The sequence below is a fragment of the Sabethes cyaneus genome, chromosome 3, assembly GCF_943734655.1.
Source record: "Sabethes cyaneus chromosome 3, idSabCyanKW18_F2, whole genome shotgun sequence".
NCBI lineage: Eukaryota > Metazoa > Arthropoda > Insecta > Diptera > Culicidae > Sabethes > Sabethes cyaneus.
The window spans coordinates 29,343,119-29,486,758 of record NC_071355.1 but is presented as its reverse complement, the minus strand read 5'-3'; the positions used below and the strand labels follow the sequence as shown (position 1 = coordinate 29,486,758).

Sequence of the window (143,640 nt, the reverse complement as noted above, 5' to 3'; positions counted from 1 at the left end):
CAATTCATCAAATAATTTCTTGTAAGTCGACCAAAAATATGTAAAAAAGCTTTGGATTCATCAAACTGGCGAAATATGGCTCCTGGCGAAATATGGATCCTCTACCCTATCATACCATTTACGAGAAGGAAAAAATTTACATTAAATAACATCAGATTGAAAGGAACACTTTTAAAACTTTCAGACACTGTTAAATATCTTGTAGTATTTCTTGACAGAAAACTCAATTGGAACACACATCTAGAGCAAGCAGTAAACAAAGCAACAAATGCTCTATGGATATGTAAAGGAACGTTTGGTAAGCAATGGGGACTGAAACCGAAGATGATCCATTGGATCTATTCGGCCATTGTCAGACCCAGGATTACCTATGCTTCGTTGGTCTGGTGGCCAAAAACGAAAGAGAAAACTACCCAAATAAAGCTGGAAAAACTTCAAAGGCTAGCCACTCTCTCAATAACAGGTGCAATGAGAAGTACACCTTCGAAGGCATTGGATGCTTTACTCTATATACTTCCATTGCATCAGTTTATACAATTAGAAGCTGAAAAAAGTGCTCTGAGGATCAAATGATCAAAGAACCTTTTTGAAGGGGACTTAACAGGTCATCTCAGTATTCTAAAAACTATTAGTATTAATCCTCTTGTAACCAGTAATGAAGATTGGATGGAGAAAAAATACAACTTCAACCGAATATTTCGTGTATTCGAGCCTAGACGTGATTCCTGGGAAGATGGTGGTCCCGATATTCGTCCAGGCTCGACAGTTTTCTATACAGATGGTTCAAAAATGGACAATCAAGTGGGAGCAGGAGTCACTGGCCCAGGAATAGACATGTCAATTTCTATGGGCAGATGGCCAACTGTATTCCAAGTTGAAATACAAGCAATTCTAGAATGTACGACTGTGTGCTTGCGCAGAAACTATAAACATTCAAATATATGCATCATGTCCGACAGTCAAGCAGCTCTAAACGCTCTAAAGTCGGCGACATGCACATCAAAACTTGTCTGGGAATGTATTCAATCACTCCAAAAATTGTCTCGTCGTAACCAAGTCAACTTGAACTGGGTCGCAGGTCACTGTGGAATTGATGGAAATGAGAGAGCTGATGCACTAGCAAGACTCGGATCATCTCATCAATTCGTAGGACCTGAGCCCTTCTGTGGCTTATCTGGCTCTGCTTTAAAAATGGAGCTAAAAGCATGGGAATGTACGAAAGTGGAATTAAATTGGAATAACACTTTCAATGCTAGGCAGTCGAAACGTTTCATCTCTCCTAACGTTTCAATTACTCGCAAAATACTGGAGCTTTCGAAGAAAGATCTTAGCATTTATACTGGTCTTATAACAGAACATTTTCCGAGCCCAAAATGCTCGGAAACTAATGGGAAAACTTCAAGATGATATATGTCGCTTCTGTGGCATAGAAAAAGAAGTCTCGGAACACCTGTTATGCCGATGTCCGGCAATTCCCAATAAAAGGTTAAGGTTCTTCGAAAGAGGGCTGTTAGAACCCTCTGATGTTTGGAGAACAACTCCCAGTGCACTAGTGAACCTCATCCGAAGTGCATCACCGGGCTGGACAAATGCTATAAGTCAAACAATGGCAATCACTTCTGATAGTGATACGTCATCTTGACAACATAGCTATAATAAAACGGGGGATATATCACAATAAATCAAACAAATGGTCGCAGTGATAAAAATACTCAACATGAAAAAAAACTAGGCGGGGCAATAAGCTCTAGCTGCAGTATAATATGCCCCATACAGAAAAGAAAAGCTTTCCCAGGAGACCGAAACTGTGTTCATTTTATAAGAAAACACAATATTTTGACAATATCTAAGAACTAACTTTCACTTTAACTTTCTACAAACTAGCGAAGGCATATCAATTTCAAAAATACTCGAAACAAAACATGGAGCATATTATAATGGGATCAGGGGCATATTGCCCGCATAGACGAGGAACCCAAATTTTAGACGCCGTTTTTTTCTCTTTCTCGTCCGTTCAATGGATTCAAAGGATTCCATGAGCCAACGAGATTGAAAAGAGTCGGAATAAAATGCCAGAATATACTGAGGAACAGATTTCGGTGCTGAAATCTCAATCCCGCTGGTTAATCACAAATTTTTCCGGAAAATGTTTTGATTTGGACGACAAAAGTTACCTCCCTCTTTCGAAGACGCACATTCTCGGAAATGATCGATTCAGGCCAAATCGAAAATTTATTCGGGATTTTAAGCTTTTTGGTGTACAAAAATATAGCCTCCCGGTTGACCTCGAGGTATGATGCTGGCCTAATAAGCTGGCTGCGAAGTCTGTCGTAAAACCGTTTTCAAATGATCACTAATTTTTTTCAACAATAAACAATGTAAATCAGATCTTTTTCAAATATCTTTTTTTGGCAGCTTGAGAAATAAATTCCAAAATATTAGTTGCTGCCCGTTATGTTGATTGGATCTTCACAGTGCAAAGAATCCTTGAATAGCGTGAATTCTGGACAAGAATGACCAGAAAAGTTGCTTTGGGGTGGAACGATTATCACGGTTTGCGAAGCGATTTATTTTGTACTGATAATAAGCGGCGTCAATTCTACAATCTGAATCCTCTGCGTGGCCCAGTCGAGGAAGTTAATCCGTGACCAACTACTGTGCAATTACCTCTCGGAACAGTGGCTCTAAACTGCTTGAAATTCTTGTTAGGCTTCTATCGAAGCCGTGCGAGGAAACATTACCAAAGTCCAACAAGCTCCAAAATCAACACAGGACAGCAGAGCCGGGGTTTCAATATTTTTATTAAAAGGCTTGGCTATAAAAGTTGCTAGTTGAATCCTCCGATGAATCTCTAGTGTCTCCAAATCCAACAGCTGGCACCGCACGCATACCAGGAATAACAATATTATTTTACTAGAATGAACCTAAAATGTTTCTTTACAGGGTTTTAGTATATAATAAACCTTTTCAGAAAAACATAATCCCAAAATATTCTATCGGTGAAAAGTTGAAAAAATCATGTTTAAAGGTTTTTCCATGAAATATGCTAAACTCGTACATTGTTCGGACGACCAAATAGTTTAAATTTACCTCTAGTGTCTCTCAGCCTCTGAATTCGTGAAAATGGTATAAGAAAGATTTGTAGATAAAAATATTACCTATAATTTTTCCAAACATGATATTGTTCTATATCCAATATACACGTCACCATGGAAGAGAGACCTCTAGCGCGTGTAACATGGAAACTAATTTCTAAACCTTCGTCTTTTCCTTACATTGATAAAAGCACAAATCTAACTTTTGATGAATTTCCTCGTGAAGTTCTATACAAATGCTTACAAGACTTCTTGACTTTAAGTTTTTCGTAATTTTTTAATATAAAAATCTTCGATGAAAAACATGTTTTGCGTAGGTATGCGAATATTGGGATTTAAAATTCTATGATTTATATTAGATTTCTATGCACATGCACTTTCAATACAATTCGCCGGTAACTTCACGTATCAAAACTGCTGCAATCTTTTGCAGAATGTTTCAAAATTGTTTCAAATTTGAGAATTTAGTCATTAGGGTGAACCTTTTGGTATTAGGGCGTTTCGAAAAGCCGTCACGTGTTTTTTGTTAGAGACGTTTTAACCACTCGCGGTTATTTGCGAAGTCACGTATGCTATTTAAACAAAAACAGTTTTTTAGTTTCCAGGTCGATTTTGATGATTTTAATGGCTGCCAACAGCAACAGTCCCATTAACAACTCATTTATTTTGTTATTTTCATGTTGACATGTTCATGTGACATGTTCATGTGACATGTTCATGTCATGTAGCCATATGGAATTTGTTATTTTTCCCTAAAAGGTCAGAATGTTCTGCAAAACAAATCATGGATTTTAGATTGATTGATTTTTGATGGTGAAAATTTAGCCATTTTTCAATTACAAATGAAACCAAATCCGTAGATGTAACGTAATCCTTCAGAAAACTGTAACTTGAAATTCTGAATGACTTTATGCAGAATGATTACAAGGCGAATGATCCTACTTGATAATTTCATATTGGATTTCGAGTAGCTACGAAACCATTAAATTGTTAAAACTGTGAAGAAAATCAAAAAAATAAAATTTTTGTTCATAGGTAGCGAAATTTCTGACGAAACCCGTAAGAAATTGGTTACGTGTTTGTAATGGCAAAAACGTAAAGCGCTCTCTCGCTTTCTTACACAAAAATCCTCAATCAGCAAATTATATAAGTATATTATTAGACCCAAGGATGAAATTTTGTTTTTTTTGTCACGAGGGAGGGCTTAAACATGCTCTTGATTAGCATTTCGATGTTAGATTAAGAACCCAGCCTCCATGGAATTGTTTGAGTAGGATCATTTGATGGTACATTTGATTGTCGGTCAGATAGACAATATCTTGGAATATTTAATTTTAATTAAAATTCAATCTCTTGCAATATGAGATTCAAATCTTTTGAGATTCATGATTGCTGAATGTTGGTTTGCTGTAGTTTGAACTTTCAGGACAAAAATATCGATTAAAATAAATAACTCTGCCAATACAACGACTTGCCGTAATATTTGTAACTTTGTCTCAATTTTGTGCACTTATTAATTATATTTTTTATAAAGCTTTTGAAAACTTATTAATTTGCTACATTGTACCAAAACTTTCAAAGTTATAAATTTTTACAAACAATAAATGTGACGATTTTTGAATCACCCTAAATGAAGAAATTTTAAATTTTTTTTAGTTTCAATAGGGTAAATATTGTTTGTATAGCGGATTTTTTATATTCAAAATAGTGAAAAAACTACAAACCTACAAGTTTATTGAGCATGTTTTAGAACATCTCGTAGAAAATGTTAAATTTGTGCTTTTTTGAAGCACAGGAAGGAATGAAGGAATAGATGTAGGTTAAGAAACTGGTTTCCATATTATATGCGCTGGAGGTCTCGCTTCCCTGGTTCCGTGTATATTGGAGATAGAACAATATCATGTTTGGAAAACTTATAGGTAATCTTATTATCTACAAATATTTCTTACAGCATTTCGATGAATTCAGGCGCTGAGAGACACTGGAGGTAAATTTATACTATTTGGTCGCCCGAACAACATACAAGTGTTGCTTATGTCACGGCAAAAAACTTTAAACTTGATTTTTTCAATTTTTCACCGATAGAATATTTTGGGATAATGTTTTTCTGAAAGGGTATATCATATACTAAATCCCTGTGAAGAAACATTTTGGGTTCATTCTAGTCACATAATATTGTTATTCCTGGTACGCGTGCACCGGTTTACGTCCCGGGGAGGATGGTTGGGTAGACACCGAAGTAGATGTCTCAGGGCAATACGGATTTTAGCTTCTCTATTCTGGCTTTCCAACATAGGTTATGAGGATTTCAGACGATGCACGATGTTATTTTCAAGTAGAAGGCGTACCGATGCGCAGTACAATGCCTTCAAGTAGTATGAATCTACAAAGCCTCAGGCAATTTTTGTGAACTCCAAGATCGCTGATCTGATCGACGCATATGGGAATAGCTCTGTTTATCCGGTAGTCAAATGAGATAACAGCAGTGAAATGTGTTATAACCACGCATTTAGCCATGCTTATTATGAGCTTATTTCTGTTGCACCAAGCCGTAAAGGTGTCCAACAGTTCAGGTAGCTGGTTGCAGTCATGGATAGATTTCTCAGCTAGGTAGATCTTTAGATCGTCGACTTTCACCATTTCGCAGCCGGAACCAAGCAGAATAGTATCGTCGTTGGAGTACAAGGCGATTGGAACTGGCTCCAGGTTACTCTCTTGTGGGACACTAGAAGTATTACTGAATGCAGAAGAAGCTATGGAATCCAGCTGGACCCATAAAGTGCGGTCTGAAAGAAATGAGCCATGAAGTAAATGAAGACCTGTATGACCCGACGACGGTCATGCTGCATTAACATTATCTTGTTAACGAATAATAGAAAATGGTGCTTAAATCGACTGTATACTGATTTGAAAGTTGCCTTCGGCTGTGAGGATCACAATCTACTAAGCTAAGTTAGAACGTATGGGTGCAGCATCGAGCTTTGTAAACTGGTTAAAAAAAGCATATTTAGTAAAACCAGGTAACGCATCATCCAGTGAATTTTGCGATCAATCTGGTGTCCCACAAGGAAACAATCTTGGATCTCTACTGTTTTCTTTCTTTTTTAACGACGTGAGCACAGTACTTTCATGAGGATGCAGATTGCTCTACGCAGATGACCAATAAATTTACGTACAGGTCTAATCGTTTTGACTTGTTGTGGTCGTCGTCGGCAGTCTAAGACTGGTTGCTCATGCTGTTTTAGTTGTCTTTGTCAGATGGTCTAAATCTGCGTCCGCAGTTGTGCGATTCCCCATGAAGCCTGCATGGTAATTTCCTACGAAATCCTGTACTATCGGTGACAGCCAACGTAACAGGATCCGGGAGAGTACTATGTAAGCGCCGTTTGCTAGTTTTATGCCGCGATAGTTGCAGCAGTTGCGCCGATAACCCTTTTTGTAGATGAGAAAACCATTTTCTTCCATCCATTCCTCGGGTAGCTTCTACTCCTCCCAAATCTTGGGAATAACCCAGCGTAGAGCCATTACCAGTGTTTCTCGGCTCTCTGTTTATAAGACTCTGCCTTTATAGGGCCCTGGAAGGAACTTCTTTGATACTATCGACGTTAGAACTTATCGTGGTGCACCAGACTCGCCTGCTCATGCACAATTTTCATTAAATCCGTGTTTATTTTTGCGCATTTAACGTGTGCGATTTAGTCGCAAAACTCATACGCTTAACATTTAGAACAGTGGTACGGGGTAAATCACCCCCTGCATAAATATTCAATATGTGTGATAAGTATATTTACTACTGGCTGAGTGCCCGATCTTACTCGGGGAGCCTTTGTCTCACAGTCACTTGTACATCGGTTATTGTAACCGAAAAGCTTATAATGCAAAAACTTCAACGCTTGTTTCTCTTTCGGACGTTCCTCCCCATTTGTCAGCTCCCCCTCTTTTGTCTACCCGGCCACCTGCACATTTGTTTTCTTAACGGAAATCTCTATGAAACCCTATAAAGAAAGAAAAACAAAGCCATTTTTCCTATTTGCACCTTCCGCTTTTAACAATGGCCACCCCACCCATAGGAAATGAATAGTTTTGTTATTGTAGTTTTGTAAACACAGCTTTTTATTTAATTATTAGTTTAGTATTAGATGCTATCCTAATAAAAAAAGCAGAAGGTGCAACAGTGTTTCTTCCATGGATACAACAAACCTGTCATTCCTTTCATCTCACTTCAAGACAAAATTTGTTTGTAAACAAGGTTTTAATGTCACCACCAAGAGCAAGTATGCATAAATTATTGGCTGAGTCCACTCTGCAGCATGCCACATAAAGTTTACCAAGGAAAAAACATGGTGTTCTCAGATGAACTTCACGCTGTTTGAATGACTACCTCTTGGACGCAAACAGAGTCGGCCAACAACAATTAGCACTAATGATCGAACACTTTTTATACAGGTCACTTTGATTCGGTGCATAATTACACTTGACAAATCTACAGCTGCGAGCATTGCAGTTTAGTGTTTCGTATTTTGATTTTTTCTGTTGTACGGATAAATTGTTACAGTCATGTGGGCGTTACTCCCCCCCTTCTCGTCAGCAACCTCCGGTCATCAGCTCCTCCTTTTGTCCTGTCCTTATGGGAGAACCGTCTAAACATTTCGGTCCCCCTGTTGTCAACCACTTCAGTGCTGATTGTCTTATGTCAAGGAACATGTGTGCCAAGTTTGGTGGAGATCGGTCAAGGCGTTCTGGAGTTATGGTGGAACATACAAACATATAAACAAACATACTCACTCTCACTTTTATATACAGTAATCCCCTCAATAAGGACGCTAATAGGGACCGTGTTAATGGAGTCTACGTAGCATATGGGAATTGACTTAATTGGTTCCAACATGGAAAAACACGTGATATTGACCTTATAGAACGTTGGTGTCTTCGATAAAATTGTTTAGCAAATCGAGGGCTTTTCGTTGGATTGTAGTATTTCGGAATTGCCTCCCTACGAAGCGCTAGCGTATATGTAATATTTTTGTATAGGCTGTATCTTGCGTTGCTGACTATCTAGAAAGTTGCGGTTTTCGGGATGGTTGCTCAAATGATTGCCACCTTCAAGATGGCTTGAAAAATAGCGCAGAACTGACTCACTACGTGGCGCTAGTGTATACGTGATATGCTTAGACAAGCTGTATTGTGCGCTGCTGACTATCTAGAAGGTTGCGGTCACGATTTTGGTAATGTACAAGAAGTTGCTTTCTTCGGAAAGGTTGTTTAAGTGACAGTGGTTATTTAACTAGTTGGAAAATTAGCTAATATTTTGCTCGTTATTTAACACAATGCTAGTCGCTTACAAAAATCTTTGCAAAATACAGCGTTGGCAGTCGATGAAATTCCTTAGAACTTTTTCACTCCTCGCATTTAACTTGCAACGGACATGAAAAATATACTGCAACACGAGAAAGCTGAATTACTAAAAGTAACATTACGTATGCCGTTGACTTCACATTATTAATGCTGTGTGACTTAAATGCTTATTAAGTCATTGCAAGTTTCGATTTAAAAAAATAGTGATAAAAATGAAAATATAATTGTTCATGAATCATAAGAATGTTTAGAAAGTAGCTGAAAATATGTTAACGTGACTGAGACTAATTGAATAAGTGAGTTGGTGGGATTTCTCTGGCCACTTAGGAAGTAGCATTAATAGTTGGTAGATTAGCACGATAGATTTTTTTTTGCAGGCAGTAAATGTTGCTAGAGAATAAAATTGAGTGTCGAGCGTTCAGCATCGCAAGATACAATCTGCATAAGAATACTACCTATACGCGGCGCGAGTAAGTTCTGCGCTATTTTCCATACCACCTTGAAGGTGTCAGTCATTTGAGTAGCCTTCCCGAAGATCGCTACTTTCTAAATAGTCAGCAGCGCAAGATACAGCCTGTCTAAGCATAGCACATATACACTAGCGCCACGTAGTGAGTCAGTTCTGCACTATTTTGCATGCCATATTTAAGGTGGTAGTCATTTGAGTAACCTTCCCGAAGACCGCAACTTTCTAGATAGTCAGCAGCGCAAGATACAGCCTGTCTAAGCATAATACATGCCCGCTAGCGCCACGTAGTGAGTCAGTTCTGCGCTATTTTCCGTACCATCTTGAAGGTGACAGTCATTTGAATAACCTTCCCGAAGACCGCGACTTTCTAGACAGTCAGCTGCGCAAGATACAACTTGTATAAGAATATCACATAGACACTAGCGCCACGTAGTGAGTCAGTTCTGCGCTATTTTGAATGTCATCTTGAAGATAGCAGTCATTTGAGCATCCTTCCCAAAGACCGCAACTTTCTAGGTAGTCAGCAGCGCAAGATATAGCCTGTATAAGAGTGTTACTTATACGCTAGCGCCACGTAGTGAGACAATTCCGCAATACTATAATCCAATGAAAACCCGTTGATGTACTGAACAACTCTGTCGAAGACACCAACCTTCTATACGGCCAGGATCATGAGTTATTCCATGTTGGAACCAATTAAGTCTATTCCCATATGCTACGTAGACTCCAATAAGGACGTTCGACCGCGTTAATGCAATCACTCGAGATTGTTCAATCGAAATGAATAAATCTCTACCTATTGGATGGGAAAGCTTTGACGCTTTTTTCCTTTGTCGAGGTAGTTCAATGCACAAGTGTGTAAACTTACCGTCACGAGCCTGGGAAGCAAAACCATGCTTACATGTGATTGGTTGATTCGTTAATTCTTGACAGTGATTGATGGTTACGCTTATTTTAATAGTGATATCTGGTTTTAGTTTTCAGAAGGTCGCATAATGCATGCAAAAGGGTTGATTATGCGACCTTTTGAAAACTAAAGCCAGATATTACTTTGTTATATCGATCAATTTTTAGAAAAATTTCTGGTCGATTGATGCAAATATCTTTGAAATCCATTAAAACATGACCCAGTGCAAAACATAATCACTTTTCGTTACGTGTTCATTTCTCATACTTCTAAAATTCCCCCCCAATACAGAAAACAAAAACGTAGTTCTACGTTTTTTAACGTTTTCTTTTAAAACAAATTCTTTTCATACTCTAATAATATACAAGTTTATAATACTTAATCTAAGCTTTAAGGTGGAGCACTGATTTCATGTCTCCATTTACTCCATTATACTCTATTGGCTCGTAAAATTGAGGAAAAATAAAGCTTAAATATAAGCCTTAATTTTGTACGGAAAGGTCATACAGATTTGCGATCTTCTGCAAAAACATGTGTTTTGAGCATTACCAACGATACATTCTCCGTACGTAGTCATCATTATGCATAATGCGTAGTGATTCTGGTATTTCGTAAATTCTAAGAAGAAAGAAGCTGATCTGCCAGTGTTAGTTCATCTTGGGGAACAAGTTGCTAACTCCGAATTTCAGAAGTGCGATCGTTTTGCCCAACAGTTTGTGAATTCGTTCAACGAAAGCTCTACCTTACCTGATCAAGTCACCATTGCCCTCTACTGTACCGTGAAAATCCTAATTTATTTTCCCTGTTAACAAGAAAGGTGACAAGCTAGGCATTCGGAATTACAGACGCATCGCCTCCGTATGATGTTGTTCAAAAGTGTTTAAGATCAGTTTCAATGAGGCGCTCTTCGGTTCATGTAAGAATTACATTTCAACTGCTCAGCATGGATTCTATCCCCAAGCGGTCTGTTGCGATAAATTTGACCGAATTGACATCACTCTACGTTTGCACAATGGACAACGGTGGACAAGTTGATACAGTCTACACTGATCTCAAACCAGCGTTTAATTGAGTGGATCACGGAATTCCATTGAACAAGCTACAAGTTCAGATCCCATTTGACCAACCGATCGCTTTGCCTTAAGAACGGAGTTTCTCGTTCTGAGTGTTTACGAATATTTCAAGCGGGTCCCAGGGGAGTAATCTAGGACCCCTTTTGTTTTCACTATTTATCAACGAGTTTTCTGTCATACTACCTTCCGGGTGCTGCCTGTTAAATATTCGTCCACATTTTTATCATAATTAAGTCAGACTTGGTGAATAAATATTATTCAAATTTAATGAAAGCTTCTAAATAATCTTAAAATAGATGCCTTTCAACTAAATATGTCATTATTTATGATATTTACGTCCGTAATAATCCGTAATCCGTAACATACCAATAAGAAACAATTATACGTGGTTTTGAAAATATTTCAGCGGCTTTAACGTTAGTCAACTCGTTTAGCAGGCCATAGCTTTCAAAAACCTGAAAAACGAATAACCAAAACGAGGGGTTAAGGCCATATAAGTCTGTAGAAGAATACTATACTTAAAATTACTAAAAATATTCTTAGGTCTTAGGATGTGCGACCTTAGAAGGTCTTAGGATGTGCGTCAAAAGGTGGAAAAATAGGATTCTTCTGAAACTATGGGATGACTCTTGATAATTTAGCACCAAAGTAATATCAGCCTAATCCAACGCAACATCGCTGAAAATATATGAATTGGAACTCCTCATCTGAGACATTGAAGAAATGCGACTATTGTTATTTCTTAATCGTAAAAAACAATGTGCGAATAGTGTGCCAAACCACGAAATTACGAAGCGTCCTAGATTTACAGCTTCAGACCAACGCTTTATAACGCGGCAAAAAGATACTAAATACGCATAGTCCTGTCTGTCCTTGCCTGGTAAATACTTCACAGTACCGAAGCACAGCGGAAGGAAACGTAACTTCCGCCCTAGGGCCTTCCTTCGCAATCGGAATCGGTTTCGCTGGCTACCCCGGCCAGTTGACAGCCAGCCGCAAAGTTACTACTTGACATTGTCTGACGGGCCCGCAGTCCGACGCGCGCCTCGCCATCCGCGCCGCATGTGATTAGTAAACCTCCTTGCCTAGGTACCTACAACCTTCACTGCCATTGGTACCCGGCGAAAACGAGACGAAGAAGACGACGACGGTGAAAAATGATGACGATTATCGTTCACGGAATGATAGCTCTCTGGTCCCGGGTTGGCCGTGTCGCCGTTCGTTGTCAGCACCACAAATGTAACGATTGCAATAGCAGCCGCAGTCGCAGTAAAACTCGCATACGCGAACACAACTTATGGAAATAATTGAGATTGATTATTCTTTTCGATGGCAGCATATTTTTCCACGTGGGAGACGTTGAGATAAGGTGGTGGAAATGACAGTAAACTTGACACCCGTGAAGTGTGTATTCCATTGTCACGAGCTGTCAAGATTGCACAAAAATAAATCATAAGCCGTTTGAAAGCAAAAGATTTATGCATGTAGAAAGCCAACCCTAATTTAGACTCCATTAATTTCGGCTTGCATACTAAATAACCAAAAAAATAAAGAATAAACATTTTCCGATATTCTTCAACGTTATTCAACGTCCAGTCTAATCCCACTGGTGGATTCTTACAGTTCCCAAATCATCATACCGATTGCTAGAGTGTAAACGGCTTGGTAGTACCATCGTTTCCAATTTTCACCGAAACCACCAAAGAGAGAAGGGCAACCAAAGCACACAGCACAGGCTATGGATGTGATAAGACCCGAAATTGCCCGCCAATACGTGCAAATGGTAGACTGTTTGCATATGCAAATCAAACATGTGCATCGGCCGACCGACCGACAAAGGAGAGGCCGCAGTTATTGGATCGGTATACACGGAACGGTATGTGGAAGTCGAGTTGGAGAAAGCCATAAACGGAAGCCCATATGTCACTGACAGCAGCAATGGATGGAGCAACTGGCTGGGAAAGAAAACGTGTGAACCCGGAAAGTCCTCTTCCTTCTGCTGCTGCTGCTGCTTCTTGTGGGCCGAGATCTATCGCTCGCAGGAATCAACCCTGAACGTGACAATTAGGAGTTTATTTCTTTCGCCGTTCCAATTGAAGCGTGCTGCAGCGCAGATGTTAGAATGACATTTATCCTGTTTTTAGGTTTCTTTTTTCTCTCATTACATTCAACAGTTTAGCCTTCATCTAGACAGTAGTGTTTAGCTGTGAGCTAGTTTTAAGTTTTCTTTTTCCTCATTTGTGTTACACTAAGCCTGCACTACCAGACTGGGAATAATTCCACAGAGCAAATAAATTCTATCTGTTTATTTTTTAAATTTTTCATTTTTATTTCATTTTGTTTTTGTTTTCATTCTCTAGGAGATCGAAAAATGTACTTTTACTACTTGCGTAAATGGCAACCTACTAAAAGCTATCGTCACAATATTTTGTTTGTCTCCTATCTTTTAACCTTTACAAAAATTTAAGCAGGTGCACTCCTACTTTTTAACGTGTACAAATGCAAATTATGTGATGTAAGTACTGGGATAAGCACCTCGTACCTTGCTTGCAGTCTAATAGATGCTATCGGCACAGGGCTGTGTCGTTTCTAGGCTAAAATCTTGCCCACCACCTTTTGTTGTTCCTATTCGTTTCATATATTTATTAAATATTATACTTTTATATTTCTTCTACGGCTGACTGGTGTAAACCAAAACTACCCAAAGTAATAGGTCATATTAGTTACAACTAAAAACCTAAACTAAACGCCCGAAAACGACTAGTGGCTGGCCAAAACTGGGTTCGGTGATGTTTCACGGCTCTTTGAAACGATAGGTTTAGCGGAAAACAGTATCGTCAATATACCTAATGGTCGGCGATTATTTTCATTTTCTGGTGAACGTAAAAGTTATTAATGGGTTTGTTTCAACATTGCATCGGTAATCTCTAAAAACCGGTTTAAATTTTTTTTCAGCCACATAAAGTATTTCAGGTAGCGGTGAATTTTTGTGGGACTGATGCTTGAACTGGGATACTGGGAACGGGAAGCAACTTGATTATTCTTCGGAAAAAAATATTATGCATTTAATCACAGTACAAAGCAAGGAGTAAACTATAATTAGCTGAAATCCACAGAAATTATTTCAATTAATAATTTTATTTCAGCCTATAGAACCTCCTACTCCATTGAACAAAAAAACAAATGTTAAATAAATCGTTTTCTAGTTTATTGTATTATTAGTTATAATTTTGTTTAATCTAATTACGTGCCAGAAAAATAAAAACCATCATGAAACTTTTAATATGCAATAGTATCAAAATCAATTGATACTCTTATGCCAATGAAGGCAACCTAAGAACATGTACGTTTGATTCAAGAAATCGGTCGATACACAAACAGTTAGTCATGAATTACTATGATAAAAATCACAAAACTATTTTTTTTTTGTGTTAAGAAACAAAGTTGTAGGCATTGTAAAAACAAGCAAATTTGCTGTAGAAATAGTCATTTCTATCTCTTAGAGTTACCGGTTCTTACGTCGGCATTAATAAAGTTTTTGTAGTGAAATTATGCACGGTATAAATCAATAAAAAACGTTACTTAGAACCAAAGTGGACCACACTGCAGTAGAGAGTTAAAGTCATCTGTATGATTCTGAGTTTTACTGCACAATATCCTATCGTAACTATGAAGGAGTCATTGCAACTTAAATGCGACCTATTCGCAATACTCCTAAGTAAGAAATTGAGATTTTTTAGCTGTTTTTACTATATTTTACTTCACTTGCGACCAAATTTATACAACTAATAATAACCTCCTCTTGGCAACAGCTATAAAACCGTTTTAATGCCTAGTAGCGCCTCTTCAGGAATTTTTTAGAGCAAGCTAAATTATTAGCAAGCTGGAATTATTGTTATTGCTGTTACAAACTTATTTGATTATGGCTTCTGCATTTTCAGGAGATTTTTACAAATTCTTTAAGAGTAAGTAATTTTATTAATAAAGTTAATTGGCTTTTTCGCTGTTTGACAGCAGAAGCCTTGAAAACTATAAAGCATAAAGCTCGATATGCTGAGTATTCCAAATCAGTCAGCCATCCTGCTTTTTTAACTATAAATGCATGAAAAACAGTTCTAGATTTTCTGCTAGTGTTTGATTATCTGAATGAATATATAAATTTTCAGTAGTTTCCAAGGTTGTAAATATGCGCATTAAATTTTATCGTGCATATTGGGTTGCTGCGCGCTTAAAACGAACGCGCCATCGAAACAGGGTAAATTTCGGAAACCAATTGTATAAACAAAATAAATTCATTCAATAGATCGATCTAAAGTTCTAACAAAATTATTCTAGCTGCATTCAATGATATGAAAATATATTTATAATAATTTGATTTAGCCGTGTCATACCTTGCACTGATGAAATAGCTAGAATTTTTGTTTCAAGTCTAAGAAAAAAAAATGCTAGAATCACAATATGTCCTAGCATGAAAGATAGGTTATAAATAGAACGTAATCAAATTATTTACGCTTGATATTACACTTGAAAAGTTTGTGAAAACTGCAGAAGCCACACCCGAATGGGCTTATAGCAGCAATAAAAATAATTCTAAAAATTGCTTCAAACCCTTTCTAAAGAGTGACCACTAGGCATTAAAACGGTTTTATAGCTGTTATTAGGTAGAAGTTATTACCAGTTGTACAAATTTGGTAAAAATCAAAATCCAAATTATTACTTAGTAGCATAACTAAAAGTTCGCATTCAAGTTGCAGTGACCTCTTTAAAATTATGATAGGATTTCACACAAAAAAACTTAGACGCTTACAAATGATTTTAAAAACTTAGTTCTAACTCTATCCTATAGTGTGATTTTCTTTGATCCTAAGTAAGGTTTCTCATTGATTTGCTATAGCTATTCATGTCTATTAACCTTGAAAGAAGATTTAAAAGTATGATGATACATTTATTCTAAATGCGGCGGTATATTGCTATTGTTTTAAACAAATATGCTTCAAACAGTTCTTTCGCAAATGTCATTATTACGAATGGGTTTTATTTGGTATAAGTTCCTATTCGTAGCACATTTTGCATCAGACGGGTCATTCCACGTCAAGTGTCCGAGTGCCATGTAATCGACCTTCTCGGATTTGAACCAAATTTTGTCAGCTTGTTCTTTTCAGATCAGCAAAAAAAAGTCCTAAGTTCGGTGCCGATTGGACGTTCCCTCGACTAATGGGAGTACCTCCATTTTTAATGAAAAGACACGCTATAACTCTGGATCGGTACAGTGTTTTTGCAATGCATAGAGACTCACTGCTTCAATGAAATGTAATTTTACTCTTGATTTTATTTATAAAAATTGGGGGCTGATTGCTTCAAATCGCTGTAACTCTGGATCGGCAAAGGACACCTCGTGGTTTTGAGTGATTCTTATGTAAAAAAATCTGAGGAAAACGATGGAATTGAAATTTTTTAAATCAAATTGTACTCATTGAGAGAAAAATGCAATATTAGTTTTTAAATCGAATTAAAAATATTTGGCAGCACTACCGCTTAAACCTAATTTTTTTTGGATTCCTTGGACAATTTCCTCTGGAAACATGATAAAATAGTCTTTCTAAACCTAGAGATATTCCAGAGATATTAGCAAAAGAAAATAAGAGGATTTCACAAAAACGTGTCTTTTCATTAAACATGGAGGTACTCCCATTAACCGAGGGAACGCCCAATCGGTACCGAACTTAGAATTTTTTCTTGCTGACCTTGCTGACTTGCTGACAAAATTTGGTTCAAATCCGAGAAAGTTGGTTACAAGTTTGTACTTTTTTCGGTCACTTGACGTGGAATGACTCATATGTATGATCTGAGAAATCGATTGTTACTTGTTAGATAAGGACTATGACTACCACCGTTCATCGGCACGATTAAAATTGTATCCGTCTAAGAAAATTAGATTATCAACAAATAGTGCCAAATTAATAGCCCCCCTCCTCCCTAAATCAGGGACATCATTATTGAATGACCCCATATAAGAAATTCTCAATCGCTGTTTTAGGTAACTTGCAATTACAACAAACAATTTTAAATTAGGGCATTACATTGGTTCAAATTTACCATAACAAAATAAAACAAAAATAATAATCAGTGACAAGCACAAATTTCATAGATCATTTAGTAACAATTTGTTAAGGCAACTGCACTATACATTAGTGCGGCGATGGTCACATGAAACTCGCCGTTGTCACTCTGATGATGCTAATCCGTGAAAAACTGATTCAACATAGCCCTCCTGAACGGACTGTCTAAGCTGAATTTCAAGCCACTTAATGCGATTGAGAATGTAAACGGCAGAACACTTGATCTTCTTTTCGTCGATGAAGATACAGCAACTTGTTGCGAACTATCGAAATCCGTTGATCCTTTAACCCAAGTCGATCCGCAACATCCTCCTCTCTCTACTGCTGCCGCTCATTTCGACGATTTGGGCGACGACAGAGAATTCGACTTTAAACGGTACTACTTTTCAACCAATCTCGCTCTCTAGAGCCAGGAAGTGCGAAGACTAGTTATAATTTGTCCTTAGACAAGAGGCTTCATTCGCATCACAAGCAAATAGTACTTACTTACTTATTCAGCCGGGGTGGCTCTTGTCGTATCAAGAATTCCTCTCCATTGTACTCGGTCCTGGGCTACTCGTCGCCAATTCGTTGCGTGCTCGACACACGCAACTCGGCTTCAACCTGGTCGAGTCATCTAGCACGTTGAGCTCCTCTATTCCTGGTGCCGGTGGGGGTCTTAAAGAGAACGGATTTCACTACACAGCCGTCCGGCATCCTTGCGACGTAGCCGGCCCACCGTAGTCTCCCAACTTTCGCCAGGTGTACGATGGGAATCTCTCCAAGCAGTGCCTGTAGCTCGAGATTCATACGTTTCCGCCACTCTCCGCTTTCCGTTTGTACTCCCCCAAAAATTGTTTGCAACACCTTTCGTTCAAAAACGGCAAGTGCACGTATATCTTCCGTAAGTAAAGTTACTGTCTCAAGTCCGTAGAGGACTACCAGTCTGATTAGCGTTTTGTACATCATCAGCTTTGTGCGGCGGCGTATGCTCCTTGATCGAAACGTCTTGCGAAGGGAATAGTTAGCTCGATTTCCAGCTTGAATGCGTCGTTGGATATGCTTACTCGTATTATTGTCGACGATGACCAGAGATCCCAAATATACGAACTCATCAACCACTTCCAGTTCATCGCCGTCAATAGTCACTGTCCGTGGGAGGCAAACGTTACTTTCTCGGGAGTCTCTTCTTATCATATATTTGGTTTTCAACGCATTGATTTGTAACCCTATCCTTCTAGCCTCCGTTTTTAGTCTGCCGTAGATTGCCTCCGTCGTCCCACGGTTTCTAGTAATGATGTCGAGGTCGTCTACAAAAGCTAGGGGTTGGCTACTCTTGCTAAAGATCGTTCCTCTCGTTTCGATGCCCGCTTGCCGGATCACACCTTCAATAGTGATATTGAACAGGCAGCGTTTGATTCACTTAACGAAGCTATCTCGGCTGTTGATTGGCGCCCATTTGAAGCGGCCATTGAAGCGGCGAATGTCAACGGAACTGTGAAATTTCTGATAGCAACCCAAGACCCAACTGTTTCAAATTTACGTTCCACCGCCCCGACCGATGTGGAAGCTTGCATGGTCTAACGATACCCTTAGAAAACTAAAACGTCGCCGCACTCCGGAGATACTCGAGTAATCGAAACACCTTTACACAAAGAGTGTCTGCGGCATTAGAAATGGTCAGGTAGTGGAAATTTTTTCCTGAAACCCGGGAATAGAAAAAAAAATTCGGGTTCGGGACGGGTACGGATTTTTAATTTACTTACCGGACCATCCCATGGATTTCCACGTGGATCTGTTCTCCAGCATGTATATTGAAGCCGCCATCAGACGTTAATTCGTCCGCTGCTGTAGGGCCTGTTTGAATCCCTACGCTTGTTTTGAAGAGATGGAACAGTGCTTTAAGCCAATCTACACTTCCGGACCGCTCGATTATGCCATTTCTAAGTGCAGGATCTAAGCTGTTAGAAACTTTAATCAGTAAGCAGCTCATCAGTTAGCCATCAAATCTTAAATTTCAACAGATCAATATGGCTTCTTTCCCGCAAAATCTATTTCTACAAAATTAAAAGAATTAACGTCACACTGCAGTAGTCAGCATGAGCGAAGGCATCTAAGTTGAAACTGTTTGTACGGATCTGAAATCAGCGTTTGATAGAGTCAACCATAAGGTTTTAATTGCCAAAATCGGTCGACTAAGTGCACCAACTAGCTTTAGTAGTAGGTAGTATCATATCTAGCCAAACGTCAATTACGTGTAAATCTGGGCTTCCATAATGCAAATGATTTTGAAAGCGCTTCTGGTGTACCACAGGGGAGTAATCTTGGACCGCTACCTTTCTCCATATCTATCATCAATGTTTGATTCACTGATTAGTTAGCTTCGATGCTGGTCTAACAAGCCAATCGTCGAATGTTCGAATCTCGGCTAAGTAGGTGGTGCTGCTAGATAGGATTTTTGCACTAGCCTCGTAACTATCTTGTACTCTAACAGGCGGCCGCGAAGTCTGTCGATAAAGAAGGGTCAAGTCTTAGAAAGACCAAGGCTTTGTTTTGCTTTGTTTGCTTCATAATACCCGCTGGATGCACGCTGGATGATTTGAAAAATATCCCAGTGGTGAAGTCTATTGAGGATTGCAAGCAGTTACAATGGATGATAGTAATCGTAAACAATATCCACTACTATCGCAGTACAAGATTGGGAATGAAACGATCGACAGAGTCTCAACCTTCAAGGGACCCTGGAATTTTGCTCGCCACACAACTTTCGTTTAGAGACCATTACTGCTCATTGTAGCAAAGAATAATCGCAACCTGGAATTTATCCTCCGGATCTCTAAGGAGAACCAGGACTCCATGATAATTTTGTGATAGATCCATTCGGAGCTGCACACCAAGCTTCTTCCTTTTTGCCCTAAATGTAGCAAGCAGCATTGGAGCATGCTATATTTTGATCAAAATGTGAAAGACGACCGCAATCCTCGGTGTAACACAACCAGATGACCGTAATACGTAATACAAAGAAAGTAATACAATCAAAGGTGTTCAAAGTATCTAAAGCTATCATAGTGCGATAAGGTGTGAAGGGTAAAGAACGGAAAATTAGGTAAGGGAGGATCACTGAAGCAACGCAAGTTTGTATAGCAATCCTCTTTACCCAAACTGGGGATCCGCGGATCAAACCAAGATATATTGAGAACCAATTATAGCCGAATTCGAACCTAACTTTTTTTTCCCCAGGCCCTGTGATTCGCAGATAATGGTAAACTTTTGAACCACAGCAGACTGAAAAAAATCCAAATGACACATTCCAGTGTTACGGGACACAATTATCAACCATTTTTATTGTGTAAATTTGCTCTTGTTTCACCAAACTTTTGGTAAATAGCTTGTAAAATTGGTGACTAGAGGGGACTTTTCTTTCCAGTTATATGCCAGGGATTTGGTTCAAAAGGAACTGATTTGCGTGGTGGGCGAGGTGTTCCGTAACGCTGGAATGTGTTAAATGTTAGTGCAGGACCCCGAAAAAGGTGTGGAGGCGACGTTCGAAGGCAGATCGGAAGCACGTAGTCCTATCGGTAGGGACGCTTTGGATGTAGCGATGGATGTGAAGATGGAACAGGTCTTTAACTTCGGTAGCATGTCTTTGGAAAGATGACTTTCGGCTTCATTCCATCCTGAACTCACCACCAGAGGTTAAGAAGACTTGCAGGGATAACCTTCCCGATCCGGCAATGCTACCTGAGGTTAAGGGGCAGCCTGAGTCCTAAGGCGACGCGCCAAAAGGATTCTTCAACTCGCTTGTAGCAGGGGCTACTCTCACAATGAGACGCAAAAACTTGCCGTTCTGCCTGCGAACTGGCCAGACCAGCGGAATCCGAACACTAACAAGAGGCAGTGATGCTCCCAGGCAACGAAGGTCCCGCTAAAAAGAGACCACGCAACTACACCTGCGGAGTCCTCTGACACTAAAACTACCCTCGAAAACTCGCTTTCAGCGTAACCATCACAATGGTTGATTATCCCGTTCCCCTGCTCACTACGGATCACTAGAAAACTGTCCGCGCCGGTCTACTGGATCATATAGCTGACCAGGAGGCTCCAGCCATTAGATCCAAGTTCAAGAGCTGCCAGTACAAGAAGGGTTACTTGAGTCTTGCCTGCTCTGACCAGAACACACGCCCAAGTAACAATGCTAAAGGCGCTTGGTTTTGTTTGAATTCTAGAAAGGTATTATTACGGTATTACTCATTACCTCTGGTTTATTAGTTTAGTTTAGTTTACTTTAGTTATGTATTTATCTGATAGCGTAAAGTAAACCTTTTTTGTTTGCTATCTCCGACCGACGGTCACAATTGGTAGATCATTTTTATGAATTCTAAATATATTACATACTAAACATTTAATTTTATGACGGTCAAAAAACTCTAGGCAGTCCCTCTTAAAATCTGTTTCCGTTGTCGATTGCTTGACCACAGTGGATAAAGAATTCCAAATTGCAGTACCTCGTACGAATAGTGAATTGGAGTAGCTGTTCGTATTATTGCGCGGAATAAGAGGTTTTGGAGGCAACGTCCTTGAGTTGGTATTTCCCACATGGAGTAAAAAGCGCAAATCGACGTAATCTACACTGAACTAAAAGCAGCGTTCGATCGTATTGACCATAAAATACTACTGCAGCAAATCTCGCGACTTGGCGCATCTCGGAATTTCACAGAATGGCTCAGCTGCTACAGTTCTGCGTATACAGCTTAACTCCTGTTTCTCTTCCCGGTTTACTAATTTGTCGGGTGTGCCTCAAGGCAGCAACATGGGACCCCTACTGTTTGTGCTGTTTTTCAACGCTATCGCCCCGCTGCTGTAATGTAATGTACGCTGATGATTTGAAATGGTATTCACCAGTTCATTCTATATATGATTGCATGCAACTTCAGAGGCTTTTGGATATGTTCGCTGACTGGTGCAGAAAAAACTGGCTGGTCATCAGCATCCCGAAGTTCCAAGTAATAACTTTTCATCGCATCGCCAGTCCAATCTTCTTCAACTACCAAATAAATGAACACGTAATTTCGAGAGCTGACCAAGTCAATGACCTCGGAGTACTGCTTGATGCCAAGCTTACGCATCCTCACTGTCTGAAGGCGCTATGCTGTTCCCTGGTACGTGCACTGATCGAAAATGCGTGCATAGTTTGGTGTCCTTATCAGCTGGCATGGCATCTGCGTAAGGAACTTGCGCTACGAGACTTACCTTGGCGTGATACAGCAAATCTACCACCATATCCCGAACGTTGTCGTCTTCTGGGATTTTAAGTACTCTAGCGGCATAGGAAGGTTCAGCAAGCTGTATGTGAAGCAAAGATCCTAAATGGCGAGATCGATTCGCCGACAATTCTATCTGCTTTGAGCTTCCGTGCATCGCAGCGCTCCGTCCGATCAACCGGATTACTGCAGCCGAGTTTTCATCGAACAACTTTTGGATGCAACGAACCAATAATTGCATGCATTCGAACTTTCTCTGCAGTTGAAACCCTCTTTGAGTTCGGCGAACCTTCACCTAAGTTTACACAGAAATTATCTAACAGTAGTTTTTTATAAGCATGATTATAATATTCAATAAGACAACTGTGCCAGATGAATTTTACAATCAAATAAACAAATAAACAAACTATGAATCGAGCGAAGGCATGCATAGATTTTTCCGCATTGATTGTTAATAAGACCATCCCGCTGGAGATCTGCTTGAAACAAAAGATCAAGGTTTTCAAAACATGCTAAGTTTCGATTACGCGTTGATTTGATCCATCTATCATATTAATATCCACGATAAAATTTAATGCGCATTTGCCGCACAACTACGGAGACTACTAAAAATTTATTAATTATGGGATATTTTAAACTTTTCTGCTTACGGATGTATTTTCTAGTTAACAAAGCTGGTTAAAAGGAGAACCAAAACTTCTGGTTCTGGTGAAGCTCATAGTTTTATAAGCAATTTTATGAAATTACTCATGAAACCCACTAAAGCAACATAATAAAACTTAGAATTGTTACTTGGGCGGTCAAATGGCTGGAACAAACGGCATCTAGTCTCGTTTCGCAGGAAGGAGAACAACTGCGTCCCTACAACAGCCGAAGAATCTGCCGGAGCCTCATACCTTCATAGAGTGCTTCCAGGACAGTATCGACAGTATCCATCTGCTAAGTGCTAGTTGTTAAAAAACGGGGCTTACACAGGCTCCGCAGTTACTCGATTCCTCGAAACATACTGTCAATTAACTGATTAAATATCCATTATAAATGATACACCGTGCCAAAAAATCCGCTAGGCAGATTAAAAAATAAGGTGGGGGCGCCAATATTAATCCCATTGCCTATATTGGTTCTATTTTCACTATAAGTTTTGATCTACATGAGTAAACAATTGGCTTAGAGTTTTTCTCACTTGAATGTTAGTTCCATCCATGTTTCAATTAAAAAGCGCTGAAAATACGGTTAACATAACATTTTAAAGTAAAGCAAAAAAAAACCAGCAAAACTATAAATCAAACTATAATTTAACGTTTAGTACAGTACGTTCAGTTCAGTACAGTACTTTAAAAAAAAATCCGAATACATTATACTAACAAAATGAAATGGGTTTAACGATAACGTACATGCAAAAAAGGTTTTGTATATTACTCGAAATAACAGCTTTCTTTTTCCACAATTTTCTTAATGCAAGAGAGAGCAAAACAAGAGCCATACTAATATTTGTATTCGACCCTGCTAAGCCTATGAACTTTATATGAATGAAGATATGAAAAAAATTACCATCAGAGCAGAAATCATTTCCAACTTATCCACCTAACAACTTTTACTTAGAAACTATACCTATCACTCACGTCGGTAGAATTTCACGTTAAACATCACCGAAGAAACCGTAAAGTCAATTGACTCTGGCCAAAATCAGCACAACCAGAAGATGGTCAGCGAGCGAACATATGAAAAAATAAAAAAAGTAAATCAACCATCCAAAAGGAAGAAAAAACATAAGTAGGAATGGCCAAGGAACGAAACGTGGGAACCGGGGATCAGGTCCTTAATTTTACTGTGGCCTGTCCGGTTGTGGCTGCTGCTGCTGCTGCTGTCGACGGTTATTTTTCGACAAATCCGAGTCGGCGTTTTTCAGCTCCATGGCCAGCTTGTAGCCCAGCTCCGGCCGACGGTCTCGACCTTCCACCATCGCTTTAACCTATCAACATCGCCGCGCGGATGATGAAGTATGCACCGGAAATGAAGAGAAACGAATGGGAAAATGTATACTTTATAATGCTGCTAGGAAACTCTTTCCCCCTAAATTACGTGGACTTTCTCCCACTGTGCCACACAGTATGAGTGCAATTGGTGCCCGTGCATGAATCTGGACTCGACCGAACTCAATTCCGTCCGCTACGTTATGTTACGCGCAAAAGATCCCGCAAACGGCAGCACCAGCAGTCGGAGGCGGTGGCATCTGCTGCGCGAGAGGACCGGATGTTTATTAAAATTGGCAATTTAGTTAAGAGCAAGCAGCACATGACGCGATTGAGTTCTGGTCGGCCACTGTGTGGCTCCGAACGAGCCCGCAAGTTTTCTGCTCTGCTGGCACCAGACCAAATGACTGAATGTTTTAAACATGATGACAACCCACCAGCACCATCAGCCAGTAGATTGAAATGGGGGAATGTTAATTCAATTGGGTGGGGTTGAATTTAGTGATAAATGGTGAGTTGAATGAATGTTTTTTTAGTTTCACAAATGAATTGGTCTTGCAAATGTTAAACGTACCTCTCGAGTATTGATGATAACTCCATTGTTCGATATGACTGTCTCCTTCGTGCTTTCGATGTCGTTGACGTCGACACCTCGGCAGCAGTCGTCTATCAAAATCGTTCTGTAGCCAGCCGACAGGGCGTCAATCGCGGTTGCACCTGCAAAACGAGGAGGTGGAAAACAACCGGTAAAACCAAATATTCAAGTTCCTTCAAAAGCATTTTCTTTTAACTTAATCAACTCACCAACGCACACATCGTACGCAAGCCCGCACACGTAAATATCCGTGGCGCTCTTCATTCTCAGCTGACTGCACAGGCTCGTGTCGGACAGTTTTTTGTTGTCCCAAAAAACTGAGTACGAATCAACTTCCGGATTGGTACCCTTGTACACCTTGATGCCGTGATCGACGATCTAAAAGTGCCAGCCAGAAGAGTTTGAGAGCTATAATGGATTGAGTCGAAATAAAATTGTTTAGAGGTACCTTCAGATCCTTGTGCAGTTCGGAACCCCAGGAATCCTGCACGCAATGGCGTGGCCACAGACGCTGCTTCATCGGTGGTGGACCGGCAAAGATGACCGTATCGTACACCTGCGCATTGTCGGCATTCAGCTGTGAATGATGTGAAAAGAAACGTTAATTTTGTTCCATTTGATGTAGACGCATGGTGGTTTTCATTGGACTTAATAGAATTATTCCACTAAATATTCACGAGTGTTATTAATGATTCTACTTTCGTTATCCGTTATTTGAAAAATTGTTAATAAAAACTAACGAATAGATGGTTACGTTCATGGCTACAAGAACGACTACTTTTCTCGCTGTAGATAATATAACTACTTCAGATAATAAAATGTAATAAAAATCAACTTTTTTTTAACTCACCGGACTGGTCGGATGGATGGGCCGCTGTTTGATGTTGTCGATGAACGAAACGTGATCACTCGGGTGCCAATCGAGCGAGTAGAACACGGAATCAAAGTCCACCGTATCCAGGAGCTTGTTTATCGGGTCAATTACCTGCACCCGGGAGGGGGGGGGGGGGCGCACCGGAACCGAGAACGAAAAGGGAAAGAATTTGACACCATTAATTTTTATGCCACTCGCTTCCGGGACGACGGATGACGGACAATAGGCGGCACACGCCAGCCACCTTCGTCTCCAGCGCCCTTCATCGCTTCGTGTGGTAGCGGTAGGGGTAGGACATGCACCCACCGAATACCGATGGCATGTTGGTTGATAAGCGCGCACAACAATTGCTGCTTGGTGCTCGGTAATGGGAATTCGGAATTGTTTAAGTGTGCCAACATGTTTCCGCGTCGGAACGTACACAATGATTACTGTTCACGAAATAGTCGCCCATTTTCGAGACTAAAGACGTTCACATACCTACAACATATGCAGGAACGTTTCGGAACAACACCTGCGGCTCGAGAAGGGAAAACCAGAACCGCGCCAAACAAAGTTGAAAAATAGTCACAGCGGTTTCCATTCATTTGCAGCTGAAATAAATCCAACGAATGGAAGCTATTCCACGATGTACAGCCCACTCGCGCTGGTTTCCGCAAATAGTTACTGTTTTCTATGCACTTGGTTAGGGCTGGTAGCACATGTAGCTGAATTTATTAAATTCTGTTCTCGCTGTTGGTTGGCAAGGATCAAGCGTATGAGGTATGATAACAGTCGCTTATTTTGCCCAGTTTTGTCGAATTTAGTAACAACTGGAGCTATGTACGGGCTACGATTGTTAGAGAACTGCAGCCGGAAACATGACAAAATTGTACTGACAAATTTCTTAGCACGACTAAACATGAAGAATAAACGAGATATTTAATTCAATGGTGTTTCGCTACAATTTTACACTCTAAATAGAAGAAGAAATGTGTTTAAACAAATGCTTTGGTATCTAGAATTTGGGAGAATCTCACACATCCTGAAAAACTACTTAAACTTAAAAAATATCAACACTTGTGTTCCAGACACGACCGTATAGATGGGATAGAACTATGGCCTGCCTCTTCCACCGATAGTAAAAGTACTATGTTTGGTAAAAACTTTATACGAAGGTTCAATTCTGATTCAGTTTCGCTAGAAAGTGTAACCGAGCCTTTGTCTTTCGTTGCAAGAAATGAAATTTCGGTTGAATCTTTCCTGGTTACCACTGAAAACGTGGCAAATGCTATTTGCAAAACGAAACAATAGTACTGCTCGGGCCTGATAATATTCCTGCTGCCTAACTGGAAAAACGCTGCAATGCTCTGAAATTTCCAATCTCTTTACAAAAGCGAATCTTTCCTGAATGCTGCATCGTTTCAGAAAGGTAACAAGCATGGTGTGGAGCACTACCGTGGAATCACTTCATTATATGCTTGCTCTAAGATATTTGAAGCCACTGTCTATGACCATCTGCTGTTTCATGTGAAAAGCTACATCTCTACTTTACAGCATGGCTTTTATGCTGGACAATCAGTCTCAACCCATTTACTGGAGTTTACGTCGCTTTGTCTGCGTACAATGGAACAGGGCAATCAGATCGATGCCATTTACAATGATCTGAAAGCGGTATTTGATCGAGTCGATGATGATATCTTATTTGCTAAACTTGACAAATTGGGGTGTCAACTAATTTGCTTTCGTGGCTTAGCTCATATCTACGCAATCGTAACATCGCCGTTAAATTGGGTCCCAGTCAATCGATTTGGTTCTGGAGTTCCTCAAGGTAGCATTTGAGGACCTAGGCCATTCTCGCTGTTTGTGAACGACGTCACTCGGCTGTTGCCTCCTGGAGCAAACAAGACTGTGCTACGCTGCGTTTATAAACGCTGGTGATACAAAAATTTACCTGCCAATTGAAACCATCACAGATTGTTTGCAACTTCAGAAATTGGTCGATTTGTTTGTGAAATAGTGGAACTCTAACCGTATGCTTATCAGCGTTCACAAATGGCAACTCTAATCGTATGCTTATCAGCGCACAGTAGTCCCATTGCACTGTGGTCCAGCAAGCCAAATTAAGTGGAAAAAATTGTTTACTCAGTAGTCGTTGATTTTAGACTATTTACGTCTTAGCAACAAAATCTTGATTTAGGATGCCGCTTTTTTTGGCCTGAGCTATTTTAGGGTGACCCTTAAATTAACCAAGATCCAGAAGTTATCTTCAAAACGAAACAAGATAGGGCGATATTCACTTCAACAATTTTATAGCTTGAAGTATACTCAAAATACTTTTTTAGCGACCACCCCGCTTTTGCCAACACCCTGTGCTGATTTACTTATGTCAAGAAACATGTACGCTAAGTTTAATCAAGAACAGTTAAGACCTTGCGGAGTTATGGCGCAACTCGTTTACTTTTATATACTTAAATATGTTAAAACCACACATATTCAAAGTTGATTTATTTGAGATAGACAAAAATCCACTCTCCAGTTTTTTGATATCATACACAAAAAATCACGATCATTCAAACGCAATCAACCGATTTTAATTCTGCTTGCACCTTTCTGAGATACTAACATTTGAAAACGGCCTATTTTTATCATAAAAATTAATATAAGTGTAGAAGTAAAGTAGATAGCCAATTTCTTTTTTCACCAAAAGTTGCGTCTTATTGAGCCTCAAAAGTCATTTCAGGAAGTGTTTTGCGAGAATTGCAAAATAAAAAAGTTATAGAGAAAAATCGCAAAATAGCAGGGTCACCCTAACTCAGGAAAATCGCTCTAATATGGAAACGGTTCGAGATAGAAGGATTTCGTCTTCTGCAATATTACTCAAAATACTTCAAGCTATAAAATTGTTGAACTAAATATCGCTCTATCTTGTTTCGTTTTGAAGATAATTTTTGGATCTTGGTTAATTTAAGGGTCACCCTAAAATAGCTCATGCCAAAAAAGCGGCATCCCAAATCAAGATTTTGTTGCTAAGACGTAAATAGTCTAAAATCAACGACTACTGAGTAAACAACTTTTTCCACCTAATTTGGCTTTCTGGACCATAGTGCATTGGTATCAAAACACACGTTTTTTAATTGCGCCGAAATGGTTGATTATTCTGGTTAAGTATGTTCAGAGAAATTTCTCAGCATTAGAAACTCTTTCCTGTGGCATGAACGATTATTTGATTAATGCCCCTAAAAGTAAGATAAAAAATTTATTTTTTGCACAGTAAGAGATGTTCTACAAAATTTTTGAAAAGATTATTATAAAGAACTTTACTAAAGAAAGTAACTTTCAAGCTATTACAGTTTTAGAGATAAGGAACAATTTTTTCGTAGACTTTACATCCATTTTTTGAACCACAGTTCTTTCTACAGTATTTATACACATTTGACATGTTCGGCAAAGGTTTTCAAACAGTCAAATTACATATTTTTCTAGAACATAGTAACTTGCTATCGTCAATATTTGCGGAGAAAATTAAATTTTTCGTTTAAAAATCATACAATTTTCAATAGCAATAACTCCTAAACATGCAAACATATTCAAGCCATTTATTACCCACTAGTTGAGCCCGAATCTTACGATCCGGAAATTATAAATGTCTGTTCAGAATTCCGAAAACTGCGGATACATTCCATTGACCAGTGTTTGCGAAGATGTTTAATCTTTGTATTAGTTCTTTGAGTTCTTATATGGCACAATATAGCTCTACGATGTTGTACATAAAACTGCTTAGAAAATTCTTGATCGTTTGCTATCATTAACTCATTTATTAAAATTTTGCGACTTTGTCCGGTCTGATTTAAGGGGGGACCCTACTCTGGAAAGTCGGAAAAATCGAATTTTCTTTTTTTCTTTGTTTGTTTGTGTGCTGGCGGTACGTGTATCTCAGAATCTAGTGGACCGATTTGGCTGAATTTTTTTTTCTGCATGTAAAAATGAATTACCTTAAATTGTTACGTACCGTTTTATGATGTCTCAGTTTTTAATTTTTTATGAGCTGGCGATTTTTGATGGAAAAACACCTTTCTTTTGGAAAAATTGCCGCCATTTTGGTTATTTTTCGAATTTTCAAAAGCCGCTGCGTAACAATTTAGGTATTGACCTAAAGCTTCAAAATCATCCTTGAAATCTGTACTACGATACTTCAATGGCTCCCGGTACGTTCCGCCAGCAAAGAACTATTTTCTAGAGGGCATTCACGCGCCCACCTGCCACCAGCATAATAATCACTATTCTGGCATCCAAAAAATACAAAGTATATCTTCAAATATACCTTAACTAATAACCAAAATTCCCCAACACTTAATTATACTTCTAGCACCTGAAAATTTTTTACGAAAATCTATTGTTTTTCGGTCTTCTAGAGTAGGGTCCCCCTTTAACACCGCCCATATGATATCGGGACAAGCAATCGAGTTGAGCAAGCGAATCGAGCAGTCAAATCAAGCAATCGAGTCAAGCAGTTGGGTCGAGCAGTCGAGTCGAACAGTCAAGTCGAGCAGTCAAATCGGGCAGTCTAGTCGAGCAGTTTAATCGAGCAATTAAGTCGAACTGTCGATTCAAACAGAAATCAAGCAGTCGAGACGAGCAGTCAAATCGAGTAGTCTAGTCGAGCAGTTGAATCAGTCAAGCAGTCCAACCGAGCAGTTGAGTCAAGCAGTCGAGTTAAACCGAGCAGTCAAACCGACCAGTTTAATCGTGCAGTTAAGTCGAGTAGTCCAGTCGAGCAGTTGAGTCGAGCAGTCTAGTCGAGCAGTCGGGTCAAGCGGTTCAGTCGATCAGTTAAGTCGAACAGTTGAGTCGAGCAGTCTAGTTGAGCAGATGAATCATGCTGTCCAGTCAAGTAGTCCAGTCGAATCGAGTAGTTAAGTCGAGCAGTCCACTCGAGCAGTTGAGTCGAGCTGTTCAGTCAAGCAGTCAAGTCGATCTGTCCTATCAAGCAGTTGAGTGGAGCAGTCGAATCGAACAGTTCAGTCGAGCTGTCTAGTCAACCAGCTGAGCAATCGAGCAGTCCAGCAGTCGACCAGAGAGGTGACTGAGAATACAACCAATTGCTACGAAAGCATGACGTCCTGTCAGGGACCTGTTTTTAGTTAGCGATAAACCTCTTATGCCGTCCTGTTAGAGACCTGGTTTTCGGTACAGACATGAGCCTCTTATATAAATAGATGTTTTTCTATCAGACGGTCCCTTATGTTATTGCCAATATTTTTATTGCAAACGACGTTATGCTAAACAGCATTATGCGAAATGACTTTAGGTTAATTTGGTGGCCATAGAAAGGCAAACTTTTGTAAATTATGCCTAATGGCCATTATACCTATAATCTAATATGCTTACTGTTCATTTGCCTAATGTCTATTATGCCTATCATCTATTATGCCTAATATCCGTGATTTTTACATGCCGGACTATCCGTGATTTTTACATAACAAATGTTTACAATATGGAGAATTGTTCATTTTATTATTTACGACATAACGGCCTTCAAGCTCTTCATTTCCTAACAAAATTTTTCGACCGTATGATATTTTAAAGAAGCTGAAGCCACTCGGAAAAAAGCGAAAGATTCATCTTTCGTACTATCAAGCGATACAAGGAAATTGGTTCTTGGAAAATACTGCCCAAACCTGGCCGTAAACGCACTGTAAGGACACCAAAAGCCATCAAACGTGTAAGAGAGCGAATTCGACGAAAACTATCAGATCAGAACAATCAGATCGGTCTGGACGTGGCCAAGGAACTGGAAAATTTGCCATCAACGCAGTTTGAAAGATGATCTTCGATTAATAGGAGTGCCTACAAACGATAACAGCGCGCCGGTTCCCGATCTCGAAGAGATTCGGCGAGAAAACGGTCAGCTGAGGAATAATAGAGCCACCGGAAAGGATCGACTTTCAGCAGAACTCTACAAAAATGGCCAAGAACCGCAAGTAACGGCACTTCATTGGATAATTTGAAGGATTTGGTAGGAGGAGAAACTACCGGAGGAGTGGATGGAAGTAGTGGTTTGTCCCATCTACAAAAAGGGCGATCTGCAAGATACTGTAATAACCGCGGCATTGCGCTGGTCAACGCCGCCGCTTACAAGGTGCAATAGCAAAAGAATTCCTACCTACTACGGATGAAATTTTTTACTCTTCGACAAATCCTCTATTTTAAAAAAGATGGGTTTTTATGCCACTTAGAGGAGGGATAGCATATTCTACTCAAAGTGGCTTTTCCCAGCCACAAAATATTTCATTTAGACCAAGTGTCGGTTGAAATCATGATTAATAAATAATAATAATAAAAGTAGCCTACGCAGACGACCTCGACAACATTACTAGAAACCTTGGGATGGCGGAAGCAATCTACGGCAGACTAAAAACGGAGGCAAGGAGGATTGGGTTACAAATCAATGCGTCGAAAACCAAATATATGATAGGACGAGACTCCAGAGAAAACAACGTTCGCCACCCACGGACAGTGATTATTGACGGCGATGAATTGAAAGTAGTTGATGAGTTCGTATATATGGGATCTGTAGCCACTGCCGACAATAATTCGAGTAAAGAAATTCAATGACGCATTCAAGCTGGAAGTTGAGTCTACTTTTGCCTTCGCAAGGCGTTTCGATCAAGGAGCACACGCCGGCCGCCGCCCAAAGCTGATAATGTACAACATGCTAATCAGACCGGTTGTCCTCTATGAACCAGAAATAGAGGGGCCCAACGTACAAGATGGCTCGACCAGGTCGAAGCCGACTTGCGTGTGTCGATACGCTCAACGAATTGGCGACGAATAGCCCAGGACCGAGTACAGTGGAGGGAAGTTTTTGATACGGCTAGAGCCACCCCCGGCTTTCGGCTGGTAGAAAAAGTTATGCTTCGATTGATTCCATACAAAAACACATCGGACACGGTCTGACTGAAAAGTAGAAAGTTGCAAGAGTCGAAAGATGTCGGCAGCTGGTCAACCGAAATGGTGATTGTGAAAATCTGTTTTTGGACAAAAAAAAGCAAAATGGTCGGATGTATGCAGCACATCTTTTTGATATTTCTCGGGACAAACTGGTTGTTCAAAGGTTACAGAATGTTTCCAGGGTGATGGTATGGATGGATGTTTCTCCAAAAATTTGGAGGTTCCATTGCTGTTCATTGAACCTGGTGCTAAAATCAACACTAAATATTATATCAATCATGTTTTGAAGAATCATCTGCTGCCTATTGTCAAAACACACCACAAGAATCCAGCAAACTACTTCCAACAAGATTCTGCACCGTCTCACCAGGCTAAAGCTACACAGGCTTGGTGTGAGGATAATTTTGATTTGAATCTTCTCGATTTCTATGCATGATGTTACATGTTAGGCAAACAAGGAAGCACCAAAGCATTGACTGTGGATACTTTTAAGCAACATTTGAAGAAGATTTGGGACGAATTGCCTCAGGATATCGTACGTGCTAGCTGTAACACTTTTCAACAACCAATTCTGTCAATTACGATCGCAACTGGAGACGGAACATGCACTACCGAGCAAGTAGTGCTAGTGAATGAGTGAAGCTTCTCGTCAAGCCCGGTTTACTTTAAGACCTTAAACCCTAAAAAATCATCAATTTTAATTCTGAATCCACAGACATTCTAGTAGTACATCAGCGACGGTTTGATAAAGTTGTGTTGCGGACCAGCCGCTGAACTGGAAGTTGAACACGCGTCCCAGGCGGAAGAGTTGCCCAGGCGGAAGAGTTGCCAAAGAAGAATTTACACTTGCCTGGATTGGGATTTTCGGAGCTCACTTCTTTTGTACAGGCATACAAGCGTTCTTTTTTTTATTTGAAACCAAATCATCCGTTTGATTTTAAACTATCAAAATCTAAAAATGGCTCTCATTTTCAATCTCAAACTAGCAACCCATTTCGAAGCATTCAGCTGTACCGTTTTCTTTACGACTAAATTCCATTAGCTTTCGTGTTTTAAAAACTTTTTATTTATCACAAACAGCAATCGAAACATGATTTCAAACTTTGCAGCACAAACATATATGGGAAAATGTTCTACACTTCATGTAGGGTCGTCAGTTGGTACTGCATACCGATTGTAAATCATTTTTCCAACAATAGCTGAAACAATAAAAGCGATATGTTGAACACGGTCGAACTAACATACGTTCGAACAAACGAATGCACCGGTGGCGGTGCATCCTACAGATTTGGTCGACACGTGTATCACTGCAATGGAACCAGCAAACTGGTTCATGTTTCGCTCATCACAATGGAAAAGTTGCTCTTTTTGCCAAATATATGATAGATAGCAAATGTGTTAGTTTCGAGGAACAGCTAAAAGCTCTCAGTGCTTACATAAACTAGGCGCTTTTTGATTCCATGATAATATCGGTTTTATTGTTTTATAACCAGACCAAATTGTAGTGAAGCCTCGAGTTACTTTTATTCTATCAATGAATATTTTTGCAAAATTTTATCTTTCAATTTCAAAGTATAATTATTGCAGGTAGAATAAATCGGCCCAAATGATGGATCAATTTATATTAGAACGATTTTTGCGCTCCTATTCATAGGTCCGTTTATAGAAATAACATGACTTGTACAATTTTCTATTCGATTAAAAACGCCTTTCGACGCCTGCAGCTGTTCGCAAACATGCACATCGTCAGTTCAGCACCGGTAGAAGGCGTCGGTTCGCCTCTCATAACATAATAATGTGTTCGCTTTTTATCGCCGCCTTATAGCAGCACTAATCGTTCTCACCGAAGGTACAACCTTTGACACGGCAGTTGAAAAAGTTTTCAAAGAAATATTAAAGCCTTCACAGGGGCCATCTCAATTGGTTCCAGATTGTCATTTTAGCAATTTCATGCTAAAGTCTTTGTGCTATTGTCAAACTGCTAGATCGACTTGTCTGTGGCTCACGGGTGAAAGGCATATTACTGACCGGAACCGGACGCTACAGGAAGGAAACTGCTCACAGCAATTTCACAGCTCACCTTCGAGCAAAATGAACCATCAAAAAGTGGGAGAGGGGGGAACTTCCAGCACAAAGAAACTCATCGCTACGAAAGGATTTTACCACGGATCCAACGTCGAACGTTGTACGAACCTTCTGTTCTACAATCGCATAGGTATGGGGGGATTAGGCAGCAATAAGCCTTCAGCCAACCGTTTGCCCAAGCCAATCAAGATTACCAGCCCAGAAAGGAAACGGAACGAGATTTCGCAAACAGATTAATTCATTATAATTCATCACGCAGGGGGGAAGGACTCTGGCACTGGCACACATTCGAAACCGAAACCGAAACCGACGCAACCGGGGCTGCCACAATGAATTCATAAATATTCATTTACGTGCAGTTTTCCGTTTCACCGCAGCCGGCAGCACTCCGAAAGGAACGGATTAATTCGAGTGTAAATTGGTTTGGTTCTCTCCTCGGTCAGCTCGAAACCGGGGACTGGCTGCGCCAGTTCCCACGCATTTGGGTGTGACCACACTTTTAACAAATTCCATTAACAGCGGATCTACTAGGTCTCTGTCTTAATTAACAGCCGAGACCAATATCGTTACAATATTCAATGATTTTGTGAAAGTTTCATTTATGCCAGTCAATCTACTTTCCAGGTAGTTTAAAAGGTTATGGACCAGAACGAAACTAATAGGGCCAACTTTGCGTCGCAGTCAGTCAATCGTGAATGCCATTTGCATATCTGCTGGTAATAAATAGTAGGTAGTAGTAGGTCTTACCTCCAAGCCGTTCTGCTGAGCGCTGCAGTTGCTGATGTTGAGTGAACCGCTGATGAAATCGTTCTGCACATCCACTACCAGAAATGCACTGATTGGCCGTACGATCTAGCAGTATGCGATGGAACATAGAAGAGAGACAGAGAAAGAAAAGTTGTGAATTGTGACTTCGAAGTTTGAAGCTCCGTATCATCGAATCTGGAAATAATCAATATTTGGTTTAGTTTCTGTTTGTTCAACATTGATTGGGCAGCGCACCCAGGATGACTATCGACAAGTCAATTAAATTTTCGGTTCATTCAGTATGCATTATTGAGGTTTCACTTTAGTTCGGCAGACAAAAGGAGTAACCGTAAACCAGGTAAGCTAGGTTCGCTTTCAACGATGGATGCACATCGATGATAGAAGAATCTAGGTTAGGATGAATTATGGATGGGATGGGGATTCAGTGGGATTATTCGTAGATGCAACTGAGTGTGGTTTTCAGCTATGATTTATAAAGTATCACATTTGGTTTGCTGAATAGAACATTATATTTCTTTCGTTTATGACCATATCGTGAATCGCATTACGTATTAGTTTTATTCGAAAAGCTCCCAATTAGATTTTTATAGCCAGTTGGTCAGTGGTTTCAATAAAAAAGTGCAAAAACTTTTATTTACTAGTCAAAGGTAATTTTCTGAAATTTGACTCTCTTAAGCAGTCATTTCCTTCAAAAGCGATATCAATGAAATATTTCAAAGATTTTCATATAGATGGATCGCCCAGTAAGCTGAGCAATAAGGACCACTCAGCTTACTTTACGATTCTTACTTTCCATCCCCGTCGTTCCTTTCCGGTCTCCTTTCCACTTAAACAAAAAAGGGAAAACCATAAAAGAACACCCAGTGCCAGTACCGATCGACCGCAGTCAAATGGTGCCAATGGCCGAAGGAGTCACACTATCACACTCGAAGAAACGATGTCAACGATAAATTTACTTATCACATCTTCCGTCGCGTATTCATCACGTATTTGGAGAAAAGAGCATTCACCGCGGTGCAGTTTCCTATAGGAAACAAAGGAGGTTCTTTGTTATCCGCATCGTGGTATCTCGACTCGATGATAGCATATCTGAACGCTGCCGATTATTAGGTATATGGACCACCTTAGGAGGGCAGAGCAGATTGTCTTCGAATGCGCTCAATGGACTACCGAAAAGTATGTATTCGCAATTAACCTTCCTAATGCATTAGAAAAAAGTTACATATTATGCATTAAGGGTCGAAAACGACCCAAGTTTTGAAATTGCTCTCATTCATCCATTTTCAATCCGAATTTCGTTTTCTTTACCTCGTTTGAAAGCTATGGCAAAAAACTAGCACCCAAGGTATGTTGGGGAATATTTGTTGACTGATGGCCACTTCTGCGTCGGTTCCGGAACACCCACTACCAGGTCCCGGGGAACATTTTTATATTTTGAGATAATTCATTTTGCGGCACATCAAATCACATCGGCTTGATTAAATAAGACTGATGAAAATAAAATAAGGTCATTTAGAAGCCAAATGGCCATTTTACCATCGGTTCCGGACTATCCGGTATCCGGGTTTTGGGGACATTTTTGGATTACAGGGTAATTCATCTGCCCCGAGTTACCCCGTTTTACGGTTCATTATAAATACCGGATTATATGCGACTGACGCCCCATTATACTTCCATTGTTGTTATTTTATCAACGTGATGTGATTTGAGGTGCCGCATGGTGAATTATCTCAAAAGCCAAAAATGTCCCCCGAAACTGGTACCGGATGACCCAGTACCGATGGTAAAGTAGCCATTTGGCTTCTAAATGACATTGTTTTACTTCCATCAGTCTTATTTTATCAAGCCGATGTGATTTGATATATCGCATTATGAGTTATCCTGAAATACAAAAATGTCCCCAAAAACCGGGTACCGGATGTTCCAGGACCGATGCTGATGTGGTCATTTGCCTTCAACATGTGTTTATTATACTTTCAATAGTCTTATGTTATCAATGAGATGAAATTTGTCGTGCCGCAATAGAAATCATACTAAAATTCAAAAATGGCCTCAAAAACCAGGTACCGGATGTTCCGTAACCGATGGGGAAGTGGCCATTCGGGTCCAAAATGTCCCCATTGTACTTCCACTAGTCTTATTTTATCAAGCCAATGTGATTTGATGTGCCGCAAAATGAATTATCTCAAAATATAAACATGTTCCCCGGGACCTGGTAGTGGGTGTTCCGGAACCGACGCAGAAGTGACCATCAGTCAACAAATATTCCCCAACATACCTTGGGTGCCAGGTTTTGACCATATCTTTCAAACGAGGTAAAGAAAACGAAATTCGGATTGAAAATGGATGAATGAGAGCAATTTCAAAACTTGGGTCGTTTTCGACCCTTAATGCATAATATGTAACTTTTTTTGCTGTGGCTCTTCTAGATGTCGCTGAAAGCTGAAACTCCCCCACAATGCTAATTTTCCAAAGTTAGGAAAAGTCAGAAAATTTCAAGTCTCTAGCTCGTACCGTTACTGAGTATCAAGCTTTGTAAGTATGCCGATGGGTCGAAAACGACCCCAATGCACTAGGAAGGTTAAACAGGCTTAGTGAAGCTAATTACTTTTTCATATATTGACTCAAGTCAATATGTATGAGGAATTTTAAAATTTCGAAATTGTTAAGCATTGCACTGAATCAAAAACATAATTTCATCCCATGATTCGGGATGAATATTGTTTTCAGTTCTCATTTAGTTCCTGAATTTACGAGTCCATTCGCGTATTCAGTAATTAACCTGAGTTTGTGCTAACTCAAACTCGAAATTTATGAACGATAGGTGCCTAATATCAACTGCTATCGGAATAGTGCAAGTTTAGTCAATTACAATTTCTAACAGAGCTATTCCAACTGTATTCTATAGCTTGAAAATATCGTCGTCGTCGTCGTCATCGTCGGTATAGAGTATAGAATTGGGGTGGCTCGTAATGTTTCAAGCAACCGTCTGCATTAAACTCAATCCTGGGCCACAAGTCACCAATTTTTCATGCGTCTCAGAGGTCGTAAAGAGTCATCTTGCACGCTGGGATCCTCTGTTCCTGGTGCCGGTGGGGCTGTTTAAGATAACCGTTTTCGTCGCACTGTCGTCTGACATCTTTAAGACGTGTCCAGCTCACAGTAACCTACCGACTTTCGCCAGATGTACGGTTGGAATCTCTTCAAACAGAGCCTGAACCTCTTGGTTTATACACCTTCGCCACTCTCCGCTTTCAGTTTGCACTCGGTCCATATCTTTCGCAGCACATTCCGCTCGAACCCGACAAGGACGTGTATGTCCTCCGAGAGCAATGTCACAGCTTCAGGTCCGTAAACAACTATCCGTCTAATCAGGGTTTTGTACATTGTCAGCTTCGTACAGCGGCGTATGTTACTTGATCGTAGTGTTTTGCGAAGGTCAAAGTAGGCCTGATATATCGCTTGAACGCGCCACTGGATTTCCTTACTTATCTCGAAGACACTCGGGAATATCGCGAAAATCGACACGAAACAGATCACTCGATCCCTCTCGACAGCTCTCTGATCATTCTTTTGACTCGTTTGACCCATGCCAATGCCCGTAACATACGATAATTCCTCCGGAAGTTCCCAATTCACTTGCCCTCGAACACCACTAAGTTAGCTACGACACACCGGTACACCGGTACGGCTCACCAACGCCTGTCGCACTCGTCCGTCTGGTCCTGGAGGCAGCTCCTGAAGAACACCTCGACTCCAACCTTTTCCGTTCTTGCCTTCTATAACGAAGACTAGATCGTCCAGCTTCAACGGCTCCTGTTTCTCAAATCCCTTCGATCTTTGTTTTATCGTTCACCGACTTCATCAACTTTTTACAAACCTCTCCAGTCGCTCCCATATGTCACCCATGTGCGGCGCCGCTGCACAGTGGTCCAATCAGCGAAATACGTGATCGTGTGATATTGCGCCAAAACGTGAAGTTTTTCGCATATAGTTTTTCGCGAATTAATAACTTTGGGTAATTAATTCCCTTAAAAGTGAGATAAAAATTTATTTTCTCGTACATTCGAGATACAGGTTTCGTACTTTCGGCAAAGTTGTAGTAAATATCAATGCAAACAACTTTGTCAAAGACACCAAACTTGTATCTCTTCATGGAAATTATCTATGAAGTGTTATTCGTGGACAAATTTTGAATCCTGACTTATTTTGGTTAACTTTTACGTGTTCATAGTGTTCTAGAAAGTTGTTTATCTTACTAAAATCAACGTTTTTGTAGAACATTACTATAAGTGATTTTCTGCAGTTTCGGAGATTTTGAGCATTTTTGATGAAAAATAGTACTACTTTGAGCTTAAATATTTCCCAGGGTGGCAAATGGTGGTAGACCAAACAACTCGTACTTAAAAGTACATCAAAAAACCTTTAAAATCAAGTGTCAATCTGTTTGTATCCTCAAAAGCTATAGTTGTTTTAAAAATCCTTCACAGTCATGTTTATCGAACAATTAAAATGTACTTCGGATGCAATAAACGCCATTTTGTTTATGTTGACAATCTCTTTCTAACAAGTTGAGTTACCAGCAATTTTTTCGCCTATTTTCGAGTCGAAAATGAATGTAGACTCAAAATTAATTCTTCGCAATTAATAAAGCTTCCAAATAACTCACTTAAGTCTATTTTGTTCAATACCTTCGATTGGTGTCTTTACAAAAGATCCCACTCATAATGGGCTGGTACCAAATGGCCGAAACACGAATGGCCGATATCCAAATGGCCGAATTTCAACAACAGTCACAGAAGACCGAATTTTCTCGGAATGACTTTTTAGACTATTTAATTAGAAAACACGAATTGACAAGCAGTTAACAATTAACTTTACTCCAACAAAAAATAAAATCCTCACACTACATGTAACCGCTGAAACGGACGGTTACCGGTCGTTGCTAAGCACAAACCGAATAGCTATATGTCTATCAATCTGTGCAGTTGCAACAAATACAGTCAACAAAAATATATTCGCGCTGGCTAAATGTGCGAATGAATGATAGAATCAGGCATGCGTCATAACAAAACCTTGATATAAGACCACAGAGTATAGACGGCTTAGTGGTGTAATTGGTTAAACAACACGCTCAACTAGGGATTGGGAGCTGTGAGTTCGATTCTCACCTTCGCTAAGTCTATATTTTTGGCCTGATATCAAAAATTTTCAGTTTGCCAGAATCTACATTTCTCGCATTAAGCATTTATTCTTCCCCAACAGAAAAGTACAGCCGAAGGCTATACGTCGTTAGAAAAAAGAAAGAAAAAACAAAAAATAAAATAAGCAACACATCTTTTTGTTGTACTTTTAAGTACGAGTTGTTTGATCTGCCACCATTTGCCACCTTGGGAAATATTTAAGCTCAAAGTAGTACTATTTTTCATCAAAAATGCTCAATATCTCCGAAACTTCAGAAAATCACGTAAAATAATGTTCTACAAAAACGTTGATTTTAGCAAGATAAACAACTTTCTAGAACACGATGAACACATAAAAGTTGACCAGAATAACTCAGGGTTTAAAAACTGTTTTGAAGGGTTTGTCCATGAATAACGCTTCATAGACAATTTTCATGAACAGATACAAGTATGGTGTCTTTGACAAAGTTGTTTGTATTGATATTTACTACAACTTTGCCGAAAGTACTAAACCTGTATCTTGAATATACGAGAAAATAAATTTCGTATCTCATTTTTAAGGGAATTAATCACCCAAAGATTTCTCTCACAAGAAGGGGCTTATTATACCAAGAAATGTTCCTGAAGACATTATATGCGAAAAACTTCACGTTTCGGCGCTATATCAAACGATCACGAATTTCGCTGTTTGGACCACTGAGCGTTGGTGCCGCTTGGGCCGTGTCAAGTTCCTCGGCTGACTCCAGCGGTATACGAATGATCAATTTTGTTAGCGCTCAGAGCGTTTTCAACGGCTTGTGAAGATCTTCGTTGCATACTGTTCTTCAGAGTGGAATCATCTGCAGCAGAGTATCGTTTTCCGTCCGAATGTGAGCGCTGCTTCCAATGGCGCCGTCGAAGTTCGTTATGTGGTTATCTACAGCCCCCGACGATGCATCTCAGCTTGAACTTACTTGAACTATCGTTCAGACACACACGGCACAGCTTCCAACGATCATCGCCTTTCATCCGGTTCTGGTGCGACAGGTACGACAGGACGGTCCTACTGCAACCGATGATCTGTGCGCTGACAAACCTTGCGCGACTTCACTGATTTGACTCTCCATTTCGCTGTAGTTCTAAACCGCTCCATACTCCGTCTTACTTTAGGCCAAGGTGAGTTAAAATAAGTGATCTAGTTTTCACAGTTTGTAGAACAGAATTGCGCGGAGCGATTGGTTAGCAACCATCGACGTTGTTTATACATTCGACAGTTTCCGCTTTGAAAATTTCGGTGATCGTCAAGGGTAACCCAGTGGGGGTGAAAAACAAATTTGAACATTAGAAAACCTCTTTTGACTAACCTTCCTTTGGGTTTTTCCGGCTAGCTCTAATTTCATACTGGCCAGTGCTTAGAAATCTCATATTCAATTTATGTAATAGGCCAGAATTGATGCAATCAGGGATGGTTCGATCACTTTGACTCTATTTTGATACATTTGACAGTACCGTCTTAACGGGGCCAAATAAACAAAGTTATATATTGGACATTTGTAGAACAGGTTATTATCTATAATTTTGCTGAATAAGGTTTTGCTGTATCTTTTGTAGTTACGGCGCTACAATGCTAGTATCTTACTAGTGACTAAATGAACGTTCATTTAGTCACTGATGAGTTACTAGCGTTGTAGCACTGTAACTACAAGCGATACAGCAGAACTTTGATCAGAAAAATTGTAAATTAGAACTAGTTCTACAAATATCCCATACATAATATTATCATATTTGACTCGGCTGTGACGGTACTGTCAAATGAATCAAAATTGAGTCAAAGTGAGCAAACCATCCCTGGATGCAATATACTGCTCATTCTTTGCTGTTTCTAGTACAGATGAAATGAACTCAGCAATGTTAACCTGAAACCAACGATTCGAGCGAATCACTTGCGTTCATATTCTCTACATGCTGTTCTCTACATGCGTTCATTCTCGACAAGAGTGAATGAAATCAATTGTGAATCATTTATTTATTTTACACTGCCGATAACAGCGAACGAAATTACAGTTAACGTAAACATTGCTCCGCAATTTTACTTGATTTCCTTCAGCCAGGTTTTGGATGATTTTAAAAGGCAGGCAGTATAAAAAACTAAACTTTGAGATCTAAAATATTAGTCTAGAGCAAGAAAACTGACTGCCAGGTTAGTCGAGCAACCATTCAGCACTGCAATTCATTAATTAACTGTTTTGAAGGGTAGAAAACTGAGAAAGACAAACACTGTCAGCAATTCAGAAGTTATGTCCTTGAGTTGACAAATAGAATGCGTTTTATATTCGCCTTTATACAGGATTGTCAATTTTTTTTTGAGCACTGATGCTGACATTCGCTTCACAGGCATCCGGCACTATTTCGAAGAGGAAATCGGTGAAAGTCCTGAAGGTTACTTACTTATTTTCTCGCGTGAAACGCACCCACTGACGCTTGTCGTTGTCCCGGTGCTTTTCGTCAAGCTCTTGAATGAGTCACGCATTGATTAAATGTTGTTTAAGATTCGCTGCCTCCAAATACTCGCACAGCTGCTCGACGACTGCCCCAAAAGAAATGTGAATGCGGCCAGCTTTTCGGCTTTCGGTGGTTCCAATTTGTGTACTTTCTCCAGATGATTCTTAAGTTGTTTTTCTATAACTTTTGGAACTGATTTCGGTAAAAGCAGCTGTTCTCGAACCATCTCTAGAGCTTGACCTTTTAGAAATTCTTGTAGCCGCATAAGGTTTTCGATATCTGTGAACCCATAGGCTTCATTGGACGCTTGGTACATTCCAAACAACAAGGGTCATTCTGCCGTCTTTCCCGAGAAAATAGGTAAATTTTTGCTTTATCGATTTCACGCGACCAATTGCATCTTGGTCGGTTCGGCATGTATCTGCCCCTGCCCCTATCGACTCATTCGATCGGACTTCTTAGAGACTGTGCTCTTCTTCGTATTCTCATTTTTCTCCGAACCTTCATCAGATTCACCGTCCGATCTATCTTCAAACTTTCTTCGACATTGTTGTCGTCTTCTGTAATCGCTATCTTCTTAATGAACTTCTTCTTAATGAAGTTTCATCAAATTCTCCTTTATCTGCCTTTTCATCGTCGGACTCCCCCTTTTACTCGATGGCTCGATTGAACACCAGCTCTTTTCTCTTGATTAGTATGCCCATTTCCTGCTGCTGGTCCATCCGCTTTTGCTTCTCCTCCATCACTTTCAACTTGTTCTCCAAAGATGTCGAACGGTCGGATTTGATGCTGGAGTTATTACTACCTTTTTTGGAGCGGTGTAAACAGCTGGTCAGCATTGACTGTATCGTACGCTGCTTTGAAGTCAGTAAAGATGTGATGCGTGGGCACGTTGTACTCCCGACATTTCTGCAAGATCGGTCGAATGGTCGGAAAAATTTGATCCGTAGTGGTGTCGAGCTCCTAGGAAGTCCGTCTGATAATTCCCTATAAAATCTTGTGCTATCGGCGACAGCCAACGTTTTAACAGGATCTAGAAGATCTTGTAGGTGTCGTTTATCCACTGCCATGCCCAGGCTAGGTACGTTTCCCACCTTTTGTAACAAATTCAATGTATAACAAAATGATTTCTCAAGGTGCAACCGCGAAATCAGGAGTGGTCAATTCATTAAGCAATAAGTAGAATAATTGCGTAAAAAGTGATTCAATCTCAAACACAATTTTAAGTTTTCCAGCCTAATTTAAGTCTATTTACAAGTACGATTTGAAATTCAAATTCAATTCATTTTCTTGTCCAATAACAAGTTGAACTCAAATCTAATTTTCTTTCAATTTCAGCTCCGATTTTAGGCCCAATTTTAAGTGCACTTTAATGTATGATTTTAAGGCCAACGAAGTGTAATTGAGGTCCAATTTCAATGTCCCATTTTTAAGCCAACTTTTCGCCAAATTAATTTCATTTTCACCACCGATCTAAAATTTTAAGTGTAATTTTAAGGTCCAATCTTATGTCCATTTCCAAGTTTAATTTCAAATCGAGTCCAATCAAGTTCAAATTCAAAGTTTAATTTAAGCTCTATTTCATATCCAATTTAATGTCCCATTTCAAATTTAAATCCGAATCTAATTTAGTTCCACTTTCGCATCCAATGTCAGATCAAATTTCAAATGTTATTTAATGTCCGATTTTAGGACCAATCACAACTCTGATCCCAAGCGCAATTTAAAATCTAATTGAGGTCCAATTACAATGTCCCATATTAAGCCAAAGCAATTTCAATTTAACTTCGGCTTTCAAGGCCAAATTCAAGTCCCATTGAGGTTCAATTTCACGTCAAATTTTGAGTCTATTTTAATTCCACTTTTACCTCCGATCTCAAGTTTAATTTAAGTCTAATTTTAAACCCAGCATAATGTCTCAGTTTAAATTCAATTTAATGTCTAATTAAATTCCATTTTTGAAGTTCAATACCAATATTTATTTGAAGTGGAATTTCAATCACTATTGCAATTTCAAGTACAATTTGAAGTCCAACTAAAGTCCAATTTAATGTCCCATTTGAAAGTCAATCTCAAGCCAAGAGTCCAAGAGTCAGTAGGATTAATTCACTAGGCTGGTAATTATCCTGTACTTTAATAACCGACTGGTCTGTCGATAAAAAAGGGTCAAGTTTCAAAGTTGTTTATACTCAAGGCATTGCTTTTTATAATTATAAATTATAAAAGATTCGCCATCCTGCGTATGATTACACGACTATTTTCAGAACAAAACTGTATTTAGACTTGGTTTCATTCAAACGATAACAATCATGAATTTTTAAGTATATTAATCGAGTATGATAAAATAGGATTATGCTTTCCAAAACTCGGGAACAATTTAATTCCGAAGCAGCATGACATCTCAGACCAGTTGTGCAAAACAAGTATCAATCATTTTACCTTCATTTACCGCCACTCAAAGCCATCACACAGTAAAACTTTTCTGTCTGTGAGTGATAAGAAAATAACAAACCGATACTCTGGAACTATTCGGGGAAAATGCCGAAAACTTCGCCACGAGTTGTTTTTTTTTTTCAGGTTGATTCGAATCAGGACATTGCAGAAATCATAATTCAGGTTTTCTAATTATATTTTTATTTGTTCAACTATCCACTAAAACAATCTCTGTCAATACACTAGAGCAATTATGGTGGAAAACTAAGAAATGGAATAAATAATGTTCGAATTCTTTCTCCTATATTATAAAAATTGAGAAAAATATATCATCCATGGTCGAACAATTGCGTAAAAAAACCTTTCAATCCGGTAAGACGATAGTACAGAAACGATGTTTCACTATAATACTTCATTTCTATTAAACTTGCTACAAACTCATGACAGAGTGACGTGTAATTACCGTTTCCGCTTGAAACGTTGTTGCTCGACTCGAAAAACAAAATCGGAAAAACAATTCCCCATATCCAAGCTTACCAATCCAAGCAGTAGTGCAGCGTTTCAATCTTACCGTTTTAATCCACTGATTCCAGCAGAACTGAAATTCATCCCGGTCGATATAGCCGTCCTCATTCTTGTCGAATACGGCAAACATCTCCTCCAGCCGGTCGGACGGAACGACATAGATGTGGCCTTTGTCATTCCGAAACAGCGCCCGGCAGATCAGGGTAAACTCGGCCAGCGACAGGCGATCATCGCTAAAACAACAATAAAAGAAAAGAGAAAAAGAAAGGAAAAATCGAATCAGCCCCGTTTGTTTTTTTAATCGCTCAATCTGCATCGAAAATTATGTTCAAACATCGTCAAAAATTGGACCGCAGCACGAACGCAAGCAAACTGACCTGCGGGGCTTCGGAATCCAATCTGTGGTTTCACTCGCTCAAGGAGCACCAGCAAAGCGTGCTCCGAAACACCGAAACTCCCACCCAACAATGGCAAGAGCAAGCATAAATATCATCATTTTATGACTCTATTAGTGACTATTGTCGTCCTCGAAAGGAAAGGGATTCTAGAAAGCTTTTCTTTGCTAACAGTTTGTGCTGCTTGTTTTTTCGGCTATGGAAACAGTTCAGTCAGAACGATTTGGCGATTTATTTGCTAATTTGCATAGACTTGTCCGTGCCACAGCAGCAGATTTCACCGAAAACGAACGTCAAGAACGATACAGCTAACTTAAGCTTACATGCACGCGGGGGGAATTCTCACTATGCGTGAAATGGCATAAAAAATTGTTGTCCTTGAAGGTTCTCACGACTTCGAGTACTGTTGGTGATTTACCTTGTCATTGAACAGAACCGCATCAGTGTCGTTGACCCGAAAAAGGTGGCAGCGTTCTTTGGCAATAATGCGTAATGCTGTGAGGATAAATAGAACCCGGGTTTTTTTTAAGAAGCTGAGATTTTTTTACATATTAATCATACTAAAAATTAACAATTTTTAGTTTTTAAAATTAAATTTTTAAAAAATAAAATTTTAATAATACAATGGAGACACACGGTGTTTTATTCATTCAAAGTTGCAATCGATAACAACCTGAAGGAAATTGCTTTTAATCCGTACGTCAGGCTGGAAAAAATATCTTCCGGGAAAATATCCATACGGAACGGGATTTTGAGGGCCTGTCAAACTCCCTCGAATCGACGGGAAATCATCGCTCAATCCACTTATCACCCCTTCTCAGCTTGCTCAATCAGGCAAGTATCACCACGGGTTTGCTCCTTCATTTCTGAAATCCTACCTATTCGCAGCGACGATAGTCTTCTAGTGCAATCCGATTGTTACTTTGATCTCGATGATGAACCAGAACGCACGTTTTTAGGCACTACGGACTTCTGCTTCGTTCGATCCAGTCGAGCTTTTAGCTGCCTATCACCAACCGAGTCGTTCCGATCCTGTGATCAAAACTGGGGTAGAGGGCTTCTAGCCTGCTCATACAGGATCAAATTGCTCGCGCAACGATGAAGATGCTGCTATTTCTCTGCGATTTTACTACCAGAATGCCAGAGGACTAAAGTCTAAAATCGATGAGTTTTTTCTAGATTGTATCGATCATGCTTCAATTTTTTATTTATCCCCAAATAAACGTGCGGTTCGCTAAATTTCAAATGTTGATGATACAATAGGGGGCATCCATAAAGTACGTCACGCATATAGGGGGGAGGGGGGGTTGACCTAATCGTGACGATTTGTGACGTAGGGGGGAGGGGGGGTATGAAGTTATGTGACGTCACATGAAAAAAAAATCAAATGGAAAATTTATTCGGGAAATTATAATTTAGCCTTCATTTGAAGATACAACTATTGAAGGCTTCTATAAAATTAACGTACTGATAGATTTTAAAACAAATAGTTAAATTTTTTGAATGAACACTTTTTTGAACATATATGTGTGAACAGGACTCATTTATTCTATGTAGTATGAACTCTCCATTAAGGCTTTACAGAATATGCAGTACACCGCTGAAGAGCTGCTTGAGTACCGTCCTGCTTAAAAGATTTTTGCAACCGCAAATAGCAGTCGCGCAAACTCCTGAAGGGTTACGGGATGCTACCAGAGACCCACGGCAATGTTTTCCCTTGATATTCGTGCTGAACTCAATCGATGAACAAAAACTCATACCGAAGTTCCACGGCTGCTTTTAAGGTTTTTCGGTATAATTTATACTGCCCCTCACTCAAAAGCTCTCTGAAGGATAGGGTTTAAGCCACTTGCGGATTAAATTTCGCATCTAAGGTAGTGTTGAATAATTACACGATTGAAGAAATACACAAAATGACAAAGTCCCTCAGAAAAGTTCTTCCAAGGCGTGTTGCTGCAAGACGTCAGCTGGAAGTCCTGATTATTTCAACTAGATCAGACGAATTTGAGTGGATGAATGTAAAGGGCGTAGATATGCGCTAAACATTATTCGACGGCACATCAGCGACTTCTGAAGCATATCCGATTGCAGCAATTGAAGATCATCTTCAAAATCCGTGAATCGATGACTTATAAGCTCGAAAATTTTCCTTTTTTTATTTGCTGAAATTCATTTGATAGCTTTAAATAAAAAGGTTGGAATGAATATTTAATTTTTTTGTTGTGAAGGGGGGGGGGATTACCGTGACGTGACGTACTTTCTCAGGGGGGGTCACGAATGTGTGACGAAATGTGACATGGGGGGGAGGGGGGGTTGATTTTGGTCAAAATTTGCGTGACGTACTAAATGGATGTCGCCATAATTGTGGCGGGTGACTATAATCAGCCCAATTTCGCAGTCACAGTTTTCTGTTACAGATTATTGGCAACTTTAATCCTGATAGGCGATATCTCGGCATCATATTTATTAGCGAATCGGCTAGTTATTCTTTACTAGCTAGTTAGTTTTATTTCGTTTTCAATGGTTTCCTACCAAATTTTGGTCGATTGTTAAAAACAAAACCAAGGATCATGGTCTTCCTGCGAACATAACCAGTGGAGATGTTATGGCTACGTCGAACACGGAGAAAAGTGAACTCTTTGCTGATCATTTCACTACAGTTTTCAACTCTCCAACCTGTATAATTGGGGGTGTATTGAGATATTGGCATTTTTCGTTTTAAATTGCAAAAAAATGTATGATGTTGACAAATTAGATAAAAACTGATAACAGCATTCGATTGCGTGGCCAAAACCCATAGAAAAAGTATATTGGCTTATCTTCACATCAAACTGATTCAGAGATATTTAAACCCGAAAAATGAATTATTTAAAAATCAATAAAAAAGGAAGTAGCGCCACTGCTAGAAAAATTGATCAATCGGCATAAAATATTGGGAAAATGGATGTGGGGTCGGAATGAACTATTATGCCAACTTTGGTTGAAATCGTTGACGGTCGGATCCAATTGTTCCGATTTTTGTGTCCACTGGAGATGGAATGACCCATAGAGTAGGGCGGGGCATAAGTGCGATGTTTGAAGTTGTCATCAATTTTCGTGAGATATAAAGAAGGACAACAACATAATATATTTTATAGTGATGCAGTAACTCAATGTCTTCACATTCAACTATAAATCATCTGCGGTAATAGTGTTTTGCAAAATAAATTCTTCTTTCTTCTGATCAAGTGCAGATTCTCACTTTTACCCCACTAGCGGGGCAAAAGTGCGAATACCGCGGGGCAAAAGTTCGAAGCTCGAATCCATGAAATTTGCCCAGCAGTAGCTAACAAAACCATATTATCTTCAATCTGCGTTATGTTTCGGTAAGGAATATTCTCAATTTGCACCTTTTCTATTTTGCGCTGGTGTATTGCAGCCTCCGCTAGATCGAAACTTTTCCAAACATTTGTTTTTTGTTTCAACAGCGGAAACACATTGCTTTTCTTCGGCCAACATCTGTAGAGCACACAGTTTTCATTTCTAGTATCTGTAACATAGTGCCTTAAGCTGTATATAATTAGCTATACATTTTTGACTCATCCATGAATCGCATTTTTGCCCCGTCCGTGAATCGAACTTTTACCCCGCTAGGCGCTTGACGGGGTTAGATTAAATTACGGAAAAGCGAAATATATTTTGTAAAGTATTTTCGCCATATTTTCAAAACAGATTTGTGAGCGATGTAAACAAATTTTCAAGAAGTAATATCCTCCTGTTGATATCGTATTTGACGTATAACGAAAACTGACAACAAAACCGCCCTAAAATAACATTTGCACGTAGCTCAGCAACAATGCTTCGTAAGCAACCAAAGTTTACGTTAGATTCAAGCTGTCAAAGTAGTCACCCATCCATGCCAAAGTAGAAAATTTACTCGGAATCTGCACCGATAAATCATTGAATAGCACTTTTACCCGCATCGCACTTTTACCCCTCCTTACTCTATAACATTTCTTTGGCAGTTTGCGTAGTTGTGCAGCATATGCGCATTAAATTTAATCGGGCATATTAGAATGATAAATCAAAGCAGCAAAAAAGAAAAGCCTTGGGCTTAAGCGTCTTTCTAAGACTGGACTCTTCTTTATCGACAGACTTCACGGCCGGCTGATCCATGTTTTTCCATGAGACATGGACTATGCTCGTGGAGGACCAACGCGCCCTTAGTGCTTTCGAACGGAAGGTGTGGCGCACCATCTACGGCGGAGTGCAGATGGAAGACGGAACGTGGAGGAGGCGAATGAACCATGAATTGCACCAGCTGCTTAGGGAACCAACCATCGCTCACACCGCAAAAATTGGTCGCCTGCGATGGGTTGGGCATGTCGTGAGGATGTCGGACGACTGCCCGGTTAAAAAAGTTCTCAATAACGATCCAACTGAAATGAGAGGGCGAGGCGTGCAGCGAGCAAGATGGATCGATCAAGTGGAAGGCGACCTGCGGACCCTACGTAAACTACGTGGCTGGCGAACCGCGTAAAAAAAACGAGTAAATTTCGAAATTCGCGTAAAAAAAACGCCTAAAATCCGAAATTCGCGTAGAAAAAACCGCGTAAATTCCGAAAATCACGTAAAACAACCGCGTAAATTCTGAAATTCGCGTAAAAAACCGCGTAAACTCCGAAATTTGCGTAAAAAACAGTGTAAATTCCGAAATTCGCGTAAAAAAACTGCGTAAATTCCAAAATTCGCGTAAAAAACCGCGTAAATTCCGAAATTTGCGTAAAGAAAACTGCGTAAATTCCGAAATTCGCGTAAAAAAACCGCGTAAATTCCGAAATTCGCGTAAAAAACCGCGTAAATTCCGAAAATTGCGTAAAAACCGCGTAAATTCCGAAAATCGCGTAAAACCCGGTAATTTCAAAACCGCGTAAATTCCAAAACTCGCGTAAAAAAGAACAAAAATTTCGCGTAAAAAAACTGTGGATTTCAACACTGCGTGAAAAAATAGACGTTTTGAGCACATCCGCGTAAATTCCGAAAATCGCGTAAAAAACCGCGTAAATTCCGGAATTCGCGTAAAAACACCGCGTAAAATTCGAAAATCGCGTAAAAAACCGCGTAAATTCCAAAATTTGCGTAAAAAAGAACCAAAATTTCGCGTAAAAATAACATTGTGAATTTCAACACCACGTGAAAAAATAGACGTTTTGAGCACATTCGCGTAAATCCCGAAAACCGCGTAAATTCCGAAATTTGCGTAAAAAACCGCGTAAATTCCGAAAATCGCGTAAAAAACCGCGTAAATTCCGAAATTCGCGTAAAATAGGTGTAAATTCCGAAATTCGCGTTAAAAAAACGCGTAAATTCCGAAATTCACGTAAAAATAGTCGCGTAAAAAGCGACTTCAGTGTATATCTAAATTTTCTCAGAATTTTATAAAAAATGGGAAAAAAATTCTATATTATTTAATATAGAATATATATAATATATAAATTCTATATTAGAGAGGTTTTCAGCCTGCGGCTGGTTCGCCTCTTGATGCAATATTAAAAAAAAGCAGAAAATTACTTGTTTGTCGTTTCAATAAATCATTCAATGGAGAAAATTTCATGATAACGTTTTTGCGGATTGTACCGCTTCTTGTTTCACAAGCATATCTGCAATGTATTGAGAAGTACGGGATAGTTATTGTTTAAATATGACTTTACGTAGGACTCGTAAAATTACTGCAAGGCAGAATATTTTTGGTTAAAGATAATATTTTTCCTAAATTATTGTGAAAATTTGTCTGTATGTTGTATAAAAAACTTTTGCTTTATTATACTTGGTTCATGAGTTATGAATTTTTGAAATAAGCGATGTCCTAGAAAATCGACGCATAATTAAATATGCCCAAGTACAAAATTTAATGTAAATGAAATTCTACAACCTTTCGGTTCGTTTTGAATTTGGTGATTTTAAAAAATACCATTTTCTTGAAATTAGTTTCATCTATTTATATAAGAGGCTTATATCTGTACCGAAAACCAGGCCACTGACAGGACGTCATACGGTTTATCGACGGTTTATCGGTAACTAAAACAGACCCCTGACAGGACGTCATGCTTTCGTAGCAATGGGTTGTATTCTCAGTCACCTCAGTCACCGGTTGACTGCTGGACTGCTCGGTTGTTCAACTGATTGGCTAGACTGCTCGACTGGACTGTTCGATTAGACTGCTCGATTCCACTGTTCGACTGGACTTCTCGACTCAACTGCTCAATTCAACTTGTCTACTCGACTCAACTGCTCAGCTTAACTAAACTACTGGACTCAACTGCTTGACTCAACTACTCGATTGAACTATTCGGATCCGCTGCTCGACTCAACTGCTCAACCCGATTGCTCGATTCAACTGCTCGACTAGACTACTCGATTTAACTGTTCGACTTAACTGCTCGACTGAACCGCGTGACCCGACTGCACGACTAGACTGCTTGAGTAAACTGTTCAATTCGAGTGCTCGACTCAACTGCTCGACTGGACTACTCCATTCAACTGCTCGACTGTACTGCTCAACTGAACCGCTCGACTTAACCGGTTGACTAGACTGATTGAACCGCTTGATTCAACTGCTCAGCTAGACTGCTCGACTCAACTGCTTGACTTCTATTTGATTCGACAGCTCGACTTAACTGCTCGACTCAACTGCTCGACTGAACTACTCGACTCAACCGCTCGTCTCAACGCTAGACTGGACTACTCGACTCAACTGCTCGACTGGACTGCTTGATTGAACTGCTCGACTTGACTGCTCGACTGAACTGCTCGACTCAACTGTTCGGCTTAACTGCTCGACTAGACTGCTTGACTAAATTGTTCGATTCGAGTGCTCGACTCAACTGTTCGACTCGACTGCTCGATTCAACTTCTCGACTCGACCGCTCGACTCAACTGCTCGACTGGACTGCTTGATTGAACAGCTTGATTGAACTGCTCGATTTGACTGCTCGACTCAACTGTTCGACTCGACTGCTCGACCCAATTTATTGACTCGACTGCTTGATTCGACTGCTCAACTCGATTGCTTGTCGCGATATCACATGGTCGGTGTAAGATCAGACCGGACCAAGTCGCAAAATTTAAAAAAAATGAGTTAATGACAGCAAACGATCAAGAATTTTCTAAGCAACATTTTACTGTAATCAGACTACATACATAAATGTTGCAAACAGTCAGAGTTATTAGAGGACTTCGAATGCAGCATACTTTGAATGTGTTTTTCTCGAAGTCAGAGTTTTGTCACTCGGTTCTGTCTGACTTAACACCGACCATATGAATCGGTTCGCGACAGACAATGGACGATTCAGAGTCACTCACGCAAAAGAGCCATTTCGCCCACCTATAGAATCAGCACAGCGGAGATAATGTTTTTAAAATCTGAACCTAAAATAAAACATAAATGAATAACTCTGATTCTTTTTAACTTTTTTACGGACAAATATACCCACAAACTCTGACAACAACCCAAGCAGTACAATTCTCGCACTTATGGTTACAGAAACTTCTTTATTAGTTATAAATTAGTTGCCACAACTGGTTTGTAAAAACTGTGCTAGTAGGGAACGCTTCAACGTCACAATCTCCATGTATGATAACGCGTTTTATAAGTTGGTCATTACTGATCAATCCCATCCGAATTCTTCAGGTTGAATTATTATGTGTATCAGCACTTTTGAAAAACCAACATAAACAACACCGCAACTTTGGCAAACGAGCTCGTGCGGAGTGCACATTTTCTGCCGAATGTCGCACTTCCGGGGAGAATAATATTACAGCAGTCCCTATTATTTTGTCTCTCGCAGTGCAGAGAGCAAAAAAAAACAGTTCTAAAATAAAACTAAATACCACCGAACCCGGCACCGCATAAGCAATTTCCCCGGAGGGAATGAATATTTTAAGGCCTCTTATTTTGCACAAAACCCGCACCGCTCGGCGCAAGCTACAGCCAGAGCCCCGAAAACCGAAGCGATATGGAAGCCGCATTGTATTGCAATATTTTGTCGTTTTATGTTTATTGTCTCATGACATACACATTGTTCTAGGATTCCTGGGGCTGCTTTTTCTGCACTGCACTGCTTGGGAAAGTCGCGTGCTGGGGAAATTTGCTGTGGCCCGCTTGTGTGTAGTTTCGCTATAGTGAAAAAAAAAGAAAACTGTAGAGGCTGGCAGCCGCGACTAAAATATCGGAAATTGTTGCCGATAACTTCACACCGACCAACCCTCCATCCCGCGGAAGCTCTAGCTCGGAAGTGGGCTCACTTTTGCGCGAAACAGTGTGAAGGGGTAAAGTATCATCGTCGCTTGTGGAAATGAGCGTTATGTGTCTAGTTGCTGACGACGACGGCAGTTCGTTGTCACTTTGGAACATGGCTTCCGGATGCGAGCAAAGTATGCATATATGCTAAATGCCTTTTTTTATCATTCCGTAGGTACGTATGAAGTGAAAGCTTCTAAAAATTAATGACAATTTTTAGCAGAACAATATTTTTATACTACTTCCTCGTACAATCAATAACAACAATCTCAACGACTGGCTGTGGGTTCTGGGCGGTAGTTTTAAACGCTTCTCAATTACACTTTAGGCAGCCAGTTAGAACAGGCCACAACCGCAACCCCCGGGGTTTGCCGGCTTTTTCTCATGGTGAAAGTTTTCCAAAACGAATGAATTGCGTTTTATTGGCCATTCGTTGGTTTACTATTCTTCGCGAACAGTTAGTTCAACGGAAGAAGTGATTTGGCAGAAAGAAAGTTTTGTGCACGGTACTCCCACCGAGTGGGTGCGCAATGAACTGTCAATTAGCTAGTTTCAACATTAACTATTATAATTCAAGCAAGAGGAACTAGACTTTGAAAATTGAGGAAACTATAACCGCACGCAAAAAAAAACCGAATAATACGACGAAACCAATGTTTCGAGGGTTTCTACTTGGTGAAACGCGTTTGATGATTACTGAAAAGCGGTAGTGCTTGTAACTTTCTCCTAGATTGTCATGGTTGAAGGTTTGCTGATTTCCCACTACTTAAAAGTTTTCTGTACAAAACATTTTCTATGTGGTTTTTCTCCAAGCAAAATTAGAAATACCATTTTCAGCTGGTGCTATCCACTTTTCGCCGTAGGTTAATGCCTAGTACTGGCTATCGGATATATGTGCCAGCAGGAACAGCTTATCAACTTCATTGAAAACTTCTACCGACCTTCAGTGAACTTTGGCCTTGACGTCGATGGATCCCCGACCCGAACCATGTCGTTCTAATCGACGGTAATACATCAATTCCTCTCGGTTACCTCCGCTCTAGCATTATTTCAATGTTTCTACTCCCTATACTATAGTCGGGTCGGGTGGTCGGATGGACGGATGAATGGATGGATGAAAGGCAATCAATTTCTTGCTGGAGAAGCAATTTTAATTCGATGTTCATTACCGGTGGCGAAGGAGAAGGAGGCTCATTTCGGTGAGCAGGAAGTTTGCATATAAACAACTACCAGACCCGCCTCAGCTCCAGCAATTTTGCAATTCCTCAAGGCTTCACAGAGTGGAAGCCGAAAGCATAGTGGCCAATGGAATAGATGGGCCACAGACAAAGCCTCGAGGTGTGGATGGAAATAATTTTAAATTTCTGCTGAACATGCAATTTCGTGAGAAAAGGGAAATTTATACGATAGCCTGAACTTTGATAATTAAGCTATAATCAGGTGGGACACGATTTCTATGCAATTTTTAGTTGTGTGACTGGCGAAGGGTAAAACTTTTTGGCAATGCGGCTTTTTTATTGAAGCAAATATTTTGTTGACTTATTGATAAAGTTGTGATTAATGTACAATGGCAATGTACCGTCGGTCGTGATTTATATTTATTTGGATAGTACGTAATATCCGACCAAAAATGCTTTCAATTTTGTTCAACAACTTAAAAAAAGCCCTAGCAATTGTGTTTGCTACCCTCCATTTATGCCGTCGATTCATAATAGAACTTCCACTGTATTTTTAACGGTAAAAAACAAAATCAACCGTTCTGTTCCTGTGCTCGGTACCGGTAATGAAGGTTCCCAACTTGCTTTCCCAGGCAAGTACCGTCGTGATAGCTCATCTTCGTTTCCACCGGATCATTCTTTCCGTCCATAGCAATGGTATCTCAACTTCAGAGTTGAACAATGGAGCTGATGAAACATTGCTAACGTGGAAAGTAATCACCACATGTGCTTTTATTACCAAAACGTGCGAGGATTCCATTCCATTCTTCCATTCTTCTTCGGAGATCCATTCTTTGTGGCTGCAAGCGAGTACGACTACGATGTTATTGGGTTATTTTTATTGACCGAGATATGTCTTGATGAATGTTTATATAGTGTGCAACTGTTCGGTTTAATCAGTTCCAGCTTCCAGTTAAAGATGCTGAACTGTTCGGCAATGAGTTTGCTGTACGATCGCACCGATCGTAGGCACTTGCTGTTTCAACTCTATTTATTTCCGGATCTTCGTGACGATATCAGCAGCATTCTGCTGTCTCCAACTTAAACTCAATGATTAAGCTCTGTAGTTTAGGGCGTAAGTCGAATGACGGAACATTTCAGGTCGACTCCTTAACGACTTTATCTGCCGCCAGTTCTACACTTATCCATGGTTTTGTACTACATGGGTTGATGCTGCTTGTAGCGTGATATTGTTGCGCCCTTGGCGAAGACCCGATTTAGCACTGCCACGTTTCTTAGATGTATGCTCCTTCCAAGTTTATTATTTTTGATTTTAAACCATCAACCAGATTCTGAACCTGCGCTAAATTCTGGACCATAATTTTGTATTAGATTTTGTTCCAAATTTTGTAATAGATTTGGACTAGATTCTGGACCAGATTTTGGACCACATTTTTGGATCAGTTTTTAAACCACCAACCAGATTTTGGATCAAGTTTTGAACCAGATTTTGGACCTGGACATATTTTTGACCTAGACTAGATTGCTAGTACATTTTTTATTAACTTTTTTTGGAGCAGAGTTAGACTAGATTCCAAACCAAATGTTGAAGATTTTTTGTTCGGACTTTTGACCACATTTTTACCCGATTTGGACCACATTTTAGATCAAATTTTGGACGAGATTCTAGACCTGGACTAGATTGTGGACCACATTTTTTTATCAGATTTTGAACCACCAACCCGATTTTAGATCAGGTATTGAACCAGATTTGAGATCTGGACAGTCTTTTGACCCTTGACTAGATTGACAACATTTTATCTAATTTTGCTCGAGATTTTGCTACAAATTTTGGAACAGATTTGGGCTAGATTCTGGACCACATTTTTTATCAGATTTAGGGCCACAGTTTTTGGATCAGTTTTTAAACCATCAACCAGATTTTGGATCAAGTTTTGAACCAGATTCCGGACCTGGACCATATGTTTGACCTAGACTAGATTGCTAGTACATTTTGTATCAACTTTTTTTTGGAGCAGATTTGGACAGGATTCTGGACCAAATGTTGAAGATTTTTTGTTCGGATTTTTGACCACATTTTACCCGATTTGGACCACATTTTAGATCAAATTTTGGACGAGATTCTAGACCTGGACTAGATTGTAGATCACATTTCATTATCACATTTTGGACCACCAACCCGATTTTGGATCAGGTTTTGAACCAGATTTTAGCTCTGGACAGTATTTTGGGCCTTGACTAGATTGACATTTAGGCCACAGTTTTTGGATCAGTTATTAAACCACCAACCCGATTTTGGACCAAGTTTTGAACCAGATTCCGGACCTGGACCAGGACTATTTAGACCTGGACTAGATTGCGAGTGCATGTTTTTATCAACTTTTTTTGGAACAGATTTGGACTAGATTCTGAATCAGATTTTGCACCAGTTTTTGGATCAATTTTTAAACCACAAACCAGATTTTGGATCAAGTTTTGAACCAGATTCCGAACCTGGACCATATTTTGGGCCTAGACTAGACTGCTAGTACATATCTTATGAACTTTTTTTTTGGAGCAGAGTTGGACAAGATTCTAGACCAAATGTTGAAGATTTTTTGTTCGGATTTTTGACCACATTTTTACCAGATTTGGACCACATTTTTGGTTAAATTTTGGGCGAGATGCTAGACCTGGACTAGATTGTTGACCACATTTTTTTTATCAGATTTTGGACCACCAACCGGATTTTGGATCAAATTTTGAATCAGATTTTAGATCTGGACAGTATTTTGGTCCTTGACTAGATTGACAACATTTTTATCTAATTTTGCTCGAGATTTTGCAACAAATTTTCAAACAGATTTGGACTAGATTCTGGACTAGATTTCGAACTAGATTTTGGACCACATTTTTACCAGATTTAGGGCCACAGTTTTGGATCAGTTTTCAAACCACCAACCCGATTTTGAATCAAGTTTTGAACCAGATTCCGGACCTGGACCATATTTTTGACCTAGACCAGATTGCTAGTACATTTTTTATCAAATTTTTTTGGACTAGATTCTGGACCAAATTTTGAAGATTTTTGGCTCTGATTCTTGACCACATTTTTATCATATTTGGACCACATTCTTGATCAAATATTGAACGAGATTCTAGATCTGAACCAGATTGTGGACCACATTTTTTGTCAGATTTTGGACCACCAACCCGGTTTAGGATCTGGTTTTGAACCAGATTTTAGATCTGGACCGTATTTTCGACCTTGACTAAGTTGACAACATTTTTATCTAATTTTGCTCCAGATTTTGCAACATATTTTCAAACAAATTTGGACTACATTTTGGGTCAGATTTTGGACCACATTTTTTATCAGATTTTGGGCCACATTTTTGTGATCAGTTTTTAAACCACCAGCCAGATTTTGGATCAAGTTTTGAACCAGATTCCGGACCTGGACCTGAACCATTTAGACCTGGACTAGATTGCGAGTGCATGTTTTTATCAATTTTTTTTGGAGACGAATTTGGACTAGATTTTAGACCAAATTTTAAAGATTTTTTGATCGAATTTTTGACCACATTTTTATCATATTTGGACCAGCATTTGGATAATATTTTGAACCATAGGTTTGATCAAATTTTGGACGAGATTCTAGACCTGGACCTGATTGTGGACCACATTTTTTATCAGATTTTGGACCATCAACCCGATTTTGAATCTGGTTTCGAACCAGATTTTAGATCTGGATCATGTTTTAGACCTTGGTTAGAGTGACAACATTTTTATCAAATTTTGCTCCAGATTTTGCAACAGATTTGAACTAGATTCTGGACCAGATTCAGAACTACATTTTCAACTAGATGTTGGCCATATTTTGGACCAGAATCTGAACCTGAACCATAAGTTGAACCTCCATCAGATTGTGGGCCAGATTTTGGACCATATTTTTATCAAATTTGGACCAGTTTTTGGATAATATTTTGGACCACATTTTTATTGAGATTTTGGATCAGGTTTTGAGCCTGAACCAGATTCTAAAACACATTTTGTATCAGATTTTGGAGATTCTCAAATTGGGCCAGATTATATACCAGATTTTGGACCATATTTTTGATCAGATTTTAAACCAGCAACTATATGATCAAATACTCAGATTCTGATCTTGGACTATATTTTGAAACTGGATTCCGATTGTTCCGAATTTATCAGCTCCCGATTTTGTCTACCCCCAGTTTTATCAGCTTTTTATCCCGATTTTGTCAGCCTATAAATTTAGTTCGACTTTGGTGCTTTTAAACATGATTTATAGTACTTTTCAGTCTGCATGAAACCATTCTGATCCCCTAAGGAGCGTTTTTGACGAAATTCTAGACCTGTACTAGATTGTGGACCACATTTTTTATCAGATTTTGGACCACCAACCCGATTTAGGTTCAGGTTTTGAACCGGATTTTAAATCTGGACAATATTTTGGATCTTGACTATGTTGACAACATTTTTATCTAATTTTGCTCCAGATTTTGCAACATATTTTGCAACATATTTTGCAACATCAAACAAATTTGGACTACATTGCAGGTCAGATTTTGGACCACATTTTTCATCAGATTTTGGGCCACATTTTTTTGATCAGTTTTTAAATCACCAACCAAACTTTTGATCAAGTTTTGAACCAGATTCCGGACCTGGACCATATTTTAGACCTGGATTAAATTGCGAGTGCATTTTCTACTCCAACTTTTTTTGGAGCAGATTTGGACTAGATTATGAACCACATTTTAAGGATTTTTATCGGATTTTTCACCACATTTTTTATCAGATTTGGACCACATTTTGGATAATATTTTGATCAAATTTTGGACGAGATTCTAGAATTGGACCAGATTGTGTACCACATTTTTTATCATTTTTTGGACCAGCCAGCCCGATTTCGGATCAGGTTTTGAACCAGTGTTAGACCTGGACCGTATTTTGGACCATATTTTTATCTTATTTTGCTCCAGATTTTGCAACATGTTTTCTAACAGATTTTGACTTGGACCACAGTTTTGATCATATTTTGGACGAGATTCTAGACTTTAACTATTTTGGATCAGGTTTTGAACCAGTTTTCGACCTAGACCGTATTTTGGACCTTGACTAGATTGACAACATTTTTATTTAACTAAATTCTGGAGCATATTCAGAACTACATTTTAACTAGATTTTGGCCATATTTTTGACCAGATTCTGACCCTGAACCAAAAGTTGGACCTCCATCAGATTGTGGGCTAGATTTTGGACCATGTTTTTATCAAATTTGGGCCAGTTTTTGGATAATATTTTGGACCACATTTTCGTTGAGATTTTGGATCAGACGTGGGATGAGATTTTGAGCCTGGAGCAGATTCTAAAACACATTTTTTATCAGATTTTGAATCAAATTTTGGAGCAGATTCTCAAATTGGGCCGGATTATAAATCAGATTTTGGACCATATTTTTGATCAGATTTTAAACCAGCAACTCAGATTTTGATCTTGGACTATATTTTGGAACTGGATTCCGATTGTTCCGATTTTGTCAGCTCCTGATTTTGTCTACCCCCGATTTTATCAGCTTTTTATCCCGATTTTGTCAGCCTATAAATTTTGTTCGACTTTGGTGCTGTTAAACATGATTTATAATACTTTTCAGTCTACATGAAACTATTCTGATTCCCTAAGGAGAGTTTTTGAATAAAATGATGCCTTTTTTGCAAGTAATTCGAGAGTAATTAGGGTATTTTTAGATTGAAAGCTCTACAATTCCTAAACAAGCAAACAGAGATACAATATTCAGCAATATTGTGTATTTTTACTATTTGTACAACTTTGTAAAACTTGAAAAAGTCATACAATAACTACAAAAACAGCTAAAATAGAAAAACCGAATTTAACGATTCAGAGATAGGATTTTTCTATTTTTGCTGAGGAGATAGGAGGTCTTCAGCAAAATTTCTTGTAATAACTTGCTTTAAAACTTTGCAGAACACAACAATGTGTAATTTTTTTAATGGGGGATTAATCAAAATTTGAATTCCACTAGACCATAGAACTTGTAATTCAAAGAAACTCTTCCAAACCAAGTTTTCCCGCTCAGCACTCTAATGCGCACGTTTTTTGACCAGTGTTCTGTGTCTGGTTAATTAGATTGCGATAAGCTTTCGGTTGGTCAATTGAGGGTTCAAATTTAATTTTTAGTAGTGGTCTTCGATATTGTACGGTCTTAAGTCTTGAATTTTGAAAAATTTGTCAGCTTTTGTCAGCCCAAATTTCAACATATATCGTGGATCATTTTTTTTATCAAATTTTATTTTAGATTTTGGAACAGATTTGGACCAAATTGTGGACCATGTTTTGAACCACAGTTTTTATGAGGTTCTGAATCAGATTCTAGACCTGTTTCCAGAGCACAAACTAGCGTGAAATTGTGGTGGCCTTGGCGAAGATCTGATTTGGCGTCCCCTCGTTTCTTATATCAATGAAACTGAACAGATTTCTGTACCAACGATATGTTCTTCGTACACAATCATCTCTGTGCAGAAATCTAAAGCGAAAAGGAATTCCAGTAAGAAAGAAGTTGCTCGGCCAGTATTAGTTCATTTCGGGAAATCAGTTGCTAGCTCTGAATTTGAGAAGGGCGATCCATTTGCTCAACACTGAATGAATTCGTCAAACGAAAGCTCTGCCTCACCTGGTCAAGCCGCCATTGGCATGTTTCTGCGTCCCAAGTAGCACACTTTAGGTCGATTTAGTTGTAGCAACCGGATTACGACTGAAATTAGTCATATTTCGGTTACCACAACAACTTTGTAACAAGCGTGCTAGTAGGGGTTCCGCCCATTTTACGTCAGTGAACCCATCGTCATGTCTGCTCTCCAAAAGTTAAAGTTTTTATACGCTGCTGGTCCAGATGACATTGCAGCCTCAATTCTGAAGTTGTGTTCGGAGGTGTTGCTTGCTCCACTTACGAAATTATTTAACTGGTGTGGAGACGTGCTGTTCAGTAAAGTTAACATGGCTTTTTCCCAAAAGGTCAATTAACACAAACTTAATACATTTCTGTTCGTTTTGCCTTCACCATATAGGAGACTAATGGCTTTGACTGCTGGCTTCAGACTTACCTAAAACTTACGACAACTCTCAGTGAAACTAGGCTCTACTGAGCTGTCTTCATAGCCCAACTTTTGAAATGGGAGATCAACTCTCCTGAACTTCTAGGTATGATAGATGTCTCAAGGCAGCATTTGATCGAGTAGACCGCGGAATAACATTGGACAAACTAGAGAAACTTGGAGTCTACAGATCAAGCTTGGTTCAGATCCTATTTGGCAAACCAATTGCTTTGCGTTAAGAATGGAGCTACTCGTTCTAAGGTGTATAAGAACGTTTCAGGCGTTCCTCAGGGGAATTATCTGAGACCTTTCTCGTTTTCGCTATTTATCAACGAGCTTTCTGTCATACTGCCATCAGGTTGCCGCCTGTTTTACGCCGACGACGTCAAAATATATAACCTCATCAACGGTACCAATGATTGTGACTACTTGCAACTAAGTGTAGATCGTAAGCAACGTTGGTGCTTCCGGCCCTTTTTGATACTTGGCGTCAACAAATGATAACCTTTCATCGTAAACAGAACCCGATCATGTTTGCATATCTAATTTCTGAATACATGCTTGAGCGGGTTTATCAGATTACAGATTTAGGAGTTATAACATTTGATTGCGAGCTGACTTTCAAACCTCACTATAACGATATTCTCACGAAAGTTAACGGACAAGTTGGCATTATATTCAAAATCTCCGACGACTTCTACGACCCGCTGTGCTTGCGGGCGTTGCATTGCTAAAAATTCCGCTCAGCTCTTGAGTTTAGTAGTGTGGTAAATTTCCGTTATCATTTATGAATATCAAAAATAGAAGAGGACCTATATTGCTTCCATGCGGAACTCCAAAAGTAATCGGGCGCAAAGTACTATAAACACCGTTTATACCTATAAATTGTTTTGCATTTATTAGATAATTTTATATTAAATCATTAGCGACTCCTCTTACTTCGTAAAGTTCAAGCTTTCTTAATAGGATTTCGTAATTTATGGTGTCAAATGCTTTTTTAAGGTCGATGAATAAGCCGATTTTCCTATGACCAATTTCATATATCAACTTATCGACAAGCTGCATTAGCATTAGCAACTTTAACAACTTCGCGATCTGTATTCAATACTTTTCCATCAATTCGTAATTATATCTTTATAATTGATTATACAGAATAGCTTTAATTGAGACAATTACAAAATACAAATTTACTCACGTGCAGCATAATTTTACATCTTCCAATCAGCGAGGAACCCCCACAGAATTCGCTTACCAAATACAACCCAAAGGCTATATTTAGACACAAATCGGTTTTAATAATTTCATGCATGAATTTGCATTTCCTCGCACCGAATCATCATCGCTCATCCACACAGTAGCATAATGAGCGGCAGCGCGCGAACGAATTCCTCAGAGAGCAAAACCCATTTCGTAACGCTCGACTGGCAATTAGGCGACACAGTAGCAGCAGCAGCAGCAGCAGCAGTACAGAGGAGGGAGGCAAAAAGTCTCCCACATATTGCTGACGTCATCATCGATAAATCAGAGCGGACAGTATTGGCAAACAAATCCGTTAGCTCCCGCTGGAACCGTCGTCGACGTCGTCGTCCCACTTTTGGCGGTGTCATCGTGCGCTCGCATAACCACCCGAAAAAAAGGATCTCTTTTTTGCAATCGATGATGCCGCCGGGGTGTGATAAGGCGAAGAATCGCAGTATGGTGTGAAATCGGTTTTTACTGGGAATTTCTATCGAAGCTTGCTCTATTATTCAGCCTAGAATTTATAATATAATACCAAGCTATTTGATAGGAAATTTTTCATAACCATAAGAGGAAGAGGACCTTTCCTAACGATTTGTGTTCAATTTGTTCAGTCTAATCATATCATGCACCATTTGTAAATTGAAATCCTTCTGCTGTATGTGTCTAACACATTTCGTAACCAATTGTTAGTGTACAGGACTATTGCTGAGCTAGCACTACAATCCTATTAATTCTAACATTCTCTTCAAATCGAACATACGACGACTGGCTTGCTAGTGTCGTAAAGCGATGTCAACTAGGAGGTTACTAAACGAGTAGGGGATGAAAAAAATATTTAAGATCCCCACATGCAGGGAATTATCCCAGTTTTGACCTGCAGAAAGTACCTACCCCGTCTGCTAGCATAATAAAAAGGACTTAAAATTTAGTTTGTAGTGTCAACAGGAGAAAATTCTCATAGCTGAACGCCAGGGCCAGAAAATTCTCAACTCTGCTCCTTCGTGGATGCAAATCATAATATCTGCCATTAAAAAATGTGATGTTGAGAAAATGCACATTTTTAGGGTGAACTCAGATTAGAAAAAATGATTCTACTCATCGTAACAAAAAACGAAATAAAATCCCTTCAAGATAATTCAGCAATTTGCAGCCAATTCCGGTTCGGGCAAAAAGACAGATCTTTTTTCCCGTTTCACGACTTTTATGGTCTGGCAGCTGGCACACCGGCGGATTAAGGTCACGAGGATATACCATCATACAACGTTGCCGTAAAAACTACGGAAGTGAGCAAATCTGAACCTTAAACTGTATACACGGGGCGGCAGTAAAAAAAAGGAATTCGTTTTTTATCGGCAATAAATTGCATGCACTTGCCGGGGAGACTGCCGCGTCGGGGCGTAGAGGATGGGGGCTGAACCCAACCCGCTCGAACGCTAATGGTGGTGCTGCACTTTGCCGAGCGGATTTATTGAACTAGACGATGCACTAACGTGAAGGTACGTGCTGGATTGGATTGATGGGAAGCAACACACATCCGTTTAAAATGTAGATCGACGGCGCGGCAGCTTAGTACCGCTTCGAGTTACGATGAATTATTTCGGAATCGTGCCTCCATTGTAGGTACATCATGTTTTTATGTTTTATTTCAGCAGTATGGGAAGTGTGCTGGTTTATCCTTTGCCACGAATTGTGTCTGTCTTTATCTTTCGCAAGCAGATGCGGGATTTTTAAATGATAAATTGCCTGTAGCATGTGAGGAATGAAATCCATGAGAAAAAACCATGAGAGAAAATGTTCATATGAACGGAATCATAAAGAGTTAATACGATTAAAGATAAAATACTGAACACTACTTAGCTCTACATCTGCCATAGAGTTAAAACAGTTCTTCACTGTTTGTTTGTTTTTTTTTCTGGCGCAAGTGAATAAAACTAGAATACAATTTGAAACTTATATTTACTGACTAACATGTATCACCATCAAGAAAATATAAAATGTGCATAATATTGAGTAAATAGAAACACGCCTTCTCCGAGGTGTTAGAGAAAACTGCATTGGAGGCAAAATAAAAAAATTAACAATTTTCTATTACTAAATTGATAGCAACCAAGTGGAAGGAGCAATTCTAGGCGCTGTTGAATGGAGAAGTTAACATGGAGATCAGCAGAAACAGGATGAGAATTGTATGCGATGACCAAGCTGTGAAGCCACCGACACAAGAAGAGGTTAAAATCAGTGAGCAGAAAAACGGTAAGGATGCTGGGAAGGATCCACCGGATCATTGTCAGGATCTGGGAGGATGAACAAATGCCAGAGGAGTGGTTGGATGGCCTTATTTGCGCTCTTTTGTATAAAGGACATCGACTCGAGTATTAAGACGAGGGATTACATTGCTCAATTCTGCCTTTAAGGTGCTCTTCCGTATTCCGTTCTGAGTCCGTTAGACTGAGACTCCACGACAGATGTTTACTCTGCGTGTCTGCTACTAGACAAGTTCCGAGAGTATAACCTGCAGACTTATCATCTGTTTGTGGACTTTAAGGCGGCATACGATTCGGTAGAACGAAATGAGCTGTGGCAGATAATGCTAGAACATGGTTTACCGACGAAACTAGTTAACCTGATCCGTGCGACGCTGGAAGAGTCAAAATCATACCTCATAGTAGCGGGTGAGACCTCAGCCGCTTTCATGGCGTTTTCGCACAAAACTGGCACTCTACAGAACACTAATCTTCCGGGTGGCTCTATACAGACAAAAAAATCATGGAATCATGGACGCTAAAGAAAGTTGATCGACGGGTGCTTGGGGTTTTTAAGCGTAAAATTTTGCGATCTGTAGTTCAATGTGGTACAATGTGGCAGGCCGAAATGAGCTGGACACGTGTACGTACGTGACCAGAATACCCGATGAAAGTGTAGACAAAACTATTTTCAGCACAGCACCAGGAAGAGGCCGTAAACCGACAAAACTGGACCATAATTCGTTCGATGCAAAATCGCTAACGGATCGTCGCCATTGTAGTAAGCAAGTAATAACTTGAAAATTATAGAACAAATAAATGATCTATGGGTAACTTTTATCCAGAATCCAGAATTTTCATAAAAAATATGAAAAAAATAAGACCAAATTTCTGCATTGCAAAAAAACAATCCATCCAATCCAAATCCAATCCAAATCCAATCCAAATCCAATCCAAATCCAATCCAAATCCAATCCAAATCCAATCCAAATCCAATCCAAATCCAATCCAAATCCAATCCAAATCCAATCCAAATCCAATCCAAATCCAATCCAAATCCAATCCAAATCCAATCCAAATCCAATCCAAGTCCAATCCAAATCCAATCCAAATCCAATCCAAATCTAATCCAAATCCAATCCAAATCCAATCTAAATCCAATCCAAATCCAATCCAAATCCAATCCAAGTCCAATCCAAATCCAAATCCAATCCAAATCCAATCCAAATCCAATCCAAATCCAATCCAAATCCAATCTAAATCCAATCCAAATCCAATCCAAATCCAATCCAAGTCCAATCCAAATCCAATCCAAATCCAATCCAAATCCAATCCAAATCCAATCCGAATCCAATCCAAATCCAATCCAAATCCAATCCAAATCCAATCCAAATCCAATCCAAATCCAATCCAAATCCAATCCAAATCCAATCCAAATCCAATCCAAATCCAATCCAAATCCAATCTAAATCCAATCCAAATCCAATCTAAATCCAATCCAAGTCCAATCCAAATCCAATCCAAATCCAATCCAAATCCAATCCAAATCCAATCCAAATCCACTCCAAATCCTATCCAAATCCAATCCAAATCTAATCCAAATCCAATCCAAATCCAATCCGAATCCAATCCAAATCCAATCCAAATCCAATCCAAATCCAATCCAAATCCAATCCAAATCCAATCCAAATCCAATCCAAATCCAATCCAAATCCAATCCAAATCCAATCCAAATCCAATCCAAATCCAATCCAAATCCAATCCAAATCCAATCCAAATCCAATCCAAATCCAATCCAAATCCAATCCAAATCCAATCCAAATCCAATCTAAATCCAATCCAAATCCAATCCAAATCCAATCCAAGTCCAATCCAAATCCAATCCAAATCCAATCCAAATCCAATCCAAATCCAATCCAAATCCAATCCAAATCCAATCCAAATCCAATCTAAATCCAATCCAAATCCAATCCAAATCCAATCCAAGTCCAATCCAAATCCAATCCAAATCCAATCCAAATCCAATCCAAATCCAATCCAAATCCACTCCAAATCCTATCCAAATCCAATCCAAATCCAATCCAAATCCAATCCAAATCCAATCCGAATCCAATCCAAATCCAATCCAAATCCAATCCAAATCCAATCCAAATCCAATCCAAATCCAATCCAAATCCAATCCAAATCCAATCCAAATCCAATCCAAATCCAATCCAAATCCAATCCAAATCCAATCCAAATCCAATCCAAATCCAATCCAAATCCAATCCAAATCCAATCCAAATCCAATCCAAATCCAATCCAAATCCAATCCAAATCCAATCCAAATCCAATCCAAATCCAATCCAAATCCAATCCAAATCCAATCCAAATCCAATCCATAACCAATCCAAATCCAATCCAAATCCAATCCAAATCCAATCCAAATCCAATCCAAATCCAATCCAAATCCAATCCAAATCCAATCCAAATCCAATCCAAATCCAATCCAAATCCAATCCAAATCCAATCCAAATCCAATCCAAATCCAATCCAAGTCCAATCCAAATCCAATCCAAATCCAATCCAAATCCAATCCAAATCCAATCCAAATCCAATCCAAATCCAATCTAAATCCAATCCAAATCCAATCCAAATCCAATCTAAATCCAATCCAAATCCTATCCAAATCCAATCCAAGTCCAATCCAAATCCAATCCAAATCCAATCCAAATCCAATCCAAATCCAATCCAAATTCAATCCAAATCCAATCCAAATCCAATCCAAATCCAATCCAAATCCAATCCAAATCCAATCTAAATCCAATCTAAATCCAATCCAAATCCAATCCAAATCCAATCCAAATCCAATCCAAATCCAATCCAAATCCAATCCAAATCCAATCTAAATCCAATCCAAATCCAATCCAAATCCAATCTAAATCCAATCTAAATCCAATCCAAATCCAATCCAAATCCAATCCAAATCCAATCTAAATCCAATCCAAATCCAATCCAAATCCAATCCAAATCCAATCCAAATCCAATCCAAATCCAATCCAAATCCAATCCAAATCCAATCCAAATCCAATCCAAATCCAATCTAAATCCAATCCAAATCCAATCTAAATCCAATCCAAATCCAATCCAAATCCAATCCAAATCCACTCCAAATCCAATCCAAATCCAATCCAAATCCAATCTAAATCCAATCCAAATCCAATCCAAATCCAATCCAAATCCAATCCAAATCCAATCCAAATCCAATCCAAATCCAATCCAAATCCAATCCAAATCCAATCTAAATCCAATCCAAATCCAATCCAAATCCAATCCAAATCCACTCCAAATCCAATCCAAATCCAATCCAAATCCAATCCAAATCCAATCTAAATCCAATCCAAATCCAATCCAAATCCAATCCAAATCCAATCCAAATCCAATCCAAATCCAATCCAAATCCAATCTAAATCCAATCCAAATCCAATCCAAATCCAATCCAAATCCAATCCAAATCCACTCCAAATCCAATCCAAATCCAATCCAAATCCAATCCAAATCCAATCCAAATCCAATCCAAATCCAATCCAAATCCAATCCAAATCCAATCCAAATCCAATCCAAATCCAATCTAAATCCAATCCAAATCCAATCCAAATCCAATCCAAATCCAATCCAAATCCACTCCAAATCCAATCCAAATCCAATCCAAATCCAATCTAAATCCAATCCAAATCCAATCCAAGTCCAATCCAAATCCAATCCAAATCCAATCCAAATCCAATCCAAATCCAATCCAAATCCAATCCAAATCCAATCCAAATCCAATCCAAATCCAATCCAAATCCAATCTAAATCCAATCCGAATCCAATCCAAATCCAATCCAAATCCAATCCAAATCCAATCCAAATCCAATCCAAATCCAATCCAAATCCAATCCAAATCCAATCCAAATCCAATCCAAATCCAATCCAAATCCAATCCAAATCCAATCCAAATCCAATCCAAATCCAATCCAAATCCTATCCAAATCCAATCCAAATCCAATCCAAATCCAATCCAAATCCAATCCAAATCCAATCCAAATCCAATCCAAATCCAATCCAAATCCAATCCAAATCCAATCCAAATCCAATCTAAATCCAATCCAAATCCAATCCAAATCCAATCCAAATCCAATCCAAATCCAATCCAAATCCAATCCAAATCCAATCCAAATCCAATCCAAATCCAATCCAAATCCAATCCAAATCCAATCCAAGTCCAATCCAAATCCAATCCAAATCCAATCCAAATCTAATCCAAATCCAATCCAAATCCAATCTAAATCCAATCCAAATCCAATCCAAATCCAATCCAAGTCCAATCCAAATCCAATCCAAATCCAATCCAAATCCAATCCAAATCCAATCCAAATCCAATCCAAATCCAATCCAAATTCAATCCAAATCCAATCCAAATCCAATCCAAATCCAATCCAAATCCAATCCAAATCCAATCCAAATCCAATCTAAATCCAATCCAAATCCAATCCAAATCCAATCCAAATCCAATCCAAATCCAATCCAAATCCAATCCGAATCCAATCCAAATCCAATTCAAATCCAATCCAAATCCAATCCAAATCCAATCCAAATCCAATCCAAATCCAATCCAAATCCAATCCAAATCCAATCCAAATCCAATCCAAATCCAATCCAAATCCAATCCAAATCCAATCCAAATCCAATCCAAATCCAATCCAAATCCAATCCAAATCCAATCTAAATCCAATCCAAATCCAATCCAAATCCAATCCAAGTCCAATCCAAATCCAATCCAAATCCAATCCAAATCCAATCCAAATCCAATCCAAATCCACTCCAAATCCTATCCAAATCCAATCCAAATCTAATCCAAATCCAATCCAAATCCAATCCGAATCCAATCCAAATCCAATCCAAATCCAATCCAAATCCAATCCAAATCCAATCCAAATCCAATCCAAATCCAATCCAAATCCAATCCAAATCCAATCCAAATCCAATCCAAATCCAATCCAAATCCAATCCAAATCCAATCAAAATCCAATCCAAATCCAATCCAAATCCAATCCAAATCCAATCCAAATCCAATCCAAATCCAATCCAAATCCAATCCAATCCAAATCCAATCCAAAACCAATCCAAATCCAATCCAAATCCAATCCAAATCCAATCCAAATCCAATCCAAATCCAATCCAAATCCAATCCAAATCCAATCCAAATCCAATCCAAATCCAATCCAAATCCAATCCAAATCCAATCCAAATCCAATCCAAATCCAATCCAATTCCAATCCAAATCCAATCCAAATCCAATCCAAATCCAATCCAAATCCAATCCAAATCCAATCCAAATCCAATCCAAATCCAATCCAAATCCAATCCAAATCCAATCCAAATCCAATCCAAATCCAATCCAAATCCAATCCAAATCCAATCCAAATCCAATCCAAATCCAATCCAAATCCAATCCAATTCCAATCCAAATCCAATCCAAATCCAATCCAAATCCAATCCAAATCCAATCCAATCCAAATCCAATCCAAATCCAATCCAAATCCAATCCAAATCCAATCCAAATCCAATCCAAATCCAATCCAAATCCAATCCAAATACAATCCAAATCCAATCCAAATCCAATCCAAATCCAATCCAAATCCAATCCAAATCCAATCCAAATCCAATCCAAATCCAATCCAAATCCAATCCAAATCCAATCCAAATCCAATCCAAATCCAATCCAAATCCAATCCAAATCCAATCCAAATCCAATCCAAATCCAATCCAAATCCAATCCAAATCCAATCCAAATCCAATCCAAATTCAATCCATTCTAATCCAAATCCAATCCAAATCCATTCCAAATCCAAAGCAAATCCAATCGAAGTCCAATTCAAATCCAATTTAAATCCAGTCCAAATTCATTCAAAATCCAATCCAAGTCTAATCCAAACCCAATCGAAGTTCGTTTCAAAACCATTTCAATACAAATTCAATCCAAATCTTAGTCAAATCCTATCCAAATGCAATTCAAATCCGATCCAATACAAATACAATCCAACTTGAATTGAAATCCAATCCAAATCATATATCCAATTCAAATTTATCCAAGTCCATTCCAAATCCAAATTCATTCAAAGTCCAATCCAAATACGATCCAAATTCAATCCAAATTCCATCCAAATCCGACCCAATTCCAATCCAAAATCAAATCAAAATCCAATCCGAATCCAATCCAATTCAAATCATATCCAAATCCAATACAAATCCAATCCAAATCCAATACAATCTAAATTCAATCCGAAACCAATCTAAATTCATCCAAGTCCAAACCAAATCCAATCCAAATCCAGTCCTAATTCATGCAAAATCCAATCGAAATCCAACCCAAATCCAATCCAAATCTAATCCAAATCCAATCCAATTGCAGTTCGCGGAATTACGAGCCTTTCTGCTGCGTCAAAACTGTTCGAGATAATCGTGAGTGGAGTGATTTTGTCCCGCACTAAGAACTATATATCCACAGCGCTGCATGGTTTTATGCCTGATCGTTCCGTTTGCACGAATCTGATGGAATTTACTTCGTTTTGTATTTCGGAAATGGAGAACAAGAAGCAAGTTTATGTAATCTACACGGACTTGAAAGCTGCTTTTGATAGAATTGACCATACCATATTATTGCGTAAACTTTCCCATCTGGGGGCTTCTCAACAGATGATTTGTTGGCTTAGCTCATACTTGCGTGGAAGAGTGCTGCGTGTGAAGCTTGGATCCTGTATTTCTTCGCAGTTTACGAACATGTCTGGAGTTCCGCAAGGTAGCAATATGGGCCCGCTGCTTTTCTCGCTGTTTTTCAACGTTGTTACGTTGTTACGTTCCTATTGGGTGCTGGTTGCAGACTTGTGTATGCTGATGACTTGAAACTGTTTTTAGCTGTTGGAAAAATGGAGGATTGTCGCCGCCTTCAAGTTTTGCTCGACGTATTTGTTATATGGTGTAAACAAAACTGGCTTACAATAAGTGTAGCGAAATACGAGGTGATGAGTTTTTACCGTTTAAAAACTCCGATTCTTTTTAATTATCGGATAGATGGAACTGAATTGCGCAGAGTTGACCATGTTACTGACCTTGGAATTTTGCTGGACACTAAGCTCACATTTAACTTACACCGCGAATCAATTATCTCGAAAGCAATGCGTCAGCTTGGATTTATTTCAAAAATTGGTCGGGACTTCAAGGATCTCCACTGCCTCAAGTCGCTATACTGCGCCCTAGTTCGACCGCTGCTTGAGAACTGTAGCTTAGTTTGGAATCCTCAGCAAGTATCGTGGAACTTACGTGCCGAGAGAGTGCAGAGAAAATTTATCCGGATGGCTTTGCGACATCTACCGTGGCGTAATCCAGAGGAGCTCCCACCATACTTGGATCGTTGCCGTCTTCTTGACCTAGATTCACTTGAACACCGACGTAGAATCCAGCAGGTAGTGTTTGTGGCAAAAGTTATAAATGGTGAAATCGACTCTCTCAGGCTTTTGTTACTCATGGATTTTCGCGCTTCACAGCGTAATCTAAGATCGACCGGATTACTGCAAGCACCATTTCATCGCACTGCTTTCGGTTGTAACGAGCCTGTAACTGCTTGCATTAGAACATTTTTGATAGTGGAAGAGCTATTCGATATCGGACATCCATCGCACAGGTTTGTACAAAGACTACGTAACAGAAACTTTTAATTAGCAATTTGTATTCATGTAGACACATATTCTGATCAAATCCAATTCGACATATCTAAGGCGTCATGAACCAAGGGCGGCAAGTTGGACTGTGAGAACTATCGAGTGATCTTCGTTTTCCACGTCGTCTTCAGAGTGCTGTCCCAAATCATTTTCCGCCGTCTATCACCAATTGCGAACAGATTTGTGGGAATCTATCAAGCCGGCTGCGTTAAAGGACGGTCAACAACAGATCAAATATTTACACTGCGGTAGATCCTACAAAAAGACTGTGAATACAGAGTTCGCACGCACCATTGGTTTGTGACTTCAAAGCCGCATCTGCTATCATCGACCTCGACATCGACAAAAGCTGTGGAATGCTGCTTGTCGGCGGAATCAAGGCCGACCGACACCGCTTGGGCAGTAATGTAACGGTCATTCAATTCACCGGCGAAGCTAGCATCCACCCCTTCCTATTTCTCCTGTTTTCCTTCCCGCCCTCATCAGGTAAATGATGACACGGGCAAGATGGGCAAGGCACAAATCTACCACATGACTGTGAGGAACGTGCTGCTCGAGCCAAAGATGCTGATACCTGATACCTGATCCATAAGGCAGCTAAAGCTGGACGGATACGATGGGCAGGGCATGTTGCAAGAATACCGGACAACTACCTTGCAAAGATTATGTTCGCTTCAAATCCGGTAGGGACAACACGAGCAGAGGTGCACCGAGCAAGATGATTAGACCAGATGGAGCGAGAGCTGGAGGAGAGAACACGGTGTCCAAGGAATTAGGACGGCAACCCAATGAAGTAAGTAAGCAAGTAAGTAAGTAAGTAAGTAAGTAAGACGTCTTAACTAAGCTCAAGCCAACCGCTTCAACATCAGTGATTTTATTTTCCCGTCATATACTAAAAGCTGTTCCACTTAGCATTTGACCGCACCGTTCTAGTTACAGCAGCGCTTCTAGTTGTCGTGCGAAGAAACTAATGACAGCGTTTAGATCTTGAAGGAGTGTTTACTTAGTTGTAAAAATTTCATTGGATTGATACACGCGTCGCAAAGAAATCAAAGCTGGAACGCAAAAGACTCTGCAAATCCTACAATAGTCCCTCTAAGGTCTACATCATTTTTGGCACAGAAAAAATCACTAAAACAATCGTAACTCTTTTGTCTTTCAATTTTTTTTTTTACCAAATTTGAAAATTTTGCCGAAATTTTTTTCTATTTTCATAATTCCAACATGTCGCGGCCATATGCCAGATTATCCCGAAGTTATTCCGGTCCGGTGTCCTTTGGGGGACCGTGACATGGCTTTTTCAGATAATGGTAACGTTAATACTAAAAACAATGAGAGTACTTTATGGACGCGTCAATATCTTAGTCAATAGTAGAAAAGTATCTTGGATCCACCATGCAGTGGTGAGTATAGGCTTATTACTTTCATACGCTCTCGTTCTAAGTGTCACGTTTGATAAATTGTATAATTATCTGTTTCAAATTTGTGTATTTCGGCTCGATGATGACGTCAGATAACAAATGCAGATCAGAAATACACAGGCGTATTCTTGCCGGGAGTCGTGCTTACTACAGACTCCACAATACCCTAAGGTCTAATAAGCTTCAGCGCCGTATTCGATATATCATGTACAAAACACTAAGAAGACCGGTAGTCCTCTACAGGCACGAGGCCATTTTAGCTGGGATATCGTAAAAGGCAATGCAGAATAATGCTAATAATGCTAATTTGATTGGAAAAGTATGAATCAGCCAAATTGTCCAGATTTTCTACCCATCGGAAAATATTAACCAACCAAAGCACCATCGGATATGATGATGATGGAAAAAGATGTCGGATACGGTTGACAAGAAAAACCACTCCCAAGCGATACCATGGGAATGATCGAGAAACAAAGAGCATGTGTTCTTTATAATTTGAAGCTAAGAGAGCTCCAGTGGGAAACAGGAACGCATCAGGACTGATGATGGAAAATGAATTCAATATAGCAATCCAAAGGAAAGATGCTATTAAAACGATAACTGCGCGAAAATTGCCCACGATACGAACAGACGCACAAAAATGATTCTACAGCGTGACAATAATCGGCCTCACGTTGCTAAGCCCGTAAAAGCCTACTTGGAAATATTCAAATGCGAAGTGCCAACTGCGCCATGACCATTGCAGCTTACGAAACAGGACGAAACATGGTCGGACAGAACAGAAAAATATTCGGAAAGGTCTATTAATAATCTTCACTAGTGTCCTGTACGCATCAGTATTTTCTCTTTCATACTGGACATTTTAATTCGGCGTATGTCAGTTATGTACTATTAAAAAAGAACCATAAGCTGTAAATAAAAGTGGAAAATTATTCGTATATTCAGTATGAAGTTACTCTGTTTTTCAAATCATTGACGAAAGATAAATATTAGAATATACTGAGATTTTGCTAAAGCACCAGCAATCCTTTTTATTAAACTTCATTCTCAGAGATGCTTCACTCATAAAACTATAAACCTTATCCAGCGCAGCTTTTTTTTTATTAAACTTTTCATTTCCCCTTCGAAGAATATAAATCCACTCAGCGAATATGAAACTCATATTTCCCACTAATCAGATTCATATGCGTATTTGGGTTATATTGCCGTGGCACTGCAGCATGATGATACACATTTCTTGCTATGGGAAACACTGCACGGAAATTCCATTTGACATAATATAGCTGCTCGCTCGTAAACTGCATCACCCATATCAGTGAGTGAAGTACGTACGTTTTATGGCTCCCGCCAGCACGTTTCAGTTTTCCTAAACGGTCTGCTGCCTCGTGGCGGTTATTTCAGATGCAGGCCAGGCACACTCACAATGCAATGCAAATGGTAGGAGCACAATTTCCGCAACAGTTTTCCCGACAATTTCACGGTGCTAATAATTGGCAACATCAAAAGTATTAATATGCGTAGAAAACCGGTACATGAAATGCGAATATTTTATCGAAAATTTGCATTTGCAGTTTATTGAACTATAGTTTGCGGAAAATAGGTACATCACTAAATATGCTTGTGCCAATAAAACGATGCATAATAATTACATAACAACATTAGAAGTTACGTCACATTTGTATTTTTTGGCTAGTATTGTGTGAGGGAATGAATGTACAATTGTTTTTCGTGTATTCGAAATTTGTTAAGGCTTCTGTTGTGAGTTACATCGTATTGCATTAATTAGCATACGACAGTTTATGCAGTCCCTGGGTAAACCTTACGCCCATCACCATCGGGACGACATAAACAATGTGCGAATTCGAATGCTTCAGAACCACTCTGTTCACGACAATGGAAATGTGTCGTTAAATGAAATTAACTACATGTTGAGAGCTTTTGTTTATGTACTCGTAACTTTCCGTAACCAAACGCTTTCCGGCAAGATGATAAACTAAGCTTATATCGTAAAAATTGTGAACTTACCCATCCTTATCGAACGCAGTGAAGCAAGCATCCATGGCCAACGTCTTAGGGTCGTGGCCGAAGAAATCCGACGCCTGGTTGGGCACAACAAGCGGGAACGCAAATCACACCGAGTCACACCGTAACAGCCGCAGCAGATTACCGGAAATAATAGATAAGCAGAAAATCGGAAAACTTACATCACTTCTTGTTCAGTTAGAAAACAGTTCAGTTTTAAATGACACAAACAACACTTTTGCGCTCGACTTTTCAACTTTTAAACTTTTTAAACTACACTTTCGAACTGGATAGTCAATTCTCGCAACGACAGCGCATTTGAACTCGCTGCCCTGCGGAAGTAAAATGGCCAGCAAAGGCGACGACGGTGCCCTCCAACCAAAGATGGGCCGAAGCCGAAGAGTACGGCCGGGTTTATCGAAATAACACCCGCGAATCCTATGGCAACCGGATAAACAAGATGTGAGTCGCTGATGGTACCTACCGCGAGCAATCTAACTGCTTCGGGTTCGAAGTTCCACAATGAGACCGGCCGGACCGGGCCGGGCCGGCGCGGCGGTTCATTCAGATTTGATGGAGAATTTCGATTGAGTGGCGAAGTATGCGCTGTCAATGTTTGCAGACATTTGTGCATGCAACCGGAACCGTTTCGTCGTTGCCGTGCTGACTTGTTCCCGAAGATAAAAAAACTTCAACTTTTGAATTGATTGGGTTTAAAAAAACAATCTTATATGACAACTAATCTTTAAACAACCAAAAAACACAATTACACACGAATCTTCATAAGACTTTTTTCTACTGTTTTCGACTTTACCATTATTAAAACAAACATCTCGCATTTCAGTGTCTCGTCGTTTAAAAAACATCCAAAGAGCAATGGTCCCATATTGCCTCCGTGAGGGACCCAGAATTTATTGATAACATATGGAAAAAGCCTCTCACGCTGCATTGTACCAGTTAAGATAAATGCTTCTAAACATTTGAACATGTATTTTACTGAAATTGAAAGAAGTGGTACAATAAATAAACAGATTTTTTTCCATTTGAATTAACAAAAGTTCCTGAAATAATCTAGTTGCTTGCAAAAGTCGACTCTTCCACGCACCACTTCTGCAATGTCACATTCGCGACGGTGCTTATCTCAATAATATTCAAACTTTCTTTTGTCAGGAACTGCTACGGCGAATTCGTAAAAAATTCACGCTTCAACTACCTCAAACGACACATGGCAAATTCGGTCTTAACTACTCTAAGCTCCAATTCAATGTAATGCTTTCAATATTGCACATACATTCAAATGAAGTGCCGTAATCAATACATGACTGGCGGATCGTAAAGACGTTAGAATAGATTTCCCGAAAAGTCAATTTGCACAAATTGTCGGCTACTGTTGTGATAGAGATAGAATAATTGCTCATAGGAGCGTCACTATAAGCAGGAAATAAAGAGGAAAGAGAAAATCAATTTGAATTTGAAACAAGTTTAAAAAACTCCTAGTTTTTATCTTTGTTATTTTCTGTTTCCTAACTTTTTTGTTTTAGTTTTCCTACTACGTACTAGAAATAGTTGAATGACAAAAAAAATCAAGGCGAAATCACCGCAGACCGGAAACCTCTAAAATAAAGAATTAAAATTGTCTTGTTTCTTGTTTCTCACTTTAGCATGTCTTGTTTTTCGCTTCTGCTTTCTGCTTTTTCTGCTTTTTGCTTTTCTTTCTGCTTTCTGCTTTCTCTGCTTTCTGTTTTTTCTTTTTGCTTTTTCTGCTTTTCTGCTTTCTGTTTTCTGCTTTTTGCTTTTCCTGATTTCTGCTCTTTCTGCCTTTCACTTTTTCTGCTTTTCGCTTTTTCTGCTTCCCGCTTTCTGCTTTCTGCATTCTGCTTTTTCTTTTCTTTCTGCTATCTGCTTTCTATATTCTGGTTTCTGGTTTTTAGTTTCCTGGTCTCTGCTTTGTACCTTCTGCTTTTTGCTTTGTGCCTTCTGCTTTCTGCTTTGTGCTTTCTGTTTTCTGTTTTCTGTTTTCTGTTTTCTGTTTTCTGTTTTCTGTTTTCTGTTTTCTGTTTTCTGTTTTCTGTTTTCTGTTTTCTGTTTTCTGTTTTCTGTTGTCTGTTTTCTGTTTTCTGTTTTCTGTTTTCTGTTTTCTGTTTTCTGTTTTCTGTTTTCTGTTTTCTGTTTTCTGTTTTCTGTTTTCTGTTTTCTGTTTTCTGTTTTCTGTTTTCTGTTTTCTGTTTTCTGTTTTCTGTTTTCTGTTTTCTGTTTTCTGTTTTCTGTTTTCTGTTTTCTGTTTTCTGTTTTCTGTTTTCTGTTTTCTGTTTTCTGTTTTCTGTTTTCTGTTTTCTGTTTTCTGTTTTCTGTTTTCTGTTTTCTGTTTTCTGTTTTCTGTTTTCTGTTTTCTGTTTTCTGTTTTCTGTTTTCTGTTTTCTGTTTTCTGTTTTCTGTTTTCTGTTTTCTGTTTTCTGTTTTCTGTTTTCTGTTTTCTGTTTTCTGTTTTCTGTTTTCTGTTTTCTGTTTTCTGTTTTCTGTTTTCTGTTTTCTGTTTTCTGTTTCCTTTTTTCTTTTTTCTTTTTTCTTTCTTCTTTTTTATTTTTTCTTTTTTATTTTCTCTTTTTTCTTTTTTCTTTTTTCTTTTTTCTTTTTTCTTTTTTCTTTTTTCTTTTTTCTTTTTTCTTTTCTTTTTTCTTTTTCCTTTTTTCTTTTTTCTTTTTTCTTTTTTCTTTTTTCTTTTTTCTTTCTTCTTTCTTCTTTTTTCTTTTTTCTTTTTTCTGTTTTCTGTTTTCTGCTTTCTGCCTTCTGTCTTCTGCTTTCTGCTTTTTGCTTTTTGCTTTCTGTTTTCTGTTTTTTCTGATTTCTGCTCTTTCTACTTTCCGCTTTTTCTGCTTTCTGCTTCCTGATTTTTCTGCTTTCTGCCTTCTGTCTTCTGCTTTCTGCTCTTTCTGCTTTCCGCTTTCTGCATTCTGCTTTTTCTGCTTTTTCTTTCAGCTTTCTGTTTTCTGCTTATTTTGATTTCTGCTCTTTCTAGTTTCCGTTTTTTCTGCTTTTTCTGCTTTCTGCTTTCTGCTGTTTCTGCTTTTTCTGCTTTCTGCTCTTTCTGCTTTCCGCTTTCTGCTTTCCGCTTTCTGCTTTCCGCTTTCTGCTTTCTACTTTTTCTGCTTTTTCTTTCAGCTTTCGGCTTTTTCTGATTTCTGCTCTTTCTACCTTCTGCTTTTTCTGCTTTCTACTTTTAGTGCTTTTTGCTTTTTTTTTGCTTTCTGCTCTTTTTGCTTTCCGCTTTCTGCTTTCTGCATTCTGCTTTTTTTCTGCTTTTTGCTTTCAGCTTTCTGCTTTCTGGTTTCTGCTTTCTGTTTTCTGCTTTCTGCTTTTTGATTTCTGCTTTTTGCTTTCTGCTTTTTGCTTTCTGCTTTCTGCTTTCTGCTTTCTGCTTTCCGCTTTCTGCTTTCTGCTTTTTGCTTTCTGTTTTCTGCTTTTTCTGATTTCTGCTCTTTCTACTTTCCGCTTTTTCTGCTTTCCGCTTCCAGATTTTTCTGCTTTCTGCCTTCTGTCTTCTGCTTTCTGCTCTTTCTGCTTTCCGCTTTCTGCATTCTGCTTTTTCTGCTTTTTCTTTCAGCTTTCTGTTTTCTGCTTATTTTAATTTCTGCTCTTTCTAGTTTCCGCTTTTTCTGCTTTTTCTGCTTTCTGCTTTCTGCTTTCTGCTGTTTCTGCTTTTTCTGCTTTTTCTGCTTTCTGCTCTTTCTGCTTTCTGCTTTCCGCTTTCTGCTTTCTGCATTCTGCTTTTTTTCTGCTTTTTGCTTTCAGCTTTCTGCTTTCTGGTTTCTGCTTTCCGCTTTCTGCTTTCTGCATTCTACTTTTTCTGCTTTTTCTTTCAGCTTTCTGCTTTTTCTGATTTCTGCTCTTTCTACCTTCTGCTTTTTCTGCTTTCTACTTTTAGTGCTTTCTGCTTTTTTTTGCTTTCTGCTCTTTTTGCTTTCCGCTTTCTGCATTCTGCTTTTTTCTGCTTTTTGCTTTCAGCTTTCTACTTTCTGGTTTCTGCTTTCTGTTTTCTGCTTTCTGCTTTTTGATTTCTGCTTTTTGATTTCTGCTTTTTGCTTTCTGCTTTTTGCTTTCTGCTTTCTGCTTTCTGCTTTCCGCTTTCTGCTTTCTGCTTTCTGCATTCTGCTTTTTCTTTTCTTTCTGCTATCTGTTTTCTGCTTTCTGCTTTCAGCTTTCAGCTTTCTGCTTTTTGTTTTCTCGTTTCTGCTTTCTGATTTCTGCTTTTTGGTTTCTGGTGACTGCTTTTTGGTTTCTGCTTCCTGCTTTCTGTTTTGTGTCTTCCGCTTTCTGCTTTCTGTTTGCTGCTTTCCGCTTTTTACTTTATGCCTTCTGTTTTCTGCTTTGTGCTTTCTGCTTTCTGTTTTCTGTTTTTTTCTGCTCAATCTGCTTCCGCTTTTTCTGCTATCCGCTTTCTACTTTTTCTGCTTTTTCTTTTTCTTTCTGCTATCTGCTTTCAGCTTTCTGCATTTTCTTTTTCTTTCTGCTTTTTGCTTTTTGCTTTCTACTTTGTGCCTTCTGCTTTCTTCTTTGTGCCTTCTGCTTTCTGCTTTTTGTGCTTTCAGTTTTTTCTGCTTTCTGCTTTTTGTGCTTTCTGCTTTTTCTGCTTTCTGCTTTCTGCATTTTGTGCTTTCTGTTTTTTTTTCTGTGCTTTTTCTGCTTTCTTGTTTCTTGTTTCTTGTTTCTTATTTCTTGTTTCTTGTTTCTTGTTTCTTGTTTCTTGTTTCTTGTTTCTTGTTTCTTGTTTCTTGTTTCTTGTTTCTTGTTTCTTGTTTCTTGTTTCTTGTTTCTTGTTTCTTGTTTCTTGTTTCTTGTTTCTTGTTTCTTGTTTCTTGTTTTTTGTTTCTTGTTTCTTGTTTCTTGTTTCTTGTTTCTTGTTTCTTGTTTCTTGTTTCTTGTTTCTTGTTTCTTGTTTCTTGTTTCTTGTTTCTTGTTTCTTATATTTTGTACATATTTTGTATTTTGTATTTTGTATTTTGTATTTTGTATTTTGTATTTTGTATTTTGTATTTTGTATTTTGTATTTTGTATTTTGTATTTTGTATTTTGTATTTTGTATTTTGTATTTTGTATTTTGTATTTTGTATTTTGTATTTTGTATTTTGTATTTTGTATTTTGTATTTTGTATTTTGTATTTTGTATTTTGTATTTTGTAGTTTGTATTTTGTATTTTGTATTTTATATTTTGTATTTTGTATTTTGTATTTTGTATTTTGTATTTTGTATTTTGTATTTTGTATTTTGTATTTTGTATTTTGTATTTTGTATTTTGTATTTTGTATTTTGTATTTTGTATTTTGTATTTTGTATTTTGTATTTTGTATTTTGTATTTTGTATTTTGTATTTTGTATTTTGTATTTTCTATCAATTGTTTGCGCTACGATCCTCGGTTCCTGAGATGTAAAGTTTTGAAGCAGGTAGATGTTCATGAAACTCAATGTTTTGGGCCAGAACTGTATAACACTATTACTCCCGATGATTTTAGCTGAAACTCACGAAAATTGAAAACAGCCTCAAACGTCGCAGGTACACCTCGCCTCACTTTGCCGATGTCAAGACTCTGGTTAAAATTCCAGCACCACAGTGGCAAATTAATGCATAAATGTAAGCGAAGATTCAAACAAATTCTGCCAGCCTGTATCTAGATTGCTATCAAGACAAGCATCGGTAACGTAGTTGCATCTCATATAATTACAGAGTGTTAGAGCTACATTTAGGCGTTTTGTTCATATATTCCGGATATGTCAGTTGTAGCGAATTACATCAAAAAAGTTTTTTTTGCCGAAATTATAGAAATTTAGATTAGGTATCTTCGATTTGCTCTCATTCATATGCGAGGCGACGCACGTGGGTTACAGCTAGTCAAAAGATTAATAGTTATAGTAAAGATTATGCGAAGAAATAAAACTATGTAAATACTGTGTTTTTCTTCAAGTTTGTGGTTCGGATAAATATAAAACACCTTTCTTCGCTCAATCCTACAAATGTCTTAAAGAAATATTTTCATTTACTAATGGCATTCTTGCCACTAAACCTCTGTATTTCCATTAAACGACATTTATGATTTTGTCCATTCCATGAGAAATATCTCTCAATTAACGTTAAAATCGCTTCGTGTTTCGCAATGAACGCCAGAATAAACTTAGAAATGGAATCCTTTCAGCTATACAGATATACATATGAAAGTATTCATTCATCAAATAAAATCGGGTTGAAATGCGAAATCCTTCACCGGCTGGATCCTTCAAGAGGCACTCCGTCGATCGGTAAAATGATTTAGTGCTAAGACATATACAAATCAGAAAACAGTTTATTTCCATTCGCCGATTACATCATAATCAACCGGTAATGATAATTTCTTACCAGCGACCAGCGTATCATAACTTACAAAAGAGGCCAATAAATAAACCGTTCAAGCTCGTCGTCCTATCGGACAGACTGCAGCGCGAGGCAGAAATTTTCGCATGACCGAAACAATTTACGCGGGTGATTGCGAGCCAAAAATAAGATCCAGATACAGAACTGGCTTTTATGCTGCACGCTAAATGGGCAAAAAATGGCAAACCTTTCGGTCCTGCCTCGCCTAGCGATTATACTCTCGAATCAGTGCAAATTTCCTCCGGATTGCGTGCTAAGCCGAGCTAATCGCGAGGTCAAATATAGAGCGCACTCTTTACGACGAGCGTTTTTCCGACAGGATACGTGCGCATTTCCCACCCAGGTCACGGAGGGTACACTCTCGAGCAGGCAGGACGTTTTCCCAATGGGAGAGAACGGGCAGTTGTGATTGATTGCGATGAATTGTATTCGCTACCAAGTTTATTATTTATGCACTTGAACGATTTTAGTGAGTCTAAATTATGGTGAAATCTGCAAGCTGATAGATTTTTGTTTCCAAATTTCATTATTCAATGCAACTTCTGTTTTCTTTTCGAGCACATTTATAATAAAGTTTACTTAATTCAAAGTTTTCCCAAATGCAGCATCGGGGGTGTACTTGGACTACCACCGCGCTACTGAACGATTTGAGCGAATGGCTCACATGATAAATTGAATGAAAAATAAGAAACCCTTCACGAAACTGCTAGCAAACTTTTGACATTGAAATTTATTCACGTGCCAAACGCCGTTGGCATGAAACACCGCTGATGAAATTCCCGGTACCGGTACAATCCTTCGCCCAGTCGAAGTTGAAAATTGGAAAATTAATTGAGCTTTTAGCATGCGCTTTAGAGTCAGTTTGGCTCACAGCTGGTCCACCGTAGCAGCGGCGTTTGACTAGTGGCTTCAATTAATTCGTGTTCAGGTCATGGAAATTTTGAGTAGTTTTTTAGCTAGTGAATGAAATTTTACTACATTGTAATAATCATGCCCCGAAAGCGATGTAGTACTACACGGTTCTTGTTTCAGCAAGTGAAACTTTTTTGTTTTTGAAAAGTTTCCCTGCTTTCCTTGCTGTTTCAGCTGCTGCCAAGCTTGAAGACCTTGCTGATGCAGTTGTGAGCAAAAGTTTACCGTGGATGTAGTTTTTAGTTTATTTTTCAGTTGGGAAAATTTCCCTTATTGTGAACTTCATAAGTTTTTGGAACTGTAAGCGAGTTACGGTTACATTTTTTCCGTTCATTTAAGAATCGTAATTTAGTATAATTTTGACACGCCTAGACAATGTTGAGACTTATTGTAGCAAAAACTTATTAACTTACAATAACAATTTTTTTGAATCTACAATTCTAAATAAATTAAACAATTTCATGCTCAAGCTTCTGACTTCTGACGTGATTGTGCGGGTGTGTCGCTCTCACGGTTAGTAGACAGTTATCTAAAACTTTGAAAATCACGAGATCAACTCGCGTCTGTTCTTGCACTCTAATATATGAATAAGTTATTTGAAGAAAATGTCGCTAGGAATTAAGAGCATTAGACTTATGCAAATTGAAAAAATTTGCAGAAATAAAGAAAAAAAAGATTTTTTAAGGAAAAAAAGATTCACCGTAAACAGCTTTTTAATGTTCCTACTAAGAAGGAAACAATTTTTTGAGTATATAATGCCTACGCCAATAAATATTAATATGTTCCAGATACCCGAGAGAAAAATCTAAATGTGGAATATCATAAAACAAGTGTAATAAAACGGTTTGCTGGTTGAATTTTTGGTAAATTCAAGTTTATATTACTAATTTTTCTAATTTTTGAATGCCATTCTTGTAAGTTTATATCTTAGTATTTCTCATAATCGCTAAGTTGAAAATAAAGCGAGGTAATATGCATATTTTAGCACTTTAATATCGAAACAAAGCCAAAACTATTATCAGCAGAGTTCCTGATCAGTAATAATCTCTGAAAACCCGCTTCAATTTACCGCTATTTTTCACTTTCCGTCCACATTGAAATTTACTCAAGTCTTGACGGATCAACGAGAATTTCGCAACAATCGAAGAGAAATTGCTTTTCGAATTGATTCAAATGGATGTAAAGATTGCATCTCAATCGTTAAATAGTGGAAATTTATAAGGAATAAGAAAGCAGACAGGACAAAACACAGTCGGTCGAGATTGGTTACTGTGAATCAGTTTTCGAACCTTAACGATTGCAGCTCGACAGTAAGGTAGCAGGCAGGACACAACATGTTCGGATGGGACGAAACAGGATTGAAAAGCATCTAAATGACGACTATCACTATTGTTTTACTATTGTTACCAGTGCGGACAAGTGTACGCTAATTAGAGAGTGTTTTAAATTTCAGAAAACCTAATCAAACGACTATTTTCATAATTGCCACTAATAAGATAATTTTTAAGATTTGAATTTTTAATATAAATTTGTTGGTGCAGTTTATATGTAGTAAAAGCAAACAAAGTGAGAATACAGTTTTGACTCTAGCAACAGTATGAACAATGCGGTCGTTAGGCTTTTTTCTTTCTAGTTAAAAAAATGTCGATTCCAGTGAAGGAAAAATGTAAATTCCGCCATTTGTTTACCATCTTAATTCTGAATGTGTGCGGCATTTTTCGCATCTTTTCTCTGACGGTAGATTCTAAGCAGAATAGAATTAAGGTGAAATTAGCAGTCATCGATTCTGCCAATTTCAAAAGCAGTTTTTTTGTTTGAAACAAAAATTCTGTTCATGAAAATATATTCGATGTGATTAGATTGGCTAGAAGAATGCAGTATTTACATTTTTACCAACAGAATCCCGCTTTTGGGCCCAAAAACTGCTTCCGAAATTGAGCTTTTCGACGAAAAGTCAATGACTGCTAATTTCCCATTAAGTAGAATTAAGCAAAATGCTGACAGCTGAATTTGCTTCACATCGCATAGCAACAGAGGTATCGCGTATAATAGCGAGAGAAATTCATATGTGATCAAGGTGCACTTGTGATCAAGGTTGAAATCTCTTGTGCTTGAAATCTCGTTGAGTTTTTTGCTGCTATGAATGTCTCAACACTGCACCAGTCACACAACAAAGCGCGCAATTCGCATAGGTTAGGATACAGAGGGAGTGGATAGGGAAATACAACTACAAGGTATACAGCCCTAAGGGTTGTACGAAAGGGTGACGTAGGACTGTGTCATATAATACTCATTACATTGATAACATGTTTTAATCGATGAAATATAACTTTATGTCTGATCATTAGATCAAAGACTAATGCAAACTGCATTTATGGCATATGCATATTTGAGTATCTGTGAGTATCATTGTTTGAGTGTTTATTTGTAAAACAATAGCGAAATATACTGATTTAATTCTTCATTGAATCAATGGTGGTTTTGAAAAAAAAACCGTTTGAAATTGTTTGGTGGCCCTGAAAAGAATTATATTTGAGCTGATTGCACTTCTTAAAAATCAGTACTATAATTACTGTTGCCAATATATAGATGGATGTCGCTATTCGGTCCTTTAGACTCTAGGATGATGGTTGCCCGCTAAGGAGAGGAGTGATAGGAAATACCAAATCACTGTAAAGTAGAAATGGATTAGTTTTATCAAAATACTGACCGTTCGTCAGTGCGATCGTGCGATAAATGAGCAGACGGCGAACCTAATGTGCTATTTTATAGTCACTAGCACTGCCGTTGCTACTTGTAAGCTAGTGTAGGTGTGGGAGAAACCAGATCGGCTGCTGCTGCTGCTCAAATAAGTATCCGAATGGAACGTTAACCATTTAGAAAGTGTAGAAAAATCTTTCCATTCTTCAATTACTATAGCTCTTATAAGAACTGTTTAAGACCACAACGGCCTGGTGCTGAATTTACTGCTAGCCAGTCGTTCCTATTACGTTTGCCATCAGTGTTGGTTTACGATAATTGCGATCGAAGTTGCCCCCAAAATGCCATCGGCTTTGCCTCCAATTGCCATTAATGTTACCACTAACAACCGGTGGTGCCGCGAAATGTCCTTGGTCTTGCCACCAATTGCCCTCCCAAGCCCTTGGTTTGCCTCCAATTGCCGGTGTTTCCGCCGAAATTCCTTCGTTTTTGCCTCCATTTGCCATCGGCGTTGCCGCCAATTACTGGTGTTGCCCCACCAATAGCCGTCGACGGTAAATACTGACCGTCCGTCAGTGCAATCGTGCGATAAATGAGCAGACGGTGAACCAAGTGTGCTATTTTATAGTCACTGGCACTGCCGCTGCTACTTGTAAGCTAGTGTAGCGTGTAGGTGTTGGGGGAAACCAGATCGACTGCTGCTGCTGCTCAAATGAGTATCCGACGCTGAATGAGCAAGCATTTTCCATGTTTACCATGGTATAACGCAAAATGGAACGTTAACCATTTAGAAAGTGTAGAAAAATCTTTCCAGTCTTCAATTACTATAGTTCTTATAAGAACTGTTTAAGACCACAATGGCCTGCTGCTGAATTTGCTGCCCGTCAGTCGATCCGTTTCCATTTGCCTTCATTGTTGGTTTGGGATAATTGCCATTGAAACTGCCGCCAAAATGCCATCGGGTTTGCCACGAATTGTCATCGATGTTGCCATTAATTGCCGCAAAAGTCCTTGGATTGGCTTACAATTGCCGGTGTTGCCGCCAAAATGCCATCGTTTTTACCACCAATTGCTGTCGGTGTTACCGCCAAATGCCGTTGGTTTCGCCACCAATAGCCGTCGATGATAAATATTGACCGTCCGTCAGTGCGATCGTGCGATAAATGAGCAGGCGGCGAACCAAGTGTACCATTTTATAGGCACTAGCAGGGATGGTTCGATCACTTTGACTCAATTTTGATTCATTTGACACTACCGTCTCAGTTGAGCAAAATTTAACAAAGTTATGTATGAGACATTCGTAGAACTCGTTATTATTTACAATTTTGCTGGATAAAGTGTTGCTGTATCTTTTGTAGTTACGGCGCTACAAGGCTAGTACCTCTTTAGTAACTAAATGAACGTTCATTTAGTTACTAATGTGGTACTAGCATTGTAGCACCGTAACTACAAAAGATACAGCAACACTTTATCCAGCAAAATTGTAGATCTAGTTATTATCTACAAATATCCTATACATCAATTTGTCAAATTTTGTTCGGTTAGGACGCTACTGTCAAATGAATCAAAATTGAGTCAAAGTGATCGAACCATCCCTGGGCACTAGCACTGCCACTGCTACTTGTAAGCTAGTGTAGGTGGTGGAGGAAACCATATCGGCTGCTGCTGCTTAAATGATTGTCCGACACTGATTGAGCAAGCTATCGAACAATTTCGCATGTCTGCGATGGGGATAATGCAAAATGTAACGCAAAGTGCATCGTGTGGGATTCACGTTGGCCATTGCCCGCTGATTCCGCTTGTCTACGGGGTCGGTGTTGCCGTCAATAGCCATCGATGTTGCCAATTGGATTGGAAAAGGGGAGTGGTTTACAATGTGGTCTCAAAGGTTATCATTTGGATCCAAATCCTTTGGTGTATCTAATTGTCGTCCATGCCTGTGAAGCTAGGCGATCACAAGGGAAATGTATAGGAAATTCGACCTTAAAACTTTACACACATTTTCACTATTTAGCGTATAAAAAATTATTATTAATATGTCACTATAAAATTGCTGGACATTTTATCTATCCAACGACATATTAACTGTTATGTTTCGTTCAGTAGTATAGTAGCTATTAGCGTTTGAAATATTTCATTCAAACGTTACACTTCTATTTTTCGTTTTTACAAAGTGCTACCCAGTCCCAGTATAGTAAACAAAGACGTAGTCCTACGTCAAAAATGTACATTAGTTTGCTAAACACGTCTTTTCCACAACACACAACATTATCACAAATTTTACATTCTTTTGGAACACGCGAAATAAGCAAATAATGTTAGATTCAATTTAAAATCCATTTTCCATTTAAAATCCATTATTTTCCTAATTTCATATCAAATTTTATGCCAACGGAAAGTTTAATTTCATGTGCATGTCGCTTTCCAAGTTTTATTGTATGTATTCTTCTTAAATCCAATTTTATATACAACTAGCTGACCCGACAAACTTCGTATTGCCACAAATTAACCTGTGTTGTACATAAATCATGAATCTCGGATGATCTTTGTCACTATCTCGAGTTTTGCAAGCCCCCCAGTGCGCGGCGCTTCCGACGGCGGGTCACCGGCAACACTCGCGACCGGTTCGTCCTGAATGATCTAGTGTTACTATAGATAGTTTTTGTGGTCTTGTTATTGATTAATGTTTTATGGAAGAGTCTCGAATTTCTCGAGTTGGATTAGTTTTTGAGTTTCGCAAAAATTTCTGTTTTATTTGTATGAGAGTCCATATCCCCCTACCACAGGGGTCTCTAACTATCATAAAATAAATTCAAGACTCAAAAATCTCCTACATGCTAAATTTGGTTCCATTTGCTTGATTAGTTCTCAAATTATAAGGAAATTTGTATTTCATTTGTATGGGAGCCCACACTCTTAAAAGGGAAAGGGGTCGTAATACACCACAGAAAAAAATTCTGCCATCTAAAACTCCCACATGCCAAATTTGGTTGCATTTGCTTGATTAGTTCTCGAGTTATGAGGAAATTTGTATGGAAGACCCCCCTCTTAAAGGGGAGAGGAGTTATAATTCCTCTTATAAAGAGGGGAGGGGTCTCAATTCACCATAGAATAAATTCTTGTCACCAAAAAAAACACCCACATGCCAAATGTTGTTCTATTTGCTTGATTAGTTCTCGAGTTAGGAGGAAATTTGTATTTCATTTGTACAGGAGCCCCCCCTCTTAGAGTGGGGAGGGGTCCTAATTCACCGTAGAAAATTTTCCTGCCCTCGAAAACCTTTACATGCCAAATTTGGTTCCATTTGCTTGATTAGTTCTCGAGTTATGAGGAAATTTGTATGGAAGCCCCCCCTCTTAAAGGGGAGAGGAGTTACAATTCCCCTTATAAAGAGGGAGGGGTCTCAATTTACCATAGAATAAATTCTTGTCACCGAAAACACCCACATGCCAAATTTGGTTCTATTTGCTTGATTAGTTCTCGAGTTATGAAGAAATTTGTATTTCATTTGTATGGGAGCCCCCCCTCCTAAAGTGGGGAGAGGTTCTTATTCATCATAGAAAAAATTCTTGCCTCCAAAAACACCTACATGCCAAATTTGGTTCCATTTGCTGGATTAGCTCTCGAGTTATAAGGAAATTTGTATTTCGTTTGTATAGGAGCCCCCCCCTCACTTAAAGTGGGGAGGGGTCCCAATTCATCATAGAAAAAAATTTTGTCTCCAAAAACACACACATGCCAAATTTGGTTCCATTTGCTTGATTAGTTCTCGAGTTATGAGGAAATTGGTATTTCATTTGTACAGGAGCCCCCCCACTTAAAGTGAGGAGGGGTCCTAATTCAACATAGAAAATTTTCTTGCCCTCGAAAACTTTCACATGCCAAATTTGGTTCCATTCGCTTGATTAGTTCTCGAGTTATGAGGAAATTTGTATGGAAACCCCCCCTCTTAAAGGGGAGAGGAGTTATAATTCCCCTTATAAAGAGGGGAGGGGTCTCAAATTACCCTAGAATAAATTCTTGTCACCGAAAACACCCACATGCCAAATTTGGTTCTATTTGCTTGATTAGTTCTCGAGTTATGCAGAAATTTGTGTTTCATTTGTATGGGAGCCCCCCCTCTTAGTGGGGGGAGGGGTCTCTAACCATCACTAAAACCTTTCCTGGCCCCAAAAACCTCTACATGCAAATTTTCACGCCGATTGGTTCAGTAGTTTTTGATTCTATAAGGAACACAGGACAGACAGACAGACATACAGACAGACAGACAGACAGACAGACAGAAATCCTTCTTTATAGGTATAGATTTCAGGTTTAAATCCAAGTCCTATTTTAGTTCGGACTACAATCCAATTTGAGTACAATATCAAATTAGATTCAAGTTGGCTCCCAGCCCAGATGGTGTCGAGGTACGACGCTGATCGTCGTATGTTCGAATCTCAGCCGGGAGAGGCTGTTAGAACCAATAGGATCGTAGTGCTAGTCCCAATATTGTCTCGTACTCTAACAGCTCGTTGCGAAGTCTATCGAATAAAAACAGAAGGTCAAGTTTCGAAAGCGGAATGTGGCGCCAAGGCTTTGCTTTTTTATCAAGCTTGGTTAATTCCAATTTTGAGCTCAATTATAATTCCTATATCAAGTCCGATTTCAAGCTCAATTCCCAAGTCCAGTTGCAACTAAAATTTCAATTCAATTTTCAGTGCAATTTTATGCCTAATTTCAAGTGAAATTTCGTATCCAATTTCAAGTTCAACTTTTGCTTCGATTTGACGATCATTTTCAGTTGGGGTCAGTCCCGCCGTAGTGGTCAGCACTCACGCCGCTCACGCCGAGGACCCGGTTTCAAATCCCAACCCCACAGAAGTCACGAATGACATAAGCTGGTAAAGTGACTATAATCTAACAAAAAAAAGATCATTTTCAAATGCGTCGAATCGATCTCAAGTCGAATTTGAGTCCTATTTCAGGTCCAATTTCATGTCTGCTTGCAATTCGAATTTGCAGTCCAAATTCAAATCCAATTTTGATCCAATTAAAGCTCCCATTTCCATTTTATTCTATTTTTACGTAAATACTTACTTATCGCAAAATAGACCAGCCAAATATATTAAAAATGCGGAAAATCCAGGTTGTATTATGAGAATTTTTTCACATTAAATTTCATAGTGCAGGCGGGACACGCACCCCAACCAGTGGACTTGAACCTAAAATTTAAATTAGATTCAAAATGGAACTTTAATTTTGATTGAAAATTGATAAGAAATTGGGCTGAAATTTGGTAAATTAAGACGTGAAGCCTGACCTAAAATTTAACTGGAAATTGGACTGCGCATTCAACTCAAAATTGGACTTGTATTTCGACTTTCAATTCGATTTGAATAGGACTTGTAGCGACACGTGAATTGAAATTGTAATAGCATCTGCAATTGCACTAAAAATTGGACACTTTTACTTAAAAGTAAACTGAAATTTGATTTGCTATAGAACTCAGATTGGCATTAAATTGGACTTGTGTTCGGACCAATTTGGACTTGAAGCTTTATTTCAAATCGAACTGAAAGTTCGACTTCAAATTGAATCCGTAATTACACTCTAAATTATACACAAAATTCTACTTAAAATAAGACGTGAAGTTGGGCTTGAAATTAAGCATGAAATAGGAGTAATAGGAAGTGTAATGGGACATGAAATAGGATTTGAAATTTTACTTGCAACTAGACATGAGCCAGGTAACCAATAATCATTAACATAAGCATCAAATCAGTCGCTTATTGGCATATCTGGCATTTTATACTGCACGTAGTTGTATATCAGCTTTTTGGCTGCATAGGTGTTGTAAATTGGCATCCAAAATTCTATTCAAATTCTTCGTGTCAGTAATCAGCTGCAAATAAGCATTGTCAGCACTATAAGAAGGTTGGCAGTAAAGTAGACGTATATTTTGCCAAAATAGCATTTAAGTAGCATTTAAGGTGACTTAAATGCTTATTGGCCTTCATTTAAATAGTATTGGTAATGCGTATTGGTTACCTGGGGAATAGGACGTAAAATTTGGGTTAAAATTATTTGAAATCGGATTTGAAATAGCTCTTGAAATTGGACTTGAAATTGAACTTGAAACTTAACAATAAATTGAACTCCAATCGGACTTAAAATTGGACTTAATGTTAGACAGGAAATTCAACTTGAAATAGGATTTAAAATTGAATTTGAATATTTACTTCGGACATGAAATTCGACTTGAAATTGGAATTAAAATTAAACTAGAAGTTTTACTTGAAATTGGACTTAAAATTTCATGTGAAAGTGGATCTATATTTTGGTACCAAAACTGGATCTATTCTTTTTATGCAGTTAGTTTATTAATTGTAAATATTCTCCGTATTTTCTTGTTATCCCTTAAGGAATTTACGTAAGGTTTTTTACGTTAGATTTTATAGAGAAGATGGGGTACGTACCCCAGCGTGCCCCAGCCTGGGCACTCCAGTGCCTTAGTGATAGAATACTACGCGTGAAATTGGGAGCATGTATTTCATTACCGTGTGATAACTTGAGAGGAGTACCTCAGGGGAGTAACCTGGGACCTTTGCTGTTCACGATATTTTTCATCGATGTTCCCGATGGTCTCGATGGTGACTGTAAGCTCATTTACTCATATTGTCAGCGTACCAAAATGCTCCGTGGTTGAGCTCAACAGAGTCGATGAGATCAGTGACCTAAGAGTTCTGATGGATAAAAAACTTTTCTGCTAAGCGACAGTTAGGCTTCATAATAAAAATATCCAAAACTTTCAACAATCCTTACCGCCTTAAAGTTTTGTATTGCTCATTGGTTCGCCATATTTTGGAGATTGCGCACTTATATGGCTACCTCATCAATTAACATAGGACATACGAATAATACAGGGAGTTCAAAGCGAATTTTTCGCGTTGCTTTGGACTGCAAACTAATGTAAACCTTGACACTTTGACCAGATACCGGAAAATTCAACGGGTAACCTGTGTAACCATAAGCTTGGCATTGAAATCTGTGGCCAATAACACTGTTGATTGCCATCAAAATTTAATAAATAAAATCAATATCTTTTTTTTCGCTCGCGATTTTATAGACGTTTTTGCTTATTCATTACGATCCTGCCAGGGCAAGTGGAAAAAAATAAATCATATACCTAAGTATTCCAGTAACTCGTAGTGGAGGGTAGTGGAGTAGAATCGCGATGGAATCACAGTCCTTCCACAATCATTGTGTTGTCTTTTTCTACGACCCATTTTTTACGACCACTATCGGGGGGACAATATTTGAATATATCAATATACCTGCTAATGAATAATAATTTGAACAATCAATAAGTTATATTTCACAAGTTTAGAAATGACTAGTTTTGCTTGAAAATAAAATTCGAGAAAGGAGACTGGACAAAGTGGAACAACGTAATCAATGAAGACAAAATTAGCAAAGATTTATAAACTAAAAAGGAATAATCTATTCTCAAGGCGTCAATCAAGCAGCAGGCACACCAGAATACTTACCGAATCAAATCCGAATTCTTCTTCTTCAAAACTCATATCCCCAAACTATTACAATCACCAATGACGTTGAGTGTTGAGTGTATACTTCCGTAAACAACGATATCACTTACGCCCAAAATAAAAAAAATCTAACCGTTTATCATTCACTTCACCGCGTGAGAAGAACACTGATCCAACTGGAGCGTTCAAGCGAACTGATTACGAACCGAACGCCTCTACTGGATGGACTCTTGGTACACTGCAGACGCTGAGTGTTACCGCGGAAGGTACAACATAGACATATGGCGTAAATATTTGTATTCGATCAAATTACGGACGATTAGCTGGCGGCAGATTCGTTGCTAGATTTCATGCAAAAAAATTCTGTAAATGCATATCACAATCTCTGAGAGATGATGCTTCCCTTGGGAAGCCATGGAACTTATTGTTGTAACATCTCGAGCAAAAGCAACGATTAGCTTAATCTGTGATGATTTTATTATACATATATGCGAATGGCTGTTCGATACTTCGCGTGCTGCTTTATCGTACGTTCAATGAAAACTATTGAAAAACACTAAGTAACTGCAGTAATGCAGTGCCACACTTCTACAGCCGAGCGAATGAGTGTTTCGCAACTAACGCAAAGGCTTGGCCGCTTGACTGATATAAGTACCGATAACTAAAACCGATTTTGTTTACCCATACTGATTAGTTTTTGGTGCCTGCTACAGAATACAATCATCAAATGAATATTATATTATGTACTGAGTGCTATGCACTCAGGTGGAAAAAATTTAAGTCGTACTGTACTGTTGATTTTCGCATTGATTGTGATCATATTACAATTCTTTGAGCAACGTTTCGGGTTCTTTTTCACATTCCGACTCTGGACTCTGGTTTGATAATTTTTTTTCTGTTTTTGTGAACTACTGTCGGCAAATATCAGACCAATTTCTAGAATAACCTAAAATTTGGAGCTTTATATGAGCACCGTCATTCGGTCTCAGTACGTCCGATTCTATAACAATTAGTGATGGATTAGAAGCGATTTCGCGTTACCTTTGACATTTCCATATCCGGCCGTCGAAAAAAAAGATTGCGCCTATTGACGTACGGAATTCAATTTATTGGAACATGCAAAATTGGATGATGTCGGTTCCGAGGAGCGCCCAGAACATGACGCATGATTTCTATTGTCTGGCCGTTGTTATAGTGAGGTAACAGCAGCAGCATAGGTTCAATCAAGTATAGACATCACTCAGGCTGATGGCTGGCCTGGCCCGACTAGCGTAGTGCACGATAATGTAATTTCGCCGCCCGTACCTACATACATACACTCAACAACAGAGATGCGTGCAATGACGAACCCGGCCGGGTTCCATTGAATGGTTTATTTATAGACGAAGTCAAAGTTCAACGCCAAACGAGGGAAAAACTGCAGTTTGTTGTTCAAACCATATGTGTTCAGGTTTCTATATTTAAATAATGGTACTGGCAATTTAATTTATTTTATTCTGCGACCTTCCAGTGCTGGAAATTAAACCCAAAGGGAGAAGCTATTTTGATACACCCAACATAATGAAGAACCGTTCCGATGAGTACACCTACTCAAACAAATAAATATAATGCTGCCAATATAAAATGAATAAAAGATCAATAATAACGTCATGCGAATCTGATTATCGTAACCAATTAAATTTTTGCCTTGAAGTGCACAATAAATGATTCGTGAAGTTATATGTACCTACTTATTTCAAGTAAAATTTGATCAAAGTGTCCTTAACAACCCGAGTATCAGCGGATTGGATTCCCATGCATAACCCGGAGATTTTCTAAACCATCAGCTGTGTAATGAGACAATTACAGACTCAAAGGAAAAGGGAAAACGCCATTGGACACCAAAACTTTATCACCGGCTTGAGCCCCAAATGAGCGTACGGGAGGGTATTTTCAGCCTATTAAGCGGTAGCCTGAACAATATTCATGAATTTTGTTGAAACTTTATTTATTCGAGACAAGTTTTTCATAGTAATGTCTTGGATAACATTTACTGAATATTTCAGTTCATTTTGGTGTTCATAAAACGCTTTTAAATTTGAGTTATAGCCGCGATAAGTGATGAGGTTATTGCGAGTATTTTAAGCCTGCGACACTATTTCCAGCCTGTATGGATTCTATTTCCAGCAGGCTGGACGCGCCTATACGATACAAACCATAACACTTATAAAGCAATTCCGCGAATAACTCGATGGGTGGTACAGCGTGTGCACTCACCGTAATTTCTTAGCTGCTCAATTAACAATAATTCTGAACCAAAAAACAGCTATATCTATTTGAAGTAAGCTGAAAAATTGCGATGAGCAAACAGCACCACCCAGGGGCCTATTCGGCGGATTACTGTACTTCAACAGCAGACCAATAGGGAGTCAGACGGTGTTTTTCAAGTGTTGCCAAAATACCGGCAATTTAATTAATTTAGTATGGATTTTTATTCATTTTACTATAAGCGTACTCAGCTTGTTGAAGGCGATCGGTTCATTTGTTCTACATGAAGAGCGGCCTAAACAGCGTCTGCAGTCCGCTGGCGGCGAAAGAGCAGAGGCAGGCGTTGGGTTGATAGTACTGGGCAAGCTGAAGAAGCAAGTCATTCGATGGAAGCCGGTGAGTGACCGTATCTGCCTGTTGAGGATCAAGGACAAATACTTCAACTATAGCTTGATCAAGGGCAAGTGCTTCCACTATAGCTATACGATGATGTGAAGGAATTGTTTTATGAATCCCTTAATAAAACATACGTGCTCCCAAATCGACCCCAAAAGATTTTCATTACTTTCCCCTACCGTCCCTCCATCAATTGTAGAACCACCGTTTCCAAAAAATATCAATATTAATGCCTGACCGCATTTCAAGGTCAAAGACAATACACGAGTTTGGTCTATGTCTTGATTGCCCAGCTAGCACCAACTCGTATATCAATGACGAAAATTATCGTAAATATCTTCTAACAAATTCGAAATGGTAACTGAAGCTTGATAAAATGGGCTCAAGTTGATTTTCTATCGTATATAATGATAATAATATAATGATAATAATATGATTTTCAGCACAAAATTGTATAGCAGTACGAAGTAAGCGCGCTTAATCGGATATTATCGTATATAAATACGTATATAAATACTTGTATAGTCATAATGCTTGAAATTATTCCTAATCACGTATATCCCCTCCAAAATAGTACGGATATGCCAATTTTGCGCATTAAATACGATTTATTACCAGGTATGTCTGTACGTAATGCTGATTTTGATCTTTTATATACATGTGAAAATGCTAGCTGGGTGATGGCCGATACTTTTCTGACGTCATAAATGTCAGGTCCCGCAGAGGGCCCAATATCGACTCTGATCATTACCTAGTGAAATGTAAAATTCGCGGTAGGCTGTCAAGCGTAACAAGTTCCAGAAGACAGAGAACTATGCGGTTGAACATCCTGCGACTATCGGCTCAAGGCGTGCCACTGAATGAGGCGGAAGGTTGTTTTGCCAGGAACGACGCGAGGAGTTTTTATAAAATAGTCAACAGTATGGTGAATAAGAGCATCCCGGTCCCTGTGATGTGCGACGAAAAGGATGGAAACCTGTTGACTGACGAAGCTATGATGGCTACCAGGTGGAAAGGGCACTTTGAAGAGCTTCTAAATGGTATAGGTAATGGAGAAAACGTCAGACAAAAAAGCAAAGCCTAGGTGCTACATTCCGTTATCGAACCTTCTGTTTTTATTGCATATTGCAGGGCCAGTTGCTATACAATCCTATTGATTCCAACAGCCTCTCCCAGCCAACATTCGAACATATGATGACTGGCTTATTAGGCCAGCATCATACCTCGAGGCCAACTGGGAGGAAAGCGTCAGACACAGAATACGAATTGAGGAAGATGCTCAAGCTGTCGAGCCACCAACGCTAGTTGAAGTTAAGAAGGTGATAAAAGAGCTTAAAAACGAAAAGGCTGCTGGGAAGGACGGAATTCCGGCGGAACTTCTGAAAGTGGACAGTGAGCAGCTGCACAAAACAATCCATGCCGCGATTGAAAAATCTGGATGGAAGAAGAAATGCGTTCAGACTGGGTTGATGGTCCTATTTCCCCGATATACAAGAAGGGACACCGACTCGATTGTAGTAACTATCGGGGCATAACACTTCTAAATTCCGCCTATAAGGCACTCTCTCGTATTCTGTTAAACAGATTGAAACCGTTATCCGAATCCTTTGTCGGCGATTATCAGTGTGGTTTTCGAGAAGAAATATCGACTGCGGATCAAAAGTTCACCTTGCTGTTTGTGGATTTTAAGGCAGCGTACAATTCAGTGAAAAAAAAATCAATTATGGTAGATAATGCTCGATCACGGCTTTCCGACCAAGCTAATAAAACTGTGTCGTACAACACTAGACAAATCAAAATCAATCGCCAGCATAGTTGCTGAAATATCAGATGCATTTGTGACGTTAGACGGAGTGAGACAAGGCGATGCACTCTCTAACCTACTGCTTAATATAGCACTTGAAGGGGCGATACGAAGAGCAGACGTGCAAAGGAATGAAACCAACATCACTAAATCGCCACATGCTCCTAGGCTTTGCGGATGACATCGACATTGTTGGTGTTGATCGTAGAGCTATTGTAGAGGCATTTGTGCCTTTAAAAGAGAATCTACGAGGATCGGACTGATCATAAATACTGCCAAAACGAAGTACATGGTTGCTGGCAGAGAGCGTGGAAGTCTGAATGAGGTTTGCTGTTTTCTACGCACTCCGTAGCCAGCTAAAGTCACGAAGTTTGCGGATGCGTACAAAATTAGCCATATGCAAAACATTAATATTGCCGGTGACCCTCTACGGTCATGAGTCATGGACCTTGAGAGAAGCAGATCGGCGTATACTTGGGGTATTAGAATGAAAAGTACATATAGCCCGAATGCCAGAAGAAAGATCAGAGAAAATAGTGTTCAGCAGACAGAGAACGAGGAAGATGCAGGAGTGCAGGGTGACTGGAGACTGACAGACCAAAACCGAGAATCCTGGAAATCACCAATACATTCGGCTTTGACCCGCTAATATAGATTTTCGGCCATTAAGGAAAAGTAAAGTGAGTATGCTATAAGCGTTCTTTTTACAAGAGCGATGGTGCAACCGACTTTGTAGTGATATCAAGATCGTCATCGGGGATATGAATGCCCGGATTAGTAGGAAAGCAATGTATATTTAGCCCGGTGATAGGGCCCCATAGCCAATATACCGACATGAACAATAACGGCCAGCGAGGCATCAACTTTGCAGTTTTCCGAGACCTGGTGATCAGAAGCACTTTCTGTTCCCGCAAAGTTATCTACAAAGCTACTTAGAGGTCATCTGACAAACGAACCTTGAACCAAATCGACCATGTTCTCAATGGAGATCGGTTTTTCTCGAACATTACCAACGTACGCTCCCTACGGGGTGCCGATCTCGACTCGGACAGTACATGTGCGCTCAAAGCTATCAATGGTTTATACCTCGCGACAGTTAGACAATCCGCGAGTTTCCGAGATCTACGCACGCGTACTGGATGAAGCTCTACCTTCCTCTGTGGAGCTAAGTACTTCGACCCTCGAAGACGGATGGAGTAGAATACGCGCGGCCATCAATGAAGCTGCAACCGCTGGGCTAGGTGTGGAAACCTCGAACCTGAGCTGCGAAAGCTGATAAAACTTCGACGAGAAATGTCCTCCAGAAATGTCGGGAGTACAACGTACCCACGCATCATATTTTCGTGGATTTCAGGGCAGCATGCGATACTGTCGAGCGCGAACAGCTTTTTCCTCCGCTAGACGCTTCGATTAAGGAGTATACGTCGCCGCACATAGCTGACGATTTAGAAAAGGCTAGTCAGACCGATAGTCCTCTACGGACTTAAGACAGGAACTTTGCTTACGGAAGACACATGTGCAATAGCCGTATTTGAACGAAAGGTTTTGCGGACTATTTTTGACGGAGTACAAACGGATAACGGATAGTGGCGTAGGCGTATAAACCACGAGTTGCAGGCACTACTTGAAGAAATTCCCATCGTACACCTGACGAAAGTTGAGAGACTACGGTGGGCCGGCCACGTCGCAAGGATGCCAGACGACCGTGCAGTGATATCCGGTCTCTTCTAGAACCGCACCGGCACCAGGAATAGAGAAAATTACTCTTATGGCAACATACGTATTGTAGGATTCCCCCATTTAGGACAGTAACCCATTTCCTAAACCGGTCATATTCTAGGGGTTCTCATTACAATATTAATTAATAACCTTGGATATCAAAGTAGTGTGAAGCATCTTTTTTCGATTTCAAATAGTCCCCTCGTACTAGGAGCATCCAGTTAAAGGGGTTTTCATTCAAAATACGAAACAATAGTCCGGCATTTTGAATATCAAAGTTGCATCAAACGGAATTGTTTTATTTCTGACAGTTTTTTGATTCCCAAAAGTCTGTATTGTAAGCTTTTTATGCAAGTCTTAAATAGTCATCCGCCAACGTGGTTTTCTAAAAAGTGTCAAACGTCGATTTTTTGGCATCTAGTAGCCACGAAACAGAAATGGAAATTTAAATAATGTATGGACCGAAAAGCAGAGAAAAAATTTTCTTTCGATTTTGTTTCTCTTTTGGTAGGTTTTCGCATGAAAAATAATATAACGTGATACTTATATGAAAAGCAAGAATAGATTTGATATTCACAATTAAGATGTAAAACGCTTCTATCGCTTTTTTTGCTAGTTTAAAATATATTTTTTGTTTTTTGTGCCCCCCTTCAGTTGCCCAACATCGAAAGGACAGAAATTTTATAAAACACTAGAAGACCCGGCAAACTTCGTACTGCCACAAATTGGGCTAAATATACGATATGTAAACTTCAGATGAACTCCTGCTGCGTTTTAGAAAAAGGGATATTTTCTAGGTATAAGTCAAGTTTTGCCGTTGTCTAAGGAGTTCTGCATTTGGTTTATTAAACGCTGGGATTTCAGAGAATGTCTAAATTTAACAACTGTATTAAATCATTAGTAAGAAATGCATATCGGTGTAAAAGTTGGTTTGCCAATCCCCAAACTTTTCTCGCCGTAAAAACATAACGGTGGTGGAAACGAACACAATAAAGAAAAGACGGCTCAAATCGGACGCTCCGTTCTCAAGTGATGAGCGGTCGAACTTTTTCACTTCCATTTTTATATATAAGACTAGCTGACCCGACAAACTTCGTATTGCCACAAATTAACCTGTGTTGTACATAAATCATGAATCTCGGATGATCTTTGTCACAATCTCGAGTTTTGCAAGCCCCCCAGTGGGCGGCGCTTCCGACGGCGGGTCACCGGCAACACTCGCGACTGTCTCGTCCTGAATGATCTAGTGTTACTATAGATAGTTTTTGTGGTCTTGTATTGACTAATGTTTTATGGAAGAGTCTCGAATTTCTCGAGTTCGATTAGTTTTTGAGTTTCGCAAAAATTTCTGTTTTATTTGTATGAGAGTCCATATCCCCCTACCACAGGGGTGAGAGGTCTCTAACTATTGTAAAATAAATTCAAGACAACAAAATCTCCCACACGCCAAATTTGGTTCCATTTGCTTGATTAGTTCTCAAGTTATAAGGAAATTTGAATTTCATTTGTATGGGAGCTCCCCTCTTAAAAGGGGAAGGGGTCGTAATTCACCATAGAAAAAATTTCTGCCATCTAAAACTCCCACATGCCAAATTTGGTTCCATTTGATTGATTAGTTCTCGAGATAAGAGGAAATTTGCATTTCATTTGTATGGAAGCCCACCCTCTTAAAGGGGAGATGGGCCATAACTCGCTTTCTAAAGAAGAGAGGGGTCTCAATTCACCATGGAAAAAAATCTTGCGTCCAAAACCACTTACATGTCAAATTTTGTTCCATTTGCTTGATTAGTTCTCGAGTTATGAGGAAATTTGTTTTTCATTTGTATAGGAGCCCCCCCCTCTTAAAGTGGGGAAATCCATAGAAAATATACCATAGAAAATATTCTTGCCTACAAAAACACCCACATGATAAATTTGGTTCCATTTGCTTGATTAGTTCTCGAGTTATGAGGAAATTTGTATTTCGTTTGTATGAGAGCCCCCCCTCTTAAAAAGGTAAGGGGTCCTAATTCATCATAGAAAAAATGGTTGCCTCCAAAAACACCCACATGCCAAATATGGTTCCATTTGCTTGATTAGTTCTCGAATTATGAGGAAATTTGTATTTCATTTGTGTAGAAGCACCCCCTCTTAAAGTTGGGAGGGGTCCTAATTCACCATAGAAAATATTTTTGCCTCCAGAAACCTCCACATGCCAAATTTGGTTCTATTTGCTTGATTAGTTCTCGAGTTATGAGGAAATTTGAATCTCATTTGTATAGGAGCCCCCCCTCCTAAAGTGGGTAGGGGTCCCAATTCATCATAGAAAAAATTTTTGTCTCCAAAAACACCCACGTGCCAAATTTGGTTCCATTTGCTTGATTAGTTCTCGAGTTATGAGGAAAATTGTGTTTCTTTGGTACAGGAGCCCCCCCTCTTAAAGTGGGGAGGGGTCCTAATTTACTATAGAAAGTATTCTTGCCCTCGAAAACCTTCACATGCCAAATTTGGTTCCATTTGCTTGATTAGTTCTCGAGTTATGAGGAAATTTGTAAGGAAGCCCCCCCTTTTAAAGAGGAGAGGAGTTATAATTCCCCTTATAAAGAGGGGAGGGGTCTCAATTTACCATAGAATAAATTCTTGTCACCGGAAACACCCACATGCCAAATTTTGTTCTATTTGCTTGATTAGTTGTCGAGTTATGAGGAAATTTGTGTTTCATTTGTATGGGAGCCCCCCTCTTAGTGGGGGGAGGGGTTTCTAACCATCACTAAAACCTTTCCTGGCCCCTAAAAACCCCTACATGCATATTTTCATGCCGGTTGGTTCAGTAGTTTTCGATTCTATAAGGAACATACAGACAGACAGAAATCCTTCTTTATAGGTATAGATTTGTAATAGTCTAATATAAACAAATAATTCAATAAATTTCGTGAAATTCTAGAACCCGTCGGTCTAAAAGTGTATGATATTTTTGAAATACGCACTAAAACAGTATTTGTGTTGGATCAAAGTACTGCATGCATCCATGCATGCATCAAATACAACGAATTATATACATTGATATGCTATAGTTCGTCTTATGCCCGCCTGAAAAGCTACATTAAACTTGCGCTGCAAAACCAACCATTTGACTGTTTTCCATGCATGTACCTAATTATTAGCTATTTTGCATTCATTCGATGTCGTAAAGGGCAAAGGAAACCTGAATGAAACGAAATCGTAAAAAAATGCCAAGACGAATTCGTTTTGCTGTTCTTTACTATACATACTGTTCCTATTCCACCACTAAACCGACGGTATGAAATTGAATGAACGGTGGTGTTGACGGCTGTAGATAAAAAGGCTCGGTAGGAGCCCAAGCTCTAGATAGAATTTCCAGTCTTCTTAATGGAATGTCTTTGCATATCAGGCGCCGAGCGCATGCCCAAAAAATGTCGACGAAATCGAAATAAATTGTGCAGAAAAATCTGTAGATGATTGATGACAGCTGGGCGCAAACCTGGAAAGAGCCTTCCGCATTTTAATTGGACAGAAGCAAAATCACGTTTTTTCGTCAATTTTCGGTCAGCCCTTTGTGAGATTCTTATTTACTTATCATTTTAATGTGTTTTTCAAATTTATCTCCATTGTACTTAGACCTTACTGTTACTGTTGGTTGAGTCAGATATGGGTCATTCCATCTCAAACTTACACAAAATATCTCTGAATCAGTTTGATGTGAAGACATGCCTATATACTTTTTCTATAGATTTTGGGCTTCGCAATCGAATGATGTTATCAGTTTTTATCTAATTTGTCAACATCATACATTTTTTTGAAATTTAAAACAAAAAAAGCAAATATCTCAAAAACCCTCCAATTTTATTTTCAAATAAATATGCTCAAAATGTTCACCAGAAAATTCTACATAAGAATCACTTAACAAGAAAAAACAATATTGGTAGTTTGGGAGATATGGCGTTTTGAATATCTGTGGCATGCGTAATTCTATCTGAATTGTTAGTGAAAGTATGATTAAATACGTCTACCTGAAGCTTCTGGACATTTTCATGAATAAATAATGTATTTTAATGACAAAGATGCATTTTCAACATAGACCCACCCTGTTCTGGTTATTTTTATAAATATTTAAATAAAAGTAATAAATTCGTACATATTTTATTATAAATAGTTTTATTATTTAAGTGTGCTAGTTATTTGAGCAATATAATGCATTGTTATGTCGACTAAAGTGGTATTTCACTCCTGACATTATTCGAAAGTTTGAAGTAATTTCGAAACTTGAAAATGGCTTTATTAACACTTCATTTCACTATGGGAAAAACTGGCTTAAAAACGAACGAAATTCAGAAATGGTCCGCCAACTGATGAAATATAAGTGATCTTATGTAAAATTGTAAAAGTTTTGCTAATTTTCTATTTTTAGCAATATTTAAACTTATGGTGGACTACACCAGTGACTTCGTAAATTTTAGCATTATCCCTGATAAAAGTGTTTCAACTAAAGTAAATTTTATGTCAAAACAAATTTGCTGTTAAGAAAATAAATTATTAAAACTGTTTTGATTTCGAATCATCATCCAACACCAATTCAATTTTGCATAGAAAACCATGTTTGAGGAAGGCGTCGCGCAATCAGCTGATGTAACACCGCAATTGATTATTATTGATAAAACATCACTAGGGGCCATCCATATACCACGTGGACAGCTTAGAGGGGGTGGGGGGTATGAAAATGTCCACGCTTGTCCACGGAAGGGGGGGAGGGGGTACGGAAAATGTCCACGTGGATAAGTTTTTTTTCATGTAATAGAAATTAGAAACAGCAATATAGAATTAATTATTCACATCAGCATTAGCCATTGATCAGTGATTGTTTTTAAGTTCAAATAAAGTTTTATATTCTGATAAGGCATATGTTCACGTAAATACATGAACCGAGCATTACGAGAACACGTAGGTATCTTGTTGAAAAGATTAAGCCTGCGTTAGTACACACTTGTTGATTGCCTAGCCTGACATTTGATGTAATGCAATAATAAACAAAATATTTTTTTTTTTACATTTACTATTATTTTTTTACAACTCTTGCCTTCTTTGGGAAATGATGAAGGTAACGGAAGAATCCACGAATATTCACCAGTCACGTGACTCATTTATCACTTAGGTCGCGCTGGCACCAAATGATTGCATTTTGCCTCAAAATCAAATGCGGCTCGCCAAAAAAGGGCTTCCTTGGACAACCTATTTCCAAAAGGATTCGCCTTCAAAAAATTGGGCGAATCACATTGCGTCGGAAAGGTCTTGTGTTGCGTTGAAGTAGACGGCCAATCTGAGATGTTCTGGATAAAGATGCTCTAGACAAAGATACTCTGGACAAAGAAGAATCGTCAAGCGAAAGTCAAGCTATCAGCTTTCTTGCAGTCGATAATAATTTACAGTAGACAAGATCATAAGAATTAAGGTCCTAACACCTTGCATACGGAGTCTAATACGCTGCGGAAAGTTGACGGAAAATCCATGGAAAAACTCAAATTTCCGCAACGACTAAAAGCCGTATGAATTGCGTTGCGGCCTTTAGACTGGCGCTTCCTTTCACGTAAGCTTTTTTGATAAATACTGCACAAATCAAGTTGAAAACAAAACTTAGAACAATGCATTTCCGTTTTGTTAAATTTGACATAAGAAAAAAAATGTCCACATGGACAAACAGGGGAGGAGGGTGGGGGTTGAGCGAATGTCCACGCTTGTCCACGGAGGGGGACGGGGGGGGTTGAAAATTGGCATTTTTCTGTCCACGTGGTATCTGGATGGCCCCCTAGTAATTGTAAATAGAATTGGGAGAAAATAATGTAGTATTTTGCAATTACAAAATAATAAACATTACACTTTGATTTCTACTTTAAACTTTCAAAAAATGTATTGACAATGACTATGCTAGATACATACATAAAAGAAGCGCCCTTTTGTTCTGCACAATAGCCATTAGTCTAACATTGAATTTGAAGCTTTTTACGAAAATTTCTATATTTGAAGTTGAAATTTTGTATCAGTAGGTACCTAACTGATGGGATTTCCTGATAATACATGTAAGATGGCAGAGAAAGAACTTAAGTAAACAACTATAGCATCAATAGGCGGCAGAAGTATGCACACATCAAGGTTGACTCACCACTGAACCGCTGGATGAAGTCATGGTCACACACAAGTTTTATTAGATTTAGTCGTATTATTCGTATTATTAACGATTACAAATCACTGATCCACAAACGGTACACTTTAGAATATCGAATTATTCCCAAAATATATTCCACTAATCAATATAACACCGTAAATGATTCACTTTTTTCCGGGGTTTTTACTACGATTGTTTACTATTACACGCATTCACTGACTGCCGTGGTTGTTGCGCCGTTGCTTGGAAACCGGTCGGTGCGAAATGATGCGAGCGACTACAGTTCAAGATGGTCAATGCATATAGGTGGAGCGTGGAGGTATATATGTATTTCGTTTAACATCAATTTTACAAAAATATGGGCATAAAATTATTTATTCATCTATACATATAAAAATGGATTTCTGTCTGTCTGTCTGGATGTTCCTTATAGAATCGAAAACTACTGAACCAATCAGCGTGAAAATTTGCATGTAGAGGTTTTTGGGGCCAGGAAAGGTTCTTATGATGGTTAGAGACCCCTCCCCCACTAAGAGGGGGGGCTCCCATACAAATGAAACACTAATTTCTGCATAACTCGAGAACTAATCAAGCAAATGGAACAAAATTTGGCATGTGAAGGTTTTTGGGGGCAACAATTTTTTCTATGGTGAATCAGGACCCCTCCCAACTTTAGGAGGGGGCTCCTTTACAAATGAAATACAAATTTCCCCATAATTCGAGAACTAACCAAACAAATGGAACCAAATTTAGCATGTGAAGGTTTTTGGAGGCAGCAATTTTTTCTATGATGAATTAGGACCCTTTACCTTTTCAGGAGGGGGGAGGGGCTCCCATACAAATTTCCTCATAACTCCGGAACTAATTAAGCAAACGGAACCAAATTTAGCATGTGGATGTTTTTGTAGGCAAATTTTTATTCTATGGCTAATTGAGACCCCTCCCCTCTTTTGGAGGGGAATTATGACCCGTCACCCTTCAATAGTGGGGGGCTCCTATACAAATGAAATACAACTATCCTCATAACTAAAGAACTAACCAAGCAAATGGAACCAAATTTGGCATGTGGGGGATTTTGTAGGCAGGATTTTTTTTATGATGGTTTGAGACCCCTCACCCCTGTGGTAGGAGGGTAAGGGCTCTCATACAAATAAAACAGAAATTTTTGCGTAACTCAAAAGCTAATCGAACTTGAGCAATTTTAGATTCTTTCATAAAACATTAGTCAATAACAAGACCACGCTCGGAAGCTATCGTAACGTAAGTTTTTTCGCGAAATGGTATTCTGCGAAATTCTATATTCCGCGTTACGGTCAACCAAGAATTGGTGTTCCGCAAAATGGTACTCGGCGAAATGGTTTGTAATGATGGCGAATATTTAAATGCTATCCGCTTTATTTTATCAGGCTAAGCAATGGGGGGAGTTGTTTTCTACTTTACTGTGAGAAAAATTTCTGTATTAAAACACCCATGAACTCCTCAGAAACAAAACTCGAGTTTGTGATAAAGGTCATCCGACATTCAGGATTTATGTACAACATAGTTTAATTTGTGGCAATACGAAGTTTGTCGGGTCAGCTAGTATATATATAGTTCATTCCACGAGAAATTTACAGTCAAATTTTTTTTTCTCTTCGGAATATTTTTTTACATTCTTTGTGCAAAAAAAGTCGACACGTATTTTTTTACTTCGATGTTACTGTTGGAATTCGCAAGATATGATTTTTTAAAGTATTGTAATCCGAAAAAATCACTATTTTTTAAATGCTGATTGTTGACATAGTTTGTAGTATCAAAAAATGACATTCTACCAGATGTGTTCACTATTCCACAAGCTTTCAAAATTGATTTATCAGGAGGTTGATCGATTGTTTTTCAATAGTTAAATAGTGCATTAGTGCGATCCTACTGGCCATAACTGTTCGACTTTTCTTTTGTTTCAGCCCACCCTCCTGCACACAGTCAGAGATCAGGCAGAGTGAATCTCGACCCGTGAGTAGAGAGTTGGAGCCCCATCTTCGTTGATCGATTCACAACGAGTCGGCGTGTTGAGGATGGACAGGGATCAGGACTGAACCTCTACTAACGCATCGTTCAAGTCCGACTCCTCTCCTACTCTCCTCTCATTCGTTTCTTTGTTTTTCGGCAGAAAGAGCTTGCACGGTAAGAAATCGTCCACTGCATCAGTGACCGGCTTGATGCAGCAAGGGCAAATTGCTGTGGAGGGCGCCCTGGTACTGCACAGGCTTTGCTGCGGCGAGAGAATTTATAGAACCCCCTCCACCATTCATCCCTCGGCACGAGTCGCGTCACACCTTGGATTAGGGGTTTATCCATTCAAATTTTTACATAATAGCCATGGATAACAGCTATTACAACCACCTCCTTTAGGGGCTTTGGTTCCTGGGAGTCAAGAAAACCGTCCTGCAGGCGGAGAGTTTACACTTCAGCGTTCGCATGAGTGCCCCCTTCTCTGTCCGCATACGACCCTAGTTTCCACCGGTTGTCCAAGATCCACTAAGGAACGTATTCCGGATGGTACCACGAGGAGGTAGAGATAGGAGTTGCTGAAGAAGAGGCTGTGGAACCTCAGGGTGGTTCTGGAGCGCATTATTCAACCATTTACCATCCTGTCCATCTTATCCCCACACATTGTCTGTTTCACCCGCAGCACTAAAAAAGTTCACTTTTTCGGACCATCTTTAATACTCAAAATACACATTGAAACACATTTTTTGTTGAATATGTCACTAGCCGCTTTTGAAAACAGTATATTGAACTGAAGTAAACTGTATATAGCAAAGCAAGGCTTAACTTTCGAACGAATATGATTCGAACGAAAACAAGAATGAGGGTGTTTGATTTCTATCGCACCGATTTTTATGGCCTGAACGAAGCTTTGCATTCAACGGATTGGTCGTTCATGGATGGGGTTGATGTGAATATGGCTGTATCCCTTTTTAACCAACTGCTCTTATCATTCTTTCACGACTTCGTCCCTCGACCCAGGCCTAAGCGGAAACCACCCCGGTCAAATTCATGGCTTCGTCGTTTAAAACGTAAGAGATCTGCAGCGCTGAAGAAGTACTCCCGTTTACGGAACGCGATCACCAAACAAGAGTTTGTTAGAGCCACTCGTCGATACAGAACCCATAACCGCCATCTTTACTCGAGATATGTTTTGCAAAAGCAGCAACATCTTAAACTAAATCCCAAACGTTTTTGGTCATTCGTTAACGAGAAGCGCAAGGAAACTGGACTTCCTGCCCAAATGTCACTCTATCTATCTATCTATCTATCTGCCAGCAATACTGAAGACATCTGTAATCTTTTTGCTCAGCAATTCTCTAGTGTATTCGCCAGTGGCAGTGCTTCAGCCCTTGACGTCCAGGAAGCTCTAAAGTTCGTTCCTGCAAACGTGTGCGATATGAACATAACTAGTTTCACGCAAAATGAAGTTGAAGCAGTTGAAGTTGAAGTTGGCTTGAAGCAGTTGAAATCATCGGTGTCTCCCGGGCCGGATGGAATACCGCCGATTATACTGAAAAATTGTGCATCAACTCTTTCGAAACCTCTACAGTTTATTATTAACCAATCGCTTCTTCAGGAAACATTTCCAGTATGCTGGAAAAAATCCTATATCTTTCCCGTGTTCAAAAAGGGAAACAAAATATTGCCAATTACCACGGAATTACGTCGCTCTGTGCTGGCTCAAAATTATTTGAGATCATCATTGGTGGCTCGCTGCACAGAAGTTTTGTACAATACATCTCAACTGATCAGCATGGCTTTTCCCCTGGTCGCTCGATCAGCACAAATCTGGTGGAGTTAAGCTCATTTTGTCTACAACATATGGAAGGTGGAGCACAAGTCGTCACGTTGTATACTGACATCAAAGCTGCGTTCGATCGAGTTGACCACACCATTTTTTTCCATGTGTGGACTCATTACTGCGACCAGTATAGTTGATCTATTGTAATATCGCCCGGGTGTTTGCTGTATGACCTGCACTGCATTTCTTTTTGCTATACACTCAACCCCCGCTAATATGAAAAACAGCTCGTTCAGATTGGGCGAGTTCATTTTTAATCTGAATATTTGGTAACTCTATTCATTTTCACATACGCGCAAGACGCGCACCCTATGAACTTGTTGTTTTGATTTGACGAAAACAAACGTTTTGAAAACATTTCAAACATGTACGAATTCTGAACGTTCGGTTTGTAGAAGACGAAATTGGCTCGGCAGTTTCGACTAAAATGGTCTATTTTGATTACTGGAGAGAGGTAAGTTGCGTATGAGCTATATTGCCAAAGCTCCTGAGCAAGAGGAAACGCATTAAGATTTTTTGCTTTTTTTTAATTGACCGGTCAACTTTAACGTCAATTGTGTGTGACGCTTGATCGGTTTTTAATGTGAACGCATTCATACCACCGGGGTACAGATTAAAAATGTTCAGATTAAAGAAGGCCATACCAACGGGGGTACACGGTAATCGCTATTGAATGAGCGATATGCTTATTTTAAATTGTATGCGTGCTTGCGTGTATTGGGGTTTACCCTTCCTTCAATGCTTGATCTACTTTACCCACTTATTTCTCGCTGCCAGCACTATCCCATATTATAGCCGTCCCTGGCGAGGATTCATTCGTACCTCTGACCAGTACACTTAACTATAGGAGGGACATTTGCACTGTCAAGAGGCTTTAGAGGGTTAAATATAGAATTCATCACGAAGGAAGGGTAAATGGAGGGGCCTAAGATTCGAACCCACGACCACTCGCTTGTCAAAGCAGACTCGGTAACCTTGCGGCTACGGAGCCCCCCTGACCACACCATGCTGCTTGCTAAAATAAAGCATCTCGGTGCCTCTGCTGCTTTTGTCCGGTGGTTGAAGTCTTTTCTTGAAAAATGCTGTCTTTCTGTGAAATTGAGAAGCACTGAGTCTTGCGGCTTCCGGAGTACCTCAGGTGTGCCTCAGGGCAGCAACGTCGGACTCTTGCTATTTTCGCTGTATTACAACGATGTCTGCATGATACCCCCTCCAGGATGCAAGATGCATACACGATGCTGATGACTTCAAAATCTACCTTACAGTTCGCTCAGTCGCTGATTGCATCGAATTACAGAAGCTAATCGATTTGTTTTATGGTTGGTGTGTATGCAACCGGCTCAGTATCAGTGTCTCCAAGTGCTCTGTAATCAGTTACAGCCGAAAGAAGGTTCCAATCCGATACAGTTATTCCATAAACGGCCAGATTATTGAACGCGTAACTGTCGTCAAGGATCTTGGTGTACTGTTGGATACCGAGCTTACATTTCAGGACCACTACAGTAGCATCATTTCCAAAGCAAACAAGAACCTGGGGTTCATAATGAAAATTGCAAAAGAGTTTCGTGATACATACTGCCTGAGAGCCTTGTATTACGCACTTGTACGTTCATCATTGGAGACGGTAGCTGTTGTTTGGAGCCCTTACACCGGCCTTTGGACTGCACGGATCGAATCTGTACAAAAAAGTTTATCAGATACACGCTTCGGGATCTGCCCTGGACAGATCCAGTCGAACTTCCTCCATATGAACACAGGTGTAAGCTGCTGGACATGGGCACATTGGTAAAAAGAAAAGGGATGATATGCGTGCTGTATTTGTTGGAAAGATTTTATGTGGAAGAATTGATGCTCCTTGGATTCTGGCAAGGGTCAATATGAACGCGCCCTCGAGAGTTCTTCGTTCGACTGACTTCCTCAGAATTCCATTTCATCGGACTTTATATGGACAAAATAAACTTGTTACCGCTATGTGTGCAGTTTTTAACTCTGTGTTCTACTTGTTTGGTTTTAATATTAACAGTGAAACGTTCAAGTGTCGTTTAAGTAATCGTAGTTCATTTTAATTTGTTAGTTAGTAGTTTTTTTTATTTCAAGCAGACCTTGTTGTCAGATGATCCGAAGAATAAATAAATAAATAAATTATACAATTCCAATGTAAAATTGACATGAAAACGATTTAATGTAAACTTTCTATTACGATGTTGTGTTATCTGGGTACCATTCTTCCTCACCAAACGCTCCTCCACCTTTAATAAAAAATGGAACCTTGCTAAGGCAACCCCTCGTGGCCTCGACCGTCGTGATGGGTTGCTATCTTATAGTGCTGAGACAACACAGTGCCTCCATCCTTGTCGGTATACGAGCTTAGTTTCCACCGGGATTGGTTACCGTCGAGTAGCCACTTGCTAACCTGTGCCGTGAGTGACTATGCTGTTTGATTCGTTACAGCACAACAGACATTTTATTTTAATAGTGGATTATTCAATCGTTATACAGCCAACATTCAAAAAACAAGCGCTTAATAAGCAATTATACAGAAAAAAAATGTTTGTTAGAAATCACTACGAAATATAGCGTAGTCAAGCGAAGGTTAATTACTACCGATGACAGCCCTAACCCACGTTTCGGTCAAGAAAAAAACTTCATGCTCACAGGCAATCGCCTCTATTTTACATACATTTTACAGTCGGATCCGATCAGAAATTGCGCTTCGATCGGAAAACATCGTATGCTATAAAACACGTCAATCGGGACGTTTCTGATCGGAATGCAGAATCGAGGTGAATTTTAGTATGCAACCCTCTGACGTTCTGATAGTACACAAAGGTGTTCGTGTCATCGTGCACAGATATCACCGAATATGAAATGCATGAAGTTAACTTACGACTTACCTGACGTTGTAAGCTGGAAGAAGCCATACACAGGTCCGGAAGTATTGATAAACACTTGGCCGATTTTGCTCGGCTGTGGCAAGGGAATTCAGGATTTCTATAATGCCAACTGCGGTGGACGGACCTCCAAATAAAATTGGATGCCCAAACAGACGATGAGTAGCAACCGGTAGATTCTGGATGTGCGCTGCGAATGGCGACTCCACACGGAGGGTATAATCGTAGAAAGCATCATTACGGACGGAAAGAACTTTAGGAAGCGAATGAAGGTATCTGGCCCTGAACCATCTTAGTCTGCGCAGGGCGCTAGACCCAGCAATAATGTTCAAAATCGCTTGACGGCAGCATCCAAAGAACACGTGTTAACACGAAACAGGATTCCGGTATAATTTACGCCCCAAAACTCCGATGCTAAACATCAAACATCAGAGACCCAATAGCCTCTGAGAACGTTCAGAAATAATCCCCATCCACCATAGTCCCGATTCCTCATACGTTTCGATAGTAAAAACGCATGTGAAGAGAAACTTTCACAACTCCGAATCATTAAGGAACGAGTCTAGGTAAACATTTTCAGTTATAAAAACAGTTTATTTCTTTACTCAGTTTGTAGTAGGTTGTAGTATATTGTATATACATTTGAAATTTACGACCTGGTTTTGCTGATAAATTGTTAGAAATTCTTAAAACTCAGTTATCAAGTCTATTTTTTTCTGAATAGAGAAAAAAAATCCTTATCTGCTAGAATTAGTAACTTACTTTACGATTAATTAAGGATATACATGAGTTTTTGCATTTTTCTCAAAATCAGCTTGGAAAAGCAAATCGCCAACGGCTACAGCAACAGCATTCGACTCGATGCGCCGACTCGACACGCCAGGGGGTAGGCTTGTGGTTGGGGATCAAATCCTACAGAAATTTGCTCTGAATGCCGTTCATGTACTCGTCCATTTCCTTGTCCAGCGAAGACTTCGTGTTGGCCATGTACTGATCCAGTTCCTTGTCGAGTTCTTCCTTGCTCTTGGTCGGTGCCGATGCGCGCCGTCCTTGTGAAGCTAGAAAAAAAACACGAATAACCAGAGAGGATGACAGACTGTTTCTGATTTTGCCTAGCTAGAATGCTCCAACTCCAGGACGACTTACCATTGCGACCGCGTTGGCCACTACGGGCGCGGTTCTGCGACGCCGCCCGTCCCCGGGAACGGGAACGTCCCCGACGCGGTGGCATTCCACCGGCTGGTCCACCCCGGGCTCCTCTGTAAATAAACAACGAAGACGAAGGACGGCTTAGGTTTTGGGCCCGGTGGGTCTTCCGCTATGGTTTTTTTTTTGTTCGAATGATATGCACCGAAGGGGGGGGGGGGGGGACTGTAGCGCCTGTGGCGTTGCAGTTTGAAAACTTATGTACTTGAGCATTGAAAAACACCCTCGAAATTTCAAATCTGTATTAGAAAATTACAAAAATTGAAGGTAAACTGGAAGATTCTTTAATTTTAAGACGACGTTGCATGGTATCAAATAGATTTTCAGTGTAGAAACTTTTTAAAATGCACATAGAATGTTTCTTGAAATATAGATATGGCAAAAGGCGTTCCACAGTGCTACCAAGTGATAAGATTAACAAGGAAAACTGTGCCAATAACAATCTTTAGCGCTGTCTACCCTCCCACTTTCAATCGAAACAATGGTAAATAATCCAGCAGTTCGAAAATTGCTAACAATCCACCACCGGGCCAATTCCCAAGCATTCCTCCTCATTGGCTAGGGTTCCCACGGGCTATAAAAAGAAAAATCATTACACACACTCTCCACCGATGATTGCACAATGATACCCAACAAATGAAAGCGTTTTGTTACCGAACCGTTGATCTCTTCTAGTGCAGTCGCCTCGAACGACCACTTCCGTCTTCCTCTAAGCTCTAAGGGGGAGATGAAACAACCCAAGGCGGTGGTATATTCCGAGTGATGGCGCACCCTAAAGCCTGCCGTAGGTAGGATAAGATCTCTGTTGATTTGCCATTTTTTTTCTCTCTTAACACTACGCCGCTCACTGGGGAAATTTGCAAACCGCCTGTTGTTCTGGCACTGCAACAACTATAAGAAAAGTGCTCGATCGAGCATTCTTTGTTCGGGCAATAATTAACAGTGCGGGAACAGTGTTCAACCGCATAGGCAAATTGCGAACCGTCAGTAACCTAGGATGTGAAGAAATACGGAGGGCCAGGAGAGCAAATTGGTTGCTCGTTCAGGTTGGGTTTAGTTTGAATGTTAAATCGAATGTTCACTAAGCACTGTCCATGTCCCATTGATTTCACTGATGATTTAACCTCTTACTACTCTGTTAACGCGTCTTCAAGACTTCAATCCTGGGTTGTGAATCGGTAAATTACATCAAATTGCCAAAAGGGATCCGATTGACATGTCTCAGTTGGAAAATAATTTTTTTGTCGACTAGAGCGACAGCTCTATCCTTTTTCATTAGTCAATATTCATCAAGGTTACTGTACGATCACTGCATCTCGTGCGATTATCTCTCCTTTTTTTAATCTTCTAAGAATAGGGTTGCTAGAAATCGGATTTCAGCAGGAATGCTGCCTTGCTGCATCACGCAATGCGGCGGATTTTGTTCGCTTTTGATTCTCAAACCAACAGAACCATTACCATGGTCCATTTTTTGATAAAGTTTTAAACAGGCTTTACAATTGCTAGTGCAAATCTTTGTTGCAACATATTAAATCAGCGGATCTCATTACCTCTGCGGGTTTCGTCCGGGCATTCCTCCGGTCCTGCCGTTTTGGCCGTACGTAGCTCCTCCGCGACGCATTCCGCGTTTACCGATGCGTCCGCGTCCACCACGAAAACCGTTTGCTATTGGCCGACCGGTGCGGTTCAAGCCCAACCGTCCATTTACGCTTCCCGTGCGTGTATTCGAACGGGAATTGGCTCGGGAATAGTTACCATTTCCACGGCCACGTCTAACACTGGAGCGACCACGCGGACGACCGCGGCCTAGACGATTCTCGATGTTGTTGCCACCACCATTCATGCCATTATTGTTGCTGCGAGATCTGGCTCGTGCCGCCGCTGGTGGCAGGCGGGACCGCGAACGTGACATTCGGGGACGTGAACGCGATCGAGGATTGGAACTGTCCCGTGCTCCACGGGATCTCGAACGGCCGCGCAAATTAGCGGACGAGTTCGTACGCTGTGACTGGCGGTTAGGACCACGAGACCGGCTGCGTGGGGTTCTACTGTTGTTTCCCAAACGGGAAACGATGTTCTGCTGCGAATTTGAACGGCTGAGCGACTGACGTTCGAAATAGTCGGCATTCATTCTGAAAAAGAGAACAGAAAAACATCAACATTTTAGCTAAATCGATAAATATTTGAAACATTCTTTGTTCTCGTAACTTCATTCTAATTTCCCCTCTAGCATTGACGTCGTGTGTCATACATAACAAATTATTAGGCCAAAACTCAACTGTTTTGTGCCCGTATGGCTTCCGTACAATGTTTATACCCTATTGATTATATGCCATTCCTAATTCTTCGTCACCGTTGATACTAGTTTTAATAAAAGGCACACATTGAAATGTAAATTCCACGGTTGGCATGCAATAAAGCGGCCAGAATCAACAATAATGAACGTACCAAGCCCTTCATTGCTCTAAGCAACTAATAAAAACAAACACATTATCATATCTACGCCCTTTCGCATAGTTATTGTTAATAAGTTATTTACGACTTTCGTTCACTGTAGTTCTCCCTCGTAAAAAAACTATTCTTAAGCAGCCAGCTAATACTTACGTAGCAACATCCGACAGGCTGTTCGAGCGCTGCAACCGTCTGGATCCGCCAACCAGTGAGAGCGTATTACCAGCAACTCGTCGTAGATTAGTGCGCGAGGTCAGATTGCTCCGGTTAAGTCGCTGCCGGCCGGAACGAATGTTTCTCTGTATCCGAAAAAAACGAACAATTAACTTCCCTTTAAAATATAGTATAACAAAGGTAAAAAATCCCTGAACCCAAAACCTACATTTCTCAAACGAAACGGCGAATTTTGCCCGAGATGACGCCGGTCCAGCTGGTGCAGTAGCTGCCGGTTGACCAGCGAGCCGCGGTTCGAGAGCGAATCGACCGAGTTGGAGCGCTGCTGGTTGAAGCGCAGGGCGCCCCCATTGAGCAGGCTGCTGCTGAGCTTGATCTTGTCGGATGGGCTCACTTTGGACATGATGGTGAAGCGGTCGTTCAGCGAAACACCGGTCGAACTGTTGAAGTGGATTTTGCTGATCGAATTCATGATGGCTGAGCGTGCTGCGCTGGTGTTCCGATTTTCTTTTCCTTTTATATTTATCCCGTTAGAAGCGAGCTACCGCTCCCGTATTTGTGGGTCTAATCAAAGATGGCGGTGTCTGAAAGTTAGAAATAACACGCAAAATACGGATAAAATGCACAGCAAAAGCAAAGCCGAACGCACATTTTTTAGTGCAACTGCGCTGTATTTCTATTTATGGAAATGGAAAAGCACTTTGCAATATGTTATGAAATCTTTTACCACTCACCTTTGCAAACCGACGACGATGTAGCATAAAATAGTTCTGACGTCGTCTATTTCGCCAAAATAACTTCTACAGAATAGAGACTTCCTATATGACGTTGCTTGCCAATCACTCTAGATATTTTATTTTTCACTGATGACGAATCTTCAGAATTCAATGAAAAAATACTACTAATCGACGGATGTATAAAGATTCACTTCCACTATTCTTGCTTGCTACCATCCGGTTACTTTTTGTACTGTCTTGTCTACTTTTGCTGCTTTTTCTCGCTCCTCGCTCGCTGGTGCACTGTGACCAGAGCTGCCAGGTGTTTTTATAAAAAATCTGTATGCAAAGCATGTAAAATCTGTATTTTTCTGTATTTGCGTTTTTTAGGTTTTAGATGATTTATTCCGCATATATGATGTACCTATCCCACAGAAAATAAGATATATTTTAGTGATTTGAGAGAAAAGCGTATCTTAGAAGGAAGAAAAACGTAACCAAAACTATATCTAGTTCTACCTTCATAGCTTTGGAAGCCGCACAGCTGATGTCACGGCTGATGCCAAATAGTGACGTCATTATTTGTGTTTACGTTTGATTCGTATAGTATCTGCGATTGGTAAAAGTGGTAGGTATTAAACGCATTTCTCTAAAAAATTAATTCTGATCGTCTTTTTTTCTAGTTTATCCAGTTTATCATTCCATTCCAGACCGGGACATCGATTGCGACAACAGAAATAAACAACGTTAACCGTGGTTAACCTGCGCAATGCAAAATTTTCCTTCGAACTTTTGCTGTTGTCCTGAAGAATGCACAAAATTTCTGCATTTAATGTCCTTCAACTTTGGCGAAACGGACTTGAAACATCTAATTCCTGAAGGTTTTACTGCGGCGTGTAAAGTTTCCTATGAACAACTCGCGATAAGCCCAAATACGGAAAGTGCAGGAGCGTCAAACTGAAACTGAATGTCTTATAATTGAACCATCTCTTGAGTTAGCCGAACAAGCTTCTAATCAAATTTAGATGTATTTTGAAGACTCGGTTGTAGGGGAATTCTTCCAATCGGATGTGTTTACATTAAGGGTCAGATGGAAACCCTCCAACAGGATGTGAATATTATAGCCGCTGCCCCAGAAAGGCTGGAAGATCTCATAAGCAGCGGTTATGTTTTACTAAAGAGCTATTCGTCGTAGCTATCGTTTTTTTTTTTGGTTTTGGTCAAAGCTGATTTACTTAAGCAAGGTTACACAGAACTAATCGAGCGTTTGCAGAAACAAATTTCCCATATCAATGCCGATGGACGGCACCTGCAGATGTTTGTCTATCCGACAATGTACGATTGGGATTCAATACAACCAAAATCCTCTCTGAAGCAGTTAAATTGCTCAAAAGCGAATATAAAATCAGAGCGATCTAGGCGCACAATATGGATCGTACCATTATTTTCTTTCATCCAAAGAACGGTTAAGACATCATGGAACGTTACTTTTGCCAGGTTGGCAAACAAAAGTTTTCCTGCGTCTGCCTCCATCGTGACCGAAAACCGCAAGAGCGGAAAGCTAACTTGGAGAAATTCAAAAACAAACAGGTGAAATTTCTTACGTGGATGTTTGCGGTAAGTTGCTATTGCTTTTCAAATTTTGGTAAAATAGTTTAAACAATCATTGTGTCCAATCAGATTTTCCATTCATAAGTTCCATTGGAACAAACGGGTCAACCATACAGTGTAGTTTACTATGCTTGAGGAGAGGATACATCATACATCCCGCTGACTTGAAACTACAATTACCGGCCAGCATCGCAAGCTATTTTCAACGACAACAGGCTATTTGATAATACGGGTCTGGTATCGCAAAGCCCGCATATGTGCATGCGTGTGTCGGTGTGGTTCTGGAAGGAGCGAGTACGTCCGCAAGCTGCTCCATTTGACAACTTCTGAGTGAAACGGAAACGAGTTCCGACAGTCCAATAGCAAAAGTTCGCTATCGGCATTATCTGGTGGCCGCTAGATATTTGGAAGTGAACCCAGTACCTGAAGGATGATTAACCATCGTGCCAACTATTGTGAGACCATATGTGAAAACAAAATAACAATAGATAATAGCAGTTAATGTTTGCATTCATTCGTGTAACATTATTTGAAATACTTTCTGTGTGTCTCCATATAATGGTTGGAAACCCCTCACAAATCAGGAATTGGCTTTCGGTAAAGGAATTCATGAAACTTCAGCGAATTGCAAATACAGTTAGAGAAAATTTAATCACCTGGTGAATATGAATAGCGAGAGCATTTCTAGTGAAACAACCTTCAATAAGAAACGATATGTTGCCGGACAAGAAAAGCAACTGCGTCCACAGAATCGGCCCCTTAGCGGAGCACGTCGAACGCGTGGCTCCAGCGAGTTCACTGGCATCTGCGGTCCCGTAAAAGGGGCGTGAGCGTGACAAGAATTGCTGGAAGACTAACCTGACCGATGTATAAGGATAATGGACCATTTGAATGTTACCATTCAACAAATTGATAAAAATATGAAAGTGCCAATGAATGAATGAATTTGACGGCAAAATTACGTATTAGGAGAAACGATTAGCAGCTGCTATAAGGATCACGGACAGCAACTAACACAGTAACGGTGAACGAATATGCCCGACTGGAACGGGAAACGCAGAATTTATTCTTGAAGCATTTCTTTATTACAGCATGTTATGTTATAACTATTTGTTCAAACACAATGTTTCATATCTCCGAGAATGTTTAACACATTCAAATCTCTGATAAATGGCTTAATACGTTAAAATTATCTAATAGACCGTCTTATTTATAAACTGACTATACTTTGTGCACATCCTTCTTCATACAACTGACACTTATCTCCTCGTCGGACATATCGTCTTTCGGTGGTTTATAGTCCACAACATGATCTTCCCGTATCATTCGGCTCATCAATTTAATTCAACGTTCATATTATTGTTCATATTCAATCGTTAAAACCGTCGATCGCTGGTCTTCGAAGAAGATAAAATAGAACCTCTTTGATTTTCCGGTCTTTAAATCACAAACCAGATACAAAACCAAGATTAGCTGGGTGTGCGGCATATATGGTGCCGGAGTGAATAGATCCTGTGAAGCCTGCGTATGACATTCGCACCGATGTTTGGTATCTAGGCATCACACTGGTTGAGCTGGCCACTGCCGTATTTCCATACGTGCCGACGTCGCAGGCTGGTTCCGTAATGTTGCTAAAGATTTGATATTCAGTTTACTGCTCCGCAACTGGTTACCTCCGTGCTAATCACGCCGGAAAGTTTTTTGGATATACCTCTGTAAGCGCGCAGTTTTCTACCGTATTGCGGTGTTACGTTTGTTAAGTTAAAAACAAGTGAGTAAATAAAATACGTATATTTTGAAACAAGTCAAAGTGACTCTTATTCAAAATAACTCAATAACAGCACTTTTTTACGCAAAATCAGAACTTTCTAATGTCAACGTTACTTTCAATATTCAAATCAAATCTGACGAAAACCCACTAAGTAATGTTTCAACTGCTTGTACGAAATTATGAAGCTACAACGGTTAAATATGACATAAACATCTGCAGTTTGGTGTTGGTACTTCGCGTTATCGGAAGTTTATCAAAAACAATCTCTTCTTTATTATAATTATGGTGATCGACACACTCTTGCATGGTCCATACAATCAATTATCTGCATGTCATTCAGCAATGCAACTTAAAAATAAAGAGAAAAAAATAACTCAACCGAATTGATTGGATGAGTTTCCTAAGACAGTCGACTAGTTAGAACTTTATCAACAAATTTCGTCACAAAGATGCCAAATGTTGCACTGGGATGGTGTATGTATGTTGAAGAAATGTAGGTATTCCAAAATTTAGCACGCAAATCCTCGAGCAATCTTGGTCGTCTTTAATAATAGATTAAAAAATCAGTCAAACAATGTACTACGCACGTCTTGATATTCATACGACTCACGTGTTATTCTAGGTCGCCGTGGAAGCATTATGTCTATGTGCACTGGAGTTGCCTGAACTGGTATGCTATGACGGTCCCTGACTTTGTTGTGTGCGACTTGAGAATTGCATTTTGTTTACCGATTCTGTGTTTCGATAGCTTCCAGCCTGGTTTATCAATTACCAGCTGCCAGACAAGATTTCTGATGTTGATTCTGAGCGTTGTCTTGGTTGTCTCTATACTCTGACCGCGGATGGCACAATTACCAGACTACTGTTTTACCTGACTCACTGCTAATATACGTGTTATTGAAATAAAACATAACCATACGTTTTATTCGTTTATAACGCATATGCAGCTAATATCGATAATGATTTTTTATAAGTTGTGCTTTCGTTATTGCATTTAACTTGTAAAAAGTTGCATAAATAACAATTCAGTTTCACAATACAATTATTGCGTACTACTGGCACTTGAAATATAACGTTTAAGTACGTTATTTTTAGTGAGCAAAATCTATACCTATAAAAATGGATTTCTGTCTGTCTGTCCGTATGTTCCTTATAGAATCGAAAACTACTAAACCGATCGGCGTGCAAATTAGCATTCAGGGGTTTTTGGGGCCAGGGAAGGTTCTTATGATGTTTAGAGATCCGTCACCCCACTAAGAGGGGGGGGGGGCTCCCATACAAATCTATACCTATGAAAGTGGATTTCTGTCTGTCTTTTTACCATGACCGTGACTCCCGCTATATGTATACCTTCATGCTTCATCACATTTGACATCACTAGTGTGCATCTTTCATCTATGTAAAGGTACAGACCAGCCCTGGGACCTGGTTACAGTTAAGCAATTCTCAAGGTTATGCCCGTGCGCAGAGGTTCGCCCAAATAAAACTAAAATCAAACTGTTTCAAGCGACGGCAATTTGGAGTCAGGCACGATGCTGCCAATACTGCCTAAATTGCCCAGCATGAGGCTGTTATGTTAGGCCGTATAAATACACTCAAGTACTTTTTTTACACGGTTTGTTTTTACGATTATTAAGAACAGGGCAACTTAAGAACCATTCATTTATATCTCAATACATTTGGGAGAAGACCGACATTCGGCACGTAGTTTGTAAATGGTGCCTAAGTTGTACCGTTCTTGAGTAATCGAAAAAAACAAACCGTGTAAAAAAAGACTTGAGTGTAAAACTGTTTGATTTGCTTTTCCGTGTAAATCTTATGGGAGAGTTTCCTCTAATTCTTTTATACGTACGGTCTATTATCCCTTAAAAGACGGCGCGTTTTCCGCAATTTTTCGGAAAATTGTTACTATGAAACAAGTAGGTACTTTTCCTAGAACTTATTTAACAATTGGAATATGAAGTGTAATTATTCAGCTAACATTACCCAACTTTTCTATTTTTAGGAGGCGCACCCAATTTTAGACAGTCTTCTTTTTACCAACAGCTTTCACCTACTAGTTGTGTGAGCTAGTGGTTAACGGGTTATAGGGAATTATATCCAATTTAAATTCATATCCATTTATGATTCCCTGCTTTCTACTCAATATTTAACAGAAGAATACAAGAAAAATGACTGAAGTCCTTGGAGCAATTCATCAAAAAAAAAGCGCAAGAAAAATGTTCAAAGGGAGTGACGCTGATTGAGACCGGTTTCGAAACCAGTCGCTTTATGTTGGTCATTGTAGATTTTTTTAACCATTAAGACTAGCATATAAGATTGGATGTTGTTTTTTTAAATGAACAATAAAAAGTATACTTACAGAATTTTTCAAAATGTGATAGCGTCCGATCCTCGAACCCGTTAGACCGTTGATGGCCTGCTGTCCGGCATAGACAATCATCTGAGAAATATTAATATTGGAGCCCTTCGAATCCATATCCATATATATCAGTGATAGCGTATAAAAAGGCTCATTGAGCCGCAGTTTTCTGAGCGCCAAAATAAAAAAAATTCTGTCGATAAGCTTCATCATAGGCCGGTAGATCAGATTTTACAGCTTCAAATAGCTGACGCAGAACAATTCCAGAGCTGATTTCAGTTACATATTTACATCTTCTGTCATCGTTCTCCAGAGCTGCCACCGTATATCTGCTTGACAATTCAGCTGCACTTAATTTTGAGCGGAGTCGATTAACAGTGTTATGAAGCTCACGGTTTTTCTTTAAAGTTCTGTTGTGTTCCTGTTTCTGAACTATAGTCTCGGATTAATTTGGATTCCGTTTGAACACCTACACTTTCCATGAAAATAGTGGTATTATCGCTATTCGCCAAGTTCACTTTTGAATAAACTGCAGACGGTTGACTGGGTTCACTGTACCTACGGTATTGAAATTATTATTGTAATATTGAAATTGTTGAGAATGTGTAATATAATATTGTAATAAGCAAAATATTTCAGTTCATTACATTACCTACAATCATAACAGTACAATACATATGAGTAATAATACATTACCAGTAAAGTACAAAACATAGTACTTTACTTTTATATTATGTTTTATACTTTACTGGTAATGTATTATTACCCATATGCATCGTACTGTTATGATTGTAGGTAATGTAATGAACTAAAATATTTTGCTTATTATTTCATGTCTTCGAACAAAAGTAAGTCGATTAGAACACTATACGGCTTATTCGTGCCAATATTTTTAATATGCGCCTACCGATGGCACTTGTGCTCATTTGTTCATATCTCCGCTCAATCTCTTTAATCAAATCCTTTTCTGAGTCGTGTGACGAAACAAGTTTAACTATCGAAAGGTGTCACAATGTGCAACATACTAAAGCAAATGCAAATGTAAAGCAAATGTACTCTAATATCTTCTTCTGCTAACTTGAATCGCGGTTTTCCACATAGTCGAATATCATGGCTGAGCCGAAATTTAGCTACACGCTCAGCTAACATGTTCGTAGAGGTAAGGCAGCTTTAACCCATGATTACTCTATTTTGCACAACGCTTGTGGAACGTTAACTTTATTTCGGTATATCTCGGTAATAAAGTTACAATTCTTAGCAAAGTTGTTCAGTAACGCAAGATCTTTTAATCGGAGGACAAAGTTTCATAATTATTTCACCAGGTAAAAATTCAAGTGAAATTTGCTGTTGTAGCATGCCTTTGCACCGAAGTTGGGGAGAGTAACGAAAGGTTAAGATATTGTTCGCTAAATTCCGTTTAGCACAAAGTTCTAAGCGACTTGGTTCCGATATGGATACGCACCGCACAATATTTTGCTTGGCTGCAGAGTTCGCTTCACTAGCGGTCACCGTTTCCGATTCCAAACAAGAAATATCAAGATGGTCCAACTGCAAATCACCGTTAAACGGCTGCCAACTGAAACAAATCAGAATGAAATAAACTGCAAAACATATCAAGTGTGCAATTACCTTGAATCTGGAGTGAATACAATGGCATCAAATATGTTTGGATCGTCGCCTCCATGATACGCTGGTGGGGTCACGCTACATTTAGCTGAGATAAGCACAGATTGCTCAGGTTGTAGAAAACACGGTATCAAATCAATAGTTCTATCATCTGCTCTGAAATGTTGAAATTTTTGTAAAGTTGACGCCCAACTAAAATCCGAGTATCTTCATTATTTCATCACGAAATTAATACGCACTTATCGATTGCTTGTGTGGCTGCAGAACTCGTTCTAACAGCGGTCACCGTATCTGAATCCAAACATGAAATATCGGGATGGTGGATTTCATCACTGTTAAACAGCTGCGAACTAAAACAAATTGGAATGAAATAATCTGCAAAATATACCTAGCATATTACCTTAACTCCAACATGTTCACATTCGAATCAAAATCAGACGACCGGATTACGCAATATGCAGTTGGGCTTGGGGTAGGGTCCGTCTTGATCTCAGGATTTGTATCGACCATATGTCCATTGTTCTGCCTCGGAGAGAATTTTGTTGAAGTCAGCACAGTTGGTCAGTCAGTTGGAGTAAGCACAGATGGTTCAGACAGTAGAACAGACGGTGTCCAGTCAACATTTCTATAATCATCTGGATCAGCTGGCTTGCCTCCCACGAAATGCCGGCTACAAACACGCATAGACGCGGCCACTGTCGCAACTCCGCACGCAACTTTCCACCGGTTTCGTCGCTGCGTTAACAAACGTTTTCGCTTCGATGAACTGGTACTCCGTACAGCAGGAAAACGAAAAAAAAACGATCCCCTCCAGCCACTCTAATATTCCGGCAATATTCTATGACACACTGTTGCGGCATGGTTTTCTAAAATAAGTTTTTTTCCCAGAGAATCATCGACGAAAAATCCGCTTCAATTTTTCCTTTCAAATCTTTCAAATAACTTGTTTGTTTGTTTACAGATGTAACTGGGGGAAAATAAAAACAAACCACTAACACATTCATGCACCAATTTACATTTGTGGTTGTAGCCGAACTGTCAGCAATCTCAACGGGGACCGTCTAAAGAGCGCAAAAGACAACAATATATAGAACAAATTTTCAAGCACACTTGCATATGAGCAGTTGTGTAAGTATAAAAGAGATCACGCAGTGCCACCATAGCGACTTGGTGAATCGAATCGTGCTACTTTTTGGAAGTCACTCTTTATTTTTTCCGATGATCAAATATCTGTATATCTGTATTTATTTAAAAAAATCTGTAGCAAAATCTGTATTCTGTATCATTTCTGTACTGTCCTTTAAAAATCTGTATAATACAGATAAATCTGTATACCTGGCAGCTCTGACTGTGACTGTGTGAATGTGGAACGATCAACGATGTGTGGACGTGTGGAGAGTGTGCAGAGATGCCAGAATATTTCTTCTGGTTAGCAGTCTATTTTTCTCCTATTTCTAGATAGCACTAGCAAAAGGGTGAATGCTGTCAATGAAAACAAAAAGGTCGAGAATTAATTTAATCTGAACATTTTTAATCTGTACCCCGTTGGTATGAATGCGTTCACATTAAAAACCGATCAAGCGTCATACACAATTGAGGTTAAAGTTAACCGGGTAAATTGAAAAAAAAAGGAAAATACTTAATGCGTTTCCTCTTGCTCAAGAGCTTTGGAATTTACTTCTCTCCAGCACTCAAAATAAATGATTTTAGTCGACTGCCGAGCCAACCACCTCTTCTTACAAACCGGACGTTTAGAATTCACGCATGTTTGAAAGGTTTTCAAAACGATTGTTTTCGTCAAATCAAAACAACAAGTTCATTAGGGTGCGCGTCTTGCGCGTATGTGAAAATGAATAGAGTAACCAAATATTCAGATTAAAAATCAGAGGGGTTGTGTACAAGACACGACCGCAGATATAGGTGACGTAAGTGTCTTTGTAGTGATAGTAGCATGTATTCATGCTTGTAATCATTCGATTTGTCATGTATACATGCTACATGCGTTGTATGTAACATTTATCAAAGTAGTAACATTGAATACGTTCAATTATCAAAAGATTGTACATTTGAAAACCATTTAACAAAATCAAGAACACAAACTATTGCTTTCCTACTACCTTACTGAAATTAAAGATTGTTTTTATTACCCATGGTTCCCCACGTTGAAGGGATTTTACCAATTCAATCCTATTTTATCAACAGCACATCTTTTCACTACACTTCTAATGGAATGGCAAGCATGCGCATTCATACAGAGTCGTATTATAACCGAACACTACAGCTGTAGTACATTTTTCCAACACAGATATCAAATTCGCCTTGGTTTAATCGTCTCGCAGTAAAGAATTTGCGATCTCTTGGGACAATGAACTTGTGTCATTTTTTCTGGCACACTTCCCTAACACAGTGTTACTGCTCAATTGTTTCTGCTCTGCCAGAAGGGCTTTTGCCAAAGCCCCTAGTCCCTGGTCGAACCACTGGGGACTCTTTGGGGTTGGGTTCCCAAGACCTCTTTTGTCTCCCAGTCGGCCGTGAGCGACTCTAAGGTCCTCAGGGTCGGCTCCGGGCCTACTTCGGAATCAAGCAAACAACGGAATAACTCTTTAGTTGATGTTTATTAAACCCACTCACGGTACAATTCCGGAACAAAATCCGATTCACGTGGTCGTCGTCGCTGCTGCTCACCGCTGGCGGTACTGCTGTTCTGCTGCCCGTCCTGATTGCGGCACCGTGTCGCTCGAATCGCAGCCCGTCGTAGCTCCTGCTGGACGTCTACGACCTCGAAGGCTGCGATGCAACCGTTGATGCGGTTGGGATGGCTGTTGCCCGGAAAATCGACAGGAATTCAGCCGGATATTAACGGGTCCTGACTCGTCCTTTTAGTGCGGCTTACTTTTTAATGCACTTCTCAAGTAAGCTAGTGGCTTTTAGTCAGATTAATTGTCACTACGACTTTAAACTTTTAAGTCTTGACTTTGATTTTTACTTCTAATTTTTCACTTTAATCTCGTAGTTTTTAGTGTCTTCACACGTCGACGGTTTGATCAAGAAGAACTTCTCGAACTCTTCAGCTTCTCAGCCACCAAAATCCACTTCCTCCTTCGCCTTTCAGCAGTGCATTGTGCAGCGATTTTTGTGCGGTGCATTGTGCAGCAACTTTCGTGCAGTGCATCGATCGGGGTGTGGGTTATGTTTATTTTTAGTACATATCATTTTTAAACGTTATCGAACAACTGGAGTTTTTTAATATGTCTTGTCCCTATATTTATATTTACTTTAATTGGTTTTATGCTCTGACTGTTTTTAATAATATATATAATAATTTTAGGTTTTAACAAATTAACAATAAAAAACAAATAATTTTAACAATAATAATAAACAAACAAATAAACGCATGCCCAAACTACAACTAACAAACAATACAAACATATTTATTTTATTAACGCTACTCTGCTGGTTCCCTTGTATGCACTTTCCTGCATGGGCATTGTGGGGTAAGAGCTACGCAACGGTAACAACAGACATCAAATTGGACTAGGTTTAATCGCGTTCGTAAGAAATTTGTTGGTACGAGGGGGCTTTGTCATTCTTTCTGGCATACTTCCCAGGTAAGGACATCAAAATGGTCTAGGTTTAACCGCGGTGTGAAGAAATCTTGTTGAAATGAGGAAACTTTGTCATTTGTTTTGGCTGGAAAGTAAGCCAAGATATCAAGCACAGATATCAAATTGGTATAGGTTTAGATCATCGTAAAGAATCTTCTGACCAATCACAAAGCGAGAATTCTGGTAAAACATAGGTTCATTATTTTAAATTTTTCAATAGTTCAACATCAAGAATCCATACTTTTCTTCATTTGGGTCAATTCTTAGAAGATTTTCGGATTTTTCGATTGGTGTAAGAACATTGAAAATCGATCGGAAAACCGCTGAGCTATTAGCGCTCAAAACCTTTCATTTTTCGTGACGCTCGCATTTTTCGATTTTTTGCAATGACACCCTATTACCTTGATTACTGGTAATCAGACGTAATCAGCAAAGTAATCAAAAGTAACTTTTTTCGAAGGTGCGTAGTAATCACTGCTGTTGGAAACCCCTTGCCTAATTTATTCGTAAATGAAGATAGAATAAACAAAAGGGCGAATGTCGCAAGCGTAAACAAACCGAGTGAGAGTTGATTTTCCTATGCTGGTCCAGCAAAAAATAACTCACTCGTTTTGTTTACATTTGCGACATTACATTACAACTTACGCCTTACTGGAAACCCCTTGCACCTAACCTAAAGGCCTGATGTAAGAATATCTGGCATCCTTGCTAGCGTGGAATATTTGAAGATAGAATTAACAAAAGAGCGAATGTCGCAAGCGTAAACAAACCGAGTGAGAGTTGATTTTCCTATGCTGGTCCAGCAAAAATTAACTCACCCGTTTTGTTCACATTTGCGACATTCGCCCTTTTGTTAATTTTATCTAGAATTTCGAATTTCAGAATTTCCAACAGTAGTGATTACTACGCACCTTCGAAAAAAGTTACTTTTGATTACTTTGCTGAATACCTCTGATTACCAGTAATCAATCTCTTATGATTACTAAAAATTAGTCATGATTACCAATGATTACTTAAGATTATCATTGATTACTATATACTGATTACCTTTGATTACCTAATTAATTTATAAATGATTACAAAAGTAATCTCTGATTACTATACGCACTGATATGCTTTGCTGGAAACCCCTTGAGAATTTCCAATATTTCGCCTTGGAGTATAGTTTCAAAATATGCCACAAGGGCCACAATTGATGTTTTGTTTTAGCCTTTATTCGCTTGGTGAAAAACGCGATTAGTTCGGCGCTTGTTTATAGTGAATTCTGCTTTTTTAGTAAATTAACTCATAAAACCGGTCGCATTTATCCAAAACTGCGTGAATTTCATTACAATATTGTTAGACTTAGCAGGTTTGATATTTATTTGTAGATTAGTTTTGCAATTTAATTCAAAACAGTGTTTTATTTTTCCGATTTTCATCCGGTAGAACGATAAATAAGAAAAAGAATCAATCGACCAGAATAACAACGAAAAGTAAGAACCAGAAAACAACCATCCTCGCTTATCTGAAAATCTAGTTCCATCTTCCACGGCGAGCCAGATGATGGTCCCAATTGGAGGCCCGGTCGGCCATGGCGGCCATCCCATTCATATACCGACACCCATTCAGAACGCACCGCCGCCATCGCAAAGTCAACATGCACCATCTAGCCAAAATCGTCAGTCACTGTCGGTGGTGAGTCCTTCGGTTTTGTGGCCAAAATAAACCAACGGGATCAAAAATATGCTTTAATCTTGCATTTGTTTCAGAAACCAAACTATACTCTCAAATTTACTCTAGCGGGACATACCAAAGCAGTTTCGGCTGTCAAGTTCAGCCCGAATGGCGAATGGCTTGCCAGTTCCTGTAGGTTAATCATTTTTGTATTTGGTTTTGATATGTAATAATTTTGGTACTTCCTAGCTGCTGATAAATTGATAAAAATTTGGGGCGCCTATGATGGGAAGTTTGAAAAAACTATCTCCGGACACAAACTTGGCATTAGTGATGTAGCCTGGTCCAGTGACAGTCGACTGCTGGTGACTGCTAGCGATGATAAGACACTGAAAATCTGGGAGCTCAGCTCCGGAAAATGCTTGAAAACACTGAAGGGTCACACCAACTATGTGTTCTGCTGTAATTTCAATCCGCAAAGTAATCTGATTGTTTCCGGCTCGTTCGATGAATCGGTCCGAATCTGGGACGTTCGTACGGGAAAATGTCTGAAGACACTGCCGGCACACTCGGATCCGGTTTCGGCGGTTCACTTCAACCGAGACGGTTCACTGATCGTATCGTCCAGTTACGATGGTTTGTGCCGTATTTGGGACACCGCTAGCGGCCAGTGTCTGAAGACACTGATCGATGACGATAATCCGCCCGTTTCGTTCGTCAAGTTTTCCCCCAACGGAAAGTACATTCTGGCTGCAACCCTGGACAACACCTTGAAATTGTGGGACTATTCCAAGGGCAAATGCTTGAAAACCTACACCGGCCATAAAAATGAGAAATATTGTATTTTTGCCAACTTCTCCGTTACTGGTGGAAAGGTAAGAAATTTTCCGAGTTTTTTAATCCTCTCATAATGGTTTCTTTTTTTTCTTGTAACGCAACAGTGGATTGTCTCCGGCAGTGAGGATAACATGGTCTACATCTGGAACCTTCAGAGCAAGGAGATTGTCCAGTGTTTACAGGGACATACCGATACGGTGCTGTGCACGGCCTGTCATCCAACCGAGAATATAATCGCTTCAGCGGCTCTAGAAAACGACAAGACGATAAAGCTGTGGAAAAGTGACACATAAAATTGGGCCCGCAGGCAGTTGGGTGACCACCGACCGTAAATCCTGGACATCCTACTGGCGCGCGACTCATCTAGAAATAGTGCTTTTAACGATATACCTACCTACTGTTACATCTTCTCTACCGTATGCATATAAATAATTAAGCCGAATGCACCGTAGAAAGTAAGCTTTTCATCTACACCACACTAACTATCCAGTAGCGTAACAATTTGTAACAGAATGACTTAACGTGGAAAAAAATATACTTCGTAGATCTAAGTAATAAGAATGATTAACTTGGATGGGTAGGTTTTTTTCCTTTTAAGAGAAACATTTTACACAAAGGGCTATTGATCAAACCCAGTCTGAATTTGCTTAACCCCTCTAAGGTCAACATAATTTTTAGCACCGCAAAATTCACTAAAATGGTCGTAACTTTTTTATCTTTCAATATTTTTTCGCCAAATTTGGGGGATTTCCCGAAAATCTTTTCTATTTTCATAATATCTATGTATAACTAGCTGACCCGACAAACTTCGTATTGCCACAAATTAACCTGTGTTGTACATAAATCATGAATCTCGGATGATCTTTGTCACAATCTCGAGTTTTGCAAGTTTCTGAGGAGTTCAACCTTAGATGATTCATTTTGGCAGTTACGTAACTATGAAAGCATCCCAGGTAACCAATAAGCATCATCAATGCTATTCAAATATAGACCAATAAGCATTTAAGTCGCCTTATATGCTACGTAAATGCTATTTTGGCAAAATATACAGCTACTTTACTGATAACCTTAGAGTGCTGACAATGCTAATTTACAGTTAATTACCGACACGAAGAATTTGAATACAATTTTGGATGCCAATTTACAACACCTAGGCAGTATAAATGCCAGGTACGCTGATTTGCTGCTTACGTTAAGGCTTATTAGTTACCAGGAATGGGTAGTTTAATGTACACATTTGCAATTTTTCCTCACAGTAAAGTAGAAAACAACTCCCTTGTCCCCTCATTGCATAGCCAGAAAGCGGATAGTAATATTCGCCATGATTGTACAACATTACGCCGAATATCATTTTGCGAAAAACCTTAAGCAGAATGTACCATTTCACGAAAAACTTTTGTGGAAAGTACCATTTCGCGATCCTCTCCTTACTCGCTGTCGCTCGTTCCAGGAAACCCAGGTAGACCTAGGAAAATAAATAAACCTAGACAGTAGTGATTTCTTCGGGGAGTTACCTCCCCACAGTGGGCGGCGCTTCCGACGGCGGATCGCCGGTAGATTAGTTTGTTGATTAGTTCTCAAGTTATAAGGAAATTTGATTTTCATTTGTATGGGAGCCCCCCCCCTCCTAAACAGGGGAGAGGTCTTAAATCATCATAGAAAAAATTTCTGCCCCCTAAAAGCCCCACATGCCAAATTTGGTTCCATTTGCTTGATTAGTACTCAAATTATAAGGAAATTTGTATTTCATTTGTATGGAAGCCCCCCTCCCAAAGTGGGGAGGGGTCCCAATTCACCATAGAAAATATTCTTGTCCTCGAAAACTTTCACATGGCAAATTTTGTTCCATTTTCTTGATTAGTTCTCGAGTTATGGGGAAATTTGTATTTCATTTGTATAGGATCCTTCCCTCCTAAAGTGGGGTGGGGTCCCAATTCATCATAGAAAAATATTTTGTCTCCAAAAACATCCACATGCCAAATTTGGTTCCATTTGCTTGATTAGTTCTCGAGTTATGAGGAAATTTGTATTTTATTTGTATGGAAGGCCCTCCTCTTAAAGTGGAGAGGAGTCATAATTCCCCTTCTAAAGAGGGGAGGGGTCCCAATTTACCGTAGAATAAATTCTTGTCGCCAAAAACACCCACATGCCAAATTTTGTTCTGTTTGCTTGATAAGTTCTCGAGTTATGCAGAAATTTGTGTTTCATTTGTATGGGAGCCCCCCCTCTTAGTGGGGGGAGGGATCTCTTACCATCATAAGAACCTTCCCTGGCACCAAAAACCCCTACATGCAAATTTTCACTCCGATCGGTTCAGTAGTTTTCGATTCTATAAGGAGCATACGGACAGACAGACAGAAATCCTTTTTTATAGGTATAGATATGAGCAGCTCCTATACTTTTACATTTTGCTTTTATACTTTCAATGCCATCTTCAAAAGCGATTTCTTTTTATTATAGTTAAGTTAGTCCTAGATATTTGCCCTTGATTTTTTTTGGGTAATTGAGATATACGGATTTGGTCTAGGCTATCCATCATATGGTTTTGCGGATGACTATCTCATCCTAGTAGTTGGAAAGTGCATAAGCTCATTATTTGGCTTAATGCAGCAGGCACTACGCGTCGTGGAAACGTGGTGCCGAGAAAATGCACTTTCGGTAAATCCGAGCAAAACATCTATCGTCTTATTTTCAAGACTTAGAAATACCAATGTTTGTCAGTTTGTCATCACTGTCAAGTTAAAGGACACATCGAACGTGCCTGTCACGGAAATGTTTTTAATAGTGGCAAACGTCGAATTACTGAAGATGCTGATCCAGTTTCGTATACAAAATCGAGAAAGATCACTGCAATAGAGACCACACAAGACGACGTGCCAAATGAGAACGATGATTTGAAACCAGTAAGTGAATCAAATTAATTTCATTTAACGATGAAAAAAGTACACTGAACCAGATTCTGATGTACACATGTCTTTTCATTTTCATTCTGTTACATATGCAAATCCACAATGAGAACTGTTTTATTTAAAAGTAGATAAATTTGTTTTGTTCGAACAACATTGTTTTTGCTTCTCTATAATAGTCAATATCAGTACTATTTTGAATATTTCCTCATATTACCTACCGCACGGTACCTGAAGTAACAGAATTTCATAAACGAATATATAAATAGCTAGATATATACAAGGAATACTTTTACAGTGGAGCGAGCGGCTCTTATACTATCCCCCGTCTGGTCATGAGCTTCAACATGGAACAGATATGGGATTAGAAGGAAATGAAATAAACAGATCTCTTAACATAGCTCATGCGGTCTCCGGTAAAGGCACAGAAAGGAAGTCTCCTATGGTAACTAGTGCTTTCATTCAGTGAATATCGGTCCTGAGTTTCTGACCTCCGTGTTCTGCTACTTTTACATAACAATTTGGCGACGAGGATAGCGAAAATTACGGACCATTCTTTTGCATCGATTTCTTCGTTGGGATCTAACATCAAACTCCGGTATGGATGATGCAATTCCTGCTATTGCCGCTGGTGTTCCCGCTGCTATCCCGGTTGCTTTTTCTTTCGAACCGTTCAACGCAGCCACTGCCAAATTCGATCGCTGGTTGGAACGGTTGGATATTTCGTTACGAATTTTCAAGGTCAGTGTGGAGGATAAGCACGATTACTTACTGCAGTTCATGGGAAGTGCAACGTATGACGTTCTATGCAATAAATTGAAGAATGACCCCCCGTACACGAAAACGTATGAGGAGATAGTGGCATTGCTGAAAACGCATTTCAGTCCAGCTCCACTGGCAATTCTCGAAAACGTTAAATTCAACAGCCGGAAGCAGAAGGACAATGAATCCTTGAGTGATTACATCATGAATTTGGAAAAGATGGCCCAAACCTGCAACTTCGGGGCGCATCTGGATTCAGCTCTTCGTAATCAATTTGTGTTCGGAATCCAAAAGCAAGAAATTATCTCACGGCTATTGGAAGTGCGTAACCGAACATTGGTAAGAGCATAAGAAATTGCATTCGGCATGGAGATGTCACTTCGGGGTACCGATGAAATGCACGGTGCCGTTTCACAGCCTCAAGTACAGCACATTGAACACGGGAAGAAGAAGAATAAGAAAATGTTTCGACCACCAACGGAAAAACAAGGCAACACTTCGAATTCGTCAGGACCAAGTTGCTACAGGTGTGTTGACAGGAATCATTTCGCGAACAAATGCAAGCATCAAAACACTACGTGCAACCATTGCAGAAAGAAGGGGCATCTCGAAAAAGTATGCCAGTCGAAAAAATGCTAAGAAGGAAAAAAAGGATGCACATCACATCGAGGACCTGCCTGTCGCGAAAGATATTTTCCATCTGCAGAGCATGCGTGGATCGACTAACAAATTTTTGTTGGATCTACCGGTTAATGGGAAGAAGTTGACCTTCGAGGTGGATACTGGATCACCCGTTTCCCTCATCAGTGTGACGGACAAAAGACGTCATTTTTCGAACTTGAGCGTTCACCCAACGAGTGCTAAGCTGGTGAGTTATTGCGATACAGATATTAACGTTTCAGGTAAGATATTTGTAAATGTTTCAAATGGTGATGAGTTCACGTTGCCCTTACACGTCGCGGAGTCGAACAGACACCCATTGATCGGTCGTGATAGGTTAATTGAATTGGATATAGATTTCAATCGCGTTTTCAAACCCGGTAATCATTCAGTTTCACATACAGAAAATTTTCAACCGTCGACCTTTAGCACTTTGAAGGATCTGCTGGGCAAATACCGTCGAGTGTTTGGAGAAGATGTGGGTAAAATAACTAGGGTTCAAGCTTCTTTGACCTTGCGTACCGATTCGCAAACAGTGTATATAAAGGCTAGGTCAGTAGCATTTTCCGTACGTAGTGCCGTCGATAGAGAGATCGAAAATTTCGTCAAAGACGGTATCTGGGAGAAGGTAGATCACTCCGTGTGGGCCACTCCGGTTGTTCCAGTTAGGAAAACGGGTGGTAAAGTAAGATTATGCGGAGACTACAAGATCACCGTCAATCCTCATTTACTGATAGATGATCATTCACTCCCCACAGTAGATGAATTATTTGCTACCGTCGCTGGGGGAGAAAAGTTCTCAAAAATCGATTTGTCACAAGCTTACTTACAGTTGGAAGTTCGGCCTGAGCATAGAGATCTTCTAACATTGAGTACACATCGCGGACTTTTTCGCCCGACCCGGCTGATGTATGGGGTGGCTTCGGCGCCTGCCATATTTCGGCGGCTCATGGAACAGATTTTCCAGGGCATACCTGGCGTTACAGTATTTATCGACGATATTCGTGTTACGGGTCCCGATGATGTAACTCCCCTTCAACGCTTGGAGGAAGTGCTAAAACGTTTAGACTTGCATGGCATGCGAGTCAACCGTAACAAATGTGACTTCTTTTCCGATAAAATAGAGTATTGCTGTTATATGGTGGATAAATTTGGAGTACATAAGCTTCGTAAGAAAATAGATGCTATTCAAGACATACCAGTTCCAAAAGATAAGGAACAAATTCGTTCGTTCGTAGGGCTTGTTAGCTACTACGGAAGATTCTTTCCAAATCTAAGTACAATACTTTATCCTTTGAACAATCTTTTAAAAGACGATGTTCCATTTGTATGGAGCAAGGAATGCGAAAAATCTTTTAATTTGGTCAAATGGGAAATGCAGTCGGATAGGTTCTTAGTGCACTATGACTCGGAGTTGCCAATAGTTTTGGCAACGGATGCTTCACCCTACGGTGTGGGTGCGGTTCTCAGCCATCAATATCCAGATGAAACTGAGAGACCTTTACAGTATACTTCACAGACTTTGAATAGGACACAGCAGAAATATTCGCAAATAGATAAAGAAGCTTATGCTATTATATTTGGCATCCGTAAATTTGACCAGTATCTGTATGGACGGAAATTTACTTTGGTGACTGACAACAAGCCAGTTAGCCAGATCTTTTCGGAGACGAAAGGTCTTCCTACAATGTCTGCAATGCGTATGCAGCATTATGCCGCGTTTCTACAGACTTTCGATTACAAGATCAGATACCGTCGATCGTCAGATCATTGTAATGCAGATGCTATGTCCCGTTTGCCTTTGGCTATTTCTGATCCCGAGTCAGAAGTTGAAGAGCCTGACGTTGTAGAAGTTAACTTGATACAAACAATGCCATTGACTGTGGACGAATTGGGATCTGCCACTTTATCTGATTGTAGTTATCTGATTGAGCTGCTAGGTTTGAGAACAAGTCGACAAGTTGACCAGAAATTTCGTTTCGGTGTACAACAAGTAGAATTCAGCCTACACAAAGATTGCATAATGCGAGGAATTCGAGTATACCTACCCCCTTCGTTACGCGCTAGAGTACTAGATGAACTCCACTCTACTCATTTCGGAGTTGCTAGGATTGAGGCACTTGCTAAAGGGTATTGCTGGTGGGCTGGAATTGACAAAGATATAGAAGAACTTATTAAGAACTGTGCTTCATGTCAGGTTACTAAATCGAACCCCCCTAAAATCTCTTTTCATTGCTAGGAGACGCCAGCAACTAAAATTTTGGAATATTTTCGCGGCCCTTATGCTCGACCAGTGACCAGAGTGACAGAGAGTGACCAAAGCAAGGGTGAGAGAATTCTTTGTGGATTTCTTTTCATCACAGAAATCGTGATCGATGCTGTGTCGATTCCGTTTTAAAAGAGGGCCGTGAAAAATTGAAGTAAAGGATGCTTTATCGATAGCACCTTCAATATCGAGAAAAACACAAAGAGCCGTCTCTTGATGTTTGAGTGATTTCTTTCTCAATTAACGTCATAAAGCAGTGCAGTCCAGTTTTCGTAGGTTTTCCGTGTTGGTATGGATTTCCATTAACGGAAAGATTTAAAAATTCATTGCGGCTATAGTTATCCGTGATTTTCTCTATCAACTTGAGAAGCGTTGATGCCAAACTTATTGGTCTGAAAGCCTTTTACAAGGTTTTCTCTTTTTTTTGCCTTAGGTATGCCTACTTTCCGGTATCTGTCAACTTTCCGCTGATTCTCGGGATCCGGAATATGTCACAAAGTAAAACTTGCTCGAAAAATGTTGATAAGTTGGACATTATAATGCTGTCCATTTTTTGTTAGAAAGCGGGTGGAAAATCATCCAAATCATGTAAATATTTTAGAGCAGTCAATTAGTCGGTGTTAAATCAGACGCGTCAAGTCACAAAATTTTAAAAAATAAGTTAATGACAGCAAACGATCAATAACTTTCCTAGCTATATTTTACTCTTAGACTACATAAATGTTGCAACCAACCAGAGTTATGAAATGATGTCGAACGACTGATAGCTATAAACTATACAGACCAGTAAACTTTGAACGCGTTTTTCTCGAAATCAAGGTTTTGTTACTTGGTTCGGTTTTACTTAACACCGACCGATTGTGTTGTATACAGCCAGGAATTGTCTACTAGAATTCATAACATTTTTCTCTAGTCATCCGGTCATCACCAAGCGCGAGGCCCCCCTGAAGCGCGAGGCTCCGTTCAACCGCACAGGTTTGCCGGCCTAAACGCCGGCACTGTCTTGCATTTAGACCGTTATAAACTGTGTGAGTGGTCCAAATCTAAAAAAGAATGTATAAACTTAACCTCATGTTTGTTGACTTGAACTTTATAATGAGGTTAGTCATTAAAAACGGTAGACTTTCCAGTAAACGAATGGTAGACAAAGTAATGAAATTATATGTGTTTCATAGTATCATAGAATGGAATAAGACATGAATGGGAAATAGCAGAAAATTAGATGAAGCAAAGTCATTGAAGCAACACTTACAAGGTTTGTAATTTATTTCGTTTCACACAGCTAAGGTATCAGCGCGTTACAGCAGTTTAATGTGCCACCATCGCTGGCGGAATTGTGTTATTTTTAGACACAAATTGTGTTTCGTCCACGTCTATTATAGTCAACTACCAAATGAGAAGTTTATATAGTTTTCTATCCGCAACGGGGATTTCCGTGATTTGTACCTCCACTTTCATCGGAGGCCAACATCCTTTTGTCTTTCAGCCACTTGTACATCTGTTTTCGATAAGGTTGAAAATCTCAGGCGAGCGAGTATGCATAGCATCGAAAGCTTACTTCACGCAAGCCTACGACAAACAACTGCTGGTACTGTGTGCATACATTTTGCTACCTACACACTCGCGAGTGTTCAGCCTCATAGCAACTTTCTGCACATCTCGCCCGCGAATCCAAAGCTCACGAGCTGTCAATAGATCGTGAGCACGAGCGGCATACTAGGTTGTATGGATACGGATTTTACTTTACTTCTTTTCTTCTTCATTTTACACCCTCGCTTACACACGCGGGTAAGTGTGCGGGCCATTGCGAGCGATGATACGTATCAACTGCTGGGTTGCAATGACGAGCGTAAACAACGACCGTGGCTGGTAACTAAATAGCAAAGCAAAGCAAAGCCTCCCAAGTAACAATTCCAAGTTTTATTACGTTCGTATAGTGGTTTTCATGACCAATTTCATAAAACCGCTAATAAAACTATGAGCTCCACCAGAACTTTCCGATGACCGCTATAAAACTGCTTTCTGACCAAGTGGCCCACTCCTCAGAATGTTTTCATAACCGCTATAAAAATCAGGTTATAAGCTCAAGTAGTCGTATCACGCTCTGCTCAAAGCAGCAATAAAACCGATTAAGCTTTCGCTGCTTGACAGCCATCGCCATAATTTAAAAAAGCTTTTCGCATTTCGCTTTTCGCTTTTCTGGCAAAAGCTAAATAAGTTCACTAGCTTTGTCAACTTGAAAATATATCCGTGAGAAGAAAAGTTTAGGTTTAGCTGACATATCCTTCTTAACGATTTGGTTTATAGCGAATAAAAGATCCCATAGAATATTTATTAAATTTTAAGCAATTTCTTTGGCTTGCAGCATGTGCGCATTTAATTTTATCGTGCATATTGATATGATAGGTCGATAAAATGAGCGCGCCACTGAAATTTTGCAATTTTCGACAACTGGTTGTTTTAACAAATTGAAAATATTCAGTTAGTCAATCTCAATTTCTAGCAAAATCATTTTAGTTGCTTCGTCTGACAGGAAAACCGATTGATAATAACTTTTTTTTTCTGAAAAACACCTTACTTTGATGAATTGTAGTTTGCGAGCTAAAACAAAATACTAGAATATGGCAATAGGGCTTCCCATAAAAAATTAATTTTGGTGTTAAACTTTGGTATTCTTCATAATAGCAGCAAAAAACTGATTGGTCAGGGTGTTACCGTTTTAATAGCTCTATAAAACTAACAGATTTATTGCGGTTTGACAAGTAACCGCGATAAGATTAATTTTGATTGGTGCGCCATTTTGTATTGATACGCCACACGTATGGTAGGTTTATAAGAGACATGGTGCTGCCAACAAGTTTTAACGTGGTAATACAAGCAACCACAATACATTTGCTTTATTAACAGTTTTATTATGGTTTTCTAGCTAGCTATAAGTGTGTTTGGAATCGTATCCTCTTGGTATTGCGCAATACCACAATACAACCAGAGGTAATGATCGATACCGCAATAAAACCTTTATAAAATTCAAGTAAAACCAAGTGGCTTTAGAATTGTTACCTGGGCTAGGTGCTACATTCCGTTATCGAAACTTGACCTTCTGTTTTTTTATACGACAGACTTCGCATCCAGCTGTTAGAGTGCAGGACGATTGCAGGGCTAGTTGCTATGATCCTATTGCCTCTAACAACCTCTCCCAGTCAGGGTTCGAACATATAACGACAGGCTTATTAGGCCAGCATCATACCTCGAGGCCAGCTGGGAGGTGATAACTAAATATACTATGGAAAAAAAACTGCCGAGCGCATCTACCCCTCCCTCTGATTAGCTCACTTCGGTCAGCGGCCCTTTTATCTACAGCAACTTGTACGTCTCTCCGAAGATAATGAAAGAGGAACAAAGCCTTCCTTTCCTTATATTGTTCTACTTCCGTAATTCGCTATGTGCGCGAAACGGTGCTGCCACCTTGCCAAGTTTGTTCTATTTGTGAAGTCTGTGCACAGGTTTGTTAAAGAGTGAAAAGGATAGTCAAAACCAAATCTTCACAAACTTTCCATATGGCAGTTCCATGAGAGTACAAGAGATCGATTTGTGCTTACATAGCGAATTGTAACCCTCTCATCTTTTCACACGCTCTTCATCTTATCTCCCAGCCACTAGTACAACTTCTAACGGTCCAAATGCAAGATATTATTATTATTCTATATTTGATAGGTTTTTAGCCTGCGGCTGGTTCGCCCCTTAATGCAAAATAATCGCAGCCACTTTTACATATTTGGACCCCCCCCCCTTTTAGCGACCACCCCCTTTTTGTCAACTCCCTGTGCTGATTCACTTGTATCAAGAAACATGTACGCCAAGTTTGATGAAGAACAGTCAAGGCGTTCCGGAGTTATGGCGAACTCGTTAACTTTTATATACTTTGTCAACTTGAAAATATAACTTTTAAATCTGTTAAAACCCCACATATTCAAAATTTATTTATTTGAAGTAGACAAAAATCCCCTCTCCGATTGCACTACAATGATGCACTAAAAATCACGATCTTTCAAACGCAATCAACCGATTTTAATTCTGCTTGCATCTTTCTAAGATACTAACATTTGAAAACGGCCTTTTTTTATCACAAAATTTAATATAAGGCCATTACAAATATTTAAAAATGTTTTTGTCCCTCCGGTGTTGGGCCACTGTAGGGGGGGGGGGTTAGTCGAAAAAAAACAAAGAGAATTTTTTAATCGAGCAAAAAATATGGATTTTTGGCATTTTTACTTAAAGTTTAAACGTGAAAATCAAATCTATTCTTGCTTTTAATAAATACGTTGTTCATGCAAAAATCTACGAACAAAAAAACAAAAGAAAATTTTTTTGGCCGAGTTTCGGAAATTCCACTGTTTCAACTTCTATTTATATTTCGTGCTAGAAGCGTTTACTCAACTCATACACTCATTTTCGAGTTTTTTAGGCTGTAGAGCCCATAAACAATTGATTTTATAAATAAAAATTAACTCATATCCTACAAATAATATTTTTGCCCCCCGATTTTTCAAGCCAATTTTCAATTGGAGGGGGGGGGGGGGGTGGTTTGATAAAAACTTTGAAAATAATTTGCAATGGCCTAAGGGTTTTTCACCAAAAGTTGCGTCTTATTGAGCCTCAAAAGTCATAGGAAGAAGTGTTTTGCGAGAAATGCAAAATAAAA

At 39.3% G+C, this 143,640-nt stretch overlaps 5 protein-coding genes across 7 annotated transcripts; 2 read left to right on the top strand and 3 right to left on the bottom strand.

Moving 5' to 3' along the window:
* Positions 1–24,079: 24,079 nt before the first annotated feature.
* Positions 24,080–107,790, bottom strand: LOC128743048 (nicotinamidase). Of its 2 annotated transcripts, none has more exons than XM_053839558.1 (9): positions 107,604–107,790; positions 77,745–77,818; positions 46,155–46,341; positions 35,466–35,570; positions 25,677–25,811; positions 25,275–25,403; positions 25,036–25,204; positions 24,806–24,948; positions 24,080–24,230 (listed from the first exon to the last, which is right to left on the bottom strand). In XM_053839558.1, the coding sequence occupies exons 1-9, from the start codon at positions 107,625–107,627 to the stop codon at positions 24,084–24,086; spliced, it is 1,113 nt and encodes a 370-aa protein (XP_053695533.1). In that variant the 5' UTR covers positions 107,628–107,790; the 3' UTR covers positions 24,080–24,083. The 2 variants fall into 2 exon arrangements, with proteins under 2 accessions (XP_053695533.1, XP_053695532.1); XM_053839557.1 differs by lacking the exon at positions 107,604–107,790 and adding an exon at positions 95,284–95,387.
* A 7,127-nt stretch (positions 107,791–114,917) lies between these two features.
* LOC128741921 (uncharacterized) lies at positions 114,918–119,110 on the bottom strand. Its single transcript, XM_053838045.1, has 6 exons — positions 118,895–119,110; positions 118,369–118,744; positions 118,140–118,285; positions 117,086–117,667; positions 115,476–115,588; positions 114,918–115,387 (listed from the first exon to the last, which is right to left on the bottom strand). Exons 2-6 carry the CDS (start codon positions 118,630–118,632, stop codon positions 115,242–115,244), a joined length of 1,251 nt encoding a protein of 416 aa, XP_053694020.1. The 5' UTR covers positions 118,633–118,744; positions 118,895–119,110; the 3' UTR covers positions 114,918–115,241.
* A 6,764-nt stretch (positions 119,111–125,874) lies between these two features.
* Positions 125,875–127,137, bottom strand: LOC128739432 (uncharacterized). Its single transcript, XM_053834919.1, has 4 exons — positions 126,647–127,137; positions 126,486–126,596; positions 126,250–126,402; positions 125,875–126,196 (listed from the first exon to the last, which is right to left on the bottom strand). The coding sequence occupies exons 1-4, from the start codon at positions 126,754–126,756 to the stop codon at positions 125,875–125,877; spliced, it is 696 nt and encodes a 231-aa protein (XP_053690894.1). The 5' UTR covers positions 126,757–127,137.
* A 3,948-nt stretch (positions 127,138–131,085) lies between these two features.
* On the top strand, positions 131,086–132,886 carry LOC128741970 (WD repeat-containing protein 5). Of its 2 annotated transcripts, none has more exons than XM_053838118.1 (5): positions 131,086–131,202; positions 131,280–131,528; positions 131,603–131,699; positions 131,757–132,382; positions 132,449–132,886. In XM_053838118.1, exons 2-5 carry the CDS (start codon positions 131,394–131,396, stop codon positions 132,635–132,637), a joined length of 1,047 nt encoding a protein of 348 aa, XP_053694093.1. In that variant the 5' UTR covers positions 131,086–131,202; positions 131,280–131,393; the 3' UTR covers positions 132,638–132,886. The 2 variants fall into 2 exon arrangements, with proteins under 2 accessions (XP_053694093.1, XP_053694094.1); XM_053838119.1 differs by having other exon boundaries at positions 131,250–131,528.
* Positions 132,887–136,378: 3,492 nt separating this feature from the next.
* On the top strand, positions 136,379–138,911 carry LOC128739431 (uncharacterized protein K02A2.6-like). Its single transcript, XM_053834917.1, has 2 exons — positions 136,379–136,529; positions 136,606–138,911. The coding sequence occupies exons 1-2, from the start codon at positions 136,379–136,381 to the stop codon at positions 138,909–138,911; spliced, it is 2,457 nt and encodes an 818-aa protein (XP_053690892.1).
* The last annotated feature ends 4,729 nt before the right edge of the window (positions 138,912–143,640 follow it).

What these genes read in the sequence shown, in the direction of transcription:
- LOC128739431 (XM_053834917.1), top strand. Translation starts at nt 136,379, where the DNA reads ATGGAGATGTCACTTCGGGGTACCGATGAAATGCACGGTGCCGTTTCA. An exon ending in TTCGAATTCGTCAGGACCAA is followed by an intron (nt 136,530 to 136,605) that starts GTTGCTACAGGT and finishes CAACCATTGCAG; the next exon opens with AAAGAAGGGGCATCTCGAAA.
- LOC128741921 (XM_053838045.1), bottom strand. Translation starts at nt 118,632, where the DNA reads ATGAATTCGATCAGCAAAATCCACTTCAACAGTTCGACCGGTGTTTCG. An exon ending in CGCCGTTTCGTTTGAGAAAT is followed by an intron (nt 118,286 to 118,368) that starts GTAGGTTTTGGG and finishes TTTCGGATACAG; the next exon opens with AGAAACATTCGTTCCGGCCG. An exon ending in AGCCTGTCGGATGTTGCTAC is followed by an intron (nt 117,668 to 118,139) that starts GTAAGTATTAGC and finishes TCTCTTTTTCAG; the next exon opens with AATGAATGCCGACTATTTCG.
- LOC128743048 (XM_053839557.1), bottom strand. Translation starts at nt 95,319, where the DNA reads ATGAGTTTTGAAGAAGAAGAATTCGGATTTGATTCG. An exon ending in CTCAGCAGAACGGCTTGGAG is followed by an intron (nt 25,812 to 35,465) that starts GTAAGACCTACT and finishes TCCCGGGTGCAG; the next exon opens with GTAATTGACCCGATAAACAA. An exon ending in TGCGTACGATGTGTGCGTTG is followed by an intron (nt 24,949 to 25,035) that starts GTGAGTTGATTA and finishes CTCGTTTTGCAG; the next exon opens with GTGCAACCGCGATTGACGCC.
- LOC128739432 (XM_053834919.1), bottom strand. Translation starts at nt 126,756, where the DNA reads ATGGTCGATACAAATCCTGAGATCAAGACGGACCCTACCCCAAGCCCA. An exon ending in GCCACACAAGCAATCGATAA is followed by an intron (nt 126,403 to 126,485) that starts GTGCGTATTAAT and finishes TCAACATTTCAG; the next exon opens with AGCAGATGATAGAACTATTG. An exon ending in GTATTCACTCCAGATTCAAG is followed by an intron (nt 126,197 to 126,249) that starts GTAATTGCACAC and finishes GATTTGTTTCAG; the next exon opens with TTGGCAGCCGTTTAACGGTG.
- LOC128741970 (XM_053838118.1), top strand. Translation starts at nt 131,394, where the DNA reads ATGATGGTCCCAATTGGAGGCCCGGTCGGCCATGGCGGCCATCCCATT. An exon ending in CGAATGGCTTGCCAGTTCCT is followed by an intron (nt 131,700 to 131,756) that starts GTAGGTTAATCA and finishes GGTACTTCCTAG; the next exon opens with CTGCTGATAAATTGATAAAA. An exon ending in TCTCCGTTACTGGTGGAAAG is followed by an intron (nt 132,383 to 132,448) that starts GTAAGAAATTTT and finishes GTAACGCAACAG; the next exon opens with TGGATTGTCTCCGGCAGTGA.